The sequence below is a fragment of the Sorex fumeus genome, unplaced genomic scaffold (assembly GCF_029834395.1).
Source record: "Sorex fumeus unplaced genomic scaffold, SorFum_2.1 ptg000014l, whole genome shotgun sequence".
Classification (NCBI taxonomy): domain Eukaryota; kingdom Metazoa; phylum Chordata; class Mammalia; order Eulipotyphla; family Soricidae; genus Sorex; species Sorex fumeus.
This window is the reverse complement of record NW_026606071.1, coordinates 10,028,079-10,172,257: the sequence shown is the minus strand read 5'-3', so window position 1 is coordinate 10,172,257 and position 144,179 is coordinate 10,028,079.

Sequence of the window (144,179 nt, the reverse complement as noted above, 5' to 3'; positions counted from 1 at the left end):
TTCCATTGTGGAGATGTGCCAAAATTTTCTTTAACCAGTTGTCTATTCTCAGGTATTCGTGTTGTTCCCAGATTCTGGCTATTGTGAACAGTGCTGCAATGAACATACAGGTGCAGATGTCATTTCTACTGTCAATGTAAGGTGCAGATGTCATTTCTACTGTCAACGTAAGGTGCAGATGTCATTTCTACTGTGCTTTTTTTTGTACCGTTGGGATATATTCCCAGAAGTGGTATTTTAGGGGTCATATGGAAGCTCAATTTCTAGTTTTTTTTTTAAAGAATGCCCATATTGTTTTCCAAAAAGGCTGTAAAAGTCGTCATTCCCACCAACAATGAAAGAGAGGAAACAAAACAGATTACGTGATAAAATAATATATGCTACTGAGTACACGTGGAAGGTTGTAATGCAGAGTAATTAATCTAATCAGTAGAACCCCAGACGTAAATAAAAGATGCATGGGGATATGAAAATTTTCCCTAGGTTTTGTGTAATACAATTTGGTCAGAAAACACAATTATAAAACCTCTAATATGAATATTAGAAGACTATTCCAGGATGGGGCTGGAGCGATAGCACAGCGGGTAGGGCGTCTGCCTTGCACGCAGCCAACATGGCCGACCCGAGTTCGATTCCTCCGCCCCTCTCAGAGAGCCCGGCAAGCTACCAAGAGTATTCGATATGCCAGACACAGTAACAACAATGTCTCCAATGGAGACGTTACTGGGCCCGCTCGAGCAAATCGATGATCAACGGGAGGGCCTTATTCCAGGATAAAGAAAAAGTATCAAAATTTGGTGCTTGGTGGAGGGATGGGTACTTGATCATTGTATAACTGAAAGCCAAGCACAAAAATTTGTAAGTCTATAACTATACCTCATGGTGTTTCACTAATAAAAAAAATAGTTAAAAAAATAGTTAAAAAAAAACAAATAAATGTCTTTACTCAAAAGGTTCTGACTGAGATATAAGCATCTAACCTGAATGGAATTTAAAGTAGTTGCACATATTCACTGAAAATAATTATAAACATATAGAAAACTTAATTTTATGTTATTTAAATGTAATTTTTAATATTGATTACTATTTGTTAAATTATAGTATCCAAACATTACTGGGTATTTTATGTTGATTTATATTCTAGGAAATTGTTTAATTACTCTTTTCCTAGGCATCTGGCAAGAGACTTTAAAGACTTTCCCTACCTGACAACACTAAGGAAAGTCCCCCTTCCCATAAGAGATTTGGTGAAATTCCTGTGTAGTTAATGCAGTTTCAGTCAAGACATGAGACCTATCCCTATTGCTCCAATTCTGAAACATCGTTATTTGGCATATTAGGCTAAGAGTCATGAGCCTCTAATAGGCATTTTTGGAATGATCTTGAAATTACCAAGTTATTCATTAAAGGGTTTCAAACAAAAAATATTACAAAACCAATCCCTTCACCCATTTCAATTCCTTATAACAATGCCCACCTCACTCCCCCACATTTGCCTTTCACACACCACTCTGTCTCTATAAGAGGCACATTTTTAAGATAAGGTTCTGCACTGTGGTACACTATTAAAGGATTACACTCAGAGGCTGTAATGAAGTTTTGTAGTAGGATATTTATATTATAAATACAGGTTCTGAGTTCAATCCCCAGTACTTAAACAAAACAAAACAAGAACAAAAAAGCATCTAAAAGCATACTTGAGCTCCACATGCTAGGAGTTAACTTTTATGTATAGTTGTTTTCACACAAGTCCCTTATCGATTGAAAATTTGTTTGTGCAATAGGTGCAATGAAGTTTTATCATGGATAATTTACTTATAAATAGATATGGGTTGTACCATGCTGAGTCATAAGGAGAGGGACTGTACTATTTGTGAGATATAAAAAAAATCATAGTAAGATGCTAATATCCAAGGACAGAAGCAACAAGGGTCAGGAAAACTGCATCATGATTGTAAGCTTCCCACAAGTGTTTGGAGGGCACAGGGCAGTTAAAATAGAGACGACTACAACAATAATAGTTGCGTATAATCACTCTGGACAATAAATAAGTACTGAAAGTAGATCTTTTTTTAAAAATTGTTATTAGTGAAACACCATGAGGTACAGTTGTAGATTTACAAATTTTTGTGCTTGGATTTCAACTATACAATGATCAAGTACCCATCTCTCCACCAGTGCCCATTTTCCACCACCATGGATCCAAGTATCCCTCCCACACCCATCCCCCCATCCCACCCTGCCTCTGTGGCAGGGTATTCCCTTTAGTTCTCTCTCTCCTTTTGGGTGTTGTGGTCTGCAAAAGAGGCATTGAGTGGCAATCATGTTCAGTCCATAGTCTACTTTCAACATGTATCTTCCCTCCTGGGAGGATCCTCCAAACACCCTATATTTGGTGCTCCCTTCTCTATCTGAGCTGCTCTTTCCCCTAGAGTGCCCAGCTGGCCTCTAAGCCATGGAGTAATCCTCCTGATACTTATCTCGGCTATTCTTGGGTATTAATCTCCTATTTTGTTACTTTATCTCCCCCAGATGAATGCAATCTTTTTATGTCTATCCCTCTCTTTCTGACTCATTTTGCTTAGCATGATACCTTCCATGTGGTACCACTAATATGTAAATTTCATGACTTCATCTTTTCTAACAGCTGCATAGTACTCCATTGTGTAAATGTACCAAAGTTTCTTTAACCAGTCATCTGTTCTTGGGAACTCAGGTTTTTTCCAGATTCTGGCTATTGTAAAGAGTGCTGCAATGAACAAACAAGTGCAGATGTCACTTTGACTATACATTTTTGCCTCTCTGGGATATATTCCCAGGAGTGGTATTGCTGGGTCAAATGGGAGCTCAATTTCTGATTTCTTGAGAATGGTCCGTTCTGTTTTCCAAAAGGGCTGAACCAGTCGGCATTCCCACCAACAGTGAAGGAGTGTCCATTTTCCACCACTATGGATCCCAGTAATCCTCCCACACCCATCCCCACATCCGCGCCAGCATCTGCTGCTTTTGTTCTTTTGGATGTGGGCCAGTCTCTGAGGTATGAGATGGTATCTCATTGTGGTTTTGATCTGCATCTCCCTGATGATTAATGATGTAGAGCATTTTCTCATGTGCTTTTATGCCATTCAGATTTCTTCTTTGAGAAAGTTTCTGTTCATTTCATTGCCCCATTTTTTATGGGGTTGGATGTTTTCTTCTTGTGGAGTTCAACCAGTAGAAAATAGATCTTTAAAGGTATTTTCATGAAGAAGAAGAAGAAGAAGAAGAAGAAGAAGAAGAAGAAGAAGAAGAAGAAGAAGAAGGAGGAGGAGGAGGAGGAGGAGGAGGAGGAGGAGGAGGAGGAAGAGGAGGAGGAAGAGGGGGAGGAAGAGGGGGAGGACGAGGAGGGGCAGGAGGAGGAGGGGGAGGGGAAGGAGGAAGAGGGGGAGGAGGAAGAGGAGGAGGAGGAGGAGGAGGAAAAAGAAGAAGAAGAAGGAAGAAAAAAGAAGAAAAAAGAAGGAAAAAGAAGCAGCATAGATTTCATAATCTACTCTAACACCGCAAAGTATATTTGTGGAAAAATATTCTATGCTGTGTGGTACTTTGAAATAAAAATTATTATAGAATATATGCTATTTTAATTAAATTTTGGTAGAATTTAAAAGTGACATAATAAAACAAGGTTTTGAGTGCAGGATATTAAAATTTGAATTTTAAATCAAACCTTTTAAAATTATTCTATGATAATTTTGGTAAAGGTAAGGCCCTCCCGTTGTGTGTGTGGAGCACTTGTCTTGCAAGTGCTTGACCCTGGTCCAACTCCCTGCATTCCATAAATTCCCCCAAGCCCTCCAGGAATAAATCCCAAGTGCAAGCCATGAATAATCCATCAACACTGCTGGATGTGGCACCCAAACAACAACAACAAAACAAAACAAAACAAAAGTTAAAGAGCAATTATAATTTTGAATTTGACCCTTTCAATGAAAAATGCATTTATAGTCATATTAATACAGTATTAGAATTAAATATATGAATATGTATGCCTACTAAATAAGCCAGTAATATTTTTTAGAATTTATCTCCCATAATGTACACATGTGCACTAAATTAATAGTCACTATAAATGTCTATAATTCCATAATACTGCATGATAAATTAGCTACTGCATACAAAACGATAGTTCTCTCTCAAGCAAACAATTTTGAATAAGAAAAAGGCACACAACTCAATATTATTTTTGTATTTATATAAATTTTTAAGTAATCAGATTGAAACAGTGATTTCAAAATCACAATATTGCTTATAAGAATCAGTGTGACATGAAGGAATCAAGATTTAATTGAATGAGCCAGAAAGTAAGTGCAGTGGGCAAGGTGCTTGCCTCATGTATGATCAGTTTGGGTTCAATCCCCTGCACCTCCTATACCCTCTGTCCCAGTATCACTCACAGTGATCTGGAAGCATAAAGCCAGGAATAAGCCCTGAGTACCATGGATTGTTACCAAAAACCAAAACAAATTAAAAACACCACACTACCACCAACAAAATAATTGAGTGATATGACTATGATAGTTGATCTTAATGTGTACGGATATTTACATAGATATATTTCCTTTGGGAAAGTTATTTTAAAAACACACTCCCACAATTTGAAGACTATTCTGCATTTCACATGCAAACCTTAATTGAGCAGAAACTAATGGGAGATAAATGATTTTATTTGAAAGAGAAATATTTACCTTACTACAATATCTTTTTGTGGGTGCATGAAAGGGTGTATTTTAGGCTACACCTAGCAGCCCTCAGGGGAAGGGTGTGTGAGCACTGGCTCTGACCTTAGGAAACACTCCTGGCAGCTCCAGAGATGATATGGAATGTAAGAGATTGAATCCAGATTGACCATGTGTTATAGAAAGTGTTTTACCCACTGTACTATTGCTCCTACCCCATACTACATTTCTTAGTTGTCAAATAATATATTTTATGGTACTAAGGTGATTCCTCAGGGTGGGGTGGAACTCAAAGGGCTGGAGCTTCGGCCTGGCATGGAGACCCAGACTTGATTCCCAACACCACACAGCCGGCTGACACACACAAAACCTTCTGCCTGCACAGCCGAGCAGTGCTGCGAGCTACCGAGAGTATTCGATATGCCAGACACAGTAACAACAAAGTCTCCAATGGAGACGTTACTGGGCCCACTCGAGCAAATCGACGATCAACGGGAGGGCCTTTACCTTTTACCTTTATGGTACTAAGAAAGGAACATTTGTAAACCATCTAGAAATTCAGACCGCTGAACACTTATTTTTCACACCATGATAAATTCTGCTATTATTTTAATCCACCTTCACAAACGGAGGTGTAAGGGTTTGATTTTGTTTCTTAAAATACAGAGATATCTGTACTTTAGAGATATTCTAAATGTTTTATTTAAATGCTATTATTTTTATTTTCCAGAAAAATCAAATCTTAATACAGCCACATATTTCTCCAAGTGTGCTCTATACTTCATTATTCAGTTATACATGTTTGTTGAGGTCTATGACAGACGACTTTTTTCTATGATCAAATAAATTATTATTGTAGGATGACATTGCTTTATCCTTCCTCCACAAGGAGCTTAGGTTCATCTGGTTACACCCATCAGAGTGCTCCTGAGGCACTTCCATTCCATTGTGTTTTTGTGTAAACATTCTTCCCTATGCTCTCTTCCCCAACCAGTTTGTAAGGTCTTATCCTTCTAGGACACTGAACTTGTACTGTAAGTTAATATTGCCTTTCTCCTCTCCTTATGTTTTTTGACTAGTTTAATGTAATGTCCTTTTTGTATGGATACAGGAAGACAATTAATACTATGCTTTATAACTTAGGACTTAATTGGCCTTGAATATTATTCACTCCAGGGCATCTGCTATCTCAACTTAAGCCTCAGTTGCCCTCACGTCCTAGCACCTCAAAAGCAGGGTCCTGACGTGGGACTGGGTGGAACCAGGGCAAGCCGGTAAATTATGTGCAACCCTGGCATCTCTATAGGCCAGGCCAAAGTGCCACGATTCTTAACTATAGGTTAAGAGTTTGATCATAGGCAAATGCTGTCATGATCCAAAAGTAACGACAAGACTAGGACCCTGCTGGAAGAATAGGAAAGGTGTCTGGCTGAGCACTGCAGTCTGAGATCAAGATGGCCCTAAGAAAGCAATTCTATAAGCTGGAGCGATAGCACAGTGGTAGGGCGCCTGCCTTGCATGCAGCAAACATGGCCAACCCGAGTTCGATTCCTCCACCCCTCTCGGAGAGCCCAGCAAGCTACCAAGAGTATCTCGCCTGCCTGGCAGAGCCTGGCAAACTACCCGTGACATATTCGATATGCCAAACACTGTAACAACAAAGTCTCCAATGGAGACGTTACTGGGCCTGCTCGAGCAAATTGATGAACAACGGGAGGACAGTGACAGTGATCCAGACAAAATGACTTATATATACTTATATGTTGATCAGACAAGGAGAAGAGAAACACACCCAGGGAATTCTGTTCTAGTGTGAGTTGATCTGCTATATGAGAATCTGTCCTCGAAGCAGTTTTCCCATGTGTCCTGACTAGCTTGGACGAGACTGAGCATTCCCCCCCTTCATCTGCCCTCAGTAAGTAAGAGGCAGCTTCCCTTATCTCACAGAGACCTTACTGTGGAGGGGCAGCTTCCCTTATCTCACAGAAACCTTACTGTAAGACACAGGCTAGTCTTTGAAATGTAGATTCCAAGTTCTAGCAGGCTGGTCTTTGATATGCTAATCCAAGTGCTTGTAGTTTGTGAAAGGTGAGGCCAAGATTACTGGCCCACAGATACATAGAAACAATGTATGTTCTGCCATCTCATTGTTCTTTCTGTAACTCCTTTTGATGACATCACTGTATTGCTCCCTTTACTGGTACCATGATCTATATAAGTGAGATTTCAGGGCTCTCTGGGGGACATGTGCCTCAGAGAACCTGGGAAGATGGGGCTGAGGACATAAGCTGAGAGAACAAGGGTGCATGTGCTTGAGAGACCCTGGAGCCTTTATGACATATACTTCTTCCATGTAATAAACTGCTGCTAAGACCATCCAGCTTGGACCCCGTTTCCTCCCTTCGCCTGACCATCGCCATCAACCTCCCTGGAGTGGGAAAACGGCCTGAGACTACCGAAAGTGGGCAGTGGGAGAGATAGGCCGCTACCGTCCCTTTGCCCACTGTTTTTTGTGTGTTTACACAGAATACGTCACGAGGTCATGGGTAGCTTGCCAGACTTTGCCATGGGGGCAAGATACTCTAGGTAGCTTGCAGGGCTCTCCGAGAGAGGCGGATTAATTCAACTTGGGTCGGCCACGTTGGCTGCATGCAAGGCAAGTGCTCTACCCACTGTGCTGTCGCTCCAGCCTCTATATATATATATATATATATATATATATATATATATATATGCCTTATACAACCAGGCTTAACTTCATTTGACTTGTCCAAAAGGGAAAAAAATACACAATCTATTTTATCACTAAATTTATAATGTTCTCCTGGACTTTTATTTTGAATACTGTTTTCATAAAGTTGGAGAACATTCTAACAGATGTTATTAAGTATGATTTAATTCACTTTATAGAATAATTTCAGAGATCAAAGTTTGGCTTAACTGTCATTCACTACTTCAAATTTGCATGTGTTTATAATTTTCATTATATAAGACCAGAAAGTATTATTACTGACTACTGGAAACATGACAAGTGTGTTTATACAACTGCAGTTAAATGGTACTTTTAAAAAGATAGTATATTAGAAAAAAAAATATATATATATATAGTCTAACCAGATGCTTAATAAATTCTCTGGTGTCAGTCATTCTCTTGGTGGACAAGGAAAGTAAATGGTAAATTTTTCTAAAGCTCAGCACTCACTGGCATTAAGTCAAAATATTTGCCTAATGAGACCAGACTGGTATAAATTTGTTTAATTGTAGCTCTTTCTCCTTTGATATTTCTACCACTAAATACAGACTGCTGTGTGTTTCTATTCTTTCACCTTTTAGGTACACTCATCCTGACTTCACTACAATTCTGATTACTTGTATTAAGCTGTTTCATGTGATTGTGCATCCTGTATATAGAATAATTCTCTTCGACAGGCTCAGCTAATTAAGTTCTGTAATCAAGGACACTGCAGCCAAGAGCTAATTTAAAAATTAAATGCTGAAAACAGAACAACATAATTTACTCTACAATTAAACGATTAGAGATGAAGGAACTGTGGCATATTTTTTTTCTGTTTTGATGACATTAGAAAATCTTCACAATGAATTTTAATGTTTGTTCCCATAACATTGAAGTTTTTTTCTTTTAACCCTATGAGCTCTTGTATTCTGACTATTCTGACTAGACTTATTCTGACTAGTTTTTGGGATGTGGCAGCAGGTACCTCAAGCTTCTGATGTACATGACACTAAACTGATCGGCTTGGGTGGCAATATAATTTTGTGGTCATTGTTTCTTATTTATAAATGGCAAGTTTTCATACTTATGTGAATGTGCTAGTTTTGAAATAGTAAAACCAGAGCATGAGAGTTGCCTATGTTTTAACTTTACAAGAACACTTGTTTTTCCCTTTTGTCATAATCTACTTTATTTTCTCCTTCCTCAAAAAGTCAAAAGATATTTACAGACATGTCTTCAATATATGATGCTGCCTTTTTACACTGGAAAAATATGAGTTTCTTTTCACATTACTTGAGAGGATTATTTTTTTTTTCTTATTAGCTAGTTCTCTGAAGATACTGTATATTTAACTGCCCAGACTCCTGATGAAATTTTGGGGACTATACTTAGGAAGTTGTCAATAACATAATAGTCAAAATTTTGATTTCATATTATTTAAATTAGATACAAAAGGTATACTATAGCTGTTTCATTGATTTTGTCTGAAATTATTTACTTAAAAGTTAGAGAATATTATATCATGTGCATATTTTATATTCCAGCTAATAATAGCACTGTAGCACTGTCGTCCCATTGTTCATCGATTTGTTTGAATGGGCACCAGTAATGTCTCCACCGTGAGAACTGTTGTTACTATTTTTTGGCATATCGAGTACACCATGGGGAGCTTCCCAAGCTCTGATGTGTGGGCAGGATACTCTCGATAGCTTGCAGGACAATAATAATAAATGAAATGTTAAATATTTGCACAAAATTATAAAATATATTCCCAAACATAACTTTTAGCATATATAAAATTTAAAACATTTTGAATATAATATAGAGTACTATATTTTTACCACAGATAAATAGAGCTGGAATATCTAATACTGCCTTTAGAATCAGCTTGTGCTTTAAAGCACATATGTAAAACTCACAAAATGCAGGAATCATTAGAATAACGGTCCTCTTGTTGTTCACTGATTTGCTCAAGCAGGCCCAGTAACAACTCCATTGTGAAACTTGTTGTTGCTGTATTTGGCATACTGAATAAGTCACGGGGAACAACTTATTAAGTCTTATTATTAATTATTAATAATTAATTATTATTAATTATTATTAAGTCTTATTATTAATAAGTCATGTGGGCGAGATACTCTAGGTAGCTTGCTGGGCTCTACAAGAGGGGTGGAGGAATCGAACCCGGGTGGGCCAAGTCGGCCAAATGGAAGGCAAATGCCCTACCACTGTGCCATTGCTCCAGCCCATTCAAATCAATTTATCATTAAACTTTAGTAATCTAGATAAAGTTCACATTTAGAGTAATTAAACATATATCACATGACTGATGAAATAGCTAATTACTAAATTATTATTAGTAATAGTACTTCCAGAGTATCAGATATGATATTTAACTTTTATGAGATGGTGTTTTCTTTCTACCTCATGTTATTTCAACTGAAAGGACTCAATTTAAAGCATGCCATCTCAAAATTATTCAGCTTGAAAACTTTCACATGTTTAGATGCTATTATTTTACTCAACAAAGTATATTCTACTGGAATATTTGTGTTTTATACAAACTCCTTTTTAGTGCTAAACTTCAAACTATAATAAGTCAAGCTGTAGCAACACTGAAGGTTTGAATAATGCAGACAATTAGGTTATCATAATGACAGCCGCATCCAAGTATTCCAGTCATAAATTGAAGGGAATCCCAAGAAGGATAATGTTAGGCATAATCCCATGAACCACATTTTTTTTTTAATTTTTATTTTTTTATTAGTGAAACAACATGAGGTACAGTTGTAGATTTACAATTTTTTGTGCTTGGGTTTCGATTTTACAATGATCAAATACCCATCCCTCCACCAGTGCCCATTTTCTACCACCATGGATAATATCCCTCCCACCCCCAACCCTCCCATCCCACCCTGCCTCTGTGGCAGGGAATTCCCTTTTGTATGAACCACATTTTAATACTTGACTCCCAAGTTTCTTGAAGAGAAAATAATACAGAAAGCATATCTGCTTTACAGTATTTTACCTTCAAAGAGAGACATAAATGAATATTAAATTATTAATGCTTCTTTGTCAAGTAATTATAAACTTTTGGGTTAAAACAACAGCACTCTATCAGTTTATCACTGTCATCCTGTTGTTCATCAATTTGCTCGAGTGGGCGAAAGTAACATCTCCATTCGTCCCAGCCCTGTGATTTTAGCAGCCTCTCCTTACTCATACTTCTCTATGCTGCCTTTGAATTACCATGAGATAGATCATAACAAAGCTGTTCCTGATTTGGTTTCAGTCATACAATGTTCAAAAACCAGAGGACACATCCTATGATCAATGTCCCCAATTTCCCGCCCACCCTTCCCCCACCCCAACATCCTGCCTCCATGCTCCATTCTCTCTCTCTCTCTCTTCTCTCTCTCTCTCTCTCTCTCTCACACACACACACACACACACACACGCACACTCCTCCTGTGCATTATGATTTGCAGTACAGGTAGTAAAATGTCAACATGCTTGTTCAGGGAGTTCATTAATTTTATAGGGAAGGTAGAGCTGGAGTAGCTTTTGATCTGGGTGGCAGCTTTGGAGTTTGGACTTGACTGTGTTGTTTCTGGAAGTCCAGGGATGTGGGGAGAGGTAGCCTATCTCGACTGTAGAAAGTCTGAAAAATTTCAGTTACAAAATCTTCATACCCAAATTTTCAGCAGACTAATATCTCATTGAAGGTGCCAGTCGTCTTCCTCCCCCAGGCTGTGCCCCCCACACATCAGGTACCCGTAGGAGTTGTGGCCTCTTCAGAAGTGGGCATGGCTTCTGTAGAAGTGGGCGTGGGCTAATTTTGGGCCAGAGGTAATCTACTTATGACCAGCAATCTCAAGTAATATCTCAGTATCAATACCTCCACACTAACATGAAGAAACATTGCAAATCTCTACCACGAGGGGAGGATGATGAAAAGAGTCCAGAAGCCTCAGTAGGTGCTACTCACTTAAGGGAACTCTCTGAGAAAGAATTCAGATATGAAATAATGAAGATGATCAATGAACTCAATAAACAGTGAGACAGATATCAAAGTAAATTAAAGGAGGACATGAGAAAAACAATCGAGAAATGAAAGCAGAAATTAAAATTCTATGCACAGAAATATCATGAATAAAAGATTCCATAGATGAAATAAAATCTCAGTCTATTCCCTCAACAGTAGAATGGCCACAGCTGAAGAAGAATCACTGAGCAGCAAGATCAGCTGCATGAAGCCAACAGGCAACAACAAACAATGACAAGAGACCTCAAAAGAGCTCTAGAGCGAATCAGAGTACTAGGAGATGATTCCAAGAGAAACAACATTAGAATCATTGGGGTACCAGAAGGTCAAGGAAACAATACCAATGAAAATGCCACGGTTAAATGAATCATTGCTGAGAAGTTCCCAGAGCTGGACAATGAAGCCAGCCATTCAGATTCAAGGAGCCTGAAGGTTGCCATCTAAAAGAGACCCTAACAAAAATGCTCCAAGACTTGTCATAGTTAGAATGATGGATGTGGCAGACAGAGACACAATACTGCAAGCAGCAAGGTGAAAGAAGAAAAAGGACCACCCCTTAGATTCACAGCACACTTCTCAGAGAAAACCTTCCAAGCCCGACCACCCATAGCCCAAAAACATTCATACTATTTTAAAAAGTTCCTAAGGGCAATGACACTACCCTCATCCTCTATTATATAATCTGCTTAAAAATAGTAAATAAGAGGAACAACAAAGTTATGTGGATTTTTTCAATTTTATTGAATCTGCATTAATTTAATGCAACATAATTTCTTTAATATTAAAAAATGAAGACTGGGTACCAGAATGATAGTAAAACAGGTAGGGCATTTGCCTCACCCTGATTCGGTGCCCAGAACTCCATAAGGTCTCCCAAGCTCACCCGGTATAAACACTAAATGCAGCCAGGAGTAAACCTTGAGCATAGGTGGTACAGGTGTAGCCCCACAGTTCCACCCAAAACACAAAAACAAAACATAAAAACAGTTTTTTTTAGGTTTCCTCTTCTGAATCAAACACTTTGTTCATTACCATTTTCCAGGGGAGTGGAATGTGCTATATGCTGCACTGTCCTCCCGTTGTTCATTGATTTGCTCGAGTGGGCCCAGTAATGTCTCCATCCATGAGACTTGTTGTTGCCTTGTTTGGCATATTGAACACGTCAAGGGTAGCTTGCCAGGCTTTGCAGTGTGGGTGAGATACTCTCGGTAGCTTTCCGGGCTCTCCGAGAGGGGTGGCAGAATCGAACCCAGCTCAGCTAGGCTGGCTGCATGCAAGGCAAACACCCTATTGCTGTGTTATCGCTCCAGCCCACTATATGCTGCAATATTTTAAAACATGCTGTTTCTGTAGAGTTGTAGAATATTTAGTAAATATGCACAGGTTTTGGAAAGGTTCACTAAGTGCTGCCTTTCCCCCATTCTCTGTAGATAATACAATTCATAATTCCTAGACATTGAATTTCACATAAACATCCGAAGAAAAGCTAATGTAGTATTTCTTTTAACATGTGTAAGGCATTTTAATACATTCCTCTGTGGTCTAAATAATGAAACAAACATATATGTCACTCAGCTACAATTTTCCTAAAGTCAAATAAAAGAATTTTTCTTATGGGATTTTATGTAAATAGAGTATATGATAGGGATTAATTATGTTTGCCTCTAATCTATCCAGTGATCATAACAAATACACAGAGCAGGATTTTACAGTTCTAAAGGGCTCTCAAATCTACTCTTGGGTTTTAGACTTAGAAAATAAAGTTGACATCTTATCATTTATTTTAGTGTATGGGCCACACCTAGCTGTGCTCAGGGCTTACTCTGGACCCAGCACTCAGGGATCCCACTCCTGGCAGGCTCAGGGAATAATAATGGGCACCAGGAATTTAATAGTTTGATCCTATGAAAGGCAAGTGCCCTATCCACTGTACTCTCTCTCCACCCACGGCTGGGGCGATAGCACAGCGGTAGGGCGTTCGTCTCACAAGCGGCCAACATGGCCGACCCGAGTTCGATTCCTCTGCCCCTCTCGGAGAGCCCGGCAAGCTACCGAGAGTATTCGATATGCCAAACACAGTAACAACAAAGTCTCCAATGGAGACGTTACAGGGCCCGCTTGAGCAAATCAACGATCAACGGGAGGGCCTTTACCTTTACCTTTAGATATAAGAAAATATTGAGACTGAGACAAGGTAACTGATGTACACTAAAACTCAGTAAAATCAATAGAGGTATAAGAACTAGGAATCTTGTCCTCTCTCTTCTAACTCACTTTTTCCATGACAAAAGCTGTCTTACCTCGCAGCATGCTTTAAGAAATGAACATTTCCTCATTATATATATGAGAGCTATTATACCCATGCTTGCATATCTTGCATCATTGTTATAATTGTTATAATTATATCATAAAAATGAAAACACTGGGGCTGGAGCGATAGCACAGCGGGTAGGATATTTGCCTTGCACGTGGCCGACCTGGGTTCAATTCCCAGCATCCCATATAGTCCCCTGAGCACTGTCAGGGCTAATTCCTGAGTGCAGAGCCTGGAGTAACCCCTGTGCATCGCCAGGTGTGACCCAAAAAGGGAAAAAAATAAATAAAACACTGTATATAACCTTTCAAATACAAAATATTAATTGAAGCCATAGACTTAGCACAGAAAATATAGAAGATACCAAAATTATTTTTCAATTATTATAATTTTATATAAGTGTAAAATATATTATAATTTTTCAATTATTCAATTGCTAGATTATATAGCCAATGCTGGATTATTGCTCCATTTGAAAAACAGAATTAAAAATCCAGTCTTAAAAATAAAGAGATGAAATGAAAATGAAGTGAAAGATTATGTTGTGAAACATATAATTTATCTGTGGTTAATTGTTTAATTTTGACCTTTACTATATAAGATAAAACTTTGGAAACTATTCTTGTTTTTATTATTGGCGCTGTGTAATCCCATCAGCGGCCAAGACTCAGAGACTATAAAATCCAGATCCCGGACGAGAACAGTGCAGTCTTCTGCCCCCGCGCCTGGGTGTTCCTCACCGGGACCCCTTGGAGGGGAGCGGGTTGAGGTTTCCTCCCCGCCCCGACCGGGGCTCCGGCAGCCGAAGACCTCCAGGACCAGCCACCACCATGCTGAGACCACTCTCCGCACACATGAAGGTACTGGCAGAGGGACAAAGCCACGCGGGTTCTGGGGCCGAGACCTCCAAGCCTACTCGGATTGGAGTCGAACATCTTCCATCCAGATCCTCCAAATTCCAGTAGGCGGGGGTCACACCCACCACCTGGCCCCCTGGCGCCGTGTAATCCCATCAGCAGCCAAGACTCAGAGACTATAAAATCCAGATCCCGGAACCACGCGGCCACATTTGCGGCCATGCGACATCTTATCAGAACTGTTTTTGTGACATCTTATTATCTCATTCCTACTTTGGACAAATTTGCAGGCTATCGAATGTAGCCTGCCCACAGGGCAGAGTCTGGCAAACTCCCCGTGGCGTACCAAATATGCCAAATACCAGTAACAATGATGGGTCTCATTCTCCTAAAGAGCCGTGAATATAATCTCAGGGCTAGGATGAAAGAGACGTTACTGGGGCCTGCTCGAGGCAATCGACAAATAACAGGATGATGAAATGAAATGAAATGAAATTGTTGTTAATATATTCCACCTAAATTTTTATAACATACTGTTATTATTATACTCCTGCCCTCGCGCCTGGCTGTCCTCACCAGGGCCCCTTGGAGGAAGGCAGGTTGAGTTTCCCTCTCTGCCCCGAGCAGAGCCCCGACATCTGAAGACCTCCTGGACCCAACCAAAGCCATGCTGAGACCACTTTCCACACACTTGGACGAGGAACTGGCAGAGGAACCCAGGTGTGCGGGACCTGGGGCTGAGATCTCCAAGCCTGCTCAGTTCGGGATTGGGCTTCCTCCACCCGGCTCCCCCACCTTCCAGTAGCTATACAGTTACACCCACCAATTGCTGTGTAATCCCATCAACGGCCAGGATCCAGAGACTCTAAAACTAAGATCCCGAAAGTATTCACAGCTGCGCGACCTCTTATTATCTAGTTCTCACTCTCAGAGAACTCGGAAGGCTACTACTAAGAGTATCATACCCGCCTATATGCCTGACTAGGAACACCTGTAAAGTTGATTAGAGGCTGCCCCAAAAGCCTCCATCCCTCTTGGAGAGCCCGGCAAGATACCGAGAGTATCCTGCCAGCATGGCAGAGCCTGACAAGCTAACCGTGGCGTACTCAATTTGTCAAAAACAGTAACAATGAATGGTCCTCATTCCTCTGACCCTAAAGGAGGCACCAATATGTCATTAGGCTACACTAGCATGTGACAGGAATGAATGGAGACATTACTGGGCCTGCTGGAGCAAATCGATCAACAATGGGGTGATAGTGATAATGACTAATATTAAAATTGAGTGGGAAATTCTAGAAAAAAATACATTCATATATTCATATACATATCACTCATTTATATGTACTACACATTTATGTATAAATATATACAATTATAAAAACTTCAAAATGTACAGTTGAAATTTTTAAATTATTGAAAGTATAGCTAGTTTTTCTATTTTGACATTAATTCTTCAAAAGACTAAGAAATATTCTGTAACTCTTTATGCAAAAAGCATATAGGACTTTTTTAGTTCAGTCACAAAAAAAGATATAAAATCTTCTCCAGAGCTTTTGATCTTACTTTGCAGAAGTTATCTATCCATAGATTAGGTGTTGTGTTTTCCAGAATGTAACCATTAAATGTATTAATTACTATGACTGGAGCTGGAGTGATAGCACAGCGGTAGGGCCTTCTATGACTGGAGCTGGAGCGATAGCACAGCGGTAGGGCGTTCGCCTTACAAGTGGCCAACAAGGTCGACCTGAGTTCGATTCCTCCGCCCCTCTCGGAGAGCCCGGCAAGCTACCGAGAGTATTTGATATGCCAAACACAGTAACAACAAAGTCTCCAATGGAGACGTTACTGGGCCCGCTTGAGCAAATAGATGATCAACGGGAGGGCCTTTACCTTTTACCTTTACCTTTTAATTACTCTGACTAATATTAGCAACATAGACATATTAGAATGCAATAAAATGACTTACAGGATTAGTTGATTTCGAAGAATGCTTCACCTTCACTCTTCTAAAAGCTTACCTTCAGAAAGCGTACTCACTGTGGAGGAGTATTTTAAAATTATATTTGCACACAACATAAATGAATGACCTGATCCCATTTACAGTGGATTCCCCTCAGAAATCTCAGAGCTTGTCAATATGAAACATAGTATTGGCAAGTACACCTTTGTTTACCAAGACTTTTTTCCCCAGGCAGAATGTTGTTCTTAGCCAAAGTTATAGCAAAAAAAAAAAAAAAGAAGAAGAAAAAAAAAGGAAAAGAAAAGAAAGGCACTGAGAGAGATTTGAAGACTGTGCATTCTACAATGCTTTATGTTCTCTGTTCCATCTACTGCTAGTTACTACTTTATATTGCTGGAAGGGTAAGCCTGGGTCTCCTGAATATGTAATATATTTATGGGCAAGGAAAAGTTCATCACAAAGTGATCACAAAAACTGCAGTCCTCATTCACACTTTCTGGCCTTTTCAGATGTGTCAGCTTCCCCTGGAGACTTCCAACAGGCTGAAGTCTAGGTCCCCTCCAGGAGCTGCTTTTTTTTCTTCCACTTTGGCTTATTTCACAAAATGTCAAATACAACAAGCCTGCTGGGGTGAGAAATAATTTAGTCTCAACAAATTTATGCTTCATTGGCATTTCCTCCTTGTTATTGTTTTACCATTAGGTTTTTATTAATGAGTCTTGGAGTGACTCCAGACTTATTATGCAACACTGAAAGTGTAAAACTTGTTTTCTAGGGGTGTTTTGGTGTCCTGACATTCAGACAGCCAATTCTCAAGAGAGCAGTAAAAAATTATTTAAGTACTATAAAAATGAGGCCAAATAACCACATCTATTCTGCCTTTTTATTAAGGAGTATTCCCACCAATATTTTTCTGACAAGCCTATCTTGGTTTGACCCAAAAATATAAAACCCACGATAAAAATCAGCAGACCATAGGAGGCAAAAAGTCTGCTCAGCACTCAAAATTCATTAGCCTTGGCCACTGCTTATCCTGAAATACAGAGGAAAGCAAATTGACTGCTGGGTGCCTGTACTATCCCTGGTGAGCATTTCAACAGAACTGTCTCTATTACAAGGGCTGTGGGGGAAAAGAATCTTCTTGAGACAAGTATATTTTTTAAGACAGATAGAAATAGCTAACTAGACAACCCATGTCCAAAGTATTTGTTTCACATATGAATAACAAGAATCTGTGAACAATTGCCTCTAATCTTTAGAGAAACTACATAAAAAACACTCTATTTAATTCTTCAATAGAATAGGTGGCTTTAAGATGGGAAGAGTCTCTGAGTTGGAATCTATTAGCCAGATTTTAAGTTATAATGCGAAGCTAAAATTAGAAGCACTAAGTTATGATTTTCTAAAATTTTCTTAAAGACAGGTAATGAAACAACTCAGTTGTTTTCATATTTCACTGCTATTTTTCTATAAATAAGTCCCTTGGTATACTGTATTTTAAGATTCTAGCACAATATATGCAGAAAAGTACATCACAAGTGTGAGTTTTATTTTGTTTACCAGTCATACTCAACTCCAAGGCAGGCAATAGGGCATAGTAGGAGAGCTTCTTTGAAGCAAGGGTGCTACTTGACTTGTACTCCTAAATTTTAAGTAATTCAGATAAAGTACTTAACTCCTCTATCTTAACTTTTTTCAATTGTAGCATCTTTCATAAATAAATGTACATTTTTTCTCCTAAACTACTTTGTCATTCTAAATGTCTTCTATAGGGATTAAAGTGGATGTTTGACATGAATGCAGCAGATTCTGAATGCCTATTGCTTATCTAATTTGTTATGCCTACTATATATGAATTTATATTCTGTCAAATTTTCTAGGTTTGTAATTAAAATGGAAACTGAAATTCTAGTGAGAGGATTTGGCAATGTATTTCTTTAAAAAGAATAAAGAAGAAAATGACCAGAAAATTAAAGGCCATTTATAGATTTTCAGTCAAATTAATACCATAAAAATGATATAGTTGAGGAACCCATAGGTATAGTACAAATCGAAATGCATATAGCAGACCATAGTTCTATCCATGGCACCCGCCCATGTGATCCCCTCAGCCAGGCACAGCTGGGTATGGCTCTGAAAAAAATACACAATTTTGAAAAAGGCACAAATGAATCAGATGAATGAGCAGTTGATAACATCCATGAGTCACAAAATTTAGCATTTTTTTCATTGAATTTAAAGGGATGAAGGGGTTATGATATAAAAATCAACAAAAATGCACATTTATATTTACATACAGTAATTTTGTGTTTTTATGGGTGGGGGCACTCCCTGTGTGGTGCTTGGGATTTATTTCTCAATTTTCACTCAAATATCACTGCTGGTGTGTTTGGAATTATATGGGGTGCTGTTGGATTACATTGGTTTATACTTTCTCACCCAACAGGGAGTTTAGGTTTATACCATCACGGTGCACCCGAGGCACACCCAAGTCCATCAATCAATGCCAGTCATCTGCATTTATCTTTAATCTATCCTTTATGCTCTTCTTTCCTTATTTGTTAATCAGTTATATCCCCAAATCAGACCCTGTGACTTGTAAAGTCAAATTTTGAGGGCTCTGGATTTTGTACATGTAAGTGAAATATTTCTTTTCTCTTTCCTTTATGTCCTTTGCATAGTTTATTTTAGTGCCATGCACTTTTTGTATAGACACAGAAAGACAGTTATTGCTTTTGTAATTTGTGATTTAATTAATTTCGAATAATATTTATTCCTGGGCTTCCATCATATTTACTAACTTAAGCCTTAGTTCCCAACACCCTAAAATAAGATTTCCTCTGAGATACACGGATGGACCAGGGGAAACTACCCTGGCATTGAAAAAGAACAGGATAAGAACCATAAAAAGTATGATAAGTTAAGAGCACAGTCATGGAACAAACTCTGTCACGACCCAAAAAGTAATAACTGAATAAGGATCCTGCTGGGTTGGGAAGCACTAACCTTGGCTGTGGTCTGGGATATATAATGGGATGTCCCCAGGAAGAGCCACCCTTTAAGTTTAATATATCTCTTACCATGTCCGTACAAACTTACTAGAAATATTATTAATAAGTAAATTTAAGATTACTTTTCAAATGGATACTGTCTAAGAGAAGTCAGCAAGCAATCCATCCTTAGATGGAATTTTGCCTTGGACTTATCTCCTAGCAGTAATCTAGAGTGCTGAGCACTAATATGAGATTTTGTCCTTGAATAAATGTCCTAGAATAACTTCTCCTGAAGGAAGGTCTTTATATCTGTTCATTATTTATGATAATGTTCAGCCACACCTATGTGTAGCAATTGTTACTCTCAACCCTTCATGACTTCTCTATAACTAATGCTGTAAGACTTGAACAAATGGCCACTAATTACCAAACAGCCTGGTGGCCCTGTTCCTTCACTCATCCATCACTAATGTCCACCCAGAGAGATAGTGATTGACCCCAAATGCACTACAGACACTCAGGTCACTGCGGACTGGCTAGTGACCACCAGAATGGGGACAGGTGCCAAGATTGAACCTGGGTAAGTGTATGCAAGGCAAGCTCTGTGCCCATTGTATTATCTATTCCTATAATTTTTGTCCTATTGGTTAAATAGAATGATTTAACAGTAATCATTAAAAAATTATTTCCATTGAAGTGGTTAAAATAAAAATCTGATATGAGTACATACAGTAAGTATTTTTTTTTGTTAGAGGATTGAGAGATAGTATGAGCATAAGGCACTTTAGTTGCAATAATGAGAAACCTGTTATGATCACTGTAAACAGTCAGGAGTTAGCCCTGAGCAGCACTGCTGTGGCCCATAATCCCTGGTGCAAAGCAAATATGCCTAAGCAAAATTAAACCTAGATTTTTAATTACTTTTACATACTTTGAGACTGATTTAGGCAGATACTACTATCACAAAACCTTTAATAATATAGCAGGTAAGGTGTATGCCTTCTAAGAGGTTGAACTGGTTTGATCCTGTCACCACATACAGTTTCCTGAGTCTTGCCAGGAGCAATCCCTAAACACAGAGTCAGGAGTTAGGTCTAAGCCCTGCCCAGTGTGCTCCCCAAACACCCTCAAATTAAAAAAAAAACCTGCTATTTTAAAAGAGCCCTATTAAAAAATGCAAAGTAAAATTCTTCTCTTTTAAAGATTGTGTGTGGTGCATAATAAACTTTAATAAGTAAATATTAGTGATTGACTAATGAATTCCCTAAGCTGTAACTGGCACTTTTATATCATAATTAAAATAATAACTTATTTGTAACTCAAGTAATGAAATTTTAAAGTTATTAGGCAATGGACATTATATCATAAAAATCAGACTGGCATAAAAAGAGAGATTGAAAGAGAGAGGGGGGAGATGGAGAGAAGAGAGTCTGCATAGTCTGCGTATTATTACTAATGTTGAATACATTCTAGAGCAAAGACAAATTGATGAACTATATCACCTAAAGATTATTACTTTTTTTCACTTTTTTGTACTTTATCTCAAGCAATTTTAAGTTCATGACTGAAAAATATTTTATAATTCTTGAGTATTCTCTACATGTCAAGCTCATTTAATATAAAATGTTTATATGATTTAACATAAGCATATATTTATGGGCATATATAATGGGCTTATATGATTAAAACTTTTACTAACTTTGTAAGGCGAACACCCTACCGCTGTGCTATCGCTGGAGCGATAGCTGGAGCGATAGCACAGCGGTAGGGCGTTTGCCTTACAAGCGGCCAACATGGCCGACCCGAGTTCGATTCCTCCGCCCCTCTCGGAGAGCCCGGCAAGCTACCGAGAGTATTCGATATGCCAGACACAGTAACAACAAAGTCTCCAATGGAGACGTTACTGGGCCCGCTCGAGCAAATCGACGATCAACGGGAGGGCCTTTACCTTTACCTTTACTAACTTTATGAAGTTTTCATTTTTATCATTTAAATTTTACTACAATTGTTATTTTCTCTGTTGTTGGCAGTCGAGTGTACCTAGATAAGAACACTTACCCTTGACTGTGCTCAGGGGCCACTACTAGTGGGGCTCAGGGGACCTACCTAATGCAGAGCCAAAACTGAACACAGTTTCTGAATGGGAGACAAGCACCTTACCTTACTCTTTCTCTCTCTCTCTCTGTTTCTTTCTCTCTCGCTCGCTCCTTTACTAATATCTTGCAAAATATCCTAAATTCAGTTATATGTGTGTCTTATGAATATTTATAATTGAATCTATTTTAATTATTTACCCAAAGGTGTACATTTCACACTAAAAATGTATGAGGAAATTCCTACAATTAATCATAAAGCCATGAATGAGTTTGAAATACCAATAATATGCAACAGCTGAAACTGTCACATTTTATAGCAAGGCTTACCTGCTTCTGATCCACATTCACTTTACAGCAAATATTCTTTCCACACTATTGAGTAGTATGAAGGTTAAGATCAACAAGCTCATTTTAGTTAAAAAATATGGTAACAATATTCTTAACAGATATAATCTTACCGAATACCATGTATTTATCTTAAACATGCTCAGAGCAATGTAAATTGGACTGCGATTTGACAAAATAATATAAACAAATCCATTTGATAATAAAGTGTTGACTACATAATGTAATTTATGTACATTACAGAAAAAAATTTAAAAAAGAACTATTGTATGAAATTTTACCTGTAAAATACATAGCTGAGAATACTCTGGGCTTGAATCATTGTTCTAAAATTAGTTGATGAATGAGGCACATGCCAAGTCATAGAAATACCACAGGGGACTATATATTTAAATATTATTGAAAAATTAATGATGTGAAGCTATATTGTTTTCTATATTAAATGCATCCTTGGTAGTAAGATATGTACAGGTTCAATACATGCTCATTGGGCTCCAATGTATAAAGTACTTGCATAAAATTAAAAATTAAAATGAATTCAAAATTAAGTGAGAATAAATCGATATAATTTTGTCTTTGGTATATCCAGAAGTCATTGAACAGTAAAATATGTAAGGTAAGTGAAGTAGTAATTGAAGTCTCTTCCCATTAAGCCCCCTTAAAACATAATCACATTCTTACAGAATTCACATGATTTTTAAAAGTACAAATGAATGTTATCATAGACAGGAAACTATATTTAGTATTTGTTTAGAATTTTATTTTAGTCAAGTAAAAAGTGGCAATAGTGCAATAAATTATTGATAGGGAAGATAGTACAGGGTTTAGGGCAATGTTCCCAACCCCGGTTAAATCACTGGGATCATCTGACCCACGAGTATTGCCTACAAGACTCTGGAAGACAATGTAGTTGTCTGTGGTGTGATTCTGGTGTCTCCAAGTACCACAGACCCCAAGTTACTGCTCAACTTTCAGGTCATAGGGCTTAGTTGACTAATAACTGCTAGAAGTGTCCCTTGGACTTCCTGAACACTAATAGGAAATCCTGCCCCCCCAAAAAATTTATTAGTAATTGAAAAGAATAAAGACATTTTTATATTTATTATACTAAGTATTAGGACATTAAAATGAGTTCATTAAAGAATAGTAAAATAGAATATGTTTATGCAAAATATTGCCCAAATATAGAATTTTATCCTATGACAATAACTTGATGTCTGATTGCAAGTTTATTTGAATCTTAAATCTTGTTTTAGTGATATGACTTTGAATGCAATAGGTAAACTATGAAAAATAAGTGAAAGATCATCTGAAATTTGATTTCTGAAAATGAGATTTGGGTGTACTTATTGTCACAGTTCAGATTAACATAGGTCCATTCCCTATTTTTATTCAACCCATGATACAATATTGGGATTTATTACTATTTACATAAGAATCCTGATTTACTAATGTTTTTCATATGACTCTTTTAGAGGGTGCTTTAGTTTTTATTCTGAGGGTAGAATATAATTTTTCCTATAACTCAATAGTCATCAGACAGAGGCAAAAGCTAAAATCCAGAACTTTGGTTGTCTGAACACTCAAACTGACAAAAATATTATTTGAAGCACCATTGCTATAAATTGACCTATCATCTTTAATGTTACTATAATTTTATATATTATATTAATTATATTATGATACTATTGTACTTATGTGTATCAAGCACATTTAATTGATATATTACAAAGATTTACCAATAAAATATTTTGAAGAGGCCTATGTAAAATAAGAAAAATCTCAACAAGAAGTCTTCCTTGTGCTAGCTTCATGTTACATAATATCTTATTAAAAAAAACTGGTGAATTTAAAGCACATCAAAAAATAAATAAATAAACAAAGCACACCGACATCAGCCTATATCATAATGTTTTAGGCATAAAAAGTCTTAGAAGTAATGATACTGTTTTTTTTTCTCCTTTCTTTAGTCCCTATTTATTATAGTCTATTTTGAAAAAGCTGTCTTGGTCTAGTTCCGTGGTACTGACTAGGGGCCAATCAGTTCCCCTTCTTGAACAGCTGATTAACAACTTTCTCTTTTGTGCTTTCATACTCAGGGTCAGTATGTCTTTACTCCAGTGGACCCAGAGCCAGTCAAATAGACAAAAGGGGAGAGATCTTATGCCCAGAACACAGAAAATTACTCAAAGTAACCAACCCACACAATTTCTGGAAACCTATTAAACCCAGCCCAGTCTTTTGTACATAGGATGCTCCCTACTGCTCCAGTTTGCTGTTACCTTGTCTAGGACTGCAACACATTGTTGTAGACGGTCCTGTCTATTATACTTTTTTCTTTTTAGAGATATATAAAATCCCTGGATTTATCCATATCAATTTTTTAAATATTTCTTTGTAAAAGGACTTTTTTTTTAGGACTCATTATTCTAGTTTGGGAACCCAATGCCAATATGTGGGTTATAAAGAGATGGCAAGAATATCATTTAAAGGAATGATGCAATCCTGGTATAAGAGGGCATACACTGGTGTGGGATTGGAGCAGCAACACTCTTTGCCTGAAATTCAATAATTACCAGCTTTGTAAACCAGATTGCCTAGAAAACTGAAATTATAATTTAGTCTTATTAAACAATTAATGTAGTGAGCATGAGAGCAAGTTTTTGATTAAGACTACAGGGGACAGAGGTATTGCTTTTGGGATACTGATCATTTCTAGATAACTTAGAGACTTCAATGATAACTGTCCCTTTCTGGTTATCCTCATGTTAACCTGCCTTCTATTCCTTTGAAAGCTGTTCTTGCCATCTCTCTATAACCCAAACACCAAGATGTTAAAAATGAGAATTGGAAACAGGGAATTAAATATAAATATGTAAATAACATGTCTTACACAATATGTGTAAGAAATATGGAACAAAAACAGTTCTTATCATATAAATTATGGAGGCTAGATATTAGCATAATTTAGGCCTATCAGAGAAAGAGGTCACATATGAGTCACTTTTTGAAAATGGGCCAAGACCTAGTCCCTATTCTTATTCCACCATTGATATAGTATTGGGATTTATTATTGTTTAGGTAATAATCCTGATTTACTGATGAGTTTCATGTAACTCTTTTAGAGGGTTCTGTTGGGTTATTCCATGGATAGAGGAATAACATTTCCTATAATTCAATAATAATCAGAGATATAAACTAAAATCCAGGACTTTGGTTGTTTAAACACCCAAAGGAAAACCTAAAGAATATAACACCAAGATGTTAAAAACGAGAATTGGAAACAGGGAATTAAATATAAATATGTAAATAACATGTCTTACACAATAATTATCATATTATATATATGAAAATATATTTTTCCTCAATTACAAATACAAAATATGCTATATTATATATATGATATACGCACATACATGAAATGAGTTAGTTGGAAGAACTGATTTTTTTTATTCTCTTCACATAGTTTCAAAATTCACTTAATCACTTAACTTCCCGTTAGTCGTCGATTTGCTCGAGCGGGCACCAGTAACGTCTCCATTTGTCCCTGTCCCGTGCTAGTGTAGCCCAATGCATCTGTTCGCTCCGGGAACATGAAGGGCCTCAAACCGATCGTTCATGATCTTGACGAAGAAGTCTGACCATCTGGTAGGTGGGCGGCCACGCGGTCTTTTGACATCCCGTGGAATCCAAACAGTAACAGCTCTAGTCCAACGGTCGTCTTTAAATCTCATTACGTGACCAGCCCATCTGATTTTCGACACCTTGGCAAATGAGACAGTGTCCCTAATCCTTGATCGTCGACGGATGTCAGAACTCTGGATTCGTTCTCTCATTTGAGTGGAACGTGATATTCCAAGCATAGCTCTTTCTATTCTTCTTTAGGAGACCTGAATAGCATTCTCATCTTGTTTGCGTAGGGCCCAGGTCTCTGAGGCATATGTTAATGCAGGAAGAACAGTGGAATCAAAGAGATGTGCCCGGAGCTGGAGGTTCTTCATCCTCTTAACTATTTCTTCGACGTTCTTGAAGGCGTTCCAAGCCGCTCTCTTCCTCCTGCGCAGCTCGGGTGCCAGGTCATTTGTCATGTTGACTTCTCGACCTAGGTACACATAGCTGTTGTATTCGGAGATGGTCGTTTCATTGAGAGCGAATGGGGCATCAGGAACAAGGCTGGAGAACTGAAACTGAAACCTGACAGTTTCAAAATTAACTTCAACATATTCTAAAATAAATCAACTGGCGATGTTTTCTGTGACCTAATTATAGTTATATGTGCAAATTCAATTCAACATAGTATTCCCTATAATCTTGTTAAAGTACACGTGAAAGGAGGGAAAATGGTGGGGGCCTGGATTTAGTATAGGGGCTAGATTTGATCCTTGGCACCACATGACTACTTGAGTATCACTGGGTGAGGAGATTTAACTAGAGTTTTAACCCTAGTTAAATCTTCTAACCCTGGAGATTCTTGAGCACTGGTCTGTGGTAACTCTGGTGGACCTTGTAACTGGAGGACCAAAGTAGCAGTCCAGTATGGAACCTAATATGAGTTGCCACAGAGTTATCTGTGAGCTGCTTGGGAATCTCTGTCAAAAAATGAGTAAAAATAGAAATTATTTTTTATTTTGGAGGTCACACACATTAGTGCTTATGTGTCAATCTCAGGGAGTTTGGGAAACTGTATCTCCATATATGTGTAAGGAAAATACTCTACTGGGTTTACAATTTCCAGTCTGAAAAAGTTAAAAAATAAGTTACATCAGATCTGTTCATGGTGTTTCACTAATTAAAAAAAAATTCAAATACTTTTTCACATAATTCAACTTTCTCCCAAAGCACAATATAACTCTACATTTGATAGCATTATCCTTCTAGAAGTTTTATTTGAAACGCTAATTAAGGATATACAAATCTAAATTATTTCAGTGTTTTTTGATTTTATATCAAAAATAACTTTACCTAGAAATTTCTCATGTTTATGGATCTTCAATAACAATAAATATAAATACAAATGTTTTAGGATCATTATAATTAGAATCAGTGCACATTTCCATTTGTGCTCTTAGAAACTGCTCCACTGTTACAGTGCTTAGCAATTTTCTCAGTGCTTGGTGGTGTCTGACTCCCTTCAACACCTTATATTTTCCTAATTTCCTCTGACAGAAAATATTCTATATGTCTTTCTAATATATGTAAAGACAGAGGAAATTGATGCTGTGCTACCAAGATCTTCTATTAATAGAGTGTCTCATGAACTCTGAGCCTATGACTCTCCATGCTCAGTTATGTATAGACTTTAGATCATAGAAATAACACCTACACATACCTCCCTACTCACACATATGCAACCTTGATACAACTATCAGGTCTCTTCAGTATAATATGGAACCAGGTCTGGACACTGTGAGATATTCTACCTACAGATGGGACATGTCTAACAGTCTTAAGTCTTTCCACGGATTCTGGATAAAATAGGACATCCCTCATTCAAATCTGTTTTCTGCTAAAGACTCCTTTTAGCTAACTGAATTATAAGCAATGACAATTCTTTGAGTTTGTTTGAGTATTCTAACATCTCCTTATGTGACAGAATATAGTGCTACAGTGGAATAGTACTCCTTTCCATCACTAAACATTAATGCACCAGTAACGAACAGAATCCAGCTGTGTGTTAATGTACACAGTCAAACTTTAGGAGGTCAGCTAAGACTGTGTTAGAAAAGAGATCAATTTGCAGATTCTGAGATTATTTCTTAAGTATTATCTTTTTGAAATCATAAGAATATCTGGCTAAAATATAAATCAAGTTCTGTATGTCACGTCTCCATATATTCAAGGATACTAGGCAAGCACTTATTATAGTCTATTAAAGTGTTAGACATCTAGACATTGATAATAACAAGACACATATTTCACTTTTAAGAAAATGCAATAGCCCTTTTAAAGAGAAATTTAGTAGAATTTATATTGCCTAGATGTCTCAAGAAATTGGTTTGATTGAAAAAATAACAGACTATAAAGATTTCTATATAAGTTAGAACATGATAAATTAAAACTTTTTACTTTTATTTATTTTATATATTTTATTTTATGTAGATTGATATTTATTTATATATTAGGGCTGGAGCGATAGCACAGCGGGTAGGGCGTCTGCCTTGCACGCAGCCAACATGGCCGACCCGAGTTCGATTCCTCCGCCCCTCTTGGAGAGCCCGGCAAGCTACCGAGAGTATTCGATATGCCAGACACAGTAACAACAAAGTCTCCAATGGAGACGTTACTGGGCCCGCTTGAGCAAATCGACGATCAACGGGTTGGCCTAAGTATTTATTTATATGATATTATGATATCATATAAATCATTTTGATTATAGGATGACCTATAAGAAATATTTATATTTTATTGTTGACACCTATTTTACTTTCATAGTACATTTTGTAATAGTAATTTTGCTCTACCCTGTGAAAATATGTATTATTTTGACACTTAACAACTAAAAATAATTAAGGGCATGATGCCGCCAGCAGGTCAATCTGTACCTGTGAGGTGAGTGCATCAGCAGCTTGATGGCAATGTCAGGCTTTCAGATACCCCAAAAATTGCTGCTGTGCCTTTGGCCAGACCCCAAAAACTTGGGGCAAAATTTACCAAGAAAGTAAACGGCCAAAAGTTAGGTGTGTGGGAGACACAACCAAAAACCACCTCTGGCTCAGCTATATAATTGGAGGCATGGCCTCTCTGGTTCCCGATCAAACTGCTTAATGACCACGATCCCAGAGTCTCAGAAATGAATCTCGGAACCCAAAGGCTTTTGGCAGAAATGCGTCCTCTTCCTGCAGTAGGTTACTGGCACTGGGCCACTCCAGGTGGGAATAGGTTTCGTGCCTTGGCCTGTTCCCCCTGGTGGCCTGGTGACCACCATCCTCCAGAGGCCACAGGACAGTCAGGTTTGGGCTTGCAGTGACACACAGGGTCTCACCACATGGGGATGGAGCCGACTCTTTCTCCCCATCCCAATGAGACCTCCAGTCACCGCCTACAAACAGCGTCTCTGGCTCCTGATCAAGCTGATTAATAGCCATGATACCAGAGACTCAGAAACAAATTTCGAAACCCAGCGACTTTTGGCAGAAATGCATCTGGACTGCATACAAGGTGGCCGCTAGCTCAGAGCTTATTGGAAAGCTAGGTATGAGCCGGCGGTGAAGGGGCAACTGAAGTCTCATGGGAAGGAGGGTGGTACCGGCTCATCCTTCACACCCTACCGAGGTCACGATTTACCCCCCACAAGTGGCTCTCTGGCATGGCCATAGCTCCAGAGGCAAAAGGACTTAATCCAGAACCTGGCAGCTTGCAGCTCCCTTCTGCCTTTTTACTCCCTGGCAGCAAGGTGGCCGCCACCTCAGAGCTTATAGGAAAGCCACATATGAGCTGGCGGTGACGGAGCAACTGCAGTCTCATGGGAAGGGGGGCAGTACTGGCATGTCCTTCACGCCCTACCAAGGTCACGAGTTTCCCCCCACTAGCGGCTCTCCGGCATGGCCATAACACCAGACACACAGAAACCAATCTCATAATTATCTGGCTCTTTGCAGAAATCCAAACCGTGGCCGCCTGACACTATATGATTCTCATAACCATTTATAGAAAACAAAATATTTCACAATGCCTTTTCAGCAATTCTGATTGTTTGGGGGGGAAATTCTAAACAGTAATGGTGCATCTTTTGTGGAAATAATGAATAAAATCAATGTAGAGAAGAGTTAAGTGGAAATCATCTGCCTCACAGGCATTTGGAGGGGTGGAACGGGGGGTAAACTGGGGTTCTTGGTGGTGAAGAATGAGTACTGGCGAAGGGAAAGGTGTTTGATCATTGTATGACCGAGATTTAAACCTGAGAGCTTAGTAACTTTTCCCACAGTGATTCAATAAATAAATATAAAAAGAAAAAATAAATAAATAAATTAAGGTGGAGTTCATGCCCAATTCAATCAGCTAATCAATGGCTGAATAAATAGCAGTACTTCTACAAAAAAACTTAAGTTCAAAACTCCTAATGTTTTTATGAGTTGATAACATTATAGAATTTGATGTTTCAAGTTATCATTATAGATTCTTAATGTTCTAACTAGAGAATCATCTCTGCCACCTATTTTTCCCTTTTAGTTTATGATTAAGCTCATATCTCAGGGGTGGAAAGATAATGCAATTGGTATGTTGCCTTCCTTGCACTTTGTGACCAGAATTCAGTCCCCGTGATCCCAAATGGTCTCTTGAGCCCTGTCAGGAGTAAGCCCTGAGCACATGCAGTGTGACCCCAATCAAAAGCGTAAAATTTAATACTGCAATGACTTAATACCTCTGTAGTCTATCAGAGCAGAACCTCCTACTCTTATTGCCACAATATCAGAATTAGACATGTAAGAACAACTAGTATGCCCTGAAACCTGGGAAATCATCCATTTTAGTCCATGTAATGAATTTGTTCTACTTTACCACTTTTGCTATACATAATTCACCCATTCTATATTTAGCATATGTTCTCAAGATGCAATGACACTCTGCCTAAAAGTCTTCTCTCATTTATAGGTATCAAGAAGAGATTTCCTAATTTTTTCCACCTGACATAATGCCTTCATGCTGCATTTATCTACCAAAAGAATCTTTAAATTATATGTCTATATATACATATATTGTATACATAGACCATTTTGTTTTTTCCCATTAAATTTGTAGAATACATCTAAAATATCAATTTTGCAACTATTTTATTTGACCTAAATTTATTTATTTATGTTTTTGACCATACCTAGCTATGCTCAGGACTTGCTGCTGGCTCTGTGCTCAGGGAATCACTCCTGGTGATCTCATGGGACCATATGTGGTGTTGGGTATTGAATCCAGGTCAGGTGCATGCAAGGCAAGCACATTGCCTGCTGTTCTCTTTAGCTCTTCATTTGAATTACTGAATAAAGAAGGCTGGTGTACTTGCCATTGTGCCAGTTTAAAATCTGCATATTAAGAGGCATTTCTTGTAACTTCATTCTTTTCTCATTATGATAAAGGTTAGCCTGTAGTATCTACTAACGCTTCAGAGATAATGAAATTAAAAGGGGCCAAGTGTCTCTAGCCATGCTCAGCAGGACGCACAGATTGAATCAAAGCCATTTGGCTGTGTTGAACCTGGATTAATTGTCTTACTTGACCACAGATGGGTGAGGAATAAATTCTTATTCCCTACGCCAATGAAATGCTGTGGTTGTTTCAAACCATGATTGACTGATGCAGTATGGTTATATTTGTGATGAAGTCCCTTAATTATATGTGATGTAAGAGTGGCCTAAAACTATACAAATCTTGTCTGAGATAACATTGTTCAGCCAGTGCTGATAAAAATCTTAATAAAATTCGTTTTCTTTCTTTTTAAACAGTATTTTGTGGAAATAATAGTGAAACGAGAGACCTGGCTAACATCAAATGACATTAGTTGATCTTTTAACATGGCATGTACATATACAAATATTTGAATTACTTCTTCAGATTTAACAAAGTTATCAATATAATGATTAGGAGACCCTACAATAGTCTTGCATGGTTATTTTATCAAAACAAGTATGTATAGTTTCCACTTAAAGTAGTTAGGGGATCAATTTCCATACATGTGAAGAGAAATTGATCACTATTTACTGTCAAAATCAATTATCTCAAGGCGGAACAGCTAAAAGAACTAGAATGGACAAAGGTTGCATCTGGTGACACCTGTCATCAAGGAGTTCTACCTAAAGCTATACCACGGGTAAAGAGAGCCCTTCAGCAGTAGAGTGTTATAAATTAATATAGAAGGTGAAGTAATAAGAAGCATGCTTTCATTATAAACTTTTTATTTATACTGAATAGGTTTAAGTACTTAAATTTGTTTCAAGAGACATACTTTGTCTCTAAGAAAAAGGTTAATGGTCAAAACTAAACAATTTCAAGACCATATCTTTAATTAGTAATTAGATAGCATACTAAATGCCTCTGCATCTCAATATAGCAATAGAGATAGGTTCATGGAAATAAAGCATTGTACATTACACAATAATATTTAAGGAGGCATAAACTGTATTTTACATAAATATTTCTCAACACTGAAGTTTATAATAATCACATCAATGTTATGAGAAAATATTTTTTCAAAATTATAAAATGTCAATGAAAATGAGCTATGCAGATGTACAAAAATGCTATCAAATATGAAGAATAAATAAAATATAATATAGCTGTCAATTATAGATTATTTTGAGGACACATTTAGTACAAGAACAAAAGTAGAAATTTTGCATGTATTTAAATATAATTATTAAGGGGAAATAAGGAAATGTAAGATCTATACTTTTCATAAGAAATTTGACTGAAAAACTAATTTAAGAGCTAGTATGGGAGCTAAGGTACTTTGTCTTACATATGATTGACCCTATTTTAGTCTCCAGGATCACTTATGCACACCCAGGAACTGCCAGGTACATGACTGAGCAGAAAATCATGAGTAATTCCTGAGCACCATCAATGTGACCATCAATCACAATATAAATTCTCAAAAGTACATAAAACAATAATATAGCTATTATTTTAGACAAATTTGCATACAATATCCAATATAAATTTTCACATAATACTTAAAATGTAAAAGTATGTAGAAACTGGTAGACATTATTGTTCTTACTGATCTGAAATCTTAGCCACAGCTTATTTATCTGTAAATATTATCATTTCTAAGCTATATTTTTTTATTTTATATATTTTATGATATAGAATCAAGTCAGTATGCAAATAATTCTATTTTCTTAATTAAAAGTTAAGTCAACATAACCAAATTAAATAAGAACAGTATGACATACCAAGTCTATAATAGAGAGGATTGTACTATTATTCTATTATTCTACATTAGAATAATATTAGAATGCTATTATATATATTCTAGTAATATAATTATCTTATAATTATATTATTATTCCAAATTATTCTGAATATTATTTCATTGTTCATATTTCTTATTGGTGATATTAAATGTTAAAAATATGATGAACAAAATAATTTTAGATTATATGCATTAATATTTTGACAATATTATTAAGGAGATATATTACTTCACTCACAGAATTTGTGCTTGTGACTGAGTATGAATATACATTTACACCTGTTAAATTTACACCTGTTCCTTAAGTCTCTGAAAGTTACCTGCTATTTTTACATTTTAATTTTGTTACCCAGAAAAAAATCAATCTGTTCTGTGGCAAATATACTTAATACGTATTTTTATCAAAATTTTTAAAGACTCAGTCAACAAAAATTAATCTATCGTCTATTGTATTATAATATAGATCTTGCTATGAACCAGGGTAACAGTAGAAATGCAACTTGAAATAGTAATTGAAGAAACACTAAGTTTTTGAACAAAAAGGAGAAAAAAATTAGTTCCTTTACTTAACCACTAAATTAAAATCAGTGCTATTGTCCTTAATCGCTATCACTTGCATTGACACATTTCTATAATCTATGTACTTCATTATACTATAGTATTGTTATTAACCTTTTGTTAGGGTTTATTTTTTCCTGTTAGTTTTTTAAAATAATATAGAATAAATAAAAATGCAAGCTTACGAAACGTGAATGAGTGATATTAGCACTTATAAAAAGAACCAACATAGAGTGTTAGGATAATATTCAAATATTGATTGAGTTAAAAGCGTTTCTTTTAGCCTTATGGTCAAAATTGTATTCATCAATAATTGCGATCTTTTTGTTTGTTTGCTTTATGTTTGCTTGCATGCTACATTTCAGGATACTGCTTGGGGCTATTCATGGCTGGATGCTTGGGGGTCACTCCTGGTGATGCTTGTGGGATCATAAAATGCTGGGAACCAAAAAACCAGAGACTGTTGTTTTGTCTCTCTGGTACTGATTAGAGTCTTTTAAAACTTTTGACCCTGTATTTCATTATTCAGTGTTTAATTAGAAATAAAAATGAAATAAATATTTAGGCAGATTTCAAGCTTATAGAACATGAAAAACAATCAATCCATTAAATGAGCCAAGATGTCAAGTCACAGCTTCCTGAGCTTTTAGAAGCTGTGTGCATAGATCCTCTCTCAACTGGAAGTGACTAACTCTAGGTGTCAGAGTATCCTGCTGACAGCTAAGCTCTCATATGACAGCAGTGATTAAACATTATCCATAATTTTTTTTTATTTCATCAAATTGAATCATAATTTTCAGGGCAAATAAAAGATTCACTTGTCAAAAATATTCATAGATCCTTCCTCATGAAACCAGAGATTAGATTTCTGCCAGCTGAGCTCAGAGAAACTGGATTGAAAATCTCAATATAATTTATTAAAAGTAAAAATTAGAGACAGAGAGATAGTGCAGCAAGTAAGGTGCTTGCATGAAGCTTACCAGTTTAGTTTCCTGGCACCACATAATGTTCCTCCGAGTACAGCCAGAAATGATTCCTGAACACAGAGCACGGAGTAGACCCTGTGCACTGCCAGGTATGATCTCCAATCAATACAAACACAAAATTTAAAAACTTAACTCCTAATTCGTCTTCCAAGAAAAGTATCATCTTTGTACTGCTAATTTTTTTCTTCCAATTACACAAAAAATATACAGCAGTGGTTTAATCATGCCATTAAGAATTTGAAGGGTGAAGAGATAATACAGTAAAGCCTGCCTTGCGTATAGCTAACCAGTGTTTATGTCCCCACACATGTGTTCCTCAAGTCTTGACAGGAATGATCCCTGAGCACAGAGCCAGAATAACACTGAGTACATTTGAGTGTGGCCCCAAAAACAAATAAATGAAGACACAAATAAGAACTCATTGTTTTAATTTGTGAAGCAAACTAAAAATGACAATGAATCTATACTCTTTCTTTGTCATTATATAAAATGCTGCTTTTGTATTTCTCACAATGAGGAAAATAGGCTTCCTAAAAAAACCCCAGCCACACATTTGTATAACTAGAATTAAAAGTTGCTTTTGCATAAAAATATAACTCTTTCAGTCTCATGTTGAAAAATAATTTATATTTTCCATTGAAACTTCTTGAAAAACAAGTTTAAGAAATTAAGTTTTCATTTTAAAGCATGCTTAATTTGATATATTGAAGAACAAAATAGACTGAAGGGGATATCTCTGGTCCAGAAGCCACTCAAAATTGATTGGACTCATTTTATATCACAATTTTATTCACTAAGCACCTACTTGCTGACCCAGGGCATAAGAAAATCACGGCTTATTTGCTAATTAAGTCAACAAAGATTTGCTTAATCAGCCTCTTATACAGATGCTGGAGATAATGTTGTGACTAAAGTAAGATGCTTTTATATTTTATATTTTAGTAGAGAAGAATACAGAAAAAGAGATATATTTATGAACTTATGAAATGGTAAGTACTATAAAGTTATCTAATGCAAACATAAGACAGTATTAATGTATTTATTTCAATATCTGTTGAACATATATTGAAGAAACCAGGTACTTTTAAGACAAGAAAGGTCCATGAGTTAACAATAACAATATAATTTTTAAAAGTATGCCTTTGACTAGAGAAAAAGTACAGCTGAGACAGCATTACCCATGGTTTCAAAGGACCTCGGCTTCATGCCCATACCACATATAGTCCTCCAAGTGTTACCGGTGTAAACTCTGATCACCATATCTGTGGCCCTAGGCCAAAAATTACATAAGTAAATAAACTATGTTAAACATTATATTATATTGGTAGAATATATAAAGTATATATAATTAGCAATTACTATAAAATATTAGTATAAGTTTTATGTTATTGTGGCATGTTGTTATGACATTTGTTGATATGACAGTCACAATATATCAAAATAATGTTAAATTTCTTAAAATTTTATTTTAAGTAAAGCATATATTATGGTTTAATATATGTAGACAGATTTATTAGTAGACATAGATAATAATGTGTTAAATAGAAAAAAAACAATATGATGAGAAGTACATGCAGAGTATATAATACCAAAGGAAAGAAATAGACCTGATTAATAGATAAGACAGACCCAAATGTTAATTCAGGTTCAAAAAGAAGATTTGCTGCCTTTCTTTTCTATTCAGGATTGATACTAGATAGAGTAGCACAGAGAATTCTCCCCACTAGGTTGCACTGAAAGGTCTCAAATCAGTCATTCAATACTCAAGAAAGTACAGGTGACAGAAGAATGAGATATGTATGTATATATTTATAAGTATATTATATATAAAATATATATAACTATATATTTATATATAGTTATTTTTTGATGCCTAGGTTATGTTGGTCACTTGGATTACTGAGTAGGGTTCTCAGAAAAAGAGAGTAGTAAGAGCAGAAATCACTTCTAATGATATGGAATAGACCCTGGAAACTAAGACTTCCTGGTAAAACACAAATAGAAATCAACAACATGCCACAGGATTGGGAAAGGGGGATTTATCAGTTCCAATCTGGTTTGTCTAAAACAACAATTACTTATGTGTATATGAAGATGAGTGATCATGGCATAGAATTGGAAGGGGATCAGCCGATAAAGACATCCAAGCAATGATGCAGTGTCACATGCATCAGTGGCCATTAGATTTAGTAGACCTGAGAGGAGGGTGCACAAACTGTGGAAATATGACTTAATGAAATCAGTGGTTTTTCAGATCAGGAGGAAAAACGTCTTGACTTATGCACTGAATAACAAACAGAAATGAATCTTGGCATTTAGAATAGTAGTAACCAGAGCAACTTTGCCTCCTTTCCTCTTCTAACAGGAAACATTCTGGCATGGGTCTCTGACTAGAAGCAAAGTTCTGGAATGTGGACTTTTGGCACAAACATGTCAAGTGAGGGCAGGGAGACAGAGGGGCATTTCCCCACCTCACTCACACTCAATGCTGTGATCAGTTTTGGTTTTCAAACTTTTGCTGCTCAGTTTCCTTTCTGTTCATTTTACAGCCACAATTCAAAATAACAGCAGCAACATAAAAACAACAAAACTGACTTGCTCTGCCAACTTCAGCAACTAAAATAAGCTGGCACAGATGCATAGGACAGAGTCTGTTGTCTATCATTATTAAAATATATAGGATTTTAAGAAAGGGTTGTCTTTGGATGGAAAACAGAAAAGGAGGTAACAAAGAACAGGCGAGGACCATAGTAACAAAAGTTAATGTTCTCCAAAGAAGCTAGACCAGTTTACCTTCCTACAAGCATGAAATAACATGGACAGTTCTCAAAAGACTAGGAATTGAGCTTCCAGTAAGAGACAGCAATTTCATACTTACCTACCCCTGCGATTGCCCCAAATGTGGGAAACTCGACTGCATACTTGTGGTAGAGGGGAACTGTGTTCACGCTCTACCCTGTAAAAAAACAAAAGATACAGCAATTTCACTTCACAGCATATACCCCAAGGGCCAAAATTTCTTTTCAAAAAAAAATTTGTACTCCAGATTTCAATTTCACTGCAGCACTATTCACAATGTCCAAATCTGGAAACAACCCAAATTTTCAAAAACAGATGGCTGGATAAAGAAACCAGTACATATAGACAATGGAATACTACACAGGTATAAGAAAATATGACATGCAATTTGCAACTTTGTGGAGAGTACCATGTAGAGTGAAGTTGGGAGAGGACAAATATCATCTGTAAGATATAAAGAAATATAGCAGGGGAATGATAAATGACCAAAGGCAACCAAAGAACTGGTTTTCAAAAGGAGCTTACCACTAGGAGGATGATGGGATGTGGAGGAGGAGGAACCCCCAGAACAATTGTGGTCTGAGAGATGCAGACTTTTTGGTCGAGGGTGTGATGCTAGAATATTTTATGCAAGAAATCCCAACATTAACATTTCAAACAACTACAGTGACTAAAACATAATTTTTAAAAATAGTGAACTTACTGAATCTGAGCTAAACCCAAAGAAACAAGTCAAAGATATCCAAAAAGAGTTACAAGAGCACAAGCTCAAGGAAGAGAGTGAAGATATTTTAAAAGTACAAACAAATGCTGGGAATAAAACTAACATCAGAAGGAATCTAACAATGAAAGCATAAGTAGTGGAGTTTATCTTGCACAAAAATATCAAAAGAGTGTATGTGATTACCCCACCTACCACAGTGAAGTCACTACCACTTTTCATCAATGCCCTTGTTTTATTTCTGGCCTACCATATCATGTTCCTCAGGTTTCCACTTTTATCTTTGTAATCCACTGCCTAGGGGTTATTATCAATTAATAGCATCTGTATCCTGAATCTTTCGCAAAAATTCATAGCAGATTAGTGGAACAAAACTATTTTTTTATTTTAAATTTATTTATTTATTTGCTATTTGCCATGTTATTTTATTTTATTTATTTATTTATTTATTTTTTATCATTTTTTTATTAGTGAAACACCATGAGGTACAGTTTGCTCAAGCGGGCCCAGTAATGTCTCCATTGGAGACTTTGTTGTTACTGTGTCTGGCATATCGAATATGAGGTACAGTTATAGACTTATAAATTTTTGTGCTTGGGTTTCAGTTATACAATGATCAAGTACCCATCCCTCCACCAGTGCCCATCCTCCCCCACCACGGGTCCCAGCATCCCTCCCACCCCCCATCCCCCCCACCCCGTCCCACGCTGCCACTGTAGCAGGGCATTCCCCCCTGTTCTCTATCTCTTCTTTTGGGTACTGTGCTCTGCAAGATAGGCATTGAGTGGCAATCATGTTTGGTCCACAGACCACTTTCAGCATAGCAGATTAGTGGAACAAAACTATTTTCCCACCCTAGGAGGGTCTTCACAGCACCATTTATTTGGTGCTCTCTTCTCTATCTGAGCTTCCTTTTCACCTAGCACATGTGGCTGGCCTTCAAGTCATGGAGCAAAATTCCTGGTACTAATCTCAGCCATTCCTGTTACTTTATGTTCCCCAGATGAATGCAATCTTTCTGTGTCTATCCCACTCTTTCTGACTCATATCGCTTAACATGATACTTTCCATGTAGTACCACTTGTATGTAAATTTCGTAACTTCATCTTTTCTAACGGCTACATAGTACTCCATTGTGTAAATGTACCAAAGTTTCTTTAACCAGTCATCTGTTCTCGGGAACTCAGGTTTTTTCCAGATTCTGGCTATTGTAAAGAGTGCTGCAATGAACAAACAATTGCAGATGTCACTTCGAGTATACCTTTTTGCCTCTCTGGGATATATTCCCAGGAGTGCTATAGGTGGGTGAAATGGAAGATCAAATTCTAATTTTTTGAGAATTGTCCATACTGTTTTCCAAAAGGGTTGGACCAGCCTGCATTCCCACCAGCATTGAAGGAGGGTCCCTTTCTCGCCACCTCCGTGCCAGCACCTGTGGCTTTTGTGGATGTGGGCCAGTCTCTGTGGTGTGAAATGATATCTCATTGTTGTTTTGATCTGCATCTCTCTGATGATTAGTGATGTAGAGCATTTTCTCATGTGCCTTTTTGCCATTCGGATTTCTTCTTTGCGAAAGTTTCTGTTCATTTCCTCGCCCCATTTTTTGATGGGGTTGGGTGATTTCTTCTTGTGTAGTTTAACCAGTACCTTGTATATCCTTAATATCAACCCCTTGTCGGATGTGTATTTGGTGAATATTCTTTCCCATTCTGTAGGCTGTCTTTGTATTTTGGTCACTGTTTCTTTTGAGGTGCAGAAGCTTCTTAGTTTAAGATAGTCCCATTTGTCTATCTCTGTTTTCACTTGCTCAGCCAGTGGTGTGACATCTTTAAAGATACCATTAACTTCAATATCATGGAGAGTTTTGCCAACTTTGTCTTCAATAAACGTTATGGATTGCTGTCTGATGTTGAGGTCATAAATCCATTTCGATCTTACTTTTGTGCATGGCGTTAGGCAGAGATCTGAGCCCACTTTTTTGCATGTAGCCATCCATTTTTGCCAGCACAATTTATTAAAGAGGCTTTCCCTGCTCCATTTCACTTTTCTTGCCCCCTTATCGAAGATTAGATGATTATATGTTTGGAAGGAGGTGTCAGTATATTCAACTCTGTTCCATTGGTCTGCAACTCTGCCTTTGTTCCAGTACCATGCTGTTTTGATTATTACTGCTTTGTAGTAGAGCTTGAAGTTAGGTAGGTTGATTCCTCCCATTTTCTTTTTCCCAAGAATTGCTTTAGCTATTCGTGGAGGCTTATTGTTCCATATAAATTTCAGGAGTGTTTGCTCCATTTCTTTGAAGAATGTCATGGGTAACCGTATAGGGATTGCATTGAATTTTTACAGTGCCTTGGGAAGTATTGCCATTTTGATGATGTTGATTCTCCCCATCCATGAACAGGGGATATTTTTCCATTTCCTCGTGTCCTCTTTTATTTCTTGAAGTAGCGTTTTGTAGTTTTCTTTGTACAGATCCTTTACTTCCTTAGTTAAGGCGGTTCCTAGGTACTTGATATTCTGGGGCACAAATGTGAATGGAATTGTTTTCTTCATGTCACTTTCTTCTCTTTCACTATTTGCATATAGGAAAGCCATGGATTTTTGGGTATTGATTTTATAGCCTGCCACTTTACTATACAAGCCTATTGTTTCTAGGAGTTTCTTGGTAGAGGTTTTAGGGTTCTCTAAGTATAGTATCATATCATCTGCGAATAGTGAGAGCTTGATTTCTTCCTTTCCTACCTGGATGCCCTTAATATATTTTTCTTGCCTAATCGCTATTGCAAGTACTTCCAGTACTATATTGAACAGCAGTGGAGAGAGTGCGTATCCTTGTCTCGTCCCTGACCTTAGGGAAAAGGCTCTCAGTTTTTCCCCATTGAGGATGATGTTTGCTGTAGGTTTGTGGTAGATGGCTTTAACTATATTGAGGAAAGTCCCCTCTATCCCCATTTTGGCAAGGGTTTTCATCATGAATGGGTGCTGGATCTTGTCAAATGCTTTCTCTGCATCGATTGATATGATCATATGATTTTTATCTTTTCTTTTGTTGATATGATGGATTATGTTGATTGATTTCCGAATGTTGAACCATCCTTGCATCCCTGGGATGAATCCTACTTGGTCATGATGTATGATCTTTTTGATGAGTTGTTGAATTCTATTGGCTAGTATTTTGTTGAGAATCTTGGCATCCTTGTTCATCAGGGATATCGATCTGTAGTTTTCTTTTCTTGTGGTGTCTTTGTTTCCTTTTGGTATTAAAGAGATATGGGCTTCATAGAAACTGTTTGGGAGAGTTTCTGTTTTTTCAATTTCCTGGAAAAGCTTGAGATGAGCTGGCAATAGGTCCGCTTTAAATGTTTGGAAAAATTCGCTAGTAAATGCACCTGGACCTGGGCTTTTGTTTTTGGGAAGACTTTTGATTACAATTTCAATTTCCTTGATGTGAATAGGTCTATTCAGGTACTCTATATCTTCTTGATTCAGCTTTGGGAGATGATAGGAATCCAGGAATTTATCCATTTCTTCTAGGTTCTCTTGTTTTGTGGCATACAGACTTTCAAAGTAGTCTCTGATGATCTCTTGAATTTCTTTAATTTCTGTTGTGATATCCCCATTCTTATTTCTGATTCGATTTATTAAGGCTCTCTCTCTGTTTCTTTGTGAGTGTTGCTAGTGGTTTATCTATCTTATTTATTTTCTCGAAGAACCAGCTCTTGGTTTCATTGATCTTTCAGATTGTTTCTTTGTTTTCCATGTCGTTGGTTTCTGCTCTAAGTTTTATGATCTCTTTCCTTCTGCCTGATTTAGGCTCTTTCTGTTGATCCTTTTCTAAGGTCTTGAGCTGTGAGGTCAAGTTGTTTATGTGCATCGTTTCTACAGTCCTAAGATATGCTTGCAAAGCTATAAATTTTCCCCTTAATACAGCTTTCGCTGCATCCCATAAGTTCTGGTAGTTTGTGTCTTCATTCTCATTTGTTTCCAGGTATCTTTTGATTTCGTCCTTGACTTCGTTCTTGACCCACTCATTGTTCAGCATCGAGTTGCTTAATTTCCAGGTGTTTGATTTGGTTCTCCGTGTCAGTGTGTGATTCACTTCTACCCTCAGTGCATCATGGTCTGAAAAGATGGCTGATACTATTTCTATCTTCCTGATTCTGTTGAGGTATGTTTTGTGTCCTAGGACATGGTCTATTTTGGAAAATGTTCCGTGAGCACTGGAGAAGAATGTGTATTCTTTCTTTTTGGGGTGTAAAGCCCTGTATAGGTCTATAAGCCCTTTCTCTTCTATTCCTTCTTTTAAAGCCAATAATTCCTTGCTGGGTTTTGTTCTCGTTGATCTATCCAGAGTTGATAAGGCGATGTTGAAGTCTCCAAGTACTATTGTGTTGGTAGCGATGTCCTCCTTAAAATCTGTTAGCACTTGTTTTAGATATTTAGCTGTTCCCTCATTAGGTGCGTATACATTTAAGAGTGTGATTTCTTCCTGCTGTACGTATCCCTTGATGAGGAGAAAATAGCCTTCACTGTCCCTTCGAATCTTTTTCAACGTGAAATTAATGTTGTCGGATACTAGTATGGCCACCCCAGCTTTTTTGAAGGAGCTGTTTGCTTGCAGTATTGTTTTCCATCCTTTGACTTTGAGTCTGTGTTTGTTCTGGCTGTTGAGATGAGTTTCTTGTAGGCAACAGAATGTTGGGTTTTGTCTCTGTATCCATTTTGCCACTCTGTGTCTCTTAAATGGTGAATTTAGACCATTGACATTGAGAGAGAGTATGGTTATGGGGTTTTGTGTCATTTTCTGTGCGGGTGTGTTGTTGTTGTAGGGTTTGTCTTGTCTTATAGTAGCCCCTTTAGCCCTTGCTTTAGGTTTGGTTTTGAGTTTATGAAGTTCCTGAGGTGCTGTTTATCTAGAAAATAGTGTACTGTTCCTTCGATTTTGAGGGAGAGTTTAGCCAGATTGAGTATTCTTGGTGAAGCATTCATTTCAGTGAGTTTTTTGACTATATGTCGCCACTGCCTTCGGGCTTGCAGGGTTTCCTCTGATAGGTCTGCTGTGAATCTAAGGGGTGCTCCTTTGTATGTGATTTCCTTCTTTGCCCTTTCTGCTTGCAGTATTGTGTCTCTATCCGCAGCATCGATCCTTCTAACTATATGTCTTGGAGTGTTTTTGTTGGGGTCTCTTTTAGTTGGCACCCTTCGGGCTTCTTGAACCTGAATGGATGCATTGTGGAGCTCTGGGAATTTTTCAGCAATGATTTGTTTGACGGTGTTTTTTTCGTTGGGATTGTTTCCCTGAGCTTCAGGTAGTCCCATGATTCTAATGTTATTCCTCTTGGAATCATCTGCTAGGACTCTGATTTTCTGTAAAGCTATTTTGAGGTCCCTTGCCACTGTTTGTTGTTGTGTGTTGGCTTGGCGCATCTGATCTTCCAGCTCACTGATTCTCTCTTCAGCTGCGGTCATTCTATTTTTAAGAGAAGAAACTGAGTTTCTCATTTCATCTACAGAATCTTTTAATCGTGACATTTCTGCTTTCATTTCTTCGCGTAATTTGTCGATTTTTTCTGTGATGTTACTGGCTATCTGTCTGATTGTTTCATTGAGTTGATTGAACATCTTGATGACTTCGTATGTGAATTCTATGTCAGAGAGGTCCCTTAGGTGAGCTGTATTGACAGAATGTTCTGGATTGTTTTTGTTGTCCTCCACTTGTGGGGATTTTCTTTGTTTCTTCATATTGCTGAGTAGGTTGGGGACTAAATTCCTTGGGAACTAGGTTCCTTAGAATGGGTAAACAACCTGCGGCCGCATGAGCTTTGGCCTGCCGGAAAATAGGCCACGCCCACTTCTGAAGCCACGCCCACTTCTGAAGAGGTCACACCTCTATGGAAAACTGGGTTTGAGATGAGATGGGCGCCGCGTGAGGAGTGAAGAGGGGACGGCAGACACAGCTGCGTTTCTCCAGGCGTCTGCGGGGACGCCTGAGGTCCCAAAGGGAAAGATGGAAGTCCCGGGGCCACACACCAGAGGCTGAGCTGACCTGGGTTTGAGATGAGATGGGCGCCGCGTGAGCAGTGAAGAGGGGATGGCAGACGCTCACAGCTGCGTTTCTCCAGGCGTCTGCGGGGACGCCTGAGGTCCCGAAGCTATTTATTTGCTTTTATGGGTCACACCTGGCAATGCACAGGGGTTACTCCTAGCTCTGCACTCAGGAATTACTCCTGGTGGTGCCCAGGGGACCATATAGGATACTGGGAATCAAAGGCGGGTTAGCCGCATGCAATGCAAATGCCTTACCCACTGTGCTATCACTCCAGCCCCTGAAACAAAACTATTTTAAACATATAACCTAAATTATGGTAATAAAATGTTAAGAAAATAGGTGATTCAATAATTTTGTGAATCGAAATTAAATTGTTAACTTCTTTGTAGCCATGTAATTGAATTAGAATAATAAGAAGAATTAATTTTACAAAGAGTTTCAAAACATTTTCTTAATTTTATTTTTATAAAAAACGCTGTGATTTAGAAAGTTGCTCCTTATACAGTTGTTTCAGACATTTAGTGTTCCGACACCACTAGTGTGAACTTCCTTATGCCAATATACCCATTTTCTCTCCCTTCCCAAATCTGCCACATTAGGCCCATAACAAACTTACTTTATACTACTTTTTCAACAAAAATTTAGAGAAATGGAAGTATAATGATCAGAAAATAAATCAATAAGAATCAATTTGTGATTGCTATTATTTCAACCAATGTGAACAGGAAAATAAAATTCTTTAATACAATATAATAAAAAGCTTATTCTCATTTGCATAAGTAAGTTTTCAACTATGGAATCTAAAATATGTACAATAAATTTTATTTTACATTTGGATCTCACTATGGTAATTGTGCCTTACCTGTCATTCATAAAACTTAAAAAAAATTCTGTGCTAATATTTTGCAGTTTTCATGAAGTAGGTAAAGCCTACTTTTGTAAATTTCCCCCCTGCATTTTATGTAAACACTGTGGTTCACAAACTTCATGATGATTTGTTATAGACATCCAATATTCCAACAACAATCTCACCTCCATTGTCATCTTCCCTTCACCAGTGTCTCCAATCTTCCCAACTAACCTTCAAGCCTGGCTCCATAACAGGCCCTAAAATAATTTATTTTATATTACTTGTAACCAATAAATTGCTGGTGGAATGAACAAAAAGTATTTACTTAGAACAAAATTTGTGTGAATCATTGTTAAATAATTTTAAAATGAAAAAATACCAGGAAATAAGTATAAAACTACAACAATGACTCAACTGACTCAAATGGAAAGAATGAAAACAAGATTGGGGTAGTAGGTGGGACAAAACAATCTAGAAGAAATATCAGATTTTATTATAAGGGATAATATATGGATGAAGGGAATTCAAGAAAATGGAGACAGAAAGAGAGTGAGAAAGAGAGTGAAAGAGAGAAAGAGAGAGAGAGAGAGAGAGAGAGAGAGAGAGAGAGAGAGAGAGAGTAGGATGGTGCAGTCATTATCAAAGCTAGAATAACCTAAAACTTTCCAAAGAAAAATAACCATATATGTCTCTGAAATTAAAAGAACAACCAAACTTGGAAAGCTAGATGACCTATAGCAAGACATATTTTAGTTAAAAGTACTTTCAAGTTTTCTCATTCATGTACGAAAATGAAGACACTTAGCAAAAATAATTGATCTATTATTTATGTGTCAGAATGTGCCAGAAAACCTTAATAAAAACAAACATTAAAATGCTGTTCATAACAAAACATCAGGGGCTAAAGTGACATTGCAGCAGATGAAGCACTTGCTTTGCAATTGTAGCCAAGCCTGGTTTGTTTCTCAGCACTGATTAGGGTCCCCAAGCACCACCAGAAGTGATCTCTGATCAGAAAGCTTGGAGTTATCCCTGAGCATCTCTGTGTGTGGTCCAAAAGCAAGCAAATAAAAATCAAATCAGCAACTGCACCAAATGAAAAAGTGAAATATTTTATATAATCGTAGATGGGATTTCATATAAAGTTAAAATAGTTGAATGCAAATTAATTCTTATTATTTGATAATACTAATACAAAGCATGGTTAAGTTTAGTAATAAGTCTAGTTACAAATAATAAATGAATAATTAATTTTGATTGCCAAGTACATGTAACTCAAAATTACATCTGAAAACACCTTTAACTGTAAAAATATACAAATATATATATATTTAATATTGTATTCATAGTCATAATAATAGTCAACATTTTTTCTGGTGAGGCTGATAACATTCTCATCACAAAAAAATAATGGTTATAAAATATGATTTGTGTTTCCTGTTCATCACAAATTAAACTTTTTGACTATATTAAACTTAAATAATTTTCAATAAAACTAGAGGTCATAGTAACAAAAATTTGTAATTAATTCTTATAAAGTTCGCTGCATTCCCAAAATTACTAAAAATCTTTTGTCAACAAATAAAGTACCACAAAATTAAGCATTGGAAGCTTATATTTTAACAAATTAAATATACTAAAAACAAAGTTTGCAAGTGGGAAGTTATTGGATTTTTCAGAAAAACAAAAACAAAGGCAAAGAAAATTAATTGATAATGTGAATAGACATAAATGCTAGTTCATAAAGTTTTATTTTTGATATTTTAATTTATGAGAATATTTTAACACTACTAACAATATGATAGGTAGTTAATACTCTTAAATTTATTAAACTATTGAAATATCACTTGCTTAATCACTTAACTTCCCGTTAGTCGTCGATTTTCTCAAGAGGGCGCCAGTAGCGTCTCCATTTGTCCCTGTCGCGTGCTAGTGTAGCCCAATGGCATCTGTTCACTCTGGGAACATGAAGAGCCTCAAACCGATCGTTCAATGATCTTGATGAAGAGGTCTGACCATCTGGTAGGTGGGCGGTCACGTGGTCTTTTGACATCCCGTGGAATCCAGTCGGTAACAGCTCTAGTCCAGCGGTCATCTTTAAATCTCATTACGTGACCAGCCCATCTGATTTTTGACACCTTGGCAAATGAGACAGCGTCCCTGACTCTTGATCGTCAACGGATGTCGGAACTCCGGATTCTTTCTCTCATTTGAGTGAAACGTGATATTCCAAGCATAGCTCTTTCAATTCCTCTTTGGGAGACCCGAATAGCATTCTCATCCTGTTTGTGTAGGGCCCAGGTCTCTGAGGCATATGTTAATGCAGGAAGAACAGTGGAATCAAAGAGATGTGCCTGGAGCCGGAGGTTCTTCGTCCTCTTAGCTATTTCTTCGATGTTCTTGAGGCGTTCCAAGCCACTCTCTTCCTCCTGAACAGCTCGAGTGCCAGGTCATTTGTCATGTTGACTTCTCGACCTAGGTACACATAGCTGTTGCATTCGGAGATGGTCGTTATGTTGAGAGCAAATGGGGCGTCAGGAACGAGGTTGTTTCTCATAAACATTGTCTTCGTAAGGTTCAGTTGTAGTCCTACCTTTCCACACTCACAGTCAAAGTCGGCCAGCATTTGTGCCACTTGGCTGATGTTTGGGGTTATTAAAACAATGTCATCAGCAAAGCGGAGGTGGTGTAGTGGCCGACCATCTATCTTCACTCCCATTCCTTCCCATTCCAGTCGTCGCATGATGTTCTCGAGGGTGGCACTGAAGAGTTTCGGTGAAATGGTATCACCCTGCCGCACCCCTCTCTTGACATCAACGATCACTTCTTTGTAGAATGGTGAGATCCTGGTAGTGAATCTGCAATACAGCTCACGGAGGATCACAACTGGTCTCCTCCACATGACCCTGAAGGCTTCACCAGTAACTACAAACTATTGAAATAAAGTAAAATAAATTTTAAACATTTAACATGTAATTTTTAATGTTTCAATAATAAATGTAAATCCTTCAGACTTTAACATGTATGCTATTTCAATTTGCTTTTTTTTAATTTGACTACACTATAAATTTAACAATAAGTAAATTGGGTTCTATCAATTAACAAATATTTTAAAACGTATATTCTTGTAGGCTTTTTTGGAGTAAAAGGCCACACCTGGCTATGCTCATTGCATACTTTACTCCTGACTGTATGCTCAGGTTTCACTCCTTGTTGGGGTCAGGGGATCACAGTTGGCATAGGGATCAAAGAAGAGTAGGGCAGATTTAAGACAAATATCCTATCTTCTGGACCCAGAGCCTCCAGAGACTCTTCTAGATACTTTAGTCTCACTGTCAATAACATTTGTCTTAGATGCTGAGTAGTGTTGTCAATGCTGTATTTACAATGCAGGGGGAAAAAATCAAAATCACACAAATTAAATATGACAAAACTATAATGATGAAAATAAAATCTTTTTGAATAGAAGTGAAATAGGGCTGATATTATTTTAAAAAGATGTCACAGATATTACCTTAGTTAAGGAGTTTTTTTAGCAGATATACAGATGAACTGATGTTCTGGCCATGTACATATCTTATAGGACATCAAACAAGGCAGACATAAAATCGAAAATTATGACCTTAGTGAAAATTAAATTATTGTTGCCCCTAAATTCTAAAATGGTCATTGAAATTTGTGGAAGCAAAAAGTAGCTGGAAGATGCATAGAATTGTAAGGAAAGATGGGGCCAGGACTGCTTTGAATTATTTTTTCTTTCATTATAATTGTGATGAACAATAATGACAAATTGGAAGAGACAGAATAACATGATTCAGGTAACATATAAATTTTTTCTGCCTTTTATGTGAATTGAAGAAAAATTATTGTAGGTATTAAATGAAGGAATAATGCTATTACAAATTAAGACAGAAAAGAAATTTAGCAAATTTTCATGCTATGTATATATTAAACACTTTGCTGTATTTATAAAACATTATCATCATTAATATGTACATATAGATATTATTTGATTTATTGAAAAGCATGTAATTAAAAGTTATAAATGGATGTGAATTGTTTAACTGTATATGAAGTTAACATACAAATAGAGCTGAAAATATTAGTAATCTAAAATTTTGTGAATTATACTTAGAATTTAGATGCCACATAATAACTAATGAACTGATCTTATCTCAATATGCATATGCAAATAAGAATAAATGTCTATGCTCAACAATAGCACTACAAAAGATTATTGTAATAGGTTCTATTATCTGAGTTAATGAATAGCTCACCTCACTTGATAAGGTCACAATTGGTCCCAATGCATTACTTAATACAATGTTATTCTTCAACTCTATGTATATGTTTAATTGTAATGGACTATTTTGACAAGACATAAAAATAACAAAGAACATTGTCTCTGTGAGTCAGACAGAAATTAAAGAAAGCAAACTCATCCATATTTAGGATTTTAACAGTGTATGCTTTTATATATATTTAATTTATAATATAGGTATTTATTAATAATAACCTAAAATTATTTTTCCATAAAAGCCATAATATTTATTTCTTAGTTAAAGGTCCTAAATTTCTTGCCTCATAGGGATATGATTAAAAGAATTACATATAAAGTGGTCACATGTGTAAGATCTATGAGACCCTCACTCACTGAGTATCTTGATTTGATTATTGCATTACACTCTACCTCTGTGCGATGAATATAGATTCCTAGAAGGGGAATAGTTTGCCTTGAAAATAAATTTATGTGAAATTTCATCAAATCATCCTTAGAGATAAAACCTAAAAGCAAAACATATTACAATGTCAAATGTATTCCTCAAGAGGCTAAATAAATTAAATCTTCAGCAGGAAGCTGCATAAACATTGAATTGCAACAGGCATGTTTTACAGGCAGATTAAACTACTAATAGCCACAAAAAAATGTGTGACCTTAGCAAATAATGCTATTATTTCATACTAATTACAGTAGTATCACTACCCTTAAGATGTGTTTTTCTTTTAAAATAGTTTAAAAATAAACATAAATGTCTCCATCACCATAATCTTAGTTAATATGTTACTTTTAAAAAATCTCTTATTCACTGCAACAAGAGTAAATTATAGACATGAAGTTGTGATGTAGAGCAAAGAGGTTGCTGTTTAATAGAAGAAAAAATAATATCGCTTTCAAGATCACTGAGTGGTCCTAAAAGAACTCCTACTCTTGCAATAATTTATTTTCAGTTTATATTTCTTCTAACTGAACCTTGCAAAGTATGTAATGAAGTGTTGTGTGGTACTAATATGAAAAGACAAAGGAACTGACCCTTATTTTTAAATTTTGAGGGAGACAAAGTTATTTCAATTGGACATCATTTATATTGTAACTATATACTTTCTTAAACCTAAACATTTGAAAACTTTGGGATATTTACTAAAAATGTTAGCTTTATTTAAAAATTTTAATTTACTTAGATACACTATAGGAAAGAATTTCTGAAACACCAAGAGAATTTTATTTCTTTTTTTATTAGTGAAACACCATGAGGTACAGTTGTAGATTTACAATTTTTTGTGCTTGGGTTTGATTATACAATGATCAGATACCCATCCCTCCACCAGTGCCCATTTTCCACCACCATGAATAATATCCCCCCCACCCCCATTCCCCCATCCCCCCCTGCCTCTGTGGCAGGGCAATCCCCTGTGTTCTCTCTCTCCTTTTGGGTGTTGTGGTCTGCAAAAGAGGCATTGAGTGGCAAACATGTTCAGTCCATAGTCCACTTTCAACATGCATCTCCCCTCCTGAGAGCATCCTCCAAACACCCTTTATTTGGTGCTCCCTTCTCTATCTGAACTGCCCTTTCCTCTAGAATGCCTGACTGGCCACTAAGCTATGGAGTAATCCTCCTGGTGCTGATCTCAGCTATTCTTGGGTATTAATCTCATATTTTGTTACTTTATATCCCCCAGATGAATGCAATCTTTCTGTCTATCCCTCTCTTTCTGACTCATTTCGCTTAGCATGATTCTTTCCATGTTGTACCACTTGTATGTAAATTTCATGACTTCATCTTTTCTAACAGCTACATAGAACTCCATTGTTTAGATGTACCAAAGTTTCTTTAACCAGTCATCTGTTCTTGGGCATTCAGGTTTCTTCCAGTTTCTGGCTATTGTAAAGAGTGCTGCAATGAACAAACAAGTGCAGATGTCACTTCGACTATACATTTTTGCCTCTCTGGGATATATTCCCAGGAGTGGTATTGCTGGGTCAAATGGGAGCGCAATTTCTAATTTTTTGAGAATCGTCCATACTGTTTTCCAGAAGGGGTGAACCAGTCGACATTCCCACCAACAGTGAAGGAGTATCCCTTTCTCGCCACATCCGCGCCAATATCGGTTGCTTTTGTTCTTTTGAATGTGGGCCAGTCTCTGAGGTGTGAGATGGTATCTCATTGTGGTTTTGATCTGCATCTCCCTGATGATTAATGATGTAGAGCATTTTCTCAGGTGCTTTTTTGCCATTCGGATTTCTTCTTTGAGAAAATTTCTGTTCATTTCATTGCCCCATTTTTGGATGGGGTTGGATGTTTTCTTCTTGTGGAGTTTAACCAGTATTTTGTATATCCAACACCAAGAGATTTTGGGTACCAATACTTTGTAGAGATTTCAAGAAAATATGACTTGAAGCTACAAACTTAACAAGAAAGACGACAAATACAAAAAATAGAAAAAAACAGACAATTTAAAAGAATCCCTCTATCAGGGAGTATTATGAACACATCTGTTTGGGGACGATCAATATTACATTTTCATAGTAAGCCTTCCTCGCATGAACTGAGAATGAAAGAAGTAAACCAAATGCTAGTAGAATGCATGCTATGGCCTAGGGAAATGGCACATACTTCAGGCGCTATCCTTACAAAAGTGAGACAAGAAAGAGTTCAATTCCTGGCAAAAGTAGGCATCCTTATTGTGACTGCCAACTCTGTTGCTATGTATCTGGTACCCACAAACAAATGATGGGCACCAAAACCAAGTTTACATCACCTGTAATACTGCACCAAGTATGCAAGCATCAGGAGCAACTGTGTTACCTGGAACAGAACCAAGTGTGCATGCGAGTACTGCCATTGTGTGTGCATCTCCCAGAACACTGCAACGTGCTCTGGGAGCACGAAACTGCATTGAATGGAACCACCACAGCAATGAAGGGAAGGAAGAAGGAAAAATAAAGTATAACATATGATGTAACAGATAAAAACGAGGACTCTGTAAAATGTCTAATGAGCCAGTCACAATAAAACAAAACAGAACTGATTTAATGTGATGAGGCATCGGTACTGGTCAGATTCAAATAGAGAAAATTAAATGGTGGCAGCCAGGGACAATAAGGAGGACAAATGATGGATAGATGTTTAATAACTTATGAATACTGAAAATTTGAAATAAGTTTGGAAATGAATGATAGTGATTACTGCAAAATAATGGGAATATAGTTAATGCCACAGAATTAATTATACTCATAAATGATACATTTTATCTGAAAACCATAAGGTATACATTTTGCATGTTTTATTATAATAAAATTATTTCTTCAGACCAAAATGTATGATCAGATACATATTTGGACCATGCAAAGAAATAAAAAAGAGAAATTAATAAAATATGCTCCTGGTATCTATAAAAATAATTAAAAATCAAATTAATTTTTTTCTTTAACCTGTATTAAAAGATAGCAGATGCCACTGGTCAATGAAAATAGGAAAAGGTATTGAAATTCATCCTTTAGACTTTATTTTTGTTTATTATATTAAATTTCAGGAAACATTCAGTGGTGCTCAGAGTTTTTTTGGGGGGAACCATATAAACCTCAGGGAACCATATGTGATTCTAGCAATCAGACCCAGATCGGCAGCTTTCAACGCAAGCATCCTAACATCCTGCCCACCTTCTATACCTTAAAGAGATAATAAGGGGATATCTTTTTACTGTGATGATGTTCCCCTCTGTAAGTTTCAATGAGGAAGGGGGTGTGTGGGCCTGCACAGGACTCAAGTGTTCTGTGGCTGAGAGCTGCTTCACCTGGTAGGTCCATGACAATGAATGGACGATGGACCTGGGGAAAGGAGAAAGAGGAACCAGGTCACAGGCTGGTCAGTTGTCGGTTTATTTCTCTCTCCTCCCCGGCGTACTCCAATCTTTTCCCTTATGGTTCATAGTCATAGTTTTAGTCATTGTCCTAGTCATCAGAGTCCCATCATCGTAGTCTCCTCTAGACCTCAAGGTCCTCTCTTTCGTTATATCCTCTTTGTCTCAAGTAGTCTCATAGTCCACTACTTCCAATTATCGTCATCATCTGGTTCTCCTTCTAGTTTCAAAGTCTCCAAAGTCTCAGTTCTCCTCCTCATCTTCAATGTCTGACCGTGAACCTTGTAGTCTTCAGTATCTAGTCCCAGGGTCTCATCTTCAGCATCAAGTCCCCAACGTCTAGTCCTCAACATCTAGTCTTCAGCATCTAGTACTCAACATCTTCAACATCTTGTCCTGACTTTCTGATTCCCGAAGTCTAGTCCTCACTTTCTCCTTTCCTAAGATAGTAATCCATTTAAACAATCATAATAAATTTGTTTCTTATAATATTTCTAGCAATGTCATTTTGTATGAACACATTAAGAGAGATATTAAACTCAAAGGTTGACTCTTCCTAGGGACATCAAGCTATATATTCCAGACCATAGTTTTCAGGCTAGGTTACTCTTTCTTAACCCCAGCAGGGTTGATATTCAGTTACTTCTATTTGGGTCGTGAAATTTTGTCCATGACTGTGCTCTTAATTTATAGTTAAGTATTATGGCTCTTGGCTTGGTGCATTTTGATGCCAGGGTAGCTCACAGCTTGCCCTGGCTCCACCCAGTCCCTCATCGGGATCCTGCTCTTGGAGTGCTAGGAACTAAGGGCAACGGAGGCTTAAGTCAAGTAAATATGGATGCCCAGGAGTAAATATTATTTTGGAGTCAATTAACTCTGACGTTACATAGCATAGTAGCAAATGTCTTTCTGTGTCTATACAAAAAGGACATTACTATATAAAACATGCAAATGACATGAAGAAAAAAGGAAAGCAATATAAGATTATTAGTGCTTGATGAAATTGGGTGTGTCTAAATTCCACTGTTGTGGGAGTGGCTCAATAAAACTTAAGCTCCCTGAGGGAAGATCAAGGACAACCCAATGTTATCAATGTTATCCAACACCACTCTTAAAAAAAAAAAAAAACTCTTTTCTGCCCCAAACCACAGAATATAGCCTCTTTTGAAAAATATCTTCTCTTCAGACTATAAGACAGGTAAATACTGATATGAGGACTACTCCCTAGATTCAATGACAATGTCCTTATAAAAGATATGAGATGCAGAGAAGTCTGGAGGTATGCATTAAGCCATGAAAACAAACAAACAAAAAAGAATTATATTAGACACAAGTGACAAAAGAAACCTGAGCTAATTCTTCAATAAATTCTCTTGATAACAAAATTTCAGACTTCCAACCTCCAACCTTGTGCAAAAATAAATTTCTGTTGTTTTACACCACACTGTTCATGGTATTATTATGATTGTTCCAATAAACTTAAATAGTTTCTATTCATGGTTTTACAGACAAAACTGGACACCTTAGACAATAAAAGTCCTAGAAAATAATAATTACATAACTGAAATTATTCTATATATATGAACACTGAATATGCATGAAATAATATATCAAAATAAAATCCTCAGTTCATACATATTCCACTGCACACTAAGTTATTTATAAAACAAATTGCACATAAACTATTCCAGATAATGCGTATGAGGGGGGACAAGGAAACACTTCACTTCTTACCTTGTGTCTTTAAGTCATCATGACAATAATAAAACAACTAGAAAATATCGAAATGGAAGAAAAAGTTTCCTACAAATATCTTTTGTCTACTTGTACAGAAATTTTAGCTAATGGTTATAGCAACAAATAAAATCAGCAGTGCATTATCCTCAAATGCTCTTATCCCAGGAATTCAGTGATTATTTCATACTAAAAAAATAATAATAAATTTGGAGGCTGGATTGATATTAGAGTGGATAGAGCATTTGCTTTGTAAGCAAGAGACCAAGTTCCATCACTGGCACCCCATATGGACCCCTGAGCATTTCGAGTGGTCCCTTAGGACAGAGTCAGGAGTAAGCTCTGAGTACCACCAAGTATGGTCTCCAAACAAAGCAAAACAAAAAACAACAACAAAAAAATGTAATTCATCAAATCCATTATACCAAGTAAAAATACATGATGAACTTCATGTCTGTAGAAAAAATTTTGAAAGTGTTTAGCAAAATCTAAACTCCTTTCTTAGTTCTATCTCTGTGCTGAAGGGCTCACTTCAGGCCTTGCACAAGAGATTTTATGTAGTTCATTGGTTAGAACAAGAGGTCAGACATGTATAAGCCAAATGCCTTCGACTGTGCACTATCTATACCTCCACTCCCACAAAGAATTTATTAGCTAAACATTTTTTCGAAAAGATAATTTTTGTTTGGGCAGGAGAAATAGTACTGTGAGTAGCACGTTTGCCTTGCACAACTCCTACTCAGGTGCCATTTCTGAAACCAAATACGGCCCTCTCCTGTGTTCCAGGAGTGATTCCTGAGCACAGGGCCAGGAGCATCACCACCAGGTATTGTGCAAACAGAATCACAAACACACACACACAAACACACACACACACACACACACACACACACACGGATACATTGCATATGTTTATACTGTATTTTTAGATTCATGTATATATTTTTAAAAAGTAATTTGACATAATGCAGATCTGTAGTTGCCTAGAGTCAGAAATGGCGGACAATGAAAAAGGGACAACAGGCACACTTTAAAGTTGATTTATTTAAAATCTACACTATGGGGGCTGGAGCGATAGCACAGTGGGTAGAGCGTTTGATTTGTGCGCAGCCCACCAAGGTTTGATTCCCCTCATCCCATATAGTCTCCTGAGCACTGCCAGGAGTAATTCCTGAGTGCAGAGCCAGGAGTGACCCCTGTGCATCGCTGGGTGTGACCCAAAGAGCAAAAATAATATAATAATAATAATTATTATTATTATTATAATTAATAATAAAATGGGCTGGAGCGATAGCACAGCGGTAGATCATTTGCCTTGCATGCAGCCAACATGGCCGACCCGAGTTCGATTCCTCCGCCCCTCTTGGAGAGCCCGACAAGCTACTGAGAGTATCTCATCCGCATGGCAGAGCCTGGCAAGCTCCCCGTGACGTATTCGATATGCCAGACACAGTAACAACAAAGTCTCCAATGGAGATGTTACTGGGCCCGCTCGAGCAAATCGAAGATCAACGGGAGGGCCTTCATTTTACTTTTACTTTTAATAATAAAATAAAATATTCACTATGATTCAGAGGCATGCACGTATAACAGAATTTAGTAGTACACTTTAAAAAATGAAAAATGTATTGTAAATATGTTATACTTTTAAAAGGATAGAGCCTTTCTTACATAAAGAAAAGCTCAAATTCTAAATTTAAAATTGGGGTGGGAAGGTTAGTCAGTGAAAAAACACATGCTCTTCCTGATTTTTGTCTCAACACCACCAACCACACTCCAGGAATATAAAAGAGAAGAAATGTAACTATTATAAGCTTAAGCGTCATTACAATTTTTGGATAAAAATATAAGAATGAATCATTTCCAATAATCCTGAGTTAATATTACATTGATATATCAAAGATAGTTGCAAGTGATAGGAATATTGGAAATCAAATTAATTAATACAGAAAAACATTTTATACATGCCGTTAATTGAATTATGATGTGTACTCAAAAATTGAAAGACAATTAGGGAGATATCTTAATTACATCTATGCAAAAACTTTTTTATAAAGATGCCACCCTAGCTGCAAATAAAACATTAAAAGATTACAAATTTATACAGTAAGATGAAAATTTTTATTATAAAAAGTATAAAATTGAAATAAAGACAAATTGGAAAGTCATAATTATACAATAATAGAATTAGTATGCAGGAGATGTGAAAGTTATGAATGAATAAGAAAGAATAATATTGGAAAAATTGGGCAAATGTAGGTCAACAAAATTATAAAGTTGAATGATAAATTCTAGTTTATAAAAAATAGTGTTCAGGGTCTGGAGCAATACTGTGGCAGATTGCATGCTTACCTTGCAAGAAGCTGACCTAGTTTGATGCCCACTATCCCATACGATCCACTAAGTCCCACCAGGTATGATCCCTGAGCACAGAACCAGGGGTAAGTCTTGATCACAATAGCCAGATGTGGTCCAAAATCACTTAATCACTTAACTTCCCGTTAGTCATCGATTTGCTCGAGCGGGCGCCAGTAACGTCTCCATTTGTCCATGTCGCGTGCTAGTGTAGCCCAATGGCATCTGTTCGCTCCGGGAACATGAAGGGCCTCAAACCGATCGTTCATGATCTTGACAAAGAAGTCTGACCATCTGGTAGGTGGGCGGCCACACGGTCTTTTGACATCCCGTGGAATCCAATCAGTAACAGCTCTAGTCCAACGGTCGTCTTTAAATCTCATTACGTGACCAGCCCATCTGATTTTCGACACCTTGGCAAATGAGACAGCGTCCCTGATCCTTGATCGTCGACGGATGTCAGAACTCCGGATTTGTTCTCTCATTTGAGTGAAATGTGATATTCCAAGCATAGCTCTTTCTATTCTTCTTTGGGAGACCTGAATAGCGTTCTCATCTTGTTTGCGTAGGGCCCAGGTCTCTGAGGCATATGTTAATGCAGGAAGAACAGTGGAATCAAAGAGATGTGCCCGGAGCCGGAGGTTCTTCGTCCTCTTAGCTATTTCTTCGACGTTCTTGAAGGCGTTCCAAGCCACTCTCTTCCTCCTGCGCAGCTCGGGTGCCATGTCATTTGCCATGTTGACCTCTCGACCTAGGTACACATAGCTGTTGCATTCGGAGATGGTCGTTCCATTGAGAGCGAATGGGGCGTCAGGAACAAGGCTGTTTCTCATAAACATTGTCTTCGTAAGATTCAGCTGTAGTCCTACCTTTCCACACTCACGGTCAAAGTCGGCCAGCATTTGTGCTGCTTGGCTGATGTTTGGTGTTATTAAAATAATGTCATCAGCAAAGCGGAGGTGGTGTAATTGCCGACCATCTATCTTCACTCCCATGTTTTCCCATTCCAGTCGTCGCATGATGTTCTCGAGGGTGGCACTGAAGAGTTTCGGTGAAATGGTATCACCCTGCCGCACCCCTCTCTTGACATCAACGATCACTTCTTTGTAGAAATGTGAGTTCCTGGTAGTGAATCTGCAATACCGCTCACGGAGGATCCTGATGTATTGGGCTTGAATGCCCTGATTGGCTAGGGCTTCAATGACCGCTTCCGTCTCAACAGAATCAAAGGCCTTCTTTAAATCAATGAACGTTAAGCAGAGCGGCATCTTGAACTCCTGAGAAACCTCAATGAGCTTGGTTATCGTGTGGATATGGTCGATGGTGCTGAATCCTTTGCGGAACCCTGCTTGCTCGCATGGTTGTCCTTCATCTAATGTTCTGCCAATCCTATTCAGGATGACTCGAGTGAACAACTTGTAGATGACAGACAATAGGCAGATCGGGCGATAGTTGCCAATGTCATGGATGTCTCCCTTCTTGAACAGTAGTACGGTCCTGCTGGTTTTCCATTGGGACGGAACCTTGCATTCAGACAGGTAGCGAGTGAAGAGCTGAGCCAGTGTATTGATGAGTACTGACGGCAGGTTCTTCAGGTGTTCAGGTCTGACCTTGTCTGGGCCGGGTGCTGTTTGTTTCTTTACCAACGAAATGGCATGTCGGATTTCGGAGGGGAGAACGTTGGGAACAACATACCCATCCTGTGGAATTTGGTATGTTGGCAAGTGGACATGGCTATCGAAGAGATTTGAGTAGAAGTCATGGATAATCTTCTCCATTGCCGTTCTGGAGGATGTGATGGATCCATCAGGACATCGGAGGGCAGTCATCTTGCTCTTATAGTTGGCGAAGGACAGGCGGGCCTTACGAATACTTTTCCCGGCTTCTGCCGCATCTACCAGTACTTCTGCTCTTCTCTCTTTGAGGTCTTCCTTGATCGCATCTCTGCACTGCTTTGCAAGCTCGGACCTTAGCTTGCGGTTACCTGAGGCATGCGCCAAACCACGCTGGCGAATTAGCTCAAGAGTTTTCGAAGATAGGCGACTTTTTGTGGCTATCTCTCTCTTGGCGTTCCTCGCACATTCATGGAGGTGCTGAACCAGTCGATCGTATTCAGGGGTAAGTCTTGATCACAATAGCCAGATGTGGTCCAAAATATGAAAGCAAAACAAAATAAAACAGTACTCAAGCATAAGCAAAGCAAATAAAAAACAGTAAGACTTTATTCTTTTTAAAATCACAAAAAAAAAGATCATTTAATAATACCAAATATGGAAAAGATGAAGTGTTATATGGTAATCAAATCACTCATATGGGTAGCCTAAAATGGTAAAGTTACTTTTGTAAAGAATTTTGTGTCATCTTATAAATTGGAATATGTGATCAATTTACCTTATTTATCATTATGTTTGCATAGAACTTAGAAGAACTTCTATAATATATTTTAACGAACAGAATTGGAACAAAATTCATAATAATTCTATTTTTGAAATAGTAAACTCAGAAATAACAGCATCTATAGACAGGAAACAGTAAATACATTGAAACTTTTATGATAATGTCACTCAGAATGAAATACAAGCAATTTATAGTTGAGCAATTTATGACTGTACCTTAGGAATTTAATATTTTTAATTCATTTGTGAGACATATCTGACAGTGCTTAGTGCTTTTTCCTGGCTCTGTGCTCAGGGATCATTCTTGGTGTACTCAGGAGACCATAAAGAGTGCTAGGGATCAAACCTGGGTCTGCTATGTGCGAGGTAAATATTTATCTCTCTGGCCCAAGAAAATTATCCTTACATGAACAAAATAACGTATAATATGAATACAATTATTTAAAAGATAAAAATAATAAAAATTTATATTCTTATAAAAACATGACAAAACTTAAAAATTAATAGAGGAGTCAGAGAGATATGAATGGGTAGTATCCATGCTTTGCACACAGCCAACAGAGTTTCAATCCCCAGCACCAACAGGAGATATCTGAGCACTCCTAGGAGTTCTCCCTGAGTATAGAGCAATGGAAAAGCCCTGAGTAATCTCCCCTCAAAAAAAGAATTAAATTAAAGCAAAAATTAAGATGGTAGAAAAATTCAGGAAAATGTCATAACAGGACATTTTGAGTGCTAACATTTTATTCTTAAACTATATAATGAGCTCCTGGATGATAATCATGATAGTGAAAAGTAAACAGTGAGAATTATTATGTACCTTATGGTATTTATTTTATATATCATAATGTTTTGTAAGACATTGCTTTATCACTAATAACTCAGAACTAGTTAATTATCATAATATAAAATATAAAATAAATGCACAGGATCCTTAACCCATACCATGTGCCTAAATAAAATGAAATTCTTATTAGTTAATTTTACTGCTTGTATTACTTAGCAATTAGCACCTTTTATTGAAAAAAAAAATGAGAAAACCCTTATAGCATAAAAATCTACTTTGTTATTTCCATAGTTAATTACAGTGGCTCATAAAATCTTAATTTTGTTTTGTTTTTAGGGACACACCCAATTGTACTAGGGCATTCTGACTCTGAACTCAGGGATCACTGCTGGCATGCTCTAGGGATAAGATGAGGTGCTGGGGATTGAACCTGGACCAGCCACATGCAAGGCGACTGCCTTTTTATTGTACTATATCTCTGGCCACATAAAAACTTAATTTTAGTCTCACACATTGGTTATACTAAAAAATATTTATCAATACTCAAACTTTACAGGCCGGAGTGATAGCACAAAGGGTAGGCTTTTGCCTTGCACGCGGCCCACCTGACTGACCAGAGTTTGATTCCTTCGTCCCTCTTGGAGAGCTCAGCAAGCTACCGAGAGTATCTCGCCTGCAAGGCAAAGCCTGGCGAGCTACCCATGAAGTATTCGATATGCCACACACAGCAACAACAAGTCTTACACTGGGGACGTTACTGGCCCTCTCGAGCAAATTAATGAACAACAGGAGGACAGTGCTACAGTGCTGAGACTTTACACATCTTTAGTGCAATTGGGCAAAAGGAATGTTCTTCTAGGGTGATGTGAAGCTACATGGAGCAGTCTCAAGACAGGTAGGCATGAGTGTTGAGTGGTTAATAGTCAATATGCTCAGTGTTCATAATGGCATTAGTTCATTTCATTTCATTTCATCATCCTGTTATTCGTCGATTGCCTCGAGCAGGCCCCAGTAACGTCTCTTTCATCCTAGCCCTGAGATTATATTCAAGGCTATTTAGGAGAATGAGACCCATCATTGTTACTGGTATTTGGCATATTTGGTATGCCACGGGGAGTTTGCCAGACTCTGCCCTGTGGGCAGACTACATTCGATAGCCTGCAAGATGGCATTAGTACTAACAGAAAAAGCAGTAACTGGCAAAACACCACGGCAAAAGATGCATAATTATGCTGATACAAGAAAATGTTGTTCCACAGACTGGGGAGATGAATGATACCTGAAAAAAAGGAGTGATTAAGCAATCTCTGTAAATATCAATGTCATTATGATTAAGAGAATCACACCAATTTATCACTTTCACAATTTACATCTTATTTAATTCCTATGTTTTCTTATGTTTCTTCCCTATCTAAATTTTCAAAATTATTTTTGAATCTATATGCAAGAACTTGAATTTATAATGTAATCTGTACTGCGTCTAATTTTTGCAAATTATAGATATATCACTTATTCCTGATCAATGATCATATAATACTTAGTTGAGTCACCTCACAAAAATTAATTAATAAAATTAAGAGACAATTCTTTGAATTACTACTTCACATTAATATTACCTGTTTTATCACTTGTATCACTTGTTATCCCATTGATCTTTGATTTGCATGAGCGGATGCCTGTTTATAAAGCTATTTATTCACATTTACAAATCTCTTAGTCTGTGTTCTTAGAAAAACTGGTAAGGGTTTTCATTAAAAACATTGATTGAACCCATGCCAGAGTTCATGCCAAAGATCTGTGCCATTGTCAATATAAATTTGTTTGTTGAAATATAACTTTATTTCTGAAATTATAATTAAATTTCAGTGCACTTTCTTAATACTTACATTGTTTAGAATGTATATTATTAATAGTGTAAACAATTGCACTCTAACCATAATAGTAATATCTACCTAACAAAAAATGGCTTAAAAAGAAAGAAAAAGAAGCTAATATTAATTAAGCAAGTATCATATATCAGTAATGACAGATGCCTTCACATATAATATTATACTATATTTTATCCTCAAAGCAAAATAAATCTGGCCATCTTTGCTTTTATTAAAAAACTCAAAATTCAAATAGGGTAAATATCATGGTAAAAGTAACAGCTAATTAATGGCAGTAAAATGTTTTTCTAAACTTTTATGATGTTACATAATACACACATACTACTAATCATTATAACATTACAATTCTCCTAACATATGGCTAAATGTGAAAGAGAAATATGTTTCAATTATTTTCTTAAACTTTTATGTAACTAGATTTAAATGTTCAATCAATTTTACATAAAGCAGAATACATATAACTAGCTCCAGGCCACTTTAAAATAGCATTCCAGTATCAACTTCAATGAACAAAGCATAGCCAGATCATAAATACCAACCTCAATATTGGTTTTTATGTTTGCAGTGATATTTAAGTACTAGAGTAGTTATCATTCTGATTTGCAGTAATCACCTGTTTTACTATGCCATCATTGAAGCACTTCATGTAGGTGATTGTTTCTGCAATATTAATACAAATTAACTTCAATTTGTTTAAAATTTTAAATAATGCTATTAGTTACTACACAATTACATAATTCATTTGCTACCTTAAATCTTATAAGAATTGCCCAAATATGTCTTGTTATATAAAGAACATATCAATAGATTTCTTCATATCTGTCCCTGACAGATTGTTCTTGCTAACTTAGACTCACTAAAATGTAAGATTCCTACAGGCACCGGCTATGTATGCTTTATTACTAATTTTTCTACAAGTTCTAAAGGAGAGCCTGTCACCAAGCAGGTGTTCTCTAATTATATATTTTTAGTATTTTTATTTGGTATTATTTAGTATTACTATTATTTAGTATTGTTTGTGTTTAGTATTTTTTAGTACGTACCAAGTAGTGGATTGCAAGAACATATGAGACCCTATTCTTAGGTTTGTTGAGGCATCTCAATATTGTTTTCCACAGGTGCTAAAACAGATAACAATCCCACCAACAATTCATGAGAGATCTTTTTTGCCACATTTTTGCCATTATGGGTAGTTTCTAGACTTTTTGATATGTATCATTCTCACTGATGTTAGGTGATATCTCATAGTCATCATAATTTATATTGCACCTATAATAAAGGAAAATGAACAATTTTTTCTATGCATAGTAGCCATCAGTCTTCTTCAAAGTAGTTTCTGGTATTCCTCTTCATTTAACTTAGTACAATTGGATTTACTGTTGACCTTTGTGACTATTTCATATATTTCACATATATCTTACTCATTAATTGGTGCATTCTGTGAAAATATTTCTCCCAAGCATTAGAGTGTATTTTAATTTTATATTGTTTATTTTTCATTTCTTACTTTTTAAAAAATTTGATGTTGTTCATTTGTTTGTAGCTGGTGTTGTGGTTTCAGTTGTTCTTATCAATGGAGTCATAACAGTGAAAACTTTTATGAGGTTCAATTCCTGGAGCTCTTTAAATAATTTCTTTAGTGTATTCTGTGTGATCTGCTCTATTCTTGAAGTATTTGATGCACTTTGAATTGACTTGTGTATGTAGTTCCAGTTTCATTTCTTTGAGTACAGTTATGCAGTTAAAGAGTTTTTACTCAGTGAAGAGGCTGTCTACTCCATTTATGAACACAACTTCATTGTCATAAGCTAGTTGTTCATAGAACTACAGTTTTATCATTATATTTTCAATTCTATTCCATTTGTCTAACATTTTCTTCTTAGTCCAGTATATGCTGCTTTGATTACTGTAGCATTTTAGTATAGTTTCAAATCAGGTAATGCAATAAGTCTCAATTACTTATTTCTCAGAATGACTTCAGCTATTTACAGTGTTTTGTAATCCAATATAAATTTTATTAGTGACCTCTCAATATACTAAAAAATGTTATTGGCATTTTGATGGAGATTTCATTGAATCTGTTTAATTTAGTTAGGATGGTCATTTTGACAATACCAATATTTCTGATTCATGAACGTGGAATATTTTTCTATTTCTAAAGTTTCTCCATTTTTTCTTTTTTTTTTCAGTGACTTACAGCTCTTCAGGTAAAGTTACTGTATGTCTTTTGATAAACTCATTCTAAACAAATGATTTTTTTCCCACTTTTTGGGTCACACCTGGTGATGCACAGGGGTTACTCCTGGCTCATGCACTCAGGAATTACTCCTTGTGGTGCTTGGGGGACCATATGGGATACTGGGAATTGAACCCGGATCAGCCATGTACAAGGCAAATGCCCTACCCACTGTGCTATCGCTCCAGCCCCCAAAATTGACGATTTTTAACATTATTTTGAATGCTGTAGTTTTTAACTATATTTTTAATCTAGTTTTCTATTTGCATATGAAAATGAATATTTCTTGGTTACTGGGTAAAATACATGATAATTATCAGGGTGTACTACTGGCTTTCCACTTAGGACTGACTTCTCGTGGGCTCAGTGAACTACCTGGGGTGCCAGAATCGAACCTGAATAAACAACTTGCAAGGCAAATACCCTACCATCTGTATTATTGCTCTAGCCCAGAAATGGAATGAAGTTTTATATATTGACTTTCGTAGCCTGTCACTTTGATGTACTGGTTTTATATTTTTTAAAAAATTATTGAAATTATTATTTTGTCATGTCACCTGCAAATATTGACAACTTCTTTTCCAAATTGTATTTTTTGTCTTCCTTTTCTTGCTTAATTGTTGAAACTAAGATTTCCAGAACTATATTGATAGTAGCAGAGAAAGTGAATAGCATTACCTTGTGCCTGATCTCAGTAGGAAGAGTTTTAGTTTTTTACCAATGCATATAATACTGACTGTGTCTTTGTTGTAAATGTCTGTACTATCTGTCTTAAAGTTTCCTCTATCCTTATTTTGTTGAAAGCTTTTAGAATGAATGGGGTTGGATATTTTCAAAGGATTTTCCTGTGTGGATTATATAAGCATGTGCCTTTATCCTGTTTTTAGTTGATATGATGTCTTACATTAATTGATCTTTGTATGTTGAACCATCCATACATCACTAATATAAATCCAAGTTAATTGTATATGACCCTTTTGATGTCTTGCTGGATTCTGTTTGCTCAGACTTTGTTGAGGATACTGATCTATATTTTTATTTTTTTGTAATATTTCTAGCTCCTTTGGGTAACAATACCTCCATAGGAGCCTGTCTGAATTAGAAGCTTTTTTTTTTTGGTGAGAGTCTTAACTGTTTCAATCCCCTTGTTTGTAACTAGGTTGTTAAAAGTTCTTATTTTATCTTTATTCAGTTGTGTAAGGCCATATGCTTCTAGGAAGTCATCCATTTATTCAGGATTATCCTGAATGAAGCACAGAGTTGCCCATAATAGCCTCTCATGATCTTTGTTTTGCTTTAAAGTATCTGATATGGTTTTCAGCATTCAGAGTTCATTACTATGAGTTGCTATTGTATTCTTTTGCTCCTCCATTTCCATTCATAAAAACTATTTAGTATCTTCTTCAAGTTGCTTGAATTTCACTTGCAGAGTTTTCAAAATTGCCTATTGCATTATATGGAGCATTGTTTTTAGTTGCTACTTAACTAGAGTTGAAAATCTATCTGATGCACTTGAAGTTTTACCTGGGCTTCTGTCCTTATCTGCTGGGGCAGCTAAGTGACTTTGTTCTCCAGTTGTTTTAAAAAGCAGCTTATTTGTTGTTGTGTATAGAGCTTCAGATTACAGAAGATTTGAGAATAACCGAATAAGCTGTTCATCCTACCAGGCTTTTGTTTATATCTCTATATCTCTATTGCTTCCTGATTATCTCAACTGCTGTGAGGATATTTCATCAGGGTAAGTTAAGGTGGAACTAGGTCCTCTGCTCTAATGATTTGGACCTATATAGAAGTGCTTAGGCATGCCAGGAAAACCCTATGTACTTCCAATAATCCAAAGAGGGTGAAAAGTGGGTGAAGGAAATTCCCAGTGGAATATGTGGTCAGGATAGGACAGGAAGTTCTTCAAAGCTGGGTGAGGGGACACAGGTGAAAATGGGGTACGCAAATATGGCCCAAATCCAAATTCCAATATATCTTCCTGAGGAGACACAATATTGAAGCAAAGATCAAAATATTGTCACTGAATTTTATTAGATTTTTTCAACTCCATAGACGTTTTTGTTATAGAGAATGATTATTATAATTACTCATGTGCTTACTTGAGTATATCCATTACTCCATAAATATAAAGGTGTAAAAAAATCACATGGTTTTAATTAAACTTAACTGCATGCAATGATGAAAGTCATGATAAATTGTAGTTACATACATTATTTAGTAAAGGATATTTCCACATAGAATTTTTTATCACTATATAAATAATTTATCAGAAAATTGAATTTTGGGCATGAGAGAGACTGACTAGGAATTTTCCAGGAGCTATGTATCAGGGTAGAATTGGCAATACTCAATCAAACAGGTCAACAGTTTAATTCTACGGTCTAAAAATGCTAGAATCCACCCAGCAGTTTCTAGGAGTCATGCCGTTCTATTAAACTTAAGGCCTAATTAAAAACAATACACGCAATATAGTACTTTGAACTATATACACAGCTTTAACATTCATTTATTAAGTGGAATGAATATTTGGCATATATTTTTTGACCATTCTCCAAAATATTCCTGAAGTGCAAGTGGGGTGCAAAGGCATATCAGTGGTCAAGGATACATGCTACTCATGGGTCAAGATCCCAGTTTGAATCCTTGTGCTATATGCCTCCCTGAGAACCTCCAAAATATCTCATTCTAGACTTCCCCAGCCCAAATTTACAGGGTGAATCTTGTGGTCCCTGATACCCTAAGGCTCTAGCTACTCCACATCCTCAGGACACAGCACTGAACCATCTAGCACAGTAGATGAATATTGCCTAAGTGAACGTCATGCTTCCTGAGAAGTGTTTGGAAACCCCTAAAAATTCTTAAAGGAAATTACATGAGTGTCTATTAATATGCTCTTCAGTACTTTATAAAATATGCATCATGAATAAACATTTTAACTAAATTTTATTGGGTTTGGATTTTGGTTCTGAAATTTTGTTTGTTTGTTTTTACTGCAGAAATACCTTGTGGTGCTCAGGCCTTATTCCTGATTCTATGCTCAGGAATTATCCTCATTTAGTGATCAGGTTTCTGAGGTAGTGCAGATGAAATCAGGTTGGCAGAAAACAAGTCAAATGCCTCATATGCCATATTATCTCTCTACTCCATTAACTTGGAATTTTTAAGTGACTTCAGGGAAAGTGGATAATGATGTAGCCACAACAGCTATAATAAAGGTAAAGGTAAAGGTAAAGGCCCTCCCGTTGATCGTCGATTTGCTCGAGCGGGCCCAGTAACGTCTCCATTGGAGACTTTGTTGTTACTGTGTCTGGCATATCGAATACTCTCGGTAGCTTGCCGGGCTCTCCGAGAGGGGCGGAGGAATCGAACTCGGGTCGGCCATGTTGGCCTCTTGTAAGGCGAACGCCCTACCCGCTGTGCTATCGCTCCAGCCCAACAGCTATAATAGGTGTTAAAATTTTACTTGGTAAAATACCCACAAGAATTCAGTTCTATGGGAGTATGGTTCCGCCAGCAGGTCAAGCTGTACCTGTGAGGCGAGTGCATCAGCAGCCTTCAGACTTCCAGATACCCCAAAATTGCTGCTGTGCCTTTGGCCAGACCCCAAAAACTTGGGTAAACTTTACCAGGAAAGTAAATGGCCAAAAGTTAGGTATGTGGGAGACACACCCACAGACCACCTCCAGCTCAGCTATATAATTGGAGGCATCGCCTCTCTGGTTCCTGATAGAACTGCTTAACGGCCATGATTCCAGAGACTCAAAAACAAATCATGAAGCCCAATGGCTTTGGGCAGAAATGCTTCCGGTCCCTGCAGTAGGCTACCGGAGCTGGGCCACCCCAGGTGGAAATAGGTTTTGTGCCTTAGCCTGTTCCCCGTGGGGGCCTGGTGGCCGTCATCCTCCAGAGGCCACTGGACAGTCAAATTTGAGCCCCGCAGTGACAAGACATGTGGGGCCTCACAGGATGGGGATGGAGCCAGATTTTTTCTCCCTGTCCCAACGAGACCCCAAGTCGCTGCCCACACATGGCCTCTCTGGCTCCTGATCAAGCTACTTAATGGCCATGATCCCAGAGCCTCAGAAACAAATCACAAAACCCAGTGCCTTTTGGCAGAAATGTGTCTGGAGCGCACAGTAGGTTACTGTCGCCGGGCCACACCATGGGGGAAAGGGTGCTGTTCCTCTGCCTGCTCCCCATTGGTGGCCTGGAGACCACCATACTCCAGAGGCCATTGGACTGTCTGGTTTGGACCTACAGGGACGAGACATGAGGAGCCTCATGGGATGGGGTGGAGCCAACCCTTTCCTCCCCATCCCAACAAGACCCCAACTTGCCACCCACACATGGTCTCTGTGGCTCCTGATCAAGCTGCTTAATGGCCATGATCCCAGAGACTGAGAAACAAATCTTGAAACCCAGCAGCTTTTGGAAGAAATGCATGCAGAACATGCAGTAGGTTACTGCTGCCGGGCCACTCCAGAGGGGAAAGGGTGCTGTCCCTCCACCTGCTCCTTCTAGGTATCTTGGTGGCTGCCACCTTCGAGAAGCCATTGGACAGTTAGGTTTGGGCCCACAGTGATGAGACACGTGGGGTCTCATGGGATGGGTGTTGAGCCGGCCCTTTCCTTCCCTGGCTCCTGATCAAGCTGTTTAATGGCCATGATCCCAGAGACTCAGAAACAAATCTCAGAACCCAGCAGGCTTTGGCAAGAAATCCCTCTAGGTTTAATTGTTAAAATTTCAGAATTTCAAAATTGCGTGGCCACTACTGCAGCCACACAACACCATATAATATTTGTAACCAGCAATAGAAAACAAATTGTCTATTGTTGCCTTTTCAGCAGATATGAGTGTCAGGGTAAAATTCCAAATAATAATGGTGGGTGTGGTTTTGAAATGTTGAATGTGATCAAAGTATAGAGAGATTAATTTGGAAATCATCCACCCCACAGGTAGGGGTAGGGTGTAGGATGGGGGTACCCTGGAGATTTTGGTGGTGAATAATGGGCACTGGTGAAGGTCTGGGTGTTTCATTGTATGACCGAGACTTAAACCCGGAAGCTTTGTAACTGGTCTCACAGTGATTCAATAAATAAAATTATATAAAGTGTAAAAAAAGTAAGGTGGAGTTCATGCACAATTCAATCAACCTAATCAGTGGCTGAATAAATGGCAGTACTCCTACTTAAAAAAAGAAAAAGAAAAAGAAAAAGAATTCAGTTCTTTAAAAAATAATTTCAAAAACATTGAACTATGGGTTTCTAATCATGGCTATTTAAATAATTTAAAATGTATGATAGCTTAAGGAAAATCTGTTTTTGAAAAATAGGATTTAAATCCAAATTACACTTGTGTCCCCAGTAAATAATTAGAAGATTTAGAAGTGCTAATTGTGCCACTAGGGAATCTTTAAAGCATGTCTGAGTTTCCTTTGAAGTTTTGTCAAAGGAAGTCACATAGAAAATGTTTGAATGTGCAATACCTAGGTATATAAGTGCTTTCACAGTTTTAAATTATACTATTAAAATAAAAAGATTTCATATGATCCTGTCCATAAATAACCCCATTGTACCTAGAAAACCTACATGTCTAAAAGTTTAACACCATTATTTTATTTCAAACTACACTTATCAATTTAAATAACTATTAAATTTTAATAGTTAAAGTGTTTATACAATGAAGGGAAATGGCTAAATAAGCTTTGCTGAAGAAAAAATACTGAAGAACTATGTTTTATGTGAAATGTTATGCTACTGTATAATTATGGGGTTTTATTTTATGATCAAAATATAAAATCTAAAGTGCTAAGCATCTGGGTGTTAAAATAGTATAGATATATTGGTAAAAGTGATATTAAAAGCAATAGGAATATATAGAAATTATAATTGTTTCAATTAAAAATAAGATCAGAACTCATTATTTATTCAATTTAACTCTTTTTGTAACAGTAACCCATTACTTTACTACAAAAATCTAGGTGTAATAATTTCGAGGATAATTTGGAGTGAAAGGCAAGTTTATCTTTTCTATAACCTTGGTTAATTTTCTCAAAGTAAATCTGCTATACGAAAAGGACTAATGACACCAATTGATTGTATTATGTCACTCCCTTTCCAAACAAATCCCTTTAATTTTTCAAAGTATAGAGTGAAAATTTTAAAGTTAAATATAAATATTTAGGGACGATCAAGCTATTCTCTACTAAGGATGTTTTTCTGTGTTTCTAATCCCGGTAGGTCAGAATGAATTACCACAATTAAACTAATTAACACCATTTAAGTGCTTAAAACAACAAGCACTTATTCTATTAATGTATTGAAATTTAGAAGTTAAAATGGGTCTTCAGGAATATATTCTGACTGGATACTGCAGCAGGATATCATTTCCTTGCATGTATCAAATTCAGGAGGACAAATGCATCTTACTCAGTCTCCAAAGGCAGCAGAGTAAATATTTTCTCTTTTCTGACCACATGCCTCTATTCCAATAGGATGTTTGTAATTATAAATCAGATATATCTGATATATCCTTCCTATCTCAAGCCCTTAATTTAGTCATTCCCAGTGTTTCTTTGACCATGAAAATTAGCACGAAGGAGTTCCTTAACAATATACTGAGCCATTGTTCAGACCAGTGTTCATAATATGCAAGCAAACACCCTACCCTTTGTACTACAGCTCTTCTACAGCTCAGTCACATAGTTTAAAGGTTGAGAAACAGATCCTTAGTCTATATATTCAGTCTACAATCTTTAACACTATTAAAACCACAGTTTTCTACTATTTACTAGTCATGAAGCAGTAAATAACACAAGACTACACAATTGCTTCCTTTAAATATCAATTCTACATCCATAAAGAATCCAAAAAAAGTTGAAAAAGCATTTTTTAGCTTCTGCAAATTTTATTTCATGGTTACATCAAACTAAAAATCAATGTACAAATCAATAAAACTTATTTTATCAATGGGCTGGAGAGATAGCACAGTGGGTAGGGCGGTTGCCTTGCATGCAATCAACATGGCCAACCAGAGTTTGATACCTCTGCCCCTCTCGGAGAGTCCGCCAAGCTACCGAGAGTATCTTGCCCACACAACAAAGCCTGGCAAGCTACCCATGACATATTCGATATGCCAAACACAATAACAAGTCTCACAATGTTACTGGGCCTGCTCGAGCAAATTGATGAACAGTGGGAGGACAGTGACATTGATTTTATCAATACATTTTTACTGTAGTATGCATTATAGTCTATAAATTTGAAAATAATTAGGTAGAGCAAAATATCTGTTTATAGTAAATTGGTGTACAAATCCAGAAAAGTTATCACTTCCTTTTCATAAACAAATTTGAGGGATGCTGCTATTTTACTCTATCTTAGGAAGAGGAAGAGGAAAACTTTAATAAATTAGCTTCTCAGAGTATTTAATCCAAGAGTCATTACATAACATAAATTAAGAACTGAAAATTATAAGAAAATAAATGTAACTTCTCCATACAAATTAATAATTTTTCATATACATATATGTTTACTTCCCAGATAACTAATTACTACCCAATTGTTAACCAACATGCTCTAAGATATCTTTTTATAAACAAATGTGTAAGCAGATAGCAGATATATGAATAGGTAGAAAGAGAGATAGGTAGATCAAATATATGAAAATATTTTTTTGGCGATTCTTAAGTCCTAAATGCTAGTATTCTTTAGAGACTATTATGTTTTCTATGGTTTCAGATATTATCAGTTTGTTACTATTTTTCAATTATATTAGCACGTTCAAGCTCCTTCTCTTTCTTATTTAAGTGGTATAAATACCATTAAATTGATGAAACACCAAAGTGCAAAAATGAGAGTGAGTCTTTTGTCCTTTGTAATAACCTCTCTTATGCTAGATTTCTGATTTGTTGGCCTTTATTGACAGAAGAAAACACATTTTGTGGGCTTGCCATCCAAAGATAGCATTTATAGCTTCTAAATAATTAGGTATTGATTAATTTCACCAGGAATATATGGGTCATTTTTTCAAGCCTGCCCATTCCTTAAGATCATATAATTTCAACTAGAGAAATCACAAACCAAAGCCTCAGTTCATAATAGCAACTCCTATTGCCTATCCTTCACAATTACATGTGTGAGCTGCAGTGGCTCCAAGAACACATAGGTTATAACTTTAGTTTTGTTAAACTTCGTAAATCTTCATTCTTGTAGATGTAGTTAGAAAAGTAAGTTCCTCAAAAAGCTTTATATTTATAAAGTAAAACGCACATTAACAAATAGAGAAAGTGAGCAATATGCAGTAAGCTACAGGAGACGGGCGATATATAATGGCAGGTACCCTGCAATAACACTGTCAAAAGTGCCATTTGAACATTTATTAGGTAAATATTTAGAAGACATTGCCATTCATGATACAAACTGAGAAATATCTCACCAAGGTTGGTAGTAGAGAAAAATATATTATTTTCTTATTATTGAGGCACTTTGCCTTACACATTAAGAACTATCAAATTAATACTCTATGATAAGCACAAAATTATTTATGTAGATCATGTCTCAGTTATTGATGACTATAATCACTGTATAACTGTCTTCCCGTTGTTCATTGATTGCCTTGAGCAGGCCCCAGTGTAAAATCTTATCACGCCGAAGGTTGTGTGTTCCCGGACTCACTGGATGGCACTGTCTCACTGCCTGCGTTCGGTGCTCTTGAGCCGCTGTGTGTGGCCTGGATCGGAACGGCTGTTGGCCAAGGGCAGACGGAAGAAGAAACGAGGGCCAGGCCGGTCTATATCAATAGTAGTTTATTCCAATCCTCTTCACTCTTGTCTTTCTCTGCCTCCTTCTCTCCTGGGCCCCAGTCTTGGAAGCTCTCTCCTTCTGGCTCTGACTCTGGATCTCTGGAGCCCGAGCTATCTCACTTCTGACTCTGGATCTCTGAGCTTACGTCTTAGTTTATATAGCAGTCACATAAGGCCGTGACATAAAGGTGGGTTGAATACTGATGAATCAACAAAGAGAGGTAAGACCACTCCTCCAGGAGATTAACTCAAGGATAAAATTTCATCTACAGAGATTACTTCAGATTACTAGGAGATCCGCCCAAGGGTGGGATCCCAACAAGGGTGTGTTCTTCCCTCAGTTAGTAATCTACTTAAATAGTTGTAATAAATCTACTTCTAATATTTCTAGCAATGTCATTCTTTATGAGCACAGTAAGAGATATACATTTAGTTTGGTTCTTCCTGAGAACATCTCACTATACATTTTGCAGTCCTCAGGCCAGGTTAATCTTCCTAGTTCCAGCAGGACCCTAGTCTCGTCGTTACTTACTTTTGGATCATGACAGCATTTGTCCATGATCATGCCCTCAACTTATAGTTGAATATCGTGGCTCTTTGCCCTGGCCCATTTCAATGCCAGGGTAGCTCACTGCTTGCCCTGGGTCCATTCAGTCCCTTGTCGGGACCCTGCTTTTGGGGTGCTAGGAACTAAGGGCAACTGAGTCAAGAAATCAGATGCCCAGGAGTAAATATGATTCGGAGTCAATCAACTCCCAAGTTACAAAGCATAATATTAACTGTCTTCCTGTGTCCACACAGAAAGGACATTGCTTACAATACAAGTTCAGTGTCCTTAGATGGGTGTGACCTGACAAACCTAAGCTACCTGAGGAAGGACAAAAGAGTGCTATCCTACACCCCAGTAATGTCTCCTTCATCCTAGCCCTGAGATTTTAAAACGTGCCACATTCGAGGATCTTTCAGGGTCAGGAGAATGAGACCCATCATTATTACTGGTTTTTGGCATATTGAATACGCCACAGGGAGTTTGCCAGACTCTGCCATGTGGGCAGGATACTTTTGGTAGCCTGCCAGGTTCTCCAGAGTAAGAACTAAATAATAAATAATAATATCATGCTTCTGGGAGCAGGGTTTTATAGTCTCTGGGTCTTGGCTGTTGATGGGATTACACGGCACCAGGGGCAGTTGGTAAGGGTAATGCCTACAGACTGGAAGATGGGGGATATGGGTGGAGGAGGCCCCAATCCAAATCCGAGCAGGCTTGGAGATCTAGGCCTCAGGTCCCGTACAACTGGGTTCCTCTGCTGGTTCCTTCATGCGTGAGGCTTGTTCGAACGTGTGGAGAGTAGTCTAAAGCATGGCTGTGACTGGAACTGAAGGTCTTCAGCTGCCGGGGCTCTGCTCCAGATGGGGAGGGAAACTCAACCCACCCTCCTCCAAGGGGCCCCAGTGAGGTTACGACAGCCAGGCGTGGAGGCAGGAGACCGCGTTGTTCATTTCTGGGAGCAGGGTTTTATAGTCTCTGGGTCTTGGCCATTGATGGGGACCTGGGGCATAGATCTCCAAGCCTGCTCAAATTGGGACTGGGACCTCTTCAACCCAGATCCCCCAAATTCCAGTATGTAGGCGTTACACCCACCAACTGCCCCAGGTGTGGTGTAATCCCATCAACAGCCAAGACCCAGAGACTATTAATGGCTATAAATGCAGACAAAATGATCTTTTGGTTAAATAGAGATCCTAAATTTAGGGCTGGGTAATTCAGAGGTTAAAGCACTCACCTTACACACAACAAAGCTGGGTTCAATTCCTGGTGCTACATATGCTGCCCCAGTTTTACCAGGAGTGATTCTTTAGGAGAGTCAGGAGTAAGCCCCCAAAACATTCAGGTTTCCCCACCAAAAGGGAAGAGAGAAAAAAAGAAAATAGAAATCCAAATTTTATAGCTTAGTTCTACATCACAAAATAGTCTGCAAGCTAGGGTTAAAATATTGTCTGATTTTTCAAAAAATTTTGAACTATTAAAAGATCAATAGTTTCTCTTTACTGCAGAAAAGCTAAACTTACTTTAAATATGTCATATTCAGTTCAAGAATTGATTCTACTCTCTGAACTCATCATTTTTGTTGTTCTCTTAGTACAGATAATTCTGTTAATAATCAAACAAGATAGATTATGTAAAATTAATAACTTTAATTCTCTTTTTAATTATTAAAGTAGTCAGTGAGACAGATATCCCTACCCTATTCTCTATTTTTCACATTCACACAAACTGATAGCTATCTCTCATAAATGTACTATGTGAAATTATAGATATAGTTATGCATGTGTAACATAGCTTTTTTTTCTGATCAAAATTAATTAGACAATAGCTTACTTTAAAACAGAACACTGTCAAAGTTCTATGACTATTCTAGGCAGGTAAATAGATAGGAAATAATGTAACAAATTTTTACTACTATAATCAATCATATATCAATGTCACCATCACTGTCCTCCCATTGTTCATCGATTTGCTCGAGCAGGCCTAGTAACACTGTGAGTCTTGTTACTGTGTTTGGCATATCAAATATACCACGGGTAGCTTGCCAGGCTTTGCCATGCGGGCAAGATACTCTTCAGTAATTTGCCAGGCTCTCTGAGAGGGGCGGAAGAATCAAACTCGGATCGGCAATGTTGGCAGCATGCAAGGCAAACTCCCTACCCACTGTGCATTATTAAAAATCAATAAGGGAAAATAATTTCAGTATTATAAGTACAAATAGGATTAAATGTTATGATAGATGGTATTTATTTATTCTATTTTGTTTGTCGAATGATAAGGCCCGAAAACTAGAGAAATCTTATCCATAATCATTTGTTAGCAGTAGCAAGATGGTTATGATGTTCAAATATTTTCCCTTTTTCCTTCAAAGTAATTAAAGTATTTTAACTAAGTATGCATTGAGGGTTCTCCTTATTGATAATTCTAACTTCAAGTAATCTTATACAAAGAAGTGTAATTTATAAAAATTGTTTATTTGACAAATAAGAAGAGGTTCTGAAGATCAAGAAATATTGAAAATGGACAATTTATTTATTCAGTTAGTGAGGAATGTGTCACATACCATGAACTTTTCTGAACCCCAGAGTGTAGTAGAAATATAGATCTAGTTCAAGAGAGATGCAGTAAATAACAAATAAAAATCATGAATATTGTAAGGTGATACACAATAAGTAAAATATAAAGCAAAAAAGTGTTGAAGTCAGTTGGTAAGATGTGATTTTCTACCGTTTGGCCAGGATAAGCCTTCAGATATTCACTTTGGAACATTAGGAGTTAATCATGCAGATATCTAGGGAAAGCTGGAGTTAAATAACAAATTCCAGCTGAGGGGAAAGAAGTCCAAGTGCTCAGAGGCAGAAGTTTTGGCAAGTGATTTCCAAGAGCAGCTGTGATAACAGGATTAGAATCTGTACAGACTGATGGACAATCTTGCTCTCATTTCTTTATGGGGCATGGTAATGTTCTATTGATAAGGATAAGATCCTCTAGACATGTAACTTGGAAATTGTTTTGATATACCTAAACCAGGTCTGATTCACAAAATTGTAAATGGCATTGTTGTATATTATTTGAAATTACTACACAAACTTATATTGCTTATTTCTGAATAAGGAAAGATTGAAGATAATTCCTATTGAGTCTTAACTCCATCATATACTATAAAAGTCATTCCCAACCCAAATACCAAAAGCAAGTCTCTCATGTAATTGATTTGTTTGTTTGGGGAGATAACATGTGGAAGTGCCCAGGGCTTACTCTTGTCTCTGTACTTAGAAATCATTCTTAGTGGGAATAAAGGACTATTTGCTGTTCTGGGGATAGAACTCGTCAATCTCTACCCACGTTTCCGCAGACATCTGATGTATCATCAAATTATCCATAATTTTTCTTTAGTTTATGCTCATTAGAAAAATCTCCATAAACGGTCATAGTTTTCTCATAAGTTGTATCCTTGTTGATTACTAGGAATTACTGAGTTGACTTTTTTTCTTTTTTTATGATTGAATGGTCAATATCAAAACTGCTAATCAGGCAGACTGAACAAGTGTACCAAACCACTGTTGGCTCTAACTGAATGGTTCTAGAAAGGAAATTTTTTCTGAAGAACACAGCTGTTCAATAAAGTCCGTGGCTTGGCAAGTGGAACACAGACTGACTTTCAATCCCTTGGCTATGCGCTTTTATGCATGGCATAAACTGACCCAATATATGTATTATTACCAATTGAATATAATCTGTGGAAGAAACAATCATAAAGTTAACACATATGCACTACTATTTGCCTTACACATCTGTAGGAAATTGTTAATAAAGAAACTTGTTTGTTAACTTAATATTAATAAATTAATATAGTTATCAAGTTGTCCATGATTTCCTCTGTTCCATCACTGTCACTTTGGAGGATGAACGAAACATGTATATAACATCTTTTTTTCTGATTAAAATTTTTGAAATTTTTGACATTTTGACATACAAACACTTTGAATCTTTGTATATACTATTTCTGTATTGATCCTGTACTCATTAATACTTTGCTTATCATCCAATATTTTAAGAGTTCTTTGTGCATATATATGTCTAAACAATATATATATATATATAATATAGAATAGTATTGAAAGGTTATACTGTTTTAGAATTAAATGTACTTAAGCAAATACAGAATGCATTATATGATTTGTGTATAATGAATATAATACTATTTGTGAATAAATTTTTATTTACATGACTTACCTGTATATTTTCAAAGTCAAAATTTGGGTTATTCTTCATATTTTCATGCATAAGTTTCCATAAGCACTTCATTGCCTTTGAAACTTCACCTCATATTTTATAGTTATGAATTAAACAAGGGACCATTTCAATTTCCTTTGAAAAATTTATTATGAGTTTGAAAGGGACTCTTTGAAATATTCTGTTGCATTCTTTGAGATTGATATAAATATAATAATGTACAAATGTGGGAAAAAAGTTAAAATAATAAGATCCAGATATATTCTAAGGTATTTGTTCACATATACTGAAGGTGACATTGAACAGAGCCTCTTAGTTCCTGATACTAGATCATATTATTTTCCATTTTCAACATGCTAAATCACACAATGTGAAATAATACTTTTCTGGTATATTTTCGCTCTCATTTTATGCTGGTTAAATTTTAATAAATAAAGGGGCTCTAGGTGCATTTGTAGCCATTATCAGCAACTAGGTAATTTCCATGAATAAATTTATTAAAATCTATAGAATACCTTCCATTTGAATGAATTTATTGGATTTACTTATCTAGCATTATTGCTTTTCTGAGATTAATTTCAGTGAAGAGGTAATTAGGTCAAAATTCCCACTAATTTTTAAATTTCTTTGGTTCTTTGTGATTAACTGCTTTAATGAAATTTAAATGAAATTTCACAAATAATTACAATATGTAATACTCTATTTTACTGTCTAGCAAACTATATTTGTATTTTAAAGGATTATTTTCTTAATAAATCATAAATATCTACTTCTAATATGCTAGCACAGAATTGCTTAAAATTCAGCACCACTACAGTAAAAACTGAAAGCAAAGAAAAAGAACATGCAAAACCAATGATACAAACCCCAAAAGAAGTATGAACTCTGTTGAACTAGGAAACAAATTATCATCAGAGCTATAAATCCCTGCACTTCTACAGGCAGTAGATACACAATAATAGATAGACACTACACTATCACGTCCTTATTTTCTCTGTGTCTATAGTGCTTCATCACTAGCTGAAGTGCAAATCTCAGATATCAATATCTGATCATTCACTCATAAGAGAGTGAATTTGATTTGACTTAAAACTTGTTTGGAAAGGGGATACCTTTCCTTCTGGTTTCTTATGTAGAAATAGATAACTTCCCTATCACATATACTCTTCAGAATCAATCAATAATGCCTTTTAAAAGTTTCACACTAGAATAAGAGTTAATTACCCAGTTTAGAAGATCAGAGAAACCTCTTTCCATGTGTCAGGAGTAGAAAATATATGTGCTCTTTTTAAGTAAAATTCCTTAAAGTGAGATTGAAGGAAGAATTAATTTATGTATTATGTATTATGCTAAGGAAAATGTTTAGTTGTTTAGTTTTTATTTTAGACTTTCTAAGTAGTTTTCAATTATATTTTTGCATTCCATTTAATTAATCATCTAGTATACCTTTGCTAATAGAATTTACTAGTTAATTATCCATTTTATTCATAGTTTCTTTAGAAGTTTTTACTTGCATTATATTTTGCAATTATAATGTTTTGAAACAATTTCTCTACATAATTATATAATCTGGAAAAATTTAGGATTTATGTTCCTCCTTAATTAATTTAGATAAATTACCAATTTTAATTTAAGTGTGGCTTCATGAATGTGTTTAACAAACAAATACATTACTGTCTGTGTCAGGTGTAATATGGTAACCATAATCCCACATTAACCTATTTCATCTTCAAAAGAATCCAGCAAGTTTGATGTTATTATTTTCATGTTAAGTGAGGGACACTGAGGTGTAGGAAATTAAATGATCTAACAGTTGGACTAAATCTAGACTATTTAGATCAAGTTCACCTTTCCAAAGACTATGCATTGCCTACAACTTGGGTAACTTTAATAGAGAAGCTAAATGTATATTCTGTGTCTACTATGTTTCTTTCACACATAAGTTAACATTTATTTTCTTTCTCATAGTGGAATAAGTGATCTACAAATATATACTCAACTTTGTCTACCAGAATAGCAATCACTCATAATGTATTTCTCATTTTAATTCCTCCTGACCCATGTCCAAGAATAATTAATATACATTTAAGAAAAATGACACAAACTGGCTCAAAATAAAACAAAACCTTACTCAGTGTATTTTGGGAACTTGACACTTTTAACAAAGATGTATCACTCTATCACTGTATCACTATCATCCCGTTGTTGATCAATTTCATGAATGTGTTCATCAATTTGCCCCAGCAGGAGCCAGTAACGTCTCCATTCATCCCAGCCTTGAAAATGTAGCAGCCGCTCCTTACTCATCCTTCCCAACAGTGTCATATTGGAGGCTCTTTCAGGGTCAGGGGACTGAGACTCAATATTGTCATTGAATATGCCATAGGGAGCTGGTCAGGCTCTGCTGTGCAGGCGGGATACTCTCAGTAGCTTGCCAAGCTGTCTGAGAGGAATGAAGAATATATATATATATATATGTTAAAACCAAACACATGTGAAATACTTTAGGTACATCAGTGGGCTTGACTATAAGAGGTCACTCAGCCCTCACTTCCAGGAGTTTTGTTTTATTGTCTCTGGATCTTGGCCATTGATGGGATTACATGGTGATGGTGCAGGGGGTAGTTTTTTTTGTGTGACTGCCAAGCTACTGGAAAATGGGGGATCTGGGTGGAGGAGGCCCAGTCCTTATCCAAGCAGGCTCAGAGATCTCAGCCCCGGGTCTAACACACCTGGGTTCTTCTGCTGGTTCCTTCATGCAGGAGGCTCATCTGAGCATATGGAGAGTGGCCTTGAGCATGCCTATGGCTGGGTTCTGGAGGTTTTCAGAAAACCTTTGAAAAAAAAGATGTATAAAAAATAAATTGTTGGGGATGGAGCAATAGCACAGCGGGTAGGGCATTTGCCTTGCACGTGGCTGACCCAGGTTTGATTCCCAGAATCCCATATGATCCCCTGAGTATTTCCAGGAGTAATACCTGAGCACAGAGCCAGGAGTAACCCCTGTGCATCGCTGTGCGTGACACAAAAAGTAAAAAAAAAAATTGTTGTATATAAGTTATTCCAGAAGAGAAACACAGAGAGAACATCCATTAGATACTTTACATTTCCTTAATACTGTTTCTTCTCAATTCGATTTGATTCCATATAAAAATGATTGGACTTATAACAATAATTTAAAATATTCTAAATTTTAATTGATAAAACAATAAAATTTGAAATATATTTACATTTTTAGAAGCTACACAGTCTAATGCAGAAGCTACAAAGGCTAATGCTAGTACCAAACATTTAGCATACACAAATACGATATATTACATTACATCCAAATTTCTAATCTTAGAAAATACCAAAGAATTATAAGTAGTACAAGAGCTTATTTAAATTTAACCAAGTAGAAAATGTAGCAGACACTTTCACTTGCAGTGAAAACTTCACTTGCTATAGAAAAATTTTAATTTCTAATATATTTAATATCCTTTAACGTCTATATACTCTATCATCTAGTAACTGAGTAATTGCTTTTGTCAGGGGAAAACACCAATAATGATGCCATTCTTCTAGTGGTGGCATGCCCTTAGTTTCTATATTGCATGAACCTATACTGCCTTATTATTACAAAGAAAAACATAGCAATCTACTAGATCAGTGACCTTTAGCTCAGAGCACATATAAGAAGACAACAGTAATTATCTTACATGTCTTTATGAGAGATGTGTAACAAAGCGAGGTAAGATAAAACAAAATAAAAACCACCAACTTGTTCAATATTCCAGAAACCTAGTTATAACTTGATAATAAGAGACTTTTCTGTGTCCTCCATAACCTGCTAGTATAAGAAAGCAAACTCAGATCACTATGAATTGTGTTAAAATATTATCCATATTTAATATCTTAATATGATATATATTAATCACTTAATCACTTGCCATCCCATTACTCATCGATTTGCTCGAGTGGATACCAGTAGTGTCTCCATTCATCCCTGTCATGTGCTAGTGTAGCCCAATGGCGTCTGCTCGCTCCAGGAACATGAAGAGCCGCAAACCAAACCAATCATTCAGAGTCTTAACAAATAAGTCTGACCATATGGTAGATGGGTGGCCATGCGATCTTTTGATGATATATATTAATACCATAATATAATACATTTAATGTCTTAATTTATTAACATTATCTATATTTAATATCTTAATCTGATCTAATGCCTAAGCAGCTCCAAAGCTGCAATATTTAGTGAGACAAGGTATAAGAATCTTCAATTGGTTCAGGTCATGATACCAAGCCCTCTAACAGTCACCAGTATAGCCACAAAAAAGCAATAAAATTTTCTTCAGCAGATCAGAACAAGATTAAGCCACATTTGAATGGTGAAAAAGCCTTTTAAAATCTTTTTTGTAGAGTCAGAAAGTATGTCAAACCAGCAAATAACTATTTTCCCTCTGAGAAACTGAGCAGTTTGCTTTTTTGTCTCTGTGGAAGATCAAATGATGATCAGTGAGCTACCAAGATACCCCACAATCTGTTCTACCTCCATAGCCGACTCTATCTCATCCTCTTAATCATGTTGTGTTTCCCCACCATCACAATCTCAAGTGTCACTATTAAATTTTCTTTCAGCCTTATCAGATACTGAAGACATATAAGTATTCCATGAACAATTTGTTCAGACTTGCAATTTGCCTGTTCTTGTCAACATCTGATCTTGCTTTGATTATATTATGCCTTTAAGAGAATTTCCTATAATGATTTTAGGTGAAAAATTTAGCCCTGATCACATGTTACTGTGAGGTATAAGGCTGTGTTTAATGCTGAGTTTTACCACTACAGTCCTTCTCAGGTTTGGTCCTGAAAGATAATAGATGGAATATTCTTCTCAAATATGTAGAACTCAGAGTGAGACATTTTATTCATTTGGTCTAAAAATAAATATACCTAATCAAGGTATTCACTTTTTTTGAAAATATAATATATTAATATAGCTAGAAATGAGTTTGTAGAGATAGTATAGGGGTAAAGGTGCTTGCCTTATACATGACTAATGCTTGTTTGAATTTTCAGAAAAAAATATGTTTTATTGTACACCACCAGTAGTGATCCTTGAGCATAAAACTAGGACTAAGGCCTGAGAAATTCAGATTGTGACCTCCCCAAAACATGCACACACACACACACACACACACACACACACACACACACACATATATATATATACATATATACACATCTGTCACTGTCACTGTCCTTCTGTTGATTTGTCCTTCTCATCGATTTGCTCGAGCAGGCCCAGTAATGTCTCCACTGGAGACTTTGTTGTTACTGTGTTTGGCATATCGAATACATCACGGGTAGCTTGCCAGACTTTGCCATGCGGGTGGGATACACTTGGTGGCTAGCCAGGCTCTCTGAGAGGAATCAAACTCGGGACAGCCATGTTGGCCGCTTTCAAGGCAAATGCCCTACCCGCTGTGCTATGGCTCCAGTCCATATAAACACATATACATGTATTATACATATATAATGTGTGTGGTATGTGTGTTTGTGTGTGCAGAAAAATTAAGAGTAGGACATCAATAATCTTCTTAGAATAGGCAAAATTTATAATGAGGTTTTTACCAAACAAATCGTTTAGGAAACCTTTTTCACAGGAGCCATCTTACTTTATCAGCCAGCTACAGAATTTGCTCAATGGACTCTTATAAAATGGCGATGAAGGCAAGGTAAGACTAAAAGAGTATTGTGCAATCAAAGAAGTCCTATTACAATGCTAACAGTTTAGCTGTCAGGGGCAGGATAAAAGTCTTTTCAGAGTTGGAGTGATAGTACACAGTTAGGCACTTGTCTTTCATGGAGCAGACTCAGGTTCAATTCCTAGCTCCCCATATGTTCCCTTGAGTTCTTTGTGAGCATGCTGACTGCTGAGCCTGTGGAAAACCCTGAACAGCTCCAAAAAGAAAAGAAAAAAAAGTGTTCTTTGATACACAGAAAGCAGTGATTTTTTTCATTATGTAGGCTTATGTTTCTTACCACCACATCTCTGAACTATCTCCTACTTATTGAAATTATTTGTCAGAAAAATTCACTTTACAATTAATAATGGTAATAGGGTTTATGTTCATAGAATGTCCTGATATATATACATATATATACATATATATATTAAGTACAGATCACATTATTCAGGAGAGTGTTGCTCTTTGACATGACAAGTTCAATAGTCATTCTAGAAAATAGATAATTTCTAGATAATTTGTTGGAATGCTTTTCATCACTCATGAATGTTCTGGATCAGCAAATAACTCAGGGTGCTACTTTACATTGGAAAGTATTTTTTGAGTCTAAGAGCTGAGGGTTAGAAATGGAGATGACACTTTTAAATACTTATCTAATTATTACACACCAAGTAGTTTAATTCCCATTCCTTCAAATAAACTGTGAGGGTGAGGTTTGTTTCATTATCAAAGAGAGTACTAACATCAACCAGAGAAATAGTGATAATTCATAGAGTTGGAGGTTTAGGCTGCCAGCTGGAATTACTAAGATTCCCTGTCATCTGAAATTAGAAGAGCTAGATTATTTCATGAAACTTTTACAATGCCTTATGTATGAAAATGTCCTCTTCTCCAAAGAGCAAGCATTATAGAAAGTGAAGTACTATCAAATTTAAAAATATAAGGCCAGGGACTGGAATAATAGCACAGTGGGGGAGGGCATTTGCCTTGCACGTGGCCTGACCCAAGTTCAATTCACAGCTTCCCTTATGATCCCTCAAGCACAACCAGGAGTAATTCCTGAGTGCATGAGCCAGGAGTAACACCTGTGCATCACTGGGTGTGACTCAAAAAGCAATATATATTAATATATATATATATATATATATATCACTGTACCACTGTTCTCCTCTTGTTCATCGATTTGCTCGAGTGGGCACCAGTAACATCTCAAGAAATTGTGAGACTTGTTGTTACTGGCATATCGAATACGTCACGAGTAGCTTGCCAGGCTTTGCTGTGCAGGCGAGATACTCTCAGTAGCTTGCTGGGCTCTCTGAGGGGGCGGAGGAATCAAACTCAGGTCGGCCATGTTGGCTGCATGCAAGGCAAACGCCCTACCTGCTGTGCTATCGCTCCAGCCAGAGCACAGAGGGGCCAGAGGGGGACTAGAGAGATAGTAGAGCTGATAGGTTGCATTCTTTACATACAGAAGACCCTGGTTCTATTCTTTGCACCTTGTATGGTTCCCTAAGTACTGCCAGAAGTGATCCCTGAGCACAGACTCAGGGTAAACCCAAGGCACCAAAAAATGTACACCCCTGTCAATTTTAAGATTAATAACCATGCCTATTCATAAAATAAAATAAAATGAATATTTCTAAAATGCCACAATTCAAGTACAAAGGTATTTTTTTTCTTTTTGGGTCACATCAAGCTATGCTTGTGGGTTACTCCTGGCTCTGCACTCATGAATTACTCCTGGTGGTGCTTGGGGGTCCATTTGGGATGCCTGGGATCGAATCTGGGTTGGCCCATGCAAGGCAAACACCCTCCCCACTGTACTATCTTTCTGGTTCAAAGGTAATTATTTTAATTTAAAGACTTGGAAGAAGTCTTTACATGAATTCTATTTAAATGTGCTGACTCTGTAAAGTGTAATTTAGTAAATTCTTTAAAAATATTTACTGATTGTTATTAACAGAAGGTCATGTTCTTATCCATGGAGGGCATAAAGGTCTTCCACATCACAAAACAATCCTTATGAGACTGATGTGTTGTGTGATGAACAAGAAACTGTTAACTATGTTTCAGAGTGGAACTTATCTCTTCAACTCTTTATGCTTATTTTTCACACAGTGTTTCTAATGAGGATGCTTTCTCTCCTAGTCTTTAAACTATCTTGAGAGAAATTAAGTGTACGGACCTACCTAGATCATTATGCTCCTACAAAATTATTTTAACATACACAAACAAGTATGCATGAAGGTACACATGCACATACACACATGCATGCACACAAACAGTCACAGGTTCTAGCTCCCATAATGTGATTATGTACAGAACATGTTGTAAAACTTTTTGATGCTCTTTATTGGGACACAGCAGATCTCACTGCTTACTTCCGGTTTGGTGCTCAAGGGTCATTCCTAGTGTTGCTCAGGAAACCATGCATAGTGCCTGATATCAAGATTGGGTCTGCTCTGTGTACAGCAAGCATTCAAGAACATATCCTGATTCCTGGAAAGAACTTCTTATCTCTTACTAAGTGACCCTTATTTTCTTAACATATCTAGTTTTATGATTTTAAAGAGCCCACATAGCTAACTGAGAAAAGATTTTTTTAAATGATTGAAGGTCTTCATATGTCATAATATACATCTGGCATTTTCAGATTGTTTATTAGTTGTGGGTTAGAGCAGTAGCTCAGCAGGTAAGGTGTTTGCCTTGCACACAGCCGACCCAGGTTTGATTCCTCTGCCCATCTTAGAGAGACTAGCAAGTTATCAAGAGCATCCCGCCTGTAGGGGGTATGGTGCCACCATCAGGTCAATCTGTACCTGTGAGGTGAGTATACAGCAGCCTGATGGCACCGTCAGACTTTCAGGTACCCCAGAATTGCTGCTTTGCCTTTGGCCAGACCCCAAAAACTTGGGACAAAGTTTACCAAGAAAGTGAACGGCCAAAAGTTAGGTTTGCAGGAGACACACCCACAAACCACCTCCGGCTTAGCTATATAATTGGAGGCATGGCCTCTCTGGTTCCTGATCAAACTGCTTAATGGCCATGATCCCAGAGACTCAGAAACGAATCTCAGAACCCAAAGAATTTTGGCAGAAATGTGTCCTGTTCTTGCAGTAGGTAACTGGTGCTGGACACTCAAGGTGGAAATAGGTTTTGTGCCTTGGCCTGTTCCCCCGGCAATCCAGTGACCACCATCCTCCAGAGGCCACTGGACTGTCAGGCTTGGGCCTGCAGTGACGAGACACGTGGGACCTCACCAGATGGGGGTGGAACCGGCCCTTTCCTCCCTTTCCCAACGAGACCCCGAATCGCCATCTACAAATGGCCTCTTTGGCTTCTGATCAAGCTGCTTAACGGCCATGATCCCAGGGACTCAGAAACAAATTTCGAAACCCAGTGGCTTTTGGCAGAAATGCATCCAGGCTGCATAAAGGTGGCCGCTGCCTCAGAGCTTATAGGAAAGTCAGGTATGAGCAGGCAGTGCAATTGCAGTCTCATGGGAAGGGGGGCAGTACTGGCTCATCCTTCACACTCTACCAAGGTCACGAGTTGCCCTCCATGAGCTGCTCTCAGGCACAGACATAACATCAGACATACAGAAACCAATCTTGTAATATCTAGCTCTTTGCAGAAATCCAAAACCATTATATGATTCTCATAACCAGCTTTAGAGAACAAAGTATTTCACAATGCCTTTTCAGCAATTCTGATTGTTGGGGGGGGGGGCGAATTCTAAATAGTGGTGCATCTTTTGTCAAAATAATGAATGTAATCAATATAGAGAAGAGTTACGTAGAAATCATCTGCCTCATAGGTATTGGGAGGGGTGGGAGGGGGTTATACTGGGGTTCTTGGTGGTGAAAAATGCTAGTGAAGGGAAAAGTGTTTGATCATTGTATGACTGAGACTTAAACTTGAAAGCTTAGTAACTTTTCCCACAGTGATTCAATAAATAAATATAAGATGAAAAAAACAAATAAAATTATGAAAAAAAAAGTAAGGTGGAGTTCATGCCCAAATCAATCAGCTAATTAGTGGCTGAATAAATAGCAGTACTCATACATTAAAAAAAAGAGAGAGAGAGTATCCCACCCGCACAACAGAACTTGGCAAGCTCCCCATGGGGTATTCTATATGCCAAAACTAGTAACAACAAGTCTCACAATGGAGATGTTACTTTTGCCCACTCAAGCAAATCAATGAACAAAGGGAAGATAGTACTACAGTGTTTACTAGTTGTATATCCTTACCGTCTAAACAGACAGTACCGGATTCACTGAGCAGGAAGTTTCACTTTCTGGTTTCAGGTTTTGTTTCTGATTTCTAAACATCCCTCACCACCAGAAGTCATTCCAGATGATGAATTGCTGCTTAGGACCAGCAATAAGGAGGAAGAGTCCCCAAGGCCGTACGTCTTGAGTATGGGGTCATGTGGTACAGGGGTCATGCGGTACCAGGGATGGAACCAAGGGTCTTGTGCTTTCCAGGCAAGTGCTTCACTTCTATGATCCCTCACTGTACCACATCTTCCCCATTTTTCAAAAATTGGGGGCCGCACTGAGAGAAGATATTAAAAGTGGTTGAGTGGGTAGTAGGCAGTCTAGCGGCCTGGGAACTGGTGTGTCCTTTCTGGCTTGGAAGGACAACACTGGGAACTGTTGATGATACACAGGGCACTGTGCAGTGCTAGGTACACACTCAGGATTTAGCACATCTCCCTGGAACCTCACTTTGCATCTCTAATCATTCTTTTAACTGTTTTCATTTTAGCAATTATACAGTCCCTTCAAATAGCACTGTAATATTGTGCGTGGAATTCTTGAATTATTCAAGGGGATAATTCTAAGTAGTGCTTTAGGACCCCAGAAACTACTTACAGTGATACTTTCATCCCACTTGTGTGACCCTGCCAGTTCAGTACTTGGTGTTTCAGTGATGTTCCGCTGGAGCCCAGAGGTACTCTGCAGTCACCTAATAGATATGTTCTGTGGTGTTCCGGAGTTCATGCAATGACTTGAATTCTGAGTTTAATGCATACACAGCACATGCACCAACGCTTTGAACTATCTGTTCCCTCTGTCCCAGATTTGGGTTTTTTTTTCACCTTTCTTGGATTAATTTTCTAATTTCAGGTTTATAGCTAAATCAAGTTTGAATATATGGACATTTATAAGGAAAACCAATTTATGAGTAATAAAATGAAAATTTTGGTGTGAAGGGGTAATAATATTTATTTTCTTTAAATATTAGATAACTTTCAATATGTGATACTGCTTTGATCCTTAGCAAGATAATAAGGGATGCATATTATTCTGTATTTGTATTAAATTTATATAAAATATGATTGAATCATTTTCAATATGACATAGACTCACTAGCCTTTTTCCTTTTTGTGCTTTTTGCGTCACACTTGGCGATGCACAGGGGTTACTCCTGGCTCTGTACTCAGGAATTACCCCTGGTGGTGCTAAGGGGACCATATGGGATGCTGGGAATTGAACCTGGGTCGGCCGCATGCAAGGAAAATGCCTACCCCCTGTGCTATTGCTCCAGACCCTCACTAGCCTTTCTTAATTAAAATTGATAGTGATGCCACAAGTGGTAATATAAAGTGTGCAAGTGTATCATTAGCATAATTTTATTGCTATTTTATCAGTCACCCAAACATGAAATCTCAACTTGCTATACATATGCTAGTTATAAATTTTAATATATCTATAGAACAGCTTGTTATAAAGCATTCTCTATAGCTATCATGTTTAACTATCAGTAAGAGTAAAGTAAAAGTCTGTTTTAAACATTGCTTGTCTCTCTTTCTAAGTAGTTAAATCAATCAGGGTCCCCTAAAGGGTTTTTAATGTAAGTTTTGATTTAAACATAAATATTCTGAAATTAATAATATAGGCAGGGTTAGAAAAATAGGTACTGTATATTTAGAATGAGATTATAGAAAGTACAGATTATTATTTTGATAACTAGTAACATTGTGTAACGTTTGTTGAGTTTAAAGGAAAAGCATTGAAACAAACTATTATAAGGGAAATTTTAATATTCAGCAAAATTTATTGATTTATTTTAGCAGAAAGCACAGAAACCTTCAACAAACATTTCTTAATAACCATAAAATAAATGTTCTTCATTTTAACTCATAATATATATTTGATAATACTAAACTACATAAAATGATTTCTATCCAATCAAAAGAATGGACAATTTGAGGAAAAATAATAACAGCCACCCACAATGATTCTTTAAACCATAAAATCACCAGCACTGTATATATTTCATGACATAATCTCTGTAGGAAGCTCAGAATTAATTTATTTTGGTTATGTTCATATTTCATAGGATTTTCAAGCTGCAGAAAAGCTGATATAGGTCATTGCCAAGCACATAGTATATTTTGTGCTAGTCTAAATTACTTTTAGAAAAGTTAAGGGAATTATAAATGGAAAACTTTGATTATCTTGCCTCACTTGAAGCATTCTCCCACATAGAACATTCTTATTTTTTTGTTCCATAATTTAGATCTAAATATAAGATAAGTCTGAAATCTGTTTCCTTCATAAAATTCTCTCTCTCCTCAGTTCCTCAAGCCAACTAATAGCATAAAATAGGATATAAGTAAAATAAAAAATATAGTTCACCTTCTCTCTAAAGATATTTTGTTCCATTCTTTAGAGAAGTAGGAACATATTTTGACCTTTTCAAATATTGATATTAGATTAGTAAAATCCTGGTCATTTATTTTTTGAAAAGTGAATCTATGAGAAACATAGTTAGCTTACGATTTTTCCCCTATTCAAATAGCTTCACAAAATTACTTTTTCAATGACAGTATTTATGTAAATTTATAAATAATTTAAATAGTTTCGAAAATATGATATTAAAAAAGATTTCATAGTATTTTATGTGTGTAAAAATTTTTAATATCTAATTTAAAATCAAAAATGGGTAGGAAAGTAGTAGTGCTCTTTGGATTATGTAATGTGACATTGTTTCTATATTAGTGCATTTCAAATTATATGTAATCGCCACTTAATTCTAATTTAAATTGTAAATTACTTGCGGAAATTGACACCTAATTAACTTTAGTACACTGCCATTTGTTTGATTACAAGTAATGTCTTTAAGTGAAACTGATAAGTATTTGAATTCCAGAAAATGAAAGTTTGAATTCTAGACCTAGTGACTATCTGGTTCTCTCTTAGAAATTATAAAATAGAACCAGCAACACCTATCTTAAAGATTATACATAGTGCATATATAATTCCTTATTATGGTTTCGATAGAGTAGGGTAAAGTTTATTACTCATGCTTTGAAATTTATTTTTAATAATTTTTATTAATTAATTCATTTATTTTTTCCAGCTTTTTTAAAAAAAATTTTTATTAGTGAAACACCATGAGGTATGTGTAGACTTATAAGTTGTAGACTTATAAATTGTTGTGCTTGGGTTTCAGTTATACAATGATTGAGTACCCATCCCTCCACCAGTGCCCATTCCCCACCTCCAATGCTTCCAGCATCCCTCCCACTCCCCCATCCCACCCCACCTCTGTGGCAGGGCATTTCCTTTTGGGTGCTGTGGTTTGCAAAAGAGGCATTGAGTGGCAATCATGTTCGGTGTACAGTGTACTTTCAGCATGCATCTCTCATTCTGGGAGGATCCTCCCAACACACTTTACTTGGTGCTCCCCTTTCTATCTGAACTGCCTTCTCCCCCAGCATGTGTGGCTGGCCTCCAAGCCATGGAGTGAAGAATATTTACCCAATATCCATCTGATAAAGGGTTAATATCAAGGATATACAAAGCAGTGGTTGAACTCTACAAAAAGAAAACCTCTAACCCCATCAAAAAATGGGGTGATGAAATGAACAGAAACTTTCCCAAAGAAGAAATCTGTATGGCTAAAATGCACATGATAAAATGCTCTACATCACTAATCATCAGGTAGATGCAACCAGTGTTGGCATGGATGTAACGAGAAAGGGACTCTCCTTCATTGCTGGTGGGAATACCAACTGGTTCAGTCATTTTGGAAAACAGTGTGGATGATTCTCAAAAAATTAGAAATTGAGCTCCCATTTGATCCAGCAATACCACTCCTGGGAATATATCCCAGAGGGGCAAAAGAGTACAGTGGAAATGAGGTTTGCACTTCTATATTCATTGCTTCACTATTCACAATAGCCAAAATCTGGAAAAAACCTGAGTGTCTGAGAACTGATGGCTGGGTAAAGAAACTTTGGTACATCTACACAATGGAGTACTATGCAGCTGTTAGAGAAGATGAAGTCATGAAATTTACATACAAGTGGTAATACATGAAAAGTATCATGCTAAGTGAAATAAGTCAGAAATAGAGGGACAGACATAGAAAGATTGCATTGATCTCGGGAATTTAAAGTAACAAAATGGGAGATAACACCCAAGAATAACTTAGATAAGTAATTCATTCATTTATATTTTAGTGTTTTTCGACCTATAATGGGCTGGAGGGAAAGCATAGCGGTAGGGCGTTTGCCTTGTATGTGGCCAGCCCAGCTGATCCAGGTTCGATTCCTCCGCCCCTCTCAGAGAGCCTGGCAAGCTGCTGTATCTCACCCGCATGACAAAACCTGGCAAGCTACCTGTGACGTATTCGATATGCCAAACACAGTAACAACAAGTCTTACAATGGTGACGTTACTGGGTCCGCTCAAGCAAATCAATGAACAACAGGAGGACAGTGCTTCAATCTATAATAGCCAAAGGTTCTATTAATGTGTTTCTATTAGTCTTTGTGTGAAGTATTTTTCTATCTTTCCCAGATCTTTCAGCAACCACCACAAAACAATGTCTTCCCACAAACATGACAAGAATTTTCTTATAGATTTTATTTTCATAGATTTCTTATTCCTTGCACCTTTTGCAAAGCATTTAGATTCCATTTTCCTTATAGATATTTATGTGGGTATTTACTAATTGTCAAAAAATGCACGAATTCCGAGAGCTCTAATTTTAAACCGAGAGTTGAAGCTTAGGTTCAGTTAAAAAAAATCCTGTTAAAATTTTCCTTCTTTCCATATCCTCAATATTTTGTTTTATAAGAAAAAACATATTGGGGCCAGAGCAATTGCACAGCGGATAGGGTGTTTGCCTTGCACGCAGCCAACCTGGGTTCAATTCCCAACATCTCATACGGTCCCCTAAGCACTGCCAGGGGTAATTCCTGAGTGCAGAGCCAGGAGTAATCCCTGTGCATCGCCGGGTATGACCCAAAAAGCAAAACAAACAAACATATTTTGTTCTTATTCCCATAGTAAAAAACATCAACCTGCATGTAAACTAACTGTACTTTTTTTGGCAGTATCTACTCCAATATTATTGCATCTCGATACCTGACAAAAGTTTAGTTCTAATGAAATTCAAGGCCAATCAGTTGGAAGTAGCAAATAATGTGAAGAAAGACACAAAACAGCATGTCAAATATTTTTACAGAGTTGGTATCTACTGAAAAAAGTATCATGTAGATCACAAAAAAAAAATGGTAACTTTCTCATCGCCTCAAAAGAGTCAAAATTATGCTTCAACACTAGAAAGATCATAATCTGCTTTAAAATACCTCATTTGACATGTATCTCAGTATAGTTAGATTTCTTGCAAATCGCTTGACTTAATATAAAGACCTAAAGCTTGATATCTAACAGCAGAAACTAATAGGTGAAAGATAATGCCATATAGAAATGTCATAAAAGAAATTAGTTTAGAGATCATAAGTCCTAGTAAATATTTAAGTGATGACGGAAAACTGGATATTATGCAGTGAAGAAGTAAGGAAAAGTCTCTGCATTTAGACTTTACAGAATGGGTAAGAAAAAAATTCAATAGTGAAATCTAGTAATTAAATATATAGAATCTTTGTAGATTAAAAAATGTAAAGAAGCAAAACTTAGTTCTTCTGAGGTTACTCTTTGTAATAGATTTGTTTGTACTCTAATAGGGAATAGTTAATCTTGTTAGTTTGTTATATAAATGAAATATAGCTTTAATCTATTTTCTTAATATTGATTTGTAGGGAATATATTTCTTACTGCCCTATATAATTTTTTAAAAATAGGATTTTGGATATAAAAACCAATAATGTTGTTACTTGTTATAGCAATCTCATGAGAAAATTAATTCAAGATTAATAGTAGTATTCAAGGGAGGATAAGGTTGTATAAAAATAATTGTTTATTGATTTGTTTTGATTTAACTACATAAAATAGCCACCTTAAATCTTTAGCTCAAATGAATACATTAGTTTTTGTTTTCTCTGGATGATAAGGAAATTTTTAAGCTTGAAGATAAATGAATTTTATGAGAAATAAAGATATAGTATCATTCCATTTTTAATATTTAAAATTCAACTGATTTTAATAGCATTTATCATGTCATTTTTTTGAAAGTAAAAGACAATTTTTAGTTGGTTGATAATTTCTAGAATACATAGAGTTCTGCTGATTTAAGGTAGCATTAAATTCCAGTTGTTGTATTATCTCTCTCTCACTCGCTCTCTCTCTATGTATATATATACACATGTAATATATATCTTAATTGTCTAGTTTATTTTTGCACAAATTTTATATATGATATCTTATGCCATTTTGTCCTCTGATTATCCTCATATTTGTCATATATAATATGAGTGGTTTTTTCCTTTTATAAAAATTGCATAAGCAACAACAGTAATTAGTAAGTTTATAAAACACAGATAACTTTAGATTTTATAGCACAATATACTATGCATATATCAGAATCTTCTCAGATTTCAAAATCTCATAGATCTAATAATTCTGTCACCAGATTTATCATTTTAGAACATTACATACTCCATTAATAAATTTAGCTTTAATTTTATTAGATCTGGCATGCTGAATGTTATTTCAACAGAAAGCACAAATAACACATTTTAATGATGATTAACGTGTATGGCAATTTGTTATGCACCAGCCGCTTTACCTTACTTTTAACATATGTATCTAATATAATACTCTCAACTTACCTTAGGATAGTATAAAGGTAAAGGTAAAGATCCTCCTGTTGATCGTCGATTTGCTCAAGCGGGCCCAGTAACATCTCCATTGGAGACTTTTGTTGTTACTGTGTCTGGCATATCGAATACTCTTGGTAGCTTGCCGGGCTAGTATATTCTTTTTAAATGAAGAAAACATAACTCTGATAATCTCATTTGTTTTAGGTTACGGATTAAGATTGCAGTAAAATAAAAATTTAAATTGAAGAAATCTGAAAGCTAAACCATTGCTCTTTAGCACTCTGTTAATCTCTGATTATCCCTAACAGTCTTCAGAGCATAAGGCAATAATTCGCCATGAACGTTTTTCTTTGGCACATATTTCACCTCTTTGCTTTACATGAATTTAGACTCTAAAAAGTAATCAACAAAAATGGCTATCTAGAGCCACATTATTGATCGCTTTTTTTGGTGTCCAATTGATGATAGAAGTATGGTTGCTCATTTATCCTAGGATGCCTCTAAGATTAAAGGTCCTAACATAGCCACACTTTATTTTCTTTTTAAGGTGGGACATGCATACTCAGCAGTGTCCAGGCTACTTCACATTCAGTGCTAAGGAAACACATGTGGTGTTTGGGCAACATATGTGGAGTTAAGTATTGAATCTGGGTTTCTCATGTGCAAGGCAAACTCCACCAAATCTTTGACATAATTATACTTATATATGCTAAGTAAAGTTGAGAGATGATCAAATTTATTATATACACGTTAAAAATTGAGAAATAGAAGACAATAGAAGGCACAAATTATGATGATTGGGTCTGAAAGTTGTTACATGGAGCACTTGGGTCTTTCTTTTTCTCATTCACAGAATAAGATGCAAATGTTGTTATAGTATATTCAGATAATAGTTAGGCAGGTGATTGTGATCTGTGAGGATTGTTTTTTTCTATCCTCGTTTTCACATCTTTTCATAGGTAGCATTAATGAGTACCCACAATCAAAACCTTAGATGATTCATGACTCTTTTAGAAGCATCTTTAAAAATCAAACTATTGGGGGTATGGTGGCATCAACAGGTCAATCTGTACCTGTGAGGCTAGTGCATCAGCAACCTTATAGCTCCTTCCGACTTCCAGATACCCCAAAATTGCTGCTATGCCTTTGGCCAAACCCCAAAAACTTGGGGCAAAGTTTACTAAGAAAGTAAACAGCCAAAAGTTAGGTATGTGGGAGAAACACCCACAAACCACCTCCTGCTCAGCTATATAATTGGAGGCATGGCCTCTCTGGTTCCTGATCAAACTGCTTCATGGCCATGATCCCAGGGACTCAGAAACAAATCTCAAAACCCAGCGGGTTTTGACAGAAATGCGTCCAGACCACGCAGTAGAATACTGTTGCCAGGCCACCCCAAGGAGGAAAAGGTGCTGTCCTTCTGCCTGCTCCCCCTAGGTAGCTTGGCGGCCACCATCCTCCAGAGACCATTGCACAGTTAGGTTTGGGCCTGCAGTGACAAGATATGCAGGGCCTCACAGGATGGGTATGGAACCGGCTCTTTCTCTCCCACCCCAATCATACCCAGAATCACCACCAACAAAAGGCCTCTCTGGCTTCTGATCAAACTGCTTAACAGCCATGATCCCAGAACCTCAGAAACAAATCTCAAAATCCAGTGGCTTTTGGCAGAAATGCATTCAGTCCCTGCAGTAGGTTACCGGCCCTGGGCCACCCAGGTGGGAATAGGTTTTGTGCCTTGCCCTGTTCCCCCTAGCGAACCGGTGGCCACCATCCTTCAGAGGCCACTTGACAGTCAGGTTTGGGCCTGCAGTGACGAGTCACGCGGGGCCTCATGGAATGAGGGAGGAGCCGGCCCTTTCTTCCCCCTCCCAACAAGACCTTGAGTCAGCACTCATGAATGGCCTCTCTGGCTCCTGATCAACCTGCTTAACTGCCATGATCCCAGAGACTCAGAAACAAATTTGAAACTTAGCACATTTGGCAGAAATGTGTCCAGACCTGGCAGTAGCTTACTGTCACTGGGCTACCCCAGGGCTAAAAGGCTGCTGTCACTCCATCTGGTCCCCCTTGGCAACTAGGTGGCCGCCATCCGCCAGAGGCCATTGGACAATCAGGTTTGTGTCCACAGTGACAAGACAGGCGGGGCCTCACTGTATGGTGGTGGAGCCAGTCCTTTCCTCCTCGTCCCAACAAGACCCTGAGTTGCCATCCAAGAACAGCCTCTCTGGCTCCTAATCAAGCTGCTTAACGGCCATGATCCCAGAGACTCAGAAACAAATCTCGGAACCCAGTGGCTTTTGGCAGAAATGTGTCCGAACCCCACAATAGGTTACTGTTGCCGGGCCACCCCAGGGGGAAAATCCCAGGGGATTTCTGTCAAACCCAGCAGGTTTTGGCAGAAATCCCTTCAGATTTAATTGTTAAAATTTCAGAATTTCAAAATCACGCGGCCACTACTGCAGCCACACAATGTCATATGTTATTCATAACCAGCAATAGAAAACAAATTGTCTACTGTTGCCTTTTCAGCAGATCTGAGTTTTGGGGTAAAATCTCAAATAATAATGGTGGGTCTGGTGTCAAAGTATTGAATTTAATAAAAGTAGAGACAGAGTAATGTGGAAATCATCTGCCCACAGGTAGAGGGAGGGTGTGAGATGGGAGTATATTGGGTTTTTTGGGTGTGGAGAATAGATACAGGTGAAGGTACGGGTGTTTCATTGTATGACCAAGACTTAAACCCAAAAGCTTCGTAACTGCTCTCATGGTGACTCAATAAATAAAATTATAAAAAATGAAAAAAAAATTAAGGTGGAGTTCATGCCCAATTCAATCAGTTAATCATTGGCTGAATAAATAGCAGTACTCCTATTTTAAAAAAATATCAAACTAATAAACTGGAAAAAAGATTCCTGCAATAAATTAAATATCTGCGCATGGAATATTAAACCTTCGTGTTTCTATTTTAAGTGAGAAAGAGGATGAATTATGCACAATTAGAGCTGAAAGCATTGCATGGATTTAAATATAGTGTGGGCAAACATGTAAACTATTTTATAACTTTCTTAGTTAAGTTTGTAGCACATATATGTAAGTTTTTGTGTAAATACGTGCTTATCCAGTTTAAAATGATCTGTATTTATATTTCAAGTATCCACTTTTATGCTATTGGAGACATAGAAAAATTGTCTATTATTTTCATAAGCATGGCATACACTTGATAAAAAGTGATAACAAAACAGATTATAATTATGATCACAATTATATAATCATATTTTGTAACTATAAGATTCTAAATTGATTTAATAGCAAGCAGTTCCAGAGTGAACTATTATACATTTTCTATCTCAATGTTATATACACTGAGTATATTTATAAATCAAAAAATAAGTTATTTTAAATTTTATCTATTACAAATAAAATTGGTTGGAGTGATAGCACAGCAGATAGTGCGTTTGCCTTGCACTCGGCCCACCCAGTTGACCTGAGTTAGATTCCTCCACCCCTCTCGGAGAGCCTGGCAAGCTACCAAGAGTATCTTGCCTGCACAGCAAAGCTATCCATGACGTATTTGATATGCCAAAAACAGTAACAAGTCTCACGATGTTACTGGGCCCGCTCGAGCAAATTGATGAACAACAGGAGGACGGTGACAGTGACAGTGACAAATAAAATTGTTGTGCTAATATTTTAACAAATCCATACTTAGTTGTCTTACCAATTGGGTAATAGAAAAGTAGCACATGTACTTTACTATTTATTTAAGGCTAAGTAAGTTCTTTTCAAGCATTCTGAGTTTTAGTGACCTTTAATGATTACATTCAGTTTATCAAATATCATAGTTGAAATAATAGATTATGAATAGTGTTTAATTACTTCTAATCTAAATAGTGTAGATAATCATAATTATTTCTGAGTATAGGGTCAAAAGATCTCTTCAGTAATTTTCAGATTTATTGAGAAATCTTTAAAAATAATAAGTAGTTATAACTGTCAATAGGTTATTAAAAATATAATGAAGCAAATTATGGGAGTAATTTTGGAAAGCACATTAGATAGAAGAGCTTGTCCTTCATACTCGTTATTTTGTCTCTTAATGTAAGCCTCATATTTCAGTACAGGTCAGTAATTCAATTCATTTCATATTCTCCTCTAATGATGTATTTCATTGAATTTTTCTGTATCCAATTTATTGTCATTACCATTTAGAACAATGTGTTAATGAGAGCATTAGAATTATTATAGAATATGATTTTTTCTTTTTTGCCAAAGAAATGACTACTTTTTGCTATTATACACTCATAAAAAGAAAAACTAAAAGCATTACTTCAATAAGTTAACAGGCAGAATACTATATTAAAAGTATAGAGTAAATAGCTACATGTTTTCAATTAGCCCTTGTAAATTTCTAATGGCACACCTTTATAAAATAACATAGTTGTTTTACCCCAAAATATGCTATGGAACTGGGGTAAAACAAAGTTGTTTTACCCCCAAATATGCTATGGAACTTAAATATTTAAATATGCATTCTAGCAAAGAATCACTTCAATTTCTAATACTTAGAGCAGTAAAATATACTTATGCAGAGAAATTACTGATAGGGCAAAATCACTACTTGTGGCTCTGTATAGTAATGTACTTTTTACTAAAGAGCAATTTAGAAGCTCAAAGAGTTTAAAGGGACAGAGTGCAGTCACTGCCTGCAAGAGATCTGGGTTTACTGTCAATGGCTTTCAGTACTACTGGGTATAATCACCCATAGACAACAGACAAAAAAGTGGAGGTATCACAACTTATATACTTTATTGATTTGCTCGAGCAGGCCCAGTAACTTATCCATAGTGAGACTCGTTGTTACTGTGTTTGGCATATTGAATACATCACGGGCAGCTTGCCAGGCTTTTCCATGTGGGCGAGATACTCTCGGCAGCTTGCTGGGCTCTCTGAGAGGGGCAGAGGAATCAAACCTGGCTTGGCTGGGTTGGCTGCATGCAAGGCAAACGCCTTCCACTGTGCTATCACTCCAATGTTCTTAACTTTTTATTTGTTTTTGAGTCACACCTAGAGGTGCTTAGTGCTTACTCCTGAACCTATTGCAGGGAGATCAGGAAGTGATATCAGCTAGAGTATTATTAATCGTAGCAATGTTTCAAATGTATCACTGAATTATAATCTAATAGTAATTATTCACACAAGGCACCACATTTTCTAGTCCATTTTTCCTTTTATAGTGAAAACATTTTACATTACACTGATGTAGACACAGGCAAAAGACAACAACATTTTGACCTCAGGGTGTGATACTTATCACTACAAAACAAAACAGATAAGCATAGTTATCTTAATATAGACTAAATATCTTTAAAATAAGGGCAATTTGATTTTTAGAAAACAATATCTTTTTTGAAGGGCCCTTCCCTCAAGAACTAATCATCTCCCAAATGCTATCTATCAATATTTTTTAATAATGAGGATTAGTATTTCAAAATATGAATGAAGCAGAGGAATAAACGTTGAAACCACTACATGAAGTGCTAATAGGTCCAGGTATTATCAGTATGGAATAATGTTAGTGAGCCTAATGACCTTGTAGTTACTCATTCCTATACTTTATATTTATTGGTCCTAAACTATCTCTTGATGGATTGCTGGGGAAGGAATAATTACTTTTAAATTCTGTACTATTGAAAAGTGGACATTACAAATGTTTACAAATGTTTACAGAGATAGATGTTATCCTTATTTTCTAGGTATATCAAGCTAATTTAAATAGTTTGAAATTATTTCTTCATGGGCTAATGTTCGGACATGATTATTAGCAAGCTACCATTTAAGCAATATGTATCATTTAAAGTAAAATAATTTGTATAATTATCACTGTAATTGTTACCATGTCAACACTTTTATAGAGTGTTCATTATAAGTAAACTGAATCTCAGATTCTGAGATGCTGATATTAACCAGAAGCACAGTACTTAAAATTTTTGCAATATACATAATTTGAATTAAAAGCACTGTAAATATTTTAATTCCATTATAAGAAATAAAGTGCAATGTATGATATGTGTATATTTGTGATAATGATCATGGTAGCAATCATTTTCAAATATTAAAGAGACAAGCAATATAAAACATAGTATTGTCTTGAAGCCATGTGATTCTAATGTTACAAATTTAGAGATCATTTGCAGTATCAAAGACTATGATCTATGCTTTTAATTTAGAGGAACACTTAATTTAGATTCACAAATTAAAGGAAATAAAATAATGGATCTTAACAGAAAGCAATTTGCATACATATAGCAATTATAAACAAAATATATAAAGAGAGATTAATTCTAAAACAGGTTTTCTATGCCTGGAGCTTCAAATTGTTTAAGCACTTTCCTCCTGTTGTTCACCAATTTGCTAGAGCAGGCCCAGTAACGTCTCCATTGCAAGACTTGTTGTTATTATGTTTGGTATATCGAATATGTCACAGGTAGCTTGCCAGGCTTTGCCATGCAGGTGAGATACAATCAGTAGTTTGCCGGGCTCTCCGAGAGAGGTGGACAAATCTAACCCTGGTCAGCTGGGTTGGCAGCATGCAAGGCAAACGCCCTACCCACTGTCACTATAGCTTCAAATTAAAAGAAAAAAGTAATTAAGATTCTAGAAGCATCTCTTGGTATCTCGCCTACATGGCAAAGCCTGGCAAGCTACCCGTGACATCACAATCATGACGAACATCGATTATTCTGCAAATTGATGAACAATGGGAGGACAGTACTACAGTTTTACAGTGGTAGAAGCATCATTTCGGGGTTCAAGACAGATTCTCAGTATATATACACACACACACTCTAATAAAATTATTGGCAGTTATGAAACAGCAGGGCCAGTAGAATGAAGGTTATCTAATTAGTTTCCAACAAATGCTCATAAAATATAAATAGTTTTCAAAAGTGTTGTGTCTATTTGGATTAGTTTCAGAAACTAGATTTTCAGTTTAGAATCATATTTAGAATAAAAATTCTGAACATGGTAACTATTTAAGACATGTACCATAAAAATTATTCCTATGTCCTAAAAGAAACTTATGTAAATCTTCCTAAAATTTTCTAATGGTCTTCATATTTCACAGTTCCAAGAGTAAAAATAACTGATTTTTAAAATTAAAATAAATAACATACACACTTGGAATACTCTCAATATTGATAGTTGCTCTATATTTCCAATAAAAAATGCCGCATATCTAATACTCTCATATTCTCTCCCACAAGGAGCTTAGTTTTACTGCATTACTCCTACCACAGTACTCCTGAACCACACCCAAGTCCATCAGGCACTCCTAATCTTATATTGTTTTTCTCTTTCCTTTATCTCCTTTGCATGGTTTAGCAATGTTCTTTTTGTACAGACATAGAAAGACAGTTGATGCTATACTTTTGTAACGTGGGAGTTAATTGACTTCAAATAGCCCGGCAACCTACCGAGAGTATCTCGCCCGCATGGCAGAGCCTGGCAAGCTCCCCGTGACGTATTCGATATGCCAAACACAGTAACAACAAAGTCTCCAATGGAGACGTTACTGGGCCCGCTTGAGCAAATCGACGAACAATGGGAGGGCCGTTACCTTTACCTTAATATTTACTCCTGTGCATCCATCATATTTACCTGATTTAAGCCTCACTTGCTAACACCCTCAAAAGGAAGGTCCTGTGGAGCGACTTGGATGGATCCAGGGCAAGCTGCAAGCTACATGGCATCAAAAAAATGGACAAACTATTCTCCCATAAGAAGTAAATTAAGAGCATGGTCATGAATCAACCTCTTTTATGACCTAAAAAGAAATAAGTAATGGACCCTTCTGGGTATAGGAAGACTAACCTGGCCTGAGGAATATAGTCTGGGATATATAGTGAGATGTCCCCAAGAAGAACCACGCTTTAAGCTTAATATTTCTCTTAATATGTTCATGCAAAATTTATAGAAATAAATGGATGACTAGCTAAGGGAAGGAGAAAGCAATACTCCCTTAAGTGGAATCTTACCCTTCAGTTTATCTCCTAGTAATCTAGAGTGCTGAACTCCCAGATAAGATTTTGTCTCTGAGTTAAACTACTACAAGACCATCCCCTAAAGGATGGGCTTTACATCTGTTTATTGTTATGATAATGTTCAATGCATCCTTCGAGGACCTGACAGTACAAGCGTGAAAGATCAAGTATGACATCATTGGCCTGACCAAGTCAGGAAGGCATCAAACACATCATGCTGTTTTCGACACTGGAGAAGAACCGTTCCTCAGAACATGTGACGAGAGAGGCATCAGTTGTGCTGGTGTCTCCTTGTTAACACGAACTTGGCCATGAACAATGGTTTATAAGAATGCCTAACAACCCGAATCGGACGATTACACTTGAATAGATGTGGCTCACTGCTAGCAGTTCTATCTTCCTTGTCTGCACACCAACATCCAATTATGATGAAGGAGAAATTGAGAAGCTCTATATGGAAGTGAAGAAGTTCTATAAAGAAGACCACACCTTCCACAAGATCATTGCCAGTGATTTTAATGCCAAGATAGGACCAAGCAGATCCGTCGGAGAACTCCACATTGGGACCTATGGCCTAAAATGGAATGAACGGGGTGAGAGTCTGAGTTCATCATGTCCACCAAGACCATTCATGGTAACTCAGAGTTCTAGAAGGCCTAATTTAAATGTTGGACATGGGAGTCTCCCAATGTATGGATCCACAATGAAATTGACCATATTATACTCAATTGATGGTTTTGCCTGACCCATGTCATTGTTGTTCCAAATACGATAAGGAATCAGACCACCATCTCCTTCATGCAAAATTCTACTTCACAGAGCAGGGAGAAAGGGCTGCAAAGTTTAAGAAGGGAAATACCAGAACGACCACCAACTGGGAGATCTTTGGAACTATTGAGGAAACATGGGAACATTCCGTCATTGACAACATGGATGAGGAATACAAACAACTGATTCAGCACCTCGTGATTGTGCGAGAAATGCCAAGAGAAAGATAGCCATAAAAAAGATGGCTGTCTTCAAAAACTCTTGAGCTTATTTGCAAACGTGGCTTGGTGCAAGCCATAGGCAACTGCAAGAGAACATCTGAGCTCGCAAAACAGTGCAGAGAATCGATCAAGGAAGACCTCGAAGAGAGACGAGCAGCAGTGCTCTCAGACATGGCAGAAGCTGTGAAAAGCATTCACAACGCCTGCCTCTCCTTTGCCAACTACAAGACCAAGATGACTGCCCTCCGACATCCTGATGGATCGATCACGTCTTCCAGAAGGGCAATGGTGAAGATTATCCATGACTTCTACTCTGATCTCTTCGATAGCCACGTCCACCTGCCTACAAACCAAATTCCTCAGTATTTATATGTCATTTCCAAGGGACTCCCTTCTGAAATCCGAAATGCCATTTTGTTGGTAAAGAAGTGAATAGCACCTGGCACAGATAAGGTCAGACCTGAACACCTGAAGAACCTGACATCAGTACTCATCAATACACTGACTCGGCTCTTCACATGCTACCTGTCTGAATGCAAGGTTCCATCCCAATGTAAAACCACCAGGACTGTTCCACTGTACAAGAAGGAAGAAATTGGCAGCTATCACCCTATGTGCCTGTTTTCTGTCGTCTACAAGCTGTTCACCCAAGTTACCGTGAATAGGATAGGCAGAATACTAGATGAAGGACAACCATGCGAGCAAGCCAGGTTCTGAAAAGGATTCAGCACAATAGACCATATCCACACGATAACCAAGCTCATTGAGCTTTCTCGGGAGTTCAAGATGCCACTCTGTCTAACGTTCATTAATTTAAAGAAGGCCTTTTATTATGTTTATACTGAAGCAGTCATCGAAGCCTTAGCCAAGCAGGGCATTCAAACTCAATACGTCAGGATCCTTTGTGAGCTTTATTGCGGATTCACTACCAGAATCTCACCATTCTACAAGGAAGTGATCATCCATGTCAAGAGAGGGGCTCAGCAGGGTGATACCATTTCATAAAATCTCTTCTGTACCACCCTTGAGAATGTCATGCAATGACTGGAATGGGAAGGAATGGGAGTGAAGATAGACGGGTGGCAACTACACCACCTCTGCTTTGCTGATGACATCGTTTTAATAACACCAAACATTAGCCAAGTGGCATAAATGCTGGCCAACTTCAACCGTGAGTGTGGAAATGTTGGACTACAGCTGAATCTCTTGTAGACAATGTTTATGAGAAATGGTCTCATTCCTGACATATCATTCACCTTCAGTGGAATGAACATCTCCGAATGCAACAGTTATGTGTACCTAGGTCAAGTAGTCAACACGATGAATGACCTGGCACTTGAGTTGCACAGGAGGAAGAGAGTGACTTGTAAAGCCTTCAAGACCATCGAAGAAATAGCTAAGAGGACGAAGACCCTCCAGCTCTGGGCTCATTCTCAATTCCACTCTTCTTTTTGCATTAACATATGCCTCAGAGACCTGGGTCCTACAAAAACAGGATGAGAATGCTATTTGGGTCTCCCAAAGAGGAATTGAAAGAACTATGCTTGGATTATACGCTTCACTCAAGTGAGAGAAAGAATCCAGAGTTCCAACCTCCATCAACGATCGAGAATCAGGGATGCTGTCTCATTTGCCAAGGTGTCGAAAATCAGATGGGCTGGACATATAATGAGATTTGGAGACAACCACTGGACTACAGCCATTACCGACTGGATTCCACAGGATGTCAAAAGATCGCGTGGCTACCCATCTATGAGATGGACAGACTTCTTCGTCAAGACCCTGAACGATCAGTTTGAGGCTCATTGTGTTTCTAGAATAAGCAGACGCCATTGGTCTACAATAGCATGCGACAGGCACCAATGGAGACATTACTGGCGCCTTTTCTAGCAAATCAATGAGTAACGGGATTTCAAGTGATCAAGTGAATGTTCAACCACACCTATGTGCCCCCCACACAATTCATGATTTCTATATAACTATGTTGTAAGACGAGAGTAAATGGTCATTAATTACCAACAGATGTGGTCCTGTTTCTTCATTCTTCATTCGTTCATTTTTGTCTCAGTTCTAGGCTAAAGAAAAAAAAACCAAACTTTGAACTCAGTTATAAAATTATATATCACACTTTGACTAAATATTTTAGATTAATTCTTAATTTGACTCTAAAAGTTATTATATAAAAAATCTCTAAATTCATCTTTAATTTATTGGTGTTTTTAAAATGTGTACATATTGTCTAAAAATTATAAATATATCCTTACAACTATAAGTGGCAGTGCTACCTTAATTCAAGGAGAAATTGATTTTGTAAGGATCTGAAATCAGTGACATATGAATACCTTATCACTGTTACTGAATATCTTATAACTTTACTAAACAAAAATAAACAGATTTTAAATGGTCTTACTTTTTATTTATGTTTAAATATGAAGTGACAATATCTCCTTTAACATTCAACTACAATGCTTTTTCAAAATTATCTTTCAAAAATTCTGTAGAAACTAATGGTTACATTAATATTTAAAAGTTGATATAGTCTCAGTTTTATGCTTGCTGAATCTATTCCTGCTCCCAAATTCACAGAGAAATTTTATTTATTATTTTATTTATTATTTATTAATATTTTAAGTTTAATAAGAAATATTATTTTATCACAAAAAATGAAAAGATACATGTTTTGTCTAACTTTTAGATAAACTTAAGTGAAAGGGACTTGTGATTTTCAGCTGCATATATTCTGGCATAAAGAGACTGAAAATTAATGTTCAAACCAATGGTTATCAATCAGCATGATGAAACAGTTCTTCCACCAGTGTCATTCCACAGGTGTCAAAATATTTAAAAAGAACTTCCAAAAGAAGTATCTTCAGATTAAGGTCAATTCTGATAAAACATACTTATGATAGAACTTTAAAAATCATGGGTATTCAATCCTTCCCGTAAAGTTTTCTGTTCACTTATCAAACAAAATTAAAAAAAAGAAAAACAATAAAATAAAATAAAACCAAAAAACCCAACCTTAACCACAGACATTTGTGACAAAGCATCCAATCTTTTTAAAATTATTTTATTTAAAAAAAACACTTTATTATTTTTTCTTTATGGTTTTTTGAGCCATGCCCAACAGTGGCCCCAAAACAAGCACAAAATATGATATATGGTTAAGCATATCAGACAAATTATGATACAACCTTTAAACTTACCTTTTGGCTTATGACTTGATGGCAAATTGACCACCATAAATGCACTAGATTAAGGTTCAACACCCACCCAGCAGACATATAGAGAGACAGACAGACAGACAGACACACACACACACACACACACAAACAAACACACACAATTTAATACAAAGTTTGAAGCATTTTTACAAAAGTTATTTTTAAAAGGAAATATATATAAAATCCTGGTTAATTTACTCCACATCGAATCTTCTGAGTAATGAGGATTTTATATAAAAGAGCAAATTGTGCCTCAAGAGTATTATATCTTCGTTATTCCTCTCAAATTAGGGTGACCTGTTAAAATCTCAGACATAATGGAATTCAGAGGATAGACTACCTTTGTCATTTTAGGATATCTTTATACTAAGCACAATATCTTAAAAACTTATTATTTCTTCGTATTTTGTTAAATGGAGGTGATATGGGGGAAGCTCTTAGGGACTATTGATGTAGAACTTAGACTATTATTGCTACACAAGATACTGTCAAGAACTTAACCCTTCAAATATTCTGAACATTCCAAAGATATATATGTAAATGTTTAGACAAAATCTATGATCTTCTTGGTGGCAACATGAAGTTACATAATATAATAGAGAGCTTGATTCATTTGTCAAGACCTAATGAAAAAGTAAAGCTTCTATGACCAAGACTATCAAGTAATTAAATCAAAGATTCCTAAAAATATCAAAGTTTTATATACGTGATCTACATTGATGCAACAATCATCACTAAAATCTTGATGAATCATTGATTAGAGAAAGAATATAGGAGGTAATCCTTTTTCCTTACTCTTGGTCAATCCTTGTTGGAATCCCTGATACTACATGGCACTGTGCACCATCATAAGTTACTCCTGAGCACAGAGTCAAGAATAGGTCCTGAAAGTAAATGGATGTGGCCCAAAGTTTGGAATAAAATCTTAGGGAACTAAATTCACCCTCATATCAAAAGTGTCATACACAATTGTTAACTGGAATTTAATCCAGGCACGTAAGAATAGCTTCACAAGTGCAAATTAATTACAATAACATGCAATATGGTAAAAAAAGATAAAAATAATATGATCATATCATTAGATGCAGATATAGCTTTTGACAAGATTCATGCATGATCAAAATATTTATCAAAATAAGGATAGAAATTACAAACAAAGATGGCAATAGCCATATGCAACAAACCCACAGTAATCATATTCAATGACTGAAAACTCAAAGTCTTTCATCCGAGATCAGGCACAGGAAAGCATGCTTATTTTATCTATTTTGTCTGAAATAGTTTTAGATGTATTTACCAAAGCAATCAGGCAACAAATAAAACAAAGTCATTCAAATTATAAAAAGAAAAAAATCAAACATTATTCACAGAAGACATGATAAAATGCACAAAAAAATTCTAATATTGTACACTAAAATGCTTTTTCAAAGCAATAAAATTATACATTAATGGAACCGACTACAAAATCAACACACAGAAACCCATTGCACTGTCATAATGCAGCCAATGAACTTGAGGAGAAAAAGCTTCTATAAAAGTCTTTATTTATAATAGTGTGCAAAAATATATAGGTTTCTAGGAATCAGCTTAACAAAGAATATGTAAATACTTATACAATGATATCTGAGTCATTTTTGAAAGACAAGAAAAAATATTCCATATTCATAGATTGAATGAATTTGCATTGTCAAAATTACCATCCTACACAAAACATTATATAGTCAAAAGGAAATCTCTGTCAAAATACTAATAATATTCTTCAAGTACTTAGAAAAAATCCTAGTACATTTTTAATGGAATCACAAAAATGCCAAATAGCCCAAAAAATTCTGAGCAAAAATATTTAAAAATGAACTAAATGATACACACCCTGATTCAAAATTTAAAACTACAGTAGCTCAAAACTGTGTGGTAGTAAAGTAAATATTAATTCTCAGAAAAATGACACAGAATTTAGGGTGCAGAGAAAATTTCTCAGATTAAAAAACAGTTAATCTATATAAAAGGATTTTGTTCTATTGTCAAAAATAAGAAAGGAAGGAAGGAAGGAAGGAAGGAAGGAAGGAAGGAAGGAAGGAAGGAAGGAAGGATGGAAGGAAGGGAGAAAGAGAGACAATAGAGGAAAGAAGGAAGGAAGGAAGAAAGGAAGGAAGGAAAGAAGGAAGGAAGGAAGGAAGGAAGGAAGGAAGGAAGGAAGGAAGGAAGGAAGGAAGGAAGGAAGGAAGGAAGGAAGGGAGAAAGAGAGACAATAGAGGAAAGAAGGAAGGAAGAAAGGAAGGAAGGAAGGAAGGAAGGAAGGAAGGAAGGAAGGAAGGAAGGAAGGAAGGAAGAAAAGGGACTACACAAAATTTAAATGTTTTCCATTACAAAACATTTGGGCTAAAATTTGGGGAAAAATTTAACAATACCTTAATGAACATAAAACAAAAACAAAAACATTTTTGCATTATACTTCAAAGGGATAAAATCCAAGCAATCACAAAGCTCTAAAACCCCAACAAATCAATAAACACATAGATAATGGGAAGAGGAAATATTTACTTTCCAGAAAAGGGCAGATAGTAAGCATAACACTGTCTGTCACTGTCCTCCAGTTTGTTCATTGATTTTCTCGAGCAGGCCTAGTAACGTCTCCATTGTGACACTTTGTTATTACTGTGTTTGGTATATCGAACACGTCACGGGTAGTTTGCCAGGCTTTGCCATGTAGGTGAGATACTCTCGGTAGCTTGCTGGGCTCTCCGAGAGGGGCAGAGGAATCGAACTCGGGTCAGCCATGTTGGCTGCATGCAAGGCAAACGCCCTACCCTCTGTACTATCGCTCCAGCCCTATATTCAACATCACTTTGTTAACAGATAAATGTAAATCAAAACAAATATGAAAAATTATCTCACACCACTGAGGAATAAATCAACCAGTAAATAAACAACCATTGTTGATGGGGATGTGATGAAAACTCTCTTTCATTTGGTTCAGCCTCACTGTAAGCAGTCCAGAAATCTCAAAATAACAAAGAGAGCATCTATATGACCAGTAATTCTACTTACTGGCATTTACTCTAAGAACATAAAACCTAATTTGAAAAGACAAATGCAAAATAAATTATTATGCATCTCTAAGATGAAATTCTGCAGTTTGTTGGTAGTTGGGAGGACCTGAAGATATAGTATTAAATGAAATAAGATACAGGTAGAATATTGAATGATCTCACATATCTGTGGTATACGAAGAAACTAAACAAGAGAGTATCAGTGTTAAATGATGACAAATTCTTAAGCAAGAACTGAGATTATCAGTAGTGGGAAGTAGGAAGAAAAAGGAATACTAGAAAAGACAAATGGCAGTGGCAAAAGATCTAGGATAGGGGTGATGGTAAAAATGCACTGATTTTTACAACAAAATCATAAAAGTTAATAATACTGTAACCAAGGTACTAAAGCTGCAATAAAAATGTCTTAAAATAAAGTTACTTTGAAATAAAAAATTACTGAATAAAGATAAAATTAAATATATAGTCCTATAAAATTCTTAGTAAAAAATCAAATAATATATAATTTAATGCTAATAAATATTCAGGTGCTCAGAACAAAATCAAATATTAATTTTAACATATGTGAGATAGTAATTATAAAGAAAAAAATTATTCATATAATATCAGGGTAGCATATATTCATAAAATTGTTACATCTGAAAATTGTAGAGTTTAAATTATTCTTCATATCTCTTTCCAAACTTTAAAAGAAGCAAGTTTTATAATAATTTTATTAAGCTCCAATAAAATTTGACAGAAACAGAAAAGAATTATATACAAAAGGAACATTTTAGTCTATCTCATTTATTATGTAAAAGTACTATGCACTAAATGTTAACATATTATCTGACAAAATATCACTGTCATTGTCACTGTCCTCCAGTTGTTCATTGATTTACTCAAGAGGGCCCAGTAATGTCTCCATTGTGACACTTGTTACTGTATTTGTCATATCAAATACATCACGGGTAGCATGCCAGACTTTGCCATGCAGGAGGGATACTCTCGGTAGCTTGCTGGGCTCTCCGAGAGGGGCAGAAGAATCAAACCTGGGTCAGCTGGGTCGGCCGCGTGCAAGGCAAACGCCCTACTTGCTGCGCTACTGCTCCAGCCCATCTGACAAAAATACATTAAAAATAATTGTTTCCTGTCATAAATTATGATTTCTGGGATTACTGGAAACATTATAAGACATTATAAGAAGAGAAGATAGCTGTACATGCTAAGATAGTTGGAAGACTGTTATCCTACAAGTTATCCTACAAGTTGGTAATATTTTTATATCCATTTTGAACTTGACATATTATAAAAGAAACAGTATTAAAACTATAGCACTGCACTGTCCTCCCGTTGTTTATCAAGTTGCTTCAGTGGGCCCAGTAACATCTCTATTGTAAGACTTGTTGTTACTGTGTTTGGCATATTGAATACATTATTTGTAGCTTGCCAGGCTTTGCTGTGTGGGCGAGATACTCCCGGTAGCTTGCCAGGCTCTCCAAGAGGGGCGGAGGAATCAAACCTGGCTCAGCCAGGCCAACTGCGAGCAAGGCAAATGCCCTACTGCTGTGCTATCGCTCCAGCACATTAAAACTATATAAAATAAAATATTGATACAGTGATTATTAATTGAAACACTAGTCACTTTAACAGTTAAAAAAAGAAAATAATATGATGAATAAATTTTGGTAGTCACATACAGAGTTCCTGATATGAGGGGCACTCCTATAATAAATGTGTTCTTGGTTTCTCCATGGTCGTGCTAAGAAAAACAACCAGAGTTCAAACCTGATTCTTCAACATGTTTTTTTGTTTGTTTGGTTTTGTTTGGTAGATGTACACCCTGTGGACCTCAGGACTTCTAGCTCTGTGCTCAGTGATCACTACTTGCTGACTCAGGAGACCCTATGGGGTAGCAGACCTCGCAGCCTGGTCAGCAGTGTGCAATCACCCTGCCTACTGTACTATTGCTAAGCTCCTCTCCCAACTTGTTAAGTTTGAACCTCAACCCATTGACTCATCTCTTTTGTGTAATTCTTCTTATTTAATTCATTTGAGTATTATTCAACAAAATTAAGAAAATTTTCTATGTGTAAAATTAGTTACAAATTAAGTTTACTCTGTTATCTCAATAAGAACAAAAATACTAATTTTATTAATAAAGTTTTCATTTCCTTATCAGTAAATAGGGCTTATGGAGAACTAAATAGGGCTTATACTTGAGAAAAATACAGACTAGAGAGGATAATCTCTGGAAAAATATGACTGGGAAAGGCTAAATATTAAGAAGTATATCATATTTGTCTTTACAAGCTATGCCATTATAGGAGTTTAATTGATTTTCCACCTGTCTGCTTCCATTTATATAAAATTATCAAAACATATCTGTTTAAAACTTTTTGTCAGGATCCTAATAGAAATTCACACAACTAATTTTCAAGATATCTCTTCATTAATAAAATGTTAGTATGTTTATAACTGGTTGATGTTCATAAATATTTTCAATATATGAATCCAAAATCAAGATAAAGTAAAAGTATCCAAAAATTATATGATATGGTATGCCAGAATTCCTTAAAATAAATATTGTAACTTTCTAACCCATTCTGGAACCATAAAAATTAGACTAAAATAAAATTAGACTAAAGGAAATAATTCAGGAATAACTTTTCTTAAATCCTTCCTATTTAAAATTAGGCAAAAAAATGTCTGAACCTAAAATCTTGGAAGAGTTTTAAAATAATACAAAACACATGATATAAAACAAGAAAAAAGCAATATATTTATCCTCATAAAAATCTGCCTAAGTATGAAATAATATTCTACATAGTGAAAGAAAAATGTATCAGTTATGTGATTTACATATCTGAAAAATGGACTAATATGATTAATATGCAAAGCACTTTCAAAACTCATCTCTAAAAGACAACCAATCAGAAAATGAGCAGAGAACATTAATAAACATTTCACAGAAGAAAAAAAATGCAAACGCAGATTCAACACATGAAAAGATGTTAAACATCATTAGCTTTTAGGGAAAATAAAAAATAAAGTATGGTATCATTCTTCTATAAAAAAGTCTAATATAAAATGTAAGAAGTATACTGAATACTGTGGAGAAAGAGAATCTCTCAAATTACGAGTTTGAATTTGAATATAGCACAGCTACTCTGGAAGATTCTTGGAAATTTCTTAAAAAATTACGCATGCTTTCCTGCAAATATTTTCTTGGCATTATTCATGTAAAACCTGCACATGAATGCAGGTATAAAGGTATATAAATTTTCTTTATAATGATTCAAACCCTGAAACTACCTTGATATGCTTCAAGAAATAAAGCAGAAGGGCCTATCTGTGCTATCTTGAAAGGCCTACTTCCACATCTCAACCCCTCTGCTCATTCATCCAGTCTTCCAACTGAGGTAACCATGTGTCTGGCATCCCTGGGACCTTTTCAGAACAGGAAGCAGATTTTGCTCCATTCCAGATGGGTCTTGGAAGCCACCACTCTTGATTTCTGTAGGCTCACCTCCACAAATGAACAGCTCTACTTATCACATTTTATACTGCTCACATTTATAATTCCTTCACTGTATGAAGATGGCCAGGGAAGAATAGCAGCAACACCTAGTCTAATTCCCAGAGACTCCCAGAGGAGTAACTACAAAGATTCACCTTTAGCATACCAGGAGCGCAGCAATCACACTGGCTAAGATGTGTAGAAGCCATTAAGCAATGAGTGAAATTAAGAACACAGAAGGCTCTACCACTAACAACCAGGTATGTAAACCCTCAGAGAATGACTTCAGTGATACCATCTTGAAGATGTTTAATGAGCAAAAAGAAACCGTGACACATGTAGTCACCACATAAAAGTATCAGAATAGAAGTGAGAAAACTGCAATCATAAGTGATAGAAATGAATTAGGTTAGTGGTAAGTTAAAACTCAATATGAAGTCTGTATAGTAAAATAATAGCATCTGAGGACAAGATTGAGGATCTCCAAAATGTCATGCAGGAGCGGGAAACACCTAGAAAACAACAAATGACGGTTGTTGGTGGTGTGTGTGTGTAAGGGTGGGGGTGAGGGTGGGGAGGTATACCTCTGGAAAAAAAAGAAACAGCACATCACACAAAGGTGAGTTGAATTCAAGAAGAACTCATAAAAGAGTTTCTCTTTTATAGAGCTTATAAATAAGAATCATTGAAGTTCCTAAAAAGCAGGGAAACAAATTTGATAAAGAACCACTAGTTAATGTAATCATAGATAAGAACTTCCCCAAGTTGAGGAATTGCAGGCATCAATATCCTAAAGGCCAAAAGGACCCCAGCAAAAAATAGGCCCAAATAGTAAAACCCCAAGATACATTAAAATCAAAATGATGAAAGTCAAAGACAGAGACAGAAGTTTGGAAAAAGCAATATCAAAAACAAACAAACAAACAAACAACCTCATGAAGGGACACCCATAAGATTCACAGCCACTGTCACTGTCACTGTTCTCCCATCGTTTATCGATTTGCTCTAGCAGGCCCAGTAACGTCTCCATTGTGACAATTGTTACTGTGTTTAGCATATCAAATACATCCTGGGTAGCTTGCCAGACTCTGCCGTGCGGGCGAGATACTCTCGGTAGCTTGCCGGGCTCTCCGAGAGGGGTGGAATAATCAAATTTGGTCAGTCATGTTGGCCACTTGCAAGGCAAACGCCCTACCGCTGTACTATCGCTCCAGCCCAAGATTCACAGAAAATGTTTTAAATTAGACTCTCTGAGAAAGAAGAGTGGCAGTTTATAGTAAAATAATAATAATAACAATAATAATAATAATAATAACAAAGTAATGAATTTCTCACTAACAATACTCTATCCCTCTATCCAGCTAGGTTATCTTTCAGATTTGAAGTAATGACACAAAGCTTCATGGATAGATAGGCAAAAGTTTGAGGAATTTATAGTCTTTAAACAATTTTACAAGAAGATCAAAGGAACTTCTTTAGAAGACAAGATAAACTTCTCAGCACTTCACAATGAATATGGTATTCAGGCATAGTGCTTATGGCTCCCCTTCCCAGATTAACAAAAGATCTGTTTATTCCTATCCTGAAAAGATTTTTATTCTTTTTCAATAATTGCATTTAATTTATATAGAATGGTCCTCTAATCAACTGATTTTTAATATCTATAAGGATTGTTCCTAATATCTTTACTTTTTAATGTAAATACTTAGGCATTATCTATAATATACTATTTTCAAACATAAGGGTAATATTCCTGTATTAAAATAAATCAAATTGTTACACTTTCACAGGCCAATGAAGATTTTTTGTTGCATTTTTTTCCTCACAGTAAATTTTAGGTTTGTAGAATTAATCTATTTTATGTACATTTTTAAATGTATAAGTTTTTCATGCTATTATTTTTTCTATTTAAAATACCTGTAAAAAATAAAGATCCAGATTTTGAAAGAAAATAAATCACCCTGTTGATTACAATTTTGTGAAATTTCAGAAATTTAACTTTATCTATATGTGTGTAGGTAACACCAGTCTCCAAATAAAAATAAAATTACATAATAAGGGAACAACAAATGTCCAATGTCATCAGAACTAAAAATTTTGTCTATAGAACTGAGCATATATGGGAGTGTTGCTGGCTGGGAGGAGTCTTTGGACATTGATGGAGAGAAGAGGATTCAGGTGATGGGTGTAGTGCTGAGATAATTTACACATTAAAAATTATAATTAACAGTGTTGTAAATCCCAGAACTTCAATTAAAAAAGGTAAAAGAGAAACTTAATTATAAAATATGCTCATAAATATAAAAATGAATAAAATAATATATAAATACAACCCCAAATTTTGTTCATAATTAAAAAAGAAATATACCATTTATTAACACAAGTTGGATTAATTTACAAAGATTTTCTAAAAATCTTTCTTCAATTTAATTTAGGGACCACACCTGGCATTGCTGGGGTGCTTGGGATTGAACTCAGGTTGTCTGCATGCAAGATAAGTGCCCTGCTTCCTGTACAGTCTCTAGCCCCATAATTTCCAAAATTTACAAATGGTATCATGAATGCTTACATACTATATAATAGCTTTTAAATAATATAATAACATAAAGCAGATTGCAAGTTTCTAGATAGCAGGATAAAAGAATTGTGTGGTGATGATGATGGCTCTAAAAAGGCAACAAAAAGCATTTTTATCAGGTTTCTGTTCTTTATTATCCCAATTATAACATACTGATGTCAAAAATCTTATATTAAATAATTGTATTACATATTTTTGAACCCAGGTGTGTGGGACCCAGGGCTGAGATCTCCAAGCCTGCACGGTTTGGGTCTGGACCTGCCAGTAACTAGACAGTTACACCCACCAACTGCCGTGTAACTCTAACAACGGCCAGGATCCAGAGATTATCACACTCAGCTCCTGGGAGAGAACAAGGCAGAGTCTCCTACCCTGTGCCTGACTGTCTCCACCAGGGCCCAACAGCTGAAGACCTCCGGGGCCCAGCCAAGGCCATGCTGGGACCACTCTCCACATACTTGGATGAGCCTCACGCACAAAAGAACTGGCAGAGGAACTCAGGTGTGTGGGACCCGGGACTGAGATCTCCAAGCCTGCACAGTTTGGGACTGGACCTGCCAGTAACTAGGCAGTTATACCCACCAACTGCCGTGTAACTCCAACAACGGCCAGGATCCAGAGATTATCACACTCAGCTCCCGGATGTCAGCGGCTGCGCGACATCTTATCATCTCATTCCTACTTTGGACAAACTGGCAGGCTACCAAATGTAACCTGCCCACACGGCAGAGTCTGGCAAACTCCCCGTGGTATACCCAATATGCCAAATACCAGTAACAATGATGGGTCTCATTCTCCTAACCCTGAAAAAGCCTTGAATATGGCACTTTAAAAAAAAGAAATCTCAGGGCTCGGATGAAGAAGACGTTACTGGCACCTGCTCGAGGCAATCCATGAACAACAGGGTGGTCGTGATCGTGATATTTTTGAAAAGTTGTCACTGAGGAAAACTGATTAGAGGCTACATGGGAACTCTATTTCATTAGAAATGAATATAAATACACAATTCAGCTAAAATGTCTTAAATTTTAGTGTAAATAGCACTAAATGCAAGGTAAAGTGCCCTGCTTCATTTCACTAACCATTTTGCTAGAGTCCTTTGAATTTAGGAGCAGTGTTTCCTTTAGCCAAGTTAAAATATCTTACCTTCAAATAAAGTTAACATATATTTTATACTTCATTTAAAGTTGATATTACCATCAGAAAAGAAGATTTTATTTTAATGTGAGCTGCATTTTACCAAGAATGTTTGACTTTGAACCTCTCTATAGGCTATTGTCAGGAATATTGTTTCTTGTACTTAAAATGCCTAGAACAGAAAACAGAATTTAACAATTGCAATGACATTACATTGAATGATTAAGTAAATTGTAGGCTGTAAGCACAATATTGTAACTAGTGTTAAACAATTAATGTATGAATTCATTAGATGTACAAGGAAAGACAAACATCTAATTGTATAATAAATATCCTTCTCTTCCATTCTGACCTCTCTTTGTTTGCTTAATGTGTTGATTACTTACTTCTGTTATTAATGCCTTTCCTTCTCTACACAGTTAGTACACATTTAAGAAGTCCTCATTATCTCATGCTGAAATCGCAAATCCATATGAATAAATCAAGAATGATTCATTACTGACCATTCTATATTTAAAATTATCAATGACATAAAACAAAAATAAAAATAAATTATTCCAAATAATGTTGACCTAGTCATGACATAGCAGTTGAGTTATTTGAAGTGAGAAACAGATTTGGTAATACTCCCATCATAAAGATAAATGAGGACTTCCCATAGAGGTTGATCTATTTTTTAAATAGATATAAACATCATATAGTCTGCAAATTTTAGGTGGACGTAGCTATGGAAGATATCTGAGTAGATGTCATGGATAATCTTCTCCATTGCCCTTCTGGAAGATGTGATCGATCCATCAGGACGTCGGAGGGCAGTCATCTCAGTCTTGTAGTTGGAGAAGGAGAGGCGGGAGTTGCAAATGCTTTTCCTGGCTTCTGCCACATCTACGAGCACTGCTGCTATACTCTCTTTGAGGTCTTCCTTGATCGCTTCTCTACACTGCTTTGCGAGCTTGGACGTTTGGGTTCGCTTGTGGTTGCCTGAGGCTTGCGCCAAACCACATTGGTGAATAAGCTCAAGAGTTTTTGAAGACAGGCGTCTTTTTGTGGCTATCTCTCTCTTGGTATTCCTCACACAATCACGGAGGTGCTGAAACAGTCAATAGTATTCCTCGTCAATGTTGTCAAAGATGACATCTTCCCAGGTTGCTGCAATAGTGCCAAAGAGCTCCCACTTGGCGCTCGTTCTGGAAGTTCTCTTCTTAAACTTCGCCACCCTTTCTCCCCACCCTGTGAAGTAGAATTTTGCATAAAGGAGATGGTGGTACGATCCCGTTTGGAATTTTGGGACAACAGCGACATCAGTCAGGCAAAACCGTCCATTGAATATGATGTGGTCAATTTCGTTGTTGAACCATCCACTGGGAGACTCCCATGTCCATCGTTTAGATTTGGCCTTCTGGAATTTGAGTTACCATGGATGGTCTTGATCAACATGATGAACTCGACAGTCTTTCACCCTGTTCATTCCATTCTAGGCCATGGGTTCCGATGTGGAGTTCTTCAGCTGATCTTCTCAGTCCTATCTTGGCATTATTATCACCAACAATGATCTTGTAGAAGGTATGGTCTTCTTTATAGAACTTCTCCAGCTTCACGTAGGACTTCTTAATTTCTCCTTCATCATAATTGGATTTTGGTGCTTAGACAACGAAGATAGAAACTGCCAGTAGTGAGCCACATCTACTCAAGTGTAATCATCCAATTCGGGTTTTTAGGCATTCAAACGAATCAATGATGAATCAATGCTCATGGCCAAGTTTGTGTTGACAAGGACACCGACACTACTGATGCCTCTCTTGTCACATGTTCCTAGGAAGAGTTCTTCTCCAGTAACAAAAACGGCATGATGTAATTGATGCCTTCTTGTCTCGGTCAGACCAATGATGTACTTGATCTTTCATGCTTGTACCATCAAGTCCTGGATGCATCTGATGCCAGTATACATGAATTGAAAGTACAGACAGTCATTTTTGGCTTTCTTCACTTTGGCAGCCTAGTTCGGCCTTGAGATTTTATCAACCTCTCCTTCCTCATCCTTCTTAATGCTTCCGTATTGGCGGGTCTTTCAGGGTTAGGGGAATGAGATCCATTGTATTCACTGGTTTTGGCATATCGAATACACCATGGATAGCTTGCCAGGCTCTGCCGTGCGGGTGGGATACTCTCAGTAGCTTGCCAGGTTCTCTGAGAGGGTTAGAGGCTTTTAGGTTGTCCTCTGATTGCCCTTACAGGTTTTCCCATGGTTTAAACTATATTTGAACCCTATCAAATATGGTGCAGCAATCCTGGAATATGGGTATTAAGTGTCTTATGATGTGTCACGCAGCCGCTTTGAAGCCTCTCAGTTCAGAAAGAGTCCTGGAGCATGGTGGTGGCTGGGTAGTGAAGGTAGTGGTGGTAGTGGAGGTCTGCCGGTGAGGTATTTATCTGGTACCAGTAGGGTGAGTCTTCTGTGTGTAATCCCTGGGTTGCAGGCCATTGGTGGAAGCAGACAGGGCAGGGTATGGTGGGGCTCCTGGTTTTAATCACTTGGTCACCTGTGTTTAGTGAGAGCAGGCAGTGGATCTCTGTTCCCTGGTCCATTGAGCCTGGAGTCCAAGTTCTCAGAGTTCTGCTTACCTGTTTCTGCGGGGCTTCACTCCTGCGTGAGTCTCAGCCCGAGCGTCTGGAAAGTGCCCTGGAGCATGGCAGCGGCTGGGTAATGGAGGTAGTGGAGGTAGTGGAGATCTGCCGGTGAGGTATTTATCTACTACCTCCACTACCCAGCCGCCGCCACACTCTAGGACTCTTTCTGGATGCTTGGGCCGAGACTCATGCAAGAGTGAAGGCCCACAGAACCAGGTAAGTGGAACTCTGAGACCTTGGATTCCAGATTCAAAGACCCAGCAACAGAGATCCACTGCCTGCTCCCACCAACCACAGGTGACCAAGGGATTAAAACCAGGAGCCTCACCCTACCCTGCCCTGTTTGCTTCCACCAACTGCTGCTGACCCAGGGATTACACACAGAAGACCCACCCTACCAGTACCAATTTTACTATGTATTTTATTTTAAAAAAATTATCAAATGAAATTTTTATTTGCTCTGTTGTTAAGATTGAGTAATTTTTATAGATAAGCTAGCAGCCATATTTCTTTTACAGAAAGAAGAATAGTTTAGTGGTTTATTTTAGTGGGACAGAGAAAATACAGAGGTTCACGCACTTGCCTGCATGTGGATGACATTTATTCATTTCTCAGCACCACATGTTTCCCTAAACACTAACAAACTAACTCTTGAGTTCAGAGTCAACAATAAATCCTAAACACTGCTGGACAGAGCACACCCTCTGTCCTTAAATATTCTAAATATATAATTACAATAATAATCCAGAATACAATTATATCTAAAGTATGTTTCAAACGACAAACCTTTATGCAGATTTAAAATATGTTTCAAATGACAAACCTTTACGCAGATTTAAAATTATTACTTTTCTTAGTTTTAATGACATAAATTTGTTCATTAAAATATTTTAATTAGGTGTTGGAATATGAAATGTAATAAATTATTGTGAACAACGTTATAAAAATAAAATTATTTGTAAAAAATGCTTTTAACTATATACATGCAAAGACAAAAATGAAACTAGCTTGATATTCTAGTTTGTAATTTATAAAAGGTGTATGTTAAGTGTTTATTAGGGAAAAATGTATATTTGGGGAAAAACTTTCATTACTCTAAGAGAGTAAATGAAATGTAGCAGAAAAAAACAGATAGGCAATTTTTATTAATATTCTAATAAAGATAATTATCTATTGTCATATCTACTTTAAAATGGCATTTTTACTATGAAGAATACATGCAAGAAGAAACTGACAAAGCAGCAATTTTAGAGAGTAGAGAGTCTGCTTCCCAGTCTTATTTTTATTTGACTAAATCCAGTTTTATTGAACAATGATATTTACATTAAATCAAGTTGCTATGGAAATAACAGTAAGATCAGACTTTTACATGACATGACATTGCCTGACTTATTTCCCCTTAATTTAATAGAACACAAATTGAATTTGGATGTAAGATGCCTAAGGGAATCTATCACTAGTTTTTGTGGTTGGATTTCACCGTATAAACCTTTTATTTCACAGCAATAATAGATCAATGTCTTAGTAAAACTATTGTAAGAATTATTTTTATTTCCAGTGTCATTGATTAAGAAAGCAACTTTCACAATCTCTCAGACAATAACAAAAAGATTCATTCTTGAGGTAGAGAAGGTAATGTGCTTTCCTTAAATGTTGCTGACCTGTGCTAGATCCGATGTTTAAGATGGTTTCCCAAGCCTACCAGTTGGTGATCTCTGAGTATAAATAAATGTAGACTCTCCAAAAAACACATTCTTGGTATTCATAAATTTCCAATCTTTATGGGAATGCAGTATTGAAATAAGCAGAAAAATAATAATATAGTTCAGTCACACGGCCGACCTGAGTTCGATCCCTCTTCCCCTCTCAGAGAACCCAGCAGGCTACCAAGAGTATCCTGCCTGCATGGCAAAGCCTGGCAAGCTACCTGTGACATATTCGATATGCCAAAAACAGTAACAACAAGTCTCACAATTTTTTGTGAGATGTTACTGGTGCCCATTTGAGCAAATCTATAAACAACAGGAGGACAGTGCTACAGTGCTACAATGCTAATAAAAATGTAAACCTGGTGACTTTTTAATGGGATCAGAAAAATTGGAAAAGTTTGGAAATATTTATGCCTTTGGATTGTACAACTACAAATTTTGTCGTTTGAAGTTGCTGTTTTAGTTTAGGGGCCACACAAAGTGGTGTTCAGGGCTATGTGCTCAGAAATCACTACAGGCTGTAATCAAGTTACCAACTGTGGCTCCATATTATCTAAGGTGATTATATGCAAGGTAACAGTCTTAATCTACTATACTGTATCCATATGAAATTGAGAGTAAAATTTTATAGATAATATGAGCATTATGTATGGGTCTCTGAGTGAATGCAATTGAAATGATAACAGTCAAAAGAATAAAATTTCACATTATTGTAAAACTATATTGTTTGATATGAAACATATAAATATTACCATCTCTGTATAATTATATAAAAATATATAATGATATGGGAATATATATAATAATATTAGAAAATAAACACTTCAAATTCTGGTTGTAAAAATCGAGGCTAAGACAGCTGCTACATATCTGAGATCACCAAGTTAGCAGTATAAGAATGAAAAATAATATTCTTGTAAGCAATAATTCTTTGATTAAAGAGGATTACATTATAACACTTTAAAAGGCATAAAGTAAGAGTTAAATGATGAACAACAGGTAATATTCTTCCCTTTCTTGTGGCCAACCTGGGTTCAATTCTGGCATCATATATGATCTCCCAAGAACTGCCAGGAGTGATCATAGAGAACAGAGCCAGAAGTAAGTTTTGTGCACAGTCAGGTGTGGCCCCAGCACAAACACACACACACACACACACACACACACACACACACACACTAAAGATTGTCACATAAATGAGCCAGCAGTGACGTGGCAACTCAGCCTGATGGGATGGGGGGCAGAACCAGCACATCCTTCATGCCCTGCCAAGGCCATGATTTGCCCCCCACAAGTGGCTCTCTGGCATGGTCATGGCCCCAGAGACACACAGACCTAATTCAGAACCCTACAGCTTGCGGTAGAAATGTAAATGGACTATGTGTTAGAATATGGTGCCATGAACCCCTGGGAGGGAAAGGGCGTCTGTCTCTTCAGCCCCCTGCCCAGCAGCAGGGTAGCCACTGCCTCAGAGTTTATTGGACAGCCAGGTATGAGCCAGAAGTAACGGGGCAACTGCAGCCTCATGGGATGGGGGGCAGAACTGGCACGTCCTTCATGCCCTGCCAAGGCCATGAGTTGCCCCCCCATGAGTGGCTTTCCGGCATGGCCATAGCCCCAGAGGCACACAAACCAATCTCATAATTGTCCTGCCTTTGGCAGAAATCCCTCCAGACTTAATTAGTAAAATATGAGAAATCAAAAATTGCACAGCTGCTATTGCAGCCATGTGACAGCCTATGGTCTTCATAACCAGCAATAGAAAACAAAATATATCACAATGCTTTTTCAGCAGTTCTAATTGTTGGGGGGAAATTCCAAATAATAATGGTGCATCTTTTGTCAAAATAATGAATGTAATCAAAGTAGAGAGAGAGTTAAGTAGGAACCATCTGCCTCACAGGCATCGGGAAAGGTGGGAAGGGGGATATATTGGGGTTCTTGGTACTGAGAAATATGCACTGGTGAGGGGATGGGTGTTTGATCATTGTATGACCGAGACTTAAACCTGAAAGCTTCGTAACTTTTCTCACGGTGATTCAATAAATAAATTTAAAAAAAAATTGTCACATAAAGTATTACATGTTTGTTATGTCATTACCTCATTTTTGGTTTTATTTGCTATTAAAGAAATTTGACAAGAATTGGAAACTCATCTTAATTACTAGTTAATCTTAAAGGCCTAGAGAAGTAAATGAACTGAACATAAATCAAAAAAAGCTATTAGATAAATAAGATATCTAAGACTTTTTAAGCCCCATAAAATTGTGGAGAGTCTAAAATGTCATTAAATTGATATGGTTATTTTATAAACAGTGATCTCTTAATCACATATTTTAGAAAAGTCATCTAGGTTATATGCATTACACTTTTATTTAACTACCAGAACATTCTATGAATTAGTCTTAGATGGTAAAGGTAAAGTAAAGGCCCTCCCGTTGATCGTCGATTTGCTCGAGCGGGCCCAGTAACGTCTCCATTGGAGACTTTGTTGTTACTGTGTCTGGTATATCGAATACTCTCGGTAGCTTGCCGGGCTCTCCGAGAGGGGCGGAGGAATCGAACTCAGGTCGGCCATGTTGGCCGCTTGTAAGGCGAACGCCCTACCCGCTGTGCTATGAAAACAAAATTCACAGTTGTGAGTCACCTGTTGACATAACATAAACCATATATGGCTGAATGGGGACTGAATTCTGATCATCTAATGAAAAATTCCATGGTCTTCTTGCTAAATATACAATGTTATAATTAAAAACATCAACATGAATTTATTTTTTTCATTTTCGGTAAGTGCTGAAATAAAGAATTCTGGGTTCCATAATAGTCATAGGGTTATGATTAAAGATATTTTACCTTTTCTTACAATTCAAAAACTTTTTTTTTTTGCAGAAAAACAACACACTATTTTCTCTTCCCTTTAAGGGCTGACAGAAGGACATATTTATTTTTTCTGAGAAAAAGCACATTGTTGCCTCTTCCCTCTAAGTTATGATAGAAGGACCAATCGAGGCCCAGAGGGGCTTACTAACTTCTCTGGAGAAAATCTACTACAGAGACATTTTTATGATGATAATATCTTTTATAATAAATCAGTCAGAGGAATCCTCTTCCCTGAGGCATTTTGAATTACAAATTATCTAAAACTGAAGTACAAGAAAGGATGACTGTGAATCAGACAGTTTACAAAATGCCCTTCCTAAACAATCATACTTTAGAAGCCACTCCATATTCAATCCATTGCACTCTGAACCTTTTCATCAAAAATTAAAAGTTCAATGATCAAATGACAAATTGATGTTAAAATTCATTTCAAAGTTTACTCACAACGAAGTTTATGTCCACGTTCTATAACAACTGCTAATCCTTAAATATAATTAATTTAAGTAAGTATGTTGCACTATTTACTGTTAGAACCCAACAGGTGTGGAAAATTGCATAGCAATTTTATTATACAGTCTTTACACCGATGAAATGAACTTGTTCAGACACTTAATATTACAAAACAAAGGTGATAGATTTACTTTAGGCGAGCACATAATGGTGCATGCAGAGAGCTGATGTGTCAATGTGTTTCCCTAATGGATCTGAAATATATATATATATATATATATATACACATTTACCTTTATAGTATAAAAATTAAATTATTTAGGCATAGAAAATGAATCAGCCTCCTTGTCCCTAGCCACCTCTCTGCCCGCTGGTATGCTCCTTGCTGCAGCGCTGCAACTTTGCTTCCTGTGACAACAGGTTGATGAAGGACCCCAGATGGCTCCCACAGTGCCTGCACCTTGAGCTGGAGTCCTCTCTGTCCAGGTCCCTGCGTCTTGGGCCATCCCCCTGCCCGATGGTGTGCACCGTGCTGCAGTGCTGTGACTTTGTTTCCTGTGATAACAGGTTGGTGAAGGACCCTGCTGACTCCCCAACTACATAGGTACAAGGGGTGTGGCCTCCGTAACAAGGGGCGTGGCCTATACAGAGGTGGGTGTGGCCTTTTTTGGAGTGCCAGCTACTGTCACAACAGCAGTTATTTTTCTCTTCTCAAGTAATGTGGAGTCACATGTCAATCTTGATCATCCAATTCTGTAAGGAGCATCTTAACTACCTTAAACACAACAGGCAAATAGTCCATTAGTCTACTCCAGTTTCACCAAAATACTGGTGATCACATAAATCTATACAGGCCAAATATAAATGATCACATCCTCTGAAAACCTCATTAGAGACCTCACATAAGTTTCAGTGAAACACCTGAGAGGAAAGACATACTCTAGAAGAGGAACAAAGATGACCACCATAAACCAAACTCCTCCAGAATCCTACCTCAAAATAAGAGAAAATAGTGACAGGGAACACCTCCATACAACCACAACAACGAAGAAACAGCGCAAATCCCCACCATGAGGAGAGGAGATGAAAAGAGTGCAGAAGTCTCAATAGAAGTTATCCACAAATGTGAGCTTTCTGGTAAAGAATTTAGAAATATAATGCTGAAGATGGTCAATGAACTCAAAGAAATGATGGAATTTTTATCCAGTAAATTAAAGGAGGACAGTGGAACAGATAGCCAAGAAAATACAGAAAGAGATGAGAGCAGAAATTAAAAAAACTACAAAAAGAAGTGTCACAAATAAAGGATTCGGTAGATGAAATTAAAAACTCAGTTGGTGCCCTAAACAGAAGAATGGCTACAGCTGAAGAGATAATCAGTGAGCTTGAAGATGAGCTGCAGGAAGCCTACAAGCAACAAAAAAAAAATGGGAAGAAATCTCAAAATATCTCTAGGGTGAATCAGAGTCCTAAGGGATGATTTCAAGAGGAACAACATCAGAATCATTAGAGTACCAGAAGGACAAGGACGCAACCTCAATGAAAAAGCCGCAGTAAAAAATCATTGCTAAAAAGTTCACAGAACTGGAGAGTGCAGGCATCCAGATTCAAGGAGCCCAAAGAATGCCAGCTAAAAAGGACCCTAGCAAACAAACAAACAAACAAACATAAACCCCAAGACATATCATAGCTAGAATGATGGATGACACGGATAGAGACACAATACTGCAAGCAGCAACGTCAAAAAGGAAATCACATACAAATGAGAACCCCTTAGATTTACAGACCTATAAGAAGAAACCCTCCAAGCCCAAAGGCAATTGGGGTATATAGTGAAAAAACTCAATGAAATGAATGCTTCAACAAGAATCCTTTACCCAGCTAAACTCTCACTCAAACTTGAAGGAACATACACTACTTTATCGATAAACAACAGCTTAGGAACTTCATAGACTCAAAACCAAACCTAAAAGAAGGATTAAAGGGGCTACTATAAGAAAAGAAAAACCCCTACATGCAAAACAAACCCTTACAGAAAGATGACACAAAACCCCATAACAATAATCTCTCTCAATGTCAATGGTCTAAATTCACCAATTAAGAGAAACAAAGTGGCAAAGTGGATTCAGACACTGAACCCAGCATTCTGCTGCCTGTAAGAAACATATCTGAACAGATAGAACAAACACAGGCTCAAAGTCAAAGGATGGAAAGCAATTCTGCAAACAAACAACTCCCTCAGAAAAGCTGGGGTGGCCTTACTAGTATCTGAAAACATAGACTACAGATTGTAAAAGTTTAGAAAAGACAGTGAAGGCCATTTTTCATTAATCAAGGTATATATACAGCAGGAAGAAATCACACACCTAAACGTATATGCACCCATGAGGGACCAGCTAAATACCTACAAACAACTGTTAACAGATGTTAAGAAGGACATTATGAGCAACATACTAGTTGCTGAAGATTTCAAGACCGCCTACCACCTCTGGATAGATCAAGAAGATTAAAACACAGCAAGGAAGTACTGACTCTGAAGGAAGAAATAGAAGAGAGAGAGCTATAGATCTATACAGGACTTTACATTCCCCCCCCCAAAATAGAATGCACATTCTTTTCCAGTGCACATGGAACATTTTACAGAATAGGCAATGTGCTGGGCCACAAAACATACCTCAACAGAATCAGGAAGACAGACATTGTATCAACTATCTATACAGGCCATGATGCACTGAAGATAAAAGATAATCATGTACAGATGCATAAAACCAAATCAAACACCTGAAAATTAAGCAACTCATTCTCTGAGATTTAAACAAATATATAAAATAGAATTTAAACTAATTTAAATGTCAAATTTAAATATTTAAATTTAAACAAATTTAAATACTTTTTAATTTATTTTTTGTTGTTGTTTTTTGGGTTACACCTGGCGATGCTCAGGTGTCACTCCTGGCTCTACACTCAGGAATTACTCCTGAGGGTGCTCAGGGGACCATATGGGATGCTGGGAATTGAATCCAGGTTAGCAACATGCAAGGCAAACGCCCTACCCTCTATACTATAGCTCCGGCCCCTAGAATTTAAATATGGAATTTAAATATAGAATTTAAATGAATATTTAAACAAATAAAGAATGATAGAGTGACAAGAATATTTAGATATGGGGCTATGATAAAGGTAAGTGGAGGAAACAAGAAACTTAAGGAATTCAGTGTAAATACTGCCAAGAAAATAATGTTAAGGAAGCATAATAAAAGAGGAAACTAAGAATAACAAGGCAATTTCTTATTAAGCAATAATAGCTAAGATCTATAGCAAGATAACCTCTTCCAAAATTTTGTTACATCTGTCCACAAAACAGTCATCATTATTTTTTTACCTTTGATTTCACTTTATACCTTGACAATAAAATTATGAAATACAGAGCAGTTGTAAAATTATTAGAAATTCCTTTGTTAGGTCGGTTTATAATCTGGGGTTGGTTTAAAATTTAAACAATTACATGCTTTACCAGGAGATTTGTGATTTTGCTTTAAAATTGTTTTAAAATTTATTACCTTAAGTCTATTTGATTTTGGTTACTTTTGTGGAAAAGTAACTGAAAAGTTTTCCAGGGAACTTGTCTGGTTGTAGTTAATATGATCTCTTATTTCCTGGTTTCTCTACTGGGGTTCATTGTTCCTCTAGCATCTAATTAAAATAATTTATTATTATATAATAAACTTTTTAAAAGAAATTTAATATCACCCAGAATTCTTTTTAAAATTTTTAAATAAAATTTTATTATAATTTATACAATACCAAACTGTCCAAAATCATCCACTTCTGTCTTGAGGTTACTTTTATTCCACCTCTTGATCTTCCAACATACATCCTTGTCCACACTGCTTGGAAATCTGAGTTTTGTAACCCAAGGCCAAAGGTTGACCTCATTTGATACTGCCTCTATCCTGTTTTTGTTTCTATATATGTCACAAACTTGTCAGATCAACTAGTATTTGTCCAGTATTTGTGTTTCCCTCAAAGACTTATATCAGTGAATATGACACTCCCTAGGTCATTAGTAATTTTTTCAAATGAAGTTTCTTTTGGAATGATATTATCAAGGCATACTACACTGTTGGAAAACATTGGGCTCTCCTTGATCTTCCCTCAGGGAGCTTAAGGTTTATTGAGCCACTCTCTTAACAGTGTAACTGGGGAACATCTAATTCCATAAGGCACTAATAATCCTATTTTGCTTCTCTCTTTCCTTTGTGTCATTTGCATTGTTTATTTAGCAATGTCCTTTTTGTAGAGAAAGAGAAAGACAGTTGATGTTATGCTATGTAACATGAGCGTTAATTGACACCAAAATAATATTTAGTCCTGGGCATCCATATTTACTTGACTTAAGCCTTAGTTGCCCTTGGTTCCTAGCACACCAAGAGCAGGATCCCAACGAGGGACTGGATGGACCCAGGGCAAGCTGTGAGCTGCCCTGGAATCAAAATGGGCCAGGCCAAGTGTCATAATACTAAACTATAAGTTAAGGGCATGAACATGGACAAACTCGATCATGACCCAAAAAGAAGTTACTGAATGAGAACCCTGCTAGGGTTATAAAAAGACTAACCTGGCCTGAGGACTGTGGTCTGGAATATATAGTGAGATGTCCCCAGGAAAAGTCAACCCTTAAGCTTAATATAGCTCTTACTGTGTTCATACAAAATGACATTGCTAGAAATATTATAAGAAGTAAATTTACTATAACTGTTTAAACTGATTACTAGCTGAGGAAAGGAGAAAGTAATACACCCAGTGTGGAATCCTAACCTTGAGTGGATCTCCTAATAATCTTTAGTGCTGAATCCTCAGATGAGATGTTGTCCTTGAGTTAATCTCTTGAAGGAGAGTCTTTACCTTTCTTTGTTATTATGATAATGTCCAACCCCACCTTTGTATCCCCACCCTTCATGTTTTCTATATAACTATGCTATAAGGAGTAAGAGGAAATGAGACTTTGGGAAGGAGATGAAGATGAGATGAGGACTAGATGTTGGGGACGAGAATGTCGGGAATAGTGCTGAAGACTAGACGTTGAGAATGAGGAGGAGAACTGAGACTTTGGAGACTTTGGGACTAGAAGGAGAACCAAGGGGTGATGATGTCTGGAAGGAGAGGACTTTGAGGTACACAAGGAGAGTTGGATGATGGAACTTTGATGATTGGGATTACAACCAAAACAACGACTATGCTTGTTCCATAAAGGGAGAGATCTAACTATGTCCAGGAGGAGAAAGATATAAACTGACTACCAACCAGACTACAACCTACATCCTGTCCCTCCTTTGTCGCCTGTCCTTCACTGGTCAGTCTGCCACCACCTCAACCATAGACTGGTCTGAGGAGGCTGCTCTTGGTCACCAAATGCTAGAGATCCCCACGTGCGGGCCCGTTGCAACCTTTTTTCTCTTTTGAAACTAGCACTACTGTGACAAAGAGAAGTGATTTGATACTGTGAGGTTAGCACTGTAGCACTGTCCTCCAGTTGTTTATCGATTAGCTTGAGCGGGACACCAGTAATGTCTCCATTGTGAGACTTCTTGTTACTGCTTTTGGCATACTGATTACGCCACAGGGAGCTTCTCAGGCTTTGCAATGTATGCATTTTTGTTTTGTTTTGTCTTTTACGTTTTTGGGTAAGATCTGGTGGGACTCAGGGTTTATTACCTGGCTCTGTACTCAGAGACAGCTCCTGATGGGGCTTAGGGGACTATATGCAGTGCAGGGATCAAACTCTAATCAGCTATGTCTAAGTTAAATACCCCATCCACTGTATTGTTGCTTAAAGCCTTTATTTGCTCCATTTTTCCTATGCCATGTGAATATAAAGAAACATTCCAGAAGGATATACAATGGATATTTTTTTCTTTTTGGGTCACACCTGTTGATGCTCAGGGGTTACGCCTGGTTCATGCACTCAGGAACTACTCCTTGCCGTGCTCAGGGACCATACGGGATGCTGGGGATTGAACCAGGTCAGGCAGCGTGTAAGGCGAATGCCCTATTCTCTGTGCTATCACTCCAACCCCATACAATGCATTTTTAAGATTTATTTATCTTTTTGTTGTCTATTACTGGAATAAAAATACAAAAAATGCTTGTAAGATTAAAATCTTCCCGTTTTAGTGAAAGATATGACAAATTATGTGGAATTTTTAAGATACACAGAAAGATATGTCTCAGTCAAGGGAACTCTTTATGTAATGAATCCTGTACACAGGCTGACTGTTCTTTATCTTCCTCCCTCTCTCCTTCCTTCCTCTCTGTCTCTCTCCATCTCTGTCTCCATCTTTGTCTCTCTGTCTCTCTGTCTGTGTCTGTTTGTCTGTCTAACTGTTTTTCTGTCTGTCTCTTTTTTTTCCCTTTCTTTCTTTCTTTCTTTTTTTTTGCTTTTTTTTGGCAATGCTCAGGGGTTACTCTTGGCTCATGCACTCAGGAATTGCTCCTGGCGATGCTCAGGAAACCATATGGGATGCTGGGAATCGAACCTGAGTCAGCCATGTTGGCTGCGTGCAAGGCAAACGCCCTACCCGCTGTGCTATCACTCCAGCCTCTCCCTTTATTTCTTTATCTAAAGGTGATACATGACCTGGGAAAGGAAAAGAATCATTGATCAATTGATCACCAAACAAATGTAATAACTATGTGATAAATTGCATGTGCAAAATAATTTTCTCCACTTTAATTTTCATAATGACTTATAGTAAAATAAATACTAAAAAATTTGAATCACTCATTGAATGAGTGAAATAAGAAAGATGAAAACATGAAGAAAGGGAAAAAGGAAAGAGTAAGAGAGGTAGAGTTTCTTAAGGCTTATCACTATGCTTTTAGGCACTGCATTTCTATTTGTGTTAGTAGCTATGTATAAATAGCAAGAAAGATCTATTACAATGAATCTAAGTCAGATCACGCTTGACATTTTAGAACATAAAATAGCAATGTTAACATTGGACTAAAATAAGTTGTTTAATATTGGAATAAACTAAAGCTCTTTGGTATTGAATGATATATAAAAATTGTCTCAGAAACACAGTCTATCTTCAGAAAAGTATAAGTGCATGTATGCATGGTTGGTGTGTAGTGTGAACCAATAATTAAAAGAAGTTATCCAGAGAAATTCTAATGTTTAATGTTAAGCTCAGATGCCAAATAATATCCAAAATTTCTTATAAAATCTTTAGAGACTAGTTTGCCTTATACTATTAATGTTTCTGTGATAAAGTAAAAAATCTTAAATAGCTTAGCTGTATTTGTTTTTGCTTTCATGTTTTTAAAGCACTATCCTAGCCATGTGGTCTTAACATAGGTTCCACAAGAATTATAGTATTTAGTTTCTCCTTTTAAACAATCTAACTAGAAATTCATTCCCCAAAAATGTAGCTAACAGAATACTTAATATTTTATATGTTCTTAATAGTTTAGTATTACAAATAAAATTTTTTATCTTTACCCTATTGTCTATTGCTATATTTGATTAAATCTCTTTAGACCTCATTCTACTTTTCACATTTGCATCAGACTGCTTTTGTATTTCAGATTATGGAAACATCATTGTAGTGGTCATGTTCTTAGAATTTGTGACTGGATATAAGAATTTTTGATAAGAAATTATTAAAAATAGATCCACTATTTAGGAGCAAAATTATTCTTAAATTATAAAAGTTTTTTCACATTTTAGTTCTTTTATTTTGGTTTTACATAAACTATTTGCTAAAATGCTTAAGCCACACACAAAAATACATATCAATGACAAGGAGGAATAGAATAAGCTTGAAAATTTACATTTGTACCTTATAAAGACCAAGATCAACTCTTTTTTAAAGTTAAGATAAAAAAGAGCAGAGGAAATGTCAGCTCAGTGATACCTGGATGAATGCCATACATTCAGCATATTGCTCTTTTATAAAATCTAATGACTCTGCCATCCTAACATATAAATTAGTGGTAATTATCTAATTGAAGTTCATAAAAGTCTTGAAATTATGATGTTAAAAATCTGGATATCATTAGTTGCTTTTCAGCATATGCATTGTACCTTTTATAACTAGATACAAAGCAGTAAGGAGATGTTTTTAAATGTTTTTAAATTTTCAAAGATTTCTGGAAAACGAATACTATCTTTATCTAAGTCTTTCTTATGGTGTATTTCATAAAAGTTATGGATTTTTTCAAAGGCTTATTAAAATTAAGTGATATTCAAAAGGAAATACAACTATGATAGTACCTGTATATATTATAAATAATGCGCAATAACAACTAATATGCCACCAATCTATATTACTGGTTTATTTTACTGAAAAGAATACAAAAATATATTTATGCTTTTAGCTATCATACTTAAAATTTTCTTTGTTTTTCTCAATATAGAATTACCAAGCAAAATTCTAATTTCTCCTTGGGAATATCCAAGGTTGTGTTTTCCCTGAATATTTCTTTCCAGGAATCATCAGACCTCGTCTCTGCCTTTAAAAATCTTGAATAAGAAAAGAAAAGTGCTCCTTGAAACATTACCATATGATATTTCAGAGGCAGCAGTACTTTGGACAGATTTTAAGGTTAAACTCATTGAAATGAGCTACTTCCCCTTGGAAATGATAATCGAGGTCCTGAAAGCAACTTTATTTGTTTTCTGTTATTTTCATTTTTTTTTTGCTCAAAATATAGCAATACCAAACAAATGCTTGGTCCTGCTATTTTAATTTGATTCATAGAGAAGGGTATTAAGATTTTCTTATTTAATGCAGGCCCCTATCTCTTTCTCTGATAATAAGCCTATTTTGAGAAATGTGTGCCCGTGTGTGCCTGTGGTGTGTGTATGTGTGCGTGTGTGTGTGTCTATGTGTGTGTGTGTCTGTCTGTGTGTCTCTGTGTTGGGAATGAGAGATTTCAAATACATAAAATTCTTTATGTCATGTTTTTGATGTTTGTATATGATAAAGGATTATAGAGCTTAATGAGAAAATTCCCTACAGAATAGCTACCCCAGCTGTCATTATCTTAGGGTAAAACTCCTGGAGGGGTAGAAACAGTGATCACTTGATACTACAACAGAGATTAGATTTAAGAGAGATAAATAGGACAATTCTGTTCCACAAATTTTATTACTATCTTTCCAACAACTGAGGTGAAATGTGGGGTAGGATTGATTCATTAGATTACTATGTACTCAAACACAGGTCAGTATATAGTGTTTGTAATGTATACTGAGGGTGTTAACCATAATAATTTTAGCAACCAAAGTGAATCTCATTTCTCTTATTCATGATATCTTTCACAGCAAGATTTATTCTACAAAAAATTGCCATCTGTAATAATAACTTTATTATTTAAATAACATAAGATATAAATAATAAATAGGAGCAATTCTCAGGATGTTGCATTTAACAATGAAATCGTATGTGTGAAAATTAATAGACAATGATGAATATTTTCAAAACAAAAATGTATATGAAATAGGAGAAGGAACTAGCATGAAATGCACGATCATGTATTCAACATTTATATTACTTAATAAAAGGTTGATTTTCTTTAAAATTCATATTTATTTTCACCATTTTCACAATATCAGGTTTAACAGAAAAAGAAAGAAGAAAATTATGCAGCTAAGATTTTTATAAGTGCTTTTTATTTACTTTTATTAGACTTAGCTATTATACTTTGCTTCTCCCCAATCCTGTAATACCAAGTAGCTCTTTGCTATTTGCCTACTAACCTTATTTTTTTATGGACAACAGTTTGCAATATTTCTTCCAGTGAATAAACTAATTACTAAAAATCTGATAGCCTTATATTTATAATACTAATTCTTGTCCATTACTTTAGATTAATGTCTCAATTTCCAGTCCAAATCTTTATTGTAATAAATCTTATTTCATACAATTTTAGCAGTCTTTGAGACTTCCAGGCTAGTTCAAAATTTGCAGTGCATTCAAGTTAAGTAGTGGTTGGGCTACTGAACCTCTGCTTTGTTAAAGCAAATAATGACAACTATATCCTCCTAGTTTTAATATTAATATCACTTACACAAGCATTTCTTGAAAGGACTGTCATCCATGGAAAACTACTGCACATACATCAGATGTTTATCTGTATTGTTGGAAAATAGAATTTAACATTATAAGAGGAATATTTTATAAAAATTCAATAGCATCTTTTGAATATGTATTTATGAATGTTATAATTATTCACAAAAGAAATTATGCCATATATGTGTATGTGTATATATATATATGTGTGTGTGTATATTAGGAGTTTTTTGGTTGGGCCTATGGATAGTTCTGGCTGAGTGCTGAGGGAGGACTTATAATTAGAGGAACATATGGCAGGTCGGTCATTGAACTGGGGCCACCTGCATACAGGACTTAAACACTCAACTATCTCTCAAATCCACTAACTATAATTTAGGCCAGTTTTTAAAAAAGCATATGGCATACAATATTTTTCTTAAAGTATACTACAATAAAACATTAAGCTTCCAGACAAAAGGGATAGAATTAACATTTTACTTATGATATATATATATATATGTATATATATATATTTGGGGTTTAAAACTAGGGCTCGTCCGGGCACAGCGGTAGGGCGTTTGCCTTGCACGCAGCCAACATGGTCAACCCGAATTCGATTCCTCCGCCCCTCTCGGAGAGCCTGGCAAGCTACCGAGAGTATCTCGCCCGCATGGCAGAGCCTGGCAAGCTCCCCATGACGTATTCGATATGCCAAACACAGTAACAACAAAGTCTCCAATGGAGATGTTACTGGGCCCGCTCGAGCAAATCGATGATCAACGGGAGGGCCTTTACCTTTATATATATATTTTTTTTTTTTTCACAAATCAAAGGAAAAAGAAATGGGGAGCAGGAGGAAAAGGAGGAGGACGAGGAAGATAATAATATACTTGTAAATGAGATTTTGCATTTACAAATACCTGTATGATAAATTAGATAAACACATAATAAATTATTGTAGAAGATAAAAATATATTTCAAAGCAAAGTCAACTTTACTATGTTTAATGTAGGGTCCAAAGAGATAGTAAAGGTATTAAGCATATGCTCTGCATGAGGCCAACATGAATTAGAGTCCCTGAAGCGTTGAGTTCTCCAAGAACCACCAGAGGCAGCCCTGGAACTGAGCACTGCCATCCACAGGGCTTGAGCAGGAATCCTCAGACTCTCCCATTGAACTGCTTGTGATATTGGCACAAATTGCCAGGAGAGATCCAAGGACTCCTAAGCACCACTTAAAAGACAGCCCCAAAAAGCTCAAACCATTATATTGAGTCTATAAAAATTTATTCAAAACTAATAAATTTTGTTTTTTCTATTAATATTTAAAACAGATATAAAATGCAATTATATTGCAAGGCAGTAATCTGATTAATAATGTATCATAATTTTTAATATTAGATACATAATCATCAGTCAGTATACAGTTGTCTCAGTTGATCCATATAAAAATACACATCTATCAAATTTATTTAATACCTTTAATAATTTAAAATTTTCTTAGAAAGATAACAAATCTTTACTACATGATTATATTATTTCTTTAAATCAGTACATATCAAAAGGACAGATGTAATGATATAGTGACAAAAATTAATTTATGCATTTTTCTTTATCAGCTAAACAGAAAGATGAAGAGAGTTTTACTGCCATTAACATTAGTCCTTTGAGCAACACACCTAAATGAAATGAATAAATTCTATTCTACATTTATATGTATATGTGTGTACCCATGTGCATGCTTGTATGTACATGTGTGTGTGAAAGTGTCTATAATAAGATTTTATTTCAGTGTTTAACACCAATATTGCCTAAAATAATTAAGACTAAGCCTGGGTAAGTAGCTCAGGGAGCTGAAATACATTCTCTGCAATGAAGCACGAGGTTCAATCCCTGGCACTAAATGTTACCCTAGGACCTGAACTGGGAGTAGTCCCTATATCATATAGGGAAACAACGTGTGGCTCCCAAACAAATAGCCTGATTTAAATGAGTTTAATAAAATCGCTGCTTATTCTTTTAATATCTATAATAACCAGATAAATCTGTAATCCAAAGACTGAAATAGGTCAATGAGATATATAGATTTTCTAGATTTATAAAAAGTTAGAGTTATAGATGATATAGGGATCAAAATGAAGATAAGTAGTTGTTTTCTATTGAGCAAAAAAGAAGTTACATTATGGAATTCTAAAAGTAACTGAAAAAGAATTTTAATCAGTGATGATAGAATATATGGTAATAAAACTAAATAACACAATTTTCATACTAATAAAGTATATAATCACCAAGCGACTAGGAAGCCTGCGGCTCTCTCTCACTGACTGCATTTGGTGATATCATGCCACTTCCCCAACCCATACAGCTGATATCATGGGCAGTGAAGGAGGAAACGAGGGCAAGGCTGGTTAGTGATCAGTTGCTGTTCATTCCATTCTCAGGTGCCTGTTCCAATCTCATTAAGCCCCCTTATTCCCATCTCTTACTGTCTCCCTTGCACATCTCTCCTACCTCCCATTTGCTGTCTTGGTCTCTCTCTAGTTTCTTTCCAATTCCCTATATTGGGGGTAGCAACCATACACCCAGGTCTGGTAGCACAACAAACTTATGAAAGCCCTCCACTCAGGGATGGAGAATACCACCTAGGAGGTGTTCTCCTTCCCTTAGTCCAGTAACTTAATTAATATCTTAGTTAACATCTTAATTCTAATTCTTAATATTAGTTATTTTGTACGAACACAGTAAGAGATACATTAAGCTTGTAGGGTGACTCTCCTGGGGACATCTCACTAAGGATGCCAGATTACAGTGCTCAGGCCAGATTAGTCTTCCCTAACCCTAGTAGGGTCCTAATCTAGTTGTTACTTTTTAGATCATGACAGAATTTGTCCACGGCCATGCTCTTAACTTATAGTAAAGTACTATGGCTCTTTGGCCTGGCCCATTTCAATGCCAGGGTAGCTCACAGCTTGCCCTGGGTCCATCCAGTCCCTGTCAGGACCCTGATTTTTGGGGTGCTAGGAAGTAGGACAACTGAGGCTTAAGACAAAAGATCAGACACCCAGGAATGAAAATTATTTGGAGCCAGTTAACTCCCAAATTACAAAAGCATAGCATTAACTCTCTTCCTATGTCTATACAAAAAGGACATTGCTCTGAATTAAATATGCAAAGGACTTAAGGAGAAGAAAAAAATATTTACAAATTAATAGAGTCTGATTAGGAGATAAAGAAGATTGACCAGTTGGGGAAGCAGAGCACAAATAAGAGGTTACAAATAAACACAGAGGAATGAGAGCACTGTGATGGGAGTAACTGAATAAACCTAGGATCCCTGTGGAAAGGCTGAAAGGACAAACCAATGTTATCCTACAATAAAGAATTTTAATAAATAGCTATACTATCCAAGAAAAAATAGAACTGAAAAAAACCACCTATTTATGACACAAAATGAAAAGATTGTTCTAAATCATTAGATAAAATGTTCAAGAATTATAAACTATCATGAATATTGTTGCACTGTAGTACTGTCCTCCCATTGTTCATTTATTTTGCTCAAGCAGGTTCAGTAACGTCTCCATTCTGAGACTTGTTATTACTGTGTTTGGCATATGGAATACATATGGAATACATCACGGAGAACTTGACAGGCTTTCCCACGCGGGCGAGATACTCTCGGTAGCTTGCTGGGCTCTCCGAGAAGGGCAGAGGAATCGAACCTGGGTCAGCTAGTCCAGTCGCTTGCAAGGCAAACACCCTACCACTTTGCTATCATTCCAGCCCCATCATGAATACTATCACTAAAAATTTTATTTAGTAATATGCCATTAGGCACAGCATATAAAACCATAGCCAATATGACTACTACAAAAAACTTATTATTAGACCCACAGTTTTTATAAATTAAGAATTTGAATGAGACATAGCAGGGATGCCTAAAATTGCTTCATCACATTGAGGACCTCATCTAGGAACATTTGAATAACTGATGATGACAGAAAGCTGGAGATGGAACTCATTTAGAGAAGATTCCCAAAGTGATGTGGCCAACCTTTTGAGGGAAAGAAAAAAAAATCACACACTTTTCCCTAGCAATTTACCTTCTCTAAGCAAAGACAAAGCATCTCGAGATTAAACCTGAGGCTATACTAATGAATGAGTGAATGAGCACTCATTTTCCTCACTTCCCAAGGGGCGATATAGATGACTTAGAATGAAGCTATTTGCTTTAAATTGTGGATTGTTAGCCCCTAGGTTTTGTAACTGATTTGGGGGGGAGGAGGTCAAGAAAAATTGGGGCCAGAATGAAAGAAGTCTTTTGAGTATAAAATAACAAAAAATAATTCAAAATCAACTGCATATTGAATCTGAGGTATTTCTGGATCATTTTTCCCTGTTGCCATTCTTTGGGATAAAAGGTGTTATGAATGGAAAAAGTTAAATTCTTGGTGTAAAGTTTTCTTTATCCACTTTTGTTACATGAACAAGCACTGAAAGACAAGACTCATCAGGCTCCTTACTAGAGCACCTATGCTAATTTCTCTGCACATGAGTATGTAAGTGTAGACGGGATGCTTGCAAGAGAAAAATCACAAAAAATTTCCCCAAGAGCATATATTAAAAAATTAGGAAGAAAATACAAGGACTTATCTGACTACTCTTTAACAGTAACATAATGTTACCAGAACAATTGACATAACTTTGGCAGCATTTCTCTAGGACTGAATAGGAAAACCTGTTAATAGAGAGTTGCTGGTTCCTACAGTCACAAATCAGCTTATTGTGACGGCAATTCATGGTAAGAGGAAAATCAAATAATTTGTGAACATACCTGAAATATGCCTCAAATAAATGATTAATGATAGGAAACAAAATAATATATTCATGATGATGCTTAATATTTCACTTTGAATTCCAGGAAAAAGTTTTAAGTTACATAACTTCCTCCATCTGATTTTTTTTGTCAGTGATGTATGTTAGCAAAGTGCCTGTTATTATCTACTCCATTATATCCCTAAAATATTACTTGTAATATTATAAGGAGTGTCTTATTCAAATATCAAAATGTCAAATGTTATTCAGGTAATATGCTTTACAAATAAATGCCATTATTTTTTCATATCTACTTAATGAATATAATATTAGTACATGTCATACTCAGATTTTTTTGTTTTATTTTATTATTTTCATGACTGTATCATATACACAATGCACATATATCACTTTAAAGATTAAGGTAAGGTAAGGTAAGGTAAAGGCCTTCCCGTTGATCATCGATTTGCTCGAGCGGGCCCAGTAACGTCTCCATTGGAGACTTTGTTGTTACTGTGTCTGGCATATCGAATACTCTTGGTAGCTTGCTGGGCTCTCCGAGAGGGGCGGAGGAATCGAACTCAGCTTTAAAAATTGCTCACTCAAGCAAATCGATGAACCACAGGAGGACAGTGTTACAATGCTACAGTGCTAAAAATTCAGTAACTGTTTATAGGGGAAAATATGTTTTTAAAAATTGGTAAATTTCATAAAGTAAATGTTACGAACCTCAATTTTCTCTTGGTGATTTTTATTTTTCTTTTAATCTCATTCATTTTGGGAAGCCTCTAGGTCAGTTCAGTAATATTCAGCACACCTGGCATGGCAATACAACACTAAATCCTGTAAATAGGGTGCTACTCAGAGCCTGGGTTGCTGGTGCCCTCTAGGACTATGAAGTACTTGGGAGTCCTCTGGCATATACTGAGAGTACTTGGCCAGTCATATTGTATCTAGGTTCAAACTCAACTCCAGATACATGTAAAGCACATTCTCCTAAACAACTGATTTATCTCTTCTGCAGTTGATGGCCAAATTTCAACACAACTTATATAAAATTAATTAAAGACCAAATGTCCTTAACACTTTGTGAATCTAACATTAAAGCATGACACAGATATCTTAACTCTTAAAAAAATGGCAAGTCATCACAATTCTTATAATATTAATAGGTCTAAAACTATAAAAATTGTTCAAAATTTCCACTTACATGGTACAGAGAGTACCACAAGTAAAACACTCTTTTTGTGTGTGATGATCTGGGTTCAATCCCAGACACAGACTATGGTCCACGTATCACAACCAGCATGAAGAAAAAAAAAACATACCAACGACACCAAGAACAAAAAAATTTTCACTTACAAGCACAAAATTTTTCAAATAAGAACATTATTTTTACCTAATAAATTTCTCACTAGGTTAATTTTCAGTACCGGTTTTAAATTGATTTTTTATCTTGACCCCGTGCTTAAAAATGAGGTCAGTTACCAATGGCATTACAACCTGTGTATGATAAAAATTGAAATTGAAATATTATACATTCATAGCACTATAGCACTGTCTTCCCATTGTTCATTGATTTACTTGAGCGTGGACCAGTAACATCTCCATTGTGAGACTTGTGGTTCCTGTTTTTGGCATATAGAATATGCCACAGGGAACTTGCCAGGATCTGCCATGTGGACAGGATACTGTCAGCTAGCTTGCCAGGATCTCTGAGAGGGACAGAGGAATCAAACCCCGATCGGCAGTGTGTAAGGCAAATGCCCTACCCTGCTATGCTATTGCTCCAGCCCTATACATTCATATTATCATAAAATAAAATATACTCCGTTTTAAGTTGCTCACTGATGGCATATTACATACACACATATATACATACATAAGTAATTCAGTGATAATCATACACATATAGTTCAGTACACATAGTTCTCCGTATACTGAAGTTCAAAAGCATAATGCTCTATGTCTCAGGTTCTAAGGAAGTTAGGGTCAATGCTGGAAAAAAGGTATAACAGTTTCAAAAATGTTACCATATTAAAAGTAATAAAAATAAACACAGATAAATAAAAATGATTAATATAAGAGAAAAATTAAATAATATAATTATAAGAGAATCTGGACAGATATTTCCCCCTCTAAATATCAATTTTAATATATTATATAGTAATAATCTTAATTATGAATTATTAACTTTTTAGAAAAGATTTTAAATATCATTCTCTCTGTAGAGTTACATATCTTTTTAATCAAAGAAATTTTTAACAGGATATTTTAAAGAAGACTCCACATGAAAGTCAAAAAAAATTTATCCTCTGAAGTAGAAAGAGAACAGGAAAATCAGAACTAACATTAATTATATATGTAACGTTAAATTGACCTGGTCTTTCAAAACAGTGCTGATGACATTTTCTAAATGCGTGCTCACTATTTTTGTCACTTAAATACTTATAAATTAGAAAAATAACAGTGATTGCACAGCAGATAAGGCACTTTTCTTTCATATAGCTGACCTGTGTTTAAATCCTAGCATCCCGTTTGTCACCTGAGCCCCAGTAGGAGTGATCCCTAAACTCAGAGCCAGAAATAAAACATGAACACAGCTGGACATACCTCATTCCCACAAAAAGAAAAGTAATATATTGTAAAATTGATATTTAGAGGGGAAATATCTGTCTATATATTCTTATTATTATATATTATTATTTTCTTTTCATCATTCATTTTTGTTTATCTGCATTTATTTTCATTAGTTTTAATATGGTAATATTCATGAAACAATTATACTATTTCATTCTTCTCATTTTTCTCTTAAACCAACTTTTCAGAGGTAGTAAGATGAACAAAAATTACATATTAACACCATCCACTAATTTCAGAGAACCAACATGTAGTCACTGTCCATTTTCTTTATTTCCAGTTATGGCTGCACTGAAATCCATCATCATATGTTGTTATAAATTATCCATCAACCACATGATTTGCATGAAGTTTAAAGTACTACTTATTACATACAAAATCTAATTTACTACATTCTAAGAGGTTAAGAGCAAAGCTTTTCTCCTGTCTCATAGTGAAAAATGACATAGGAATAGCAGAGTAAAAACATCCAAAAATCATTTATCAAAAAAAATCCACACAAAATATTATTATACATCTAAAATTCAAAATGTATTTACCTTAATATTGTGAATAATACAAAATTCTCACAGTTCATTAATAAAAATGGAAATTAGAGATTTACAAAAGAAAGTGATCATATAGCTGGAGATCTTAAACTTCATTAATGTTAATTAGTGTGATAACCATAAAAACATGTGAAATAAATAAAGTATTATAGTGGCGACCAGATTTCCTGGTGCATTGGGGACCAATAGTTGTTCCCCCTGCTGATACATGAAAGAATGGGTTACATGCTGGTGGGTGGTAACTTATGTTTCTGTTTAGGGGTCATTTGTCATTATCCTGCTAGGACTGGGTCCCCTGGTGCATTCAAGACTGATATATTTTCCCACTGCTGATGGACAGAAAAAAAGTGTCACGGGCTGATAGCCAGCAGACAAATAGGAAATTTAATCTTGATGGTACTGAAACAGGCTAACACAAATCTTTACATGAACCAAAAGCAAGGTAATAGAACCTAGAATGTTATTGGCAATTTCCTAGACATCCAGTGGGTACATCTTCAAATATTAAGAATTCTAAGAGAAATCTAGTTACTAGGAAAATTCACATAATCTATCTCTAGGAGCTCTAACAGATAGGTTTTCAGAATGTGTATCAAAGAAAATTTGCTTTGTGATCTCAGCAGAGAAATAGGAAAAGAAAAAGTTAAGAAGAACACACCAGCACTGTACTTAATAAGGCTTGTTCTTGTTAAGCACAATATATCAGAAAGATAAAACATCAGATATTGCTCTTCCTGTTCATGCCCAACGCTGTGCCAGTCTTCTTCCCATCCCAGGTCAGTTGGCCCACCAGTGTTCGAACCTGGGACTTGGTTTTCTCCGTGCAAGTGCCACAGGCATCCTCTAGGACACTGGGTCACCCACCATCCGTGAACCTTTTCCTATTCATCCCAAACCTGGTGCTGATCTTCTTCCTCTCCCAGCTAGTAACCCCTCCCCACACTAGATACCTGTGGGGACGTGGCCTTTTCAAAATTGGGCGTGGCTTCTGCAGAAGTAGGCATGGCCTAATTTGGGGTGGGCCAACGCTCATGCAGCCTCAGGTAGTTTAGTCATACCAAGAAATCTAGTGTAACATATCAGTTCCCATACCTCGACACCAAATGAAGAAACAACGCAAATCCCC